Source organism: Poecile atricapillus, chromosome 12, assembly GCF_030490865.1.
Source record: "Poecile atricapillus isolate bPoeAtr1 chromosome 12, bPoeAtr1.hap1, whole genome shotgun sequence".
NCBI classification, from domain to species: Eukaryota; Metazoa; Chordata; class Aves; order Passeriformes; family Paridae; genus Poecile; species Poecile atricapillus.
In genome coordinates, this window is record NC_081260.1 from 12,029,788 (window position 1) to 12,173,966 (window position 144,179).

At 44.5% G+C, this 144,179-nt stretch overlaps 2 protein-coding genes across 5 annotated transcripts; both read right to left on the minus strand.

Annotated features, from left to right (window-relative positions):
- Positions 1–601: 601 nt before the first annotated feature.
- Positions 602–80,905, minus strand: DOCK11 (dedicator of cytokinesis 11). Of its 3 annotated transcripts, none has more exons than XM_058847665.1 (54): positions 80,700–80,905; positions 64,195–64,311; positions 63,883–63,972; positions 63,118–63,200; positions 62,092–62,161; positions 59,789–59,884; positions 56,690–56,824; positions 55,516–55,693; positions 54,994–55,073; positions 54,508–54,591; positions 52,684–52,824; positions 50,813–51,022; positions 50,368–50,490; positions 49,312–49,394; positions 47,722–47,844; positions 47,462–47,538; positions 46,778–46,962; positions 46,589–46,654; positions 46,320–46,412; positions 45,798–45,921; positions 45,042–45,163; positions 44,550–44,633; positions 42,533–42,622; positions 40,913–41,031; positions 39,071–39,140; positions 38,869–38,994; positions 38,198–38,269; positions 37,654–37,800; positions 37,096–37,179; positions 36,566–36,677; positions 33,007–33,185; positions 31,039–31,152; positions 30,466–30,541; positions 30,100–30,203; positions 28,085–28,196; positions 27,898–27,964; positions 27,376–27,423; positions 27,123–27,188; positions 26,760–26,893; positions 26,002–26,117; positions 24,686–24,823; positions 20,067–20,249; positions 19,296–19,409; positions 17,405–17,620; positions 17,264–17,321; positions 15,425–15,531; positions 14,325–14,447; positions 13,354–13,467; positions 11,420–11,566; positions 10,364–10,574; positions 9,849–10,042; positions 9,290–9,390; positions 7,924–8,062; positions 602–5,424 (listed from the first exon to the last, which is right to left on the minus strand). In XM_058847665.1, exons 1-54 carry the CDS (start codon positions 80,799–80,801, stop codon positions 5,302–5,304), a joined length of 6,270 nt encoding a protein of 2,089 aa, XP_058703648.1. In that variant the 5' UTR covers positions 80,802–80,905; the 3' UTR covers positions 602–5,301. The 3 variants fall into 3 exon arrangements, with proteins under 3 accessions (XP_058703648.1, XP_058703647.1, XP_058703649.1); XM_058847664.1 differs by having other exon boundaries at positions 44,550–44,636; XM_058847666.1 differs by lacking the exon at positions 27,123–27,188 and having other exon boundaries at positions 44,550–44,636.
- Positions 80,906–90,401: 9,496 nt separating this feature from the next.
- Positions 90,402–113,760, minus strand: WDR44 (WD repeat domain 44). Of its 2 annotated transcripts, none has more exons than XM_058847903.1 (20): positions 113,618–113,760; positions 107,254–107,287; positions 104,725–104,799; positions 103,608–104,238; positions 102,883–103,013; positions 102,694–102,786; positions 101,633–101,769; positions 100,519–100,602; positions 100,091–100,197; positions 98,947–99,098; positions 97,412–97,550; positions 97,252–97,316; positions 95,891–96,004; positions 94,974–95,096; positions 93,869–94,060; positions 93,621–93,722; positions 93,247–93,362; positions 92,675–92,802; positions 91,905–92,036; positions 90,402–91,465 (listed from the first exon to the last, which is right to left on the minus strand). In XM_058847903.1, exons 1-20 carry the CDS (start codon positions 113,689–113,691, stop codon positions 91,371–91,373), a joined length of 2,724 nt encoding a protein of 907 aa, XP_058703886.1. In that variant the 5' UTR covers positions 113,692–113,760; the 3' UTR covers positions 90,402–91,370. The 2 variants fall into 2 exon arrangements, with proteins under 2 accessions (XP_058703886.1, XP_058703887.1); XM_058847904.1 differs by lacking the exon at positions 113,618–113,760 and adding an exon at positions 113,216–113,434.
- Positions 113,761–144,179: the final 30,419 nt, after the last annotated feature.

Consider the following 144,179-nt stretch of genomic DNA (forward strand, 5'->3'; position numbering starts at 1 on the left):
ATTACAGACTCTTCAGAAGATGGCTGGAGTCAGTTCAAAGAAGGGCTCAAAGAGAATACAGCTGGATCTGAGGCACAAAAATCCAAAACTGTGTTGAAAAAAAACCCCAGTCCGACTCATGTAGCTTCTCATTTCTCAACCTTTGTCGTGTTCTTCGTTCTGTGTTCTTTGGGGACATCTAGAATTTTGTGATACATGTTCACAGGAGACATGAACTCTGCAAACTCTGAACTGCTGCCCAACCCTTGCTGGAAATGAGAAATTATGTGGAATAAAACCCATCTCCTTTGAAGAGCACTTTAGGGTGGACATGGAACCAAGCATGTTTGTGCAAAAGTTGTACAAACATGCAAAAAAAAGAACCCCATCTCTGTAAATTCCATTACAAGCCCATGCATCAACTTTTCTGCTCACTATTCCCTAAGTATCAAGATCTATTTAATTCACCTATTTATTTGGCAAAGGAACTCCTTCACCCAACAAGGGAGGCAGGACACAAACCTGGTTTTACAGCTGTTTGGCCAAGTCTTGCAAGAGCCTCATACAGAAGCTTCAGAAGACAGATGTAGAAAAAGCAGTTGGCCCTTTATTCTCCAGTAAATAATAATTATACCTGACTTACATTACATCATGTAAGAGCTGGTACAACTGCCTGGGCATATACATTAGTCTAATCACCTTGTAAGTTGAGTTAGTTGAAGAAGAGCAACAATAAATACATCCCCAAAGAGCAAAAGCCTGGATTTGAAAATTGTCACTCCAGGACAGAGCAAAAACACAACCACAAACTTACTGGGTATTTTTTAGGAAAGTAGGGTGATCGGCTGGGATGTTTCCTTAGTTGTGATTCACATCTTGTTTCTATTGATAAATTTGTGTGCATGACTGTCTCTGCTTTCCTGATGAATCATGTTTTTGAGATTTCCCTGAGCTGGATGTTGTGGTGCTCATGATCCTTTAGGAGTTTTAAGTCAACATCTTCTGTTTGTTGCTGAATAATTTAGTGTTCATGATTTCATTTGGTTCTGTGTTTGAAGATTCATTTTGGTAATCTTTAGAGGGTGCATATGTGATAGCTCAGTGCACTAGAGTTTAATCACATGAATCTTACACTGGTATTAGCTACTGATCACTCACCCTGTTCTGTGAAATTAAGAAAAAATTTAAAAAAACCCAAAAACAAAACAAAAAAACCCTAGGCAAAACATGTTTATTGGAACACTTATTTTTCCTGTTTTTGTAGTCTTTTATTTTGACATGGAATAAACTCTGAACTTGATTGCAATGTGATTTTTCCCCCTGGCTTCTTGCCAAAATTATTCAAGAAAGTAAAAAGAGCAGTATAGGATGGCTGGTCTCAGGAAGCTCTTGGGCAGCTCTGTTCATTCTCTGTGTCCAGTACAGCAGTTAAGAACCAAGGCAAATGGGAGGTGCTGTTCTTTCACACACAGAAGGTTAAACAGGGCTCGTAGAACACTCACAGGTACAACATGCAGGATAAAAGCTCTCCTGTTATGATTATGGAGCAGCAGGTGTTAGATTTACATGAGAAGAGAGTAAATTACATCCAGCTGAAGTATTTTATGTATATCACAATTGGTTTGCCACTACTTGGCATAAACGTATTATTTGAAGTACTACTGTCTGTGGTTGCAAAAGAATTAGCTGTACACAGTGCTCCTCAACACAGTAAGAACCCCTTTTTTTGTTAGAGAACTCAGAGAACTCATCTCAGTGAACATCAGATCAACACATGCTACTCTGCTCAAGTGGGTAAATTGGGTAAGATGTAGTTTCACTTCCATTAAATTTTTGAGCCCATAATTTCCACTTACATTCTTCTCCAGTTCTTTTGGGCCAAGTTACTCAAATCATAATGTGGAGTCCATGGCATTTGGTCTCTTTAGAAAGGGAAAACAAACATATTTTACCTACTTTGAGACAAAGGTATTATGTTTATGTAAAGTCTTATTCTTTAGTAAAATACCATGTTGTGTATGTTCAAAGGTCTTCTGGAACAAAACCAAAAGTTATACACTACAGGTATTCTCTCATCCATGAGTTTTCATTTGCTGGCCTATCTCATGAAAAGTCCTGATATCAGAAGAAGTTTAGAACATCAAATAATATGTAAAAATACATCATTTGCTGCAGTAAGTTCTTAATTCCAGATCTTTGTGGGGGAAGAAATGGAGCTCTAAGGTTATTTTTCTTAAAATGATCCCTCTTTTCTTTCTAATCCCTCTGTAGAGAGAAAAGCAGTAGGTCCAAGAGAGAAAATGTTTACTTTTTGCTTACTCTGTAAATCTCTAAAAGCAAGTTCTTGTATATAAAATACTGGCAGACCCTTTGTTGATTTGTATGTCCTGTTTGCAAACCACCTGGCTCTGACACATCCCATTATCCAGACCAGCCCTGGTATTCAGAGTAGCCAGCTCTGCTTAATCCTCACAGATACTTCATCCCATTTCTTTTCCTCTTATGCAGAATTACCAAGGCATCCATTCTGAAGACATGATGTGTTACACAGCAGTGTTGCAGCAAAAACAATTAGAGGCATGCAAATAAAACACATAATGTAGCCAAACTGAGGTATAGAAAGAGTGTCTGCCAGGATGTAATTTGAAATATGTTCTGTTAATTTTTCAAGGCTAAAAAATTCCTGCCATTCCTTAGGGAACATAAGAAAATAAAAAATGTTCATGAACAATAGACATTTCTATTCTTCTCAAACAGGTAGCAAATAGGATGTACACAATGTATCAGCTACATAAAACAGGCACATATACAGTACACTCTCCAGCTATATATGTGAATTAAGCTCTTTCAGCCATAAATAAGAGAAGATCTGTAGGATTTCTCTAAACTGGGACAATTAAGTAAGTAAAGGATAGATAGAGAAAATGTGATCATCTTCTTGGCACCATTGTTCAAAAACAGCTGTAAAACACTGGACACTCCTCACCCTTTCTAAATTGATGAATACATAAAGGAAAAACAAGTTGGTTTGTTACTAGTCATTTTATAACCTATCTAAAAAGGAGATTTTTCTGTAGAAAATCCAGAAAAATTATTTAACAGGACAGAAGGCTAATCCTTAGGGCATATCATTTTTGCAATTCATTAAAACTGAAAATAAGTGTATCTTCTGAAATGCTGATGTGACTATATATTCTAATTGGACTGGTATTAAGCACTTGTCTTTTGGCCAAATTACTGTGACAGCTTTCCAGTATAAGACAGTGAAATGACAGGACAACTCCAATATGAACATCTTAAGAAGTTCAGACAAAAATTCATCTTGGACCATTAAAGACATCTGAAGATACAAGAATTTCACTGGAATTCCAGTAAAAGTAAGGAACAGAAACTGAAAATTCAGCTGACAATATTATCTCAGAATGTTAAAGACATCAAAAAACATGCATAACGATCTCCCTGCAATTCCAGGAGAATTATTAGATTATCTGTAGTATTGGAAAGAGCTATGGTGCAAGAAGTTTTGGATGTCTATATCTCATACAACTGCTGACTGTAGTCAAGATATGCCTTTACTACTGATATTTAGAGGTCAATTAGCTCCAAAAGTATCTTGTTTGACTGTTTGTATCTTGACTGACTGTTAATGAGCTTCACACCTCTTAGTACAGTAATATGGAAAACTCTCACTATATGCTTTTAAATATTATTTGTTGAAAGATAACAATCAGGAAGGGCTAATCATATTTACACATACAAGTGTCTCTTCCTCTTAATGAAAGTTTGTGCTAAATTTAGAGCCTGTCTGGCACAAAAGCACATAGAAGCAAAATATGGCTGGTTTGTTATAGGCACATCTGTATTTTGCTTGAAACAGCTAATGGGTGAATTTATGGATCACAACATTGTTTTCTCAGAATACGAATAATTGTAGGTATTTAGAAGCATGCATAATAAACATTTTGAAATGTTGTCCAGTTACTATTTCAAGACAATTTTTGTCACAAAGATTTAGAAGCTTAACATTTTATAGACACTACAGCCAAGCTAAATACCCAGCTGGAGTCCTTTTATTATGGCATTTTGTTACATATCCTTAAAACCCCCACCCTTCCCATATGAACTACTGAAACCATATTTACAATTGATAGGATTTTGAAAAACACGGATGTTAAAAATGTCACTAGATAAAAGAATTACTGAACTGTGTTCTTCTTCCTGAATCTGAGGCATGTTATTAAAAAAGAGGCAGAGAATGCATGAAAGCTTTGGGAAGGGGAAGAAGGAATAAAAGAATTCTGGAAAATACATTTTCTCCAACCACTTATCAGACAAAAACAATGAGCTTTCCGAGAACAGATCTGTTTAACAAGAAGGAACATGCATGACTGGTGATGCTAACAAATCCCTCAATTTTGTATATGTTATTTTGACATGCTGCAATTTTTAAACCACATCTCTCGAATTATTAGAATTTTTTCCAAAAGTTGTTAAACTTATAATTTCCAACTCAATTTAAGCTGTTCTCAGAGTTTATATCTGTGTGAGACCATGAGTGGCAAGCAGGAGAAAACTCATATCAAATGACAAATCTCTGAGGTTTGCTCTCAGTGAGTACAATCCATCCTCCCCTGCAGCTGTGAAAGGTTACCCAAAATTGGAATCATCTACTGTAAGCTTAGCTTTCATGAAGATTACTTTAGAAATATCTGCTCTGTGGATGTATGAAAATTGTAATTTCTGATTTGGGTTTTAGTTATTCCAGACTTGGGCAAGTTTACTCTCATTGAGTACAACAGCGGTATGTGGACCCCAAGTCACTTTTTAAAGAGAAAGGTCTCTTACCAGTAAATGCAATTTCTCCTTCATGCCCCCTGTCCAACAAAACTTTTAGCAGCAAATATGATATAATGCTAATTTCTATATACTCTATACTCCTTCTATTTACAAAGTAGTTTTACATTTTATTATATTCCATTGTACAACTTTACACAGTACATTGTCTTGATTCATAGTTCAGCAATTCAACATGTATTTGGATAATTGCCTTTCCACATCCTGCTATTAATTTAGCTTAAAAAAAATAGTAGAAAACAAGCACAGTGGTGCAATGTCCAGGCACTTTCAATGTTGCTCAGCAAAATAAGCAAGCACCCTGTTTGAAAGCATGGCAACTTTTTTTGTGGGAAAAAAAAACAAACCAAAGCAAAACAAACCAAACCACCCCACAATTCAATCTTTGCTCATCATGGATGGTTTTAAACATCCTTTGTACAGTTCCAAGAATTCCTGAGAAGGCTCTGTGAAATATGACTGATATGTTTATATGTCAGCAGTGGGTTTGAGTGAGCAGTAACTTCCATCACCAGAGGTTCCGCTGATTGCGCAGAAGACGTGAAGAGAGTCCTGCATCCACGGTGAATGCATTGTGTCTTCATGATAGATCTAAACAAAGCAAAACAATCACAAATTCAATACAGGTTTCACTTCATTATGATAATCAAGCTGTTTAAAAAGGTATGCAAAAGAGATATCCAACCTTGTCTTCAAAGCTGTTTCACAAAGGCAGCATAACAAAGAAATGAGAAAGAAGAGTAGTTTAGCAATTTCTGTAGCATTAATATATACACTATTCTGTGTATTACTGCATCACTTTTAGTTATAACTATGCACTGTAGGAAAGAAACAGTTCTTTGTATAACTATTTTTTATTATGTCTTAGCAGTTACAAAATTATAATAGCTTTTTATGAGAGCACAGGGAGTACGTGCAGCTAAATCGCCCCCAAAAATCCCCCACTACATCTGTGTCCAGATTTTGTACTTTGTAGCCTGAAGGACACTCTGGCAGCATAGGATCCAGCTGGAATGGCAGAGCTGACTGTGTATTTATTTTAAGCAATGTGGTTCACCAGTCAAGTTAGTTACTTTGAAATTGCTTTAGTGAAACTGAGATCACTGGCCATCATAAACAGCTTCTGGATATCCAGCTTTCTGCCAGTCTCTGAAATTTCCTGGACCTGTTCAGATCCAGTTTATAATTTTTTTGTGTTTACATTTTAGCTTAAAAGATCTGTAAATAGGTCACAGGCTGACCCAGTGATTACCCATCTGCTCTTGCATCTCAAATGAAGGGCACTGCCTTGTGCTGCTTTAGGACACTGACAATATTTAGAAACACATAAGTTAATTCCAATGAGAACCCTAAGGTAATGCACTGTACTTTTTACATTTAACTGAGTAATGTTGCAAAATAAGAAAACTTATTCCATTAGGTTGAATTTGTTAGATATTAGGTCATTTGATGGCAACGCAAAGTTCAAGTCAGCTGTTGTACATAATGTTGTGCAACTATGAAGAACAGTGTTCATAAACATGGTGTTTTAAGCTGCCTTTTGAGCTATTACAAGAAGAAAGTGAAAAGTATATCCTTCCCAGGGAGCCCTTCACTTGGACATTTCAGTCATATTTTGCCTCTTAAGCAAAGACAACACAGCTATGGATAAACCTCTTAAGGTAACAGGGTGTTTTAACAATGCTTCTTTGTTCTAAAATAATCTTAGCTATTGTACTTCGACAGTGCAGGACTGAGTGATTTGTTTTTGATTTGACTATTGCAAAATTCAAAAGCCACAGAAGTTCCAGCAGCTGCATGCAAATTAAATGTCTTGGTGCTGGCAAATAGAGTAAGCAGGTGGCAGTTCTTATGAACAACCCTCTCTGAGCAAAGTTCAGTAGTGGAGTATGCAGGTAGTGGCAATGAAAAAAACAGTGTGGCAAATGTGCAAGATCAGTAGTTTCCACACTAAAAAAATGGTGGCCATGAGCAGAATAGAAGGGGAATCTAAAAAAAGCAACAGGCATGCAGCAGTCAGACAGATCCACCCTTACACTCCTACAACAAAATTCATCCCCATCGTGAGACTGTTTCCCTGAAATGATATTGTACTCTTCCATAACAAGACTCTGATTCCCACAAGCATTATTTTATTGCAAATTAACCTTATTTACAAACAGCAGCCTAGTGCAGTTGTATTGTTTTTCCACTTGCAGATTTTTACACTGCAGTGTTGAGTAGTGTGAACAACTACTCAATTGACCATAGAATTTGCATATCCATTTTTAGTGAGTTAACATGTTGCATATTTAATTCATAGTCACACACAGACTCTGTATTGACTCCCTGGGAGTTCCTGAAAGCATTCTTCTAAATTTCAAGTTCTATGGACAGAAATGCAGTCTACTGTTGATTTTATATCCTTGATGCTATAAATCTACAAGCTTTCTTTTGTCATAATGAAGGAAAAATTAAAGAGCAGAGGAATGGAAATTACTTCAGAAAGCCAGTTCTCATCTAATTTTACAGCATAATACTAGATAGAAGTACAACTGCTCTTTCAATCTCTCACCTCTCTGATGCAACTATTCAAATGTATTTTCCTAGAAAGATCCAAGAAAACTTAAAATCATAGGTCAGGTAAATTAGCACAAATTTTAACAGTGCATATAAATGGCGTGTTGGCATTAGGAAAAATTATAAGAAAGGATACATAAGGAAAAATAACATATTAAAAGAAAAACCCATAAGCTGGATATAAATGAGAAAATGTAAATTCTGCCAAAGAACTTTGACCTGTGACCTCTTTATAATTTGCAGATATGATGCAGAACGTGGCATAGGATTCTGGTGACTGTGGCAGGCAGTGTTGTGTCACTGAAGACTCCACCCTGCAGCACTCTGAATACCAACATCAGGCTGAGACTTTCAGTCAACAGAAAGCAGTTTTAGGAATCCACCAAATCTACTTCTTAATTTTCATGTTCGCTTACTCATCTGTTTAGCTACAGAACACGAGGAGTGATCACATTTTCAGTTCCCAGCCAATTTTCAACTAAGTCAAGCACAGAGAGCCACCTCCATGGGCTCCCACCGTGCAGTACATGCCTGTTCATGGATGATGTCAGAAAGCTCTTTCACCATATCCTGAAAGTTTGATTTTAACCCCTCATGGTACTCCACTTGATCCTCCTTAATGAGACGCTCGTTGAGCTCCAGAGCAATTCCACAGGCTTGGATAAACTTCCTGGGGAGGAAAGGAATGAACTTGGGGCATTACAATAGTCCAGTCTTCTACCAAAGCAAGCAACTGAACAGACAGGCAAATCTCAGTGTTTGGGGCAAGACATATTCCAGGAGTACCCATGGCACAGTGAATTGGGGAAAGCAACACAGATATTGGGCTTTCTGCTGGAGCTCCTTTGGGCCTGGATCCTCAGTAGATGGAACAGCCAGTCCTGCAGGGCTGGCCAGAGCTGGGTGCATGTGACACAGCAGGGCAGTCAGAGGTCAGGCTCCTGGCAGCAGAGACACCCTCCAGAAGGAAGTTCACACCATGGGGAGCTGTAATGCTCTTTCTGGGGTCTGTTACTCATTCCTTGCTTCATCTAACACACATATTTTCCTTTTTTATAAAGCTCAACAAAAATAAATTCCCAACTGAAATGGAGATTGTGTTTGCACTGTAAGGCTGGAAAATAAAGCCATGCATGGCATGTTTTCAGGGATTGCTCCCTGATTGCCAGGTTACTTGATACACAGAAGGAGAACTGGATTGGCCCAAATGCTGGTTCTTCATACAACAAGAATGGAGAAATGGGTGAAATGGGAATCACCAGCATAGAGTAAAAAATGCAGGGGCTGGTAGACAACTGGTTACATCTGGGAGGTCCAGAAAAGAGTGTGGCAAAGACTCATCATCCTAAAGTGAAACAAGAGTTGCCTAATTACATCTTGGGGGACACTTTCAAGTGGGAGGTAAAACTTACCCTAAGGGACAGAAAATGGAAAAACACCTGTGTAAACCACACAGTTTTAAAAATTAGCAACAGAAACAAGAACAGTGTTCCTCCATAAAATGGGAAAGGATTTGCTTAAAATATTTCAAGTTCATCATTAGGTAGAAAAAATCCCCTTGGAAAAATGGGCAAACAATGCACAATATCAAAGACCCCTGAACACAGGACTGTGTTTCAAGTTTTCAAACATACTTCATGTGATAATCTCAAATACCCACACAAACTGTTGAAGCAAGTGTTCAAGCAAATCTCCTCATGGAGAGCACAGCCCTGGACCTGGGAATTCTTGATATATGTAATTTCATCGGCTTTTTTCATATGTGTGAGCGCCCACAACCCACAAGACTTGGATCTTTGTAAGACATATCTAAGTATCCAGCATCTGCTGAGTTTGGAGACAGACAAAATTATAAACAAAGCAGGTACCATCTTCCAGCCAGCTGCTAAAATCCTACCTGAACATTTCTTTCAACTCGTTCACCTTCTTAGCAGGGTATTTGCTGGACTGGCTGTCACTTAGGAAAGCTCTGGCATAGGCCAAAGGACCAGCATTAACCTAGAATGAAAGAACTTTAAGAATTTATGCTAGAACTACTGCTGAGATTAAAAGAGATATCAAGTTTGTTTCCTCATATTTTTCCTCTAATTTCCATGTGGAAAAGCAGCACGGTCTGAGTCCTAAGCCACTAATCCAGCTTGAGAAGCCAGGCTAACAATGGCTTTTTGTGCCTGATTCTTACAGTCCAATCTTGAAGACTTAAGTATATTTCACAGTTACTTAAGGCTAATTAATGTGCCATTACACTTGGACTTGACACTGTAAACACCACTGGAGAAAATGTTTATTCCCACGAGCCAGCTGGTGGTGTAGCACTGAATGTGACAGGGAGGCTGTGCTGGCTGCAGCCCTGCCCGGGTAGTTAATGATTTCTGGGAAGTAAATGTGTTGTGACACTGCCTCACCCTCAGCTGTGTATGGAAATGCAATTCTGGACAGACATCAAACAGACTGACCTGCACAGAAACACAGCCCTGCAGTTTGAGCTGCAGCTGGATCATGTCAACGTCACCACCAGAGCTGCAGAGCTTCTGCAGCTCTGCTGTCTTGTCCTTTATTTCATCAGTAGCGACATCAATTGGTTTTAAATTAACCTGATGTTCATAATTGACTGGAATTCTCTTCTTAACATATGGAAAGGAGTTCAAAGCTAGCAGAAACAGCAAAAGAAATTTATAGATTGAAAAGTCATGCAACACATAGGAGTACTCGTCATAGAACATATACAAGCAGATCCTTGCCCTTGGGGATGTGAAATCCCAAACAAGGCCATAATTTATCAGCACTATTTTTTAATCTGTAAAAATGTGCACATAAAAACACAAAGTAAATTCCCCCTCCCAACCAGAATATTGTCTCACAATTCTGATTAAGCTGAGAGAATTTGTCACACTTCTGGAATATTTTCATGAGCTAGAATGGTCTCCTAATAGTTACTGATATTGTCTCATGCTCAGATATTTGTACTTACTAGTTAGAATGGTCCTTTTTTTACACTGCTCTTCCACACTGCCATGCTTTTTTCCAGATAAAGTGTAAGGAGTTTCAAACACAAATCTATTGATATTATGATTTCTTTCAAATTCAGTTTTTCTTTCAGACATTTCTTTGTCTTCAAAGTAGGGCTTCACATAAGTCACTTGAATATGGGCATACTTGGGATCAAGGTCTTTAATGTTGACCTATGAAATAAGAGGGTTACTCACAGAAGGAGCAAAGGTCAATAAGTTATAATTGGTTAATTTATTCACTGGGATGTGATTTAAACTAATTCCCTGCTGACCTGGCCTCACTGCATGAAGGCCAGTGACACGCCAAATTATCATTTTGCCCTCAGCTGGGATGTCTAGACAATCCACCAGCAGATAAGACAAGGAGGTGTGGCACAAGAAACATCACCTGGTGCCAAACAAGCTGTTTCTGCTGTAGACATTCACATCCCCTGATCCATCAATGCAGCACAGGCCTGAGCTACTCAGTCCTTCTAATATCACCAGACTGTGATCCAGTGCTCATACAGTGCTGGGCCAGGCAAACCTGCAGGCTTGCACTAAACCAGCTTTGGGATCACCAGCACTGTCTTTGGTAGCCAGTGCAGCCACTGCAGCCTAAGGGTGTGCACAGCTCTTGCAGGGGGCAAAAATAAGTATTCCACATGATAAGAAAGGAGCTAAGACTGCAAGGCCCAAAGAGATTTTCTTTTAGACTTGCAGCACCAAAGCAACAAGAAGTAACTCTGCTTCCAGTCACCTGATGCTCTGTGCTGGTTTCTGAGGCCTTCAACAATGCTCAGCACGATGGGGATTGCAATTTCCCAGTCATAATTCACCCCTGGGAGCCACAGCAGCACCAGCACTTGTCAGGCTGTGCAACATATGCACACACAGGAGTACGAGGAGGCAATTGGATGCAAGGTGTTTGTAACACAGGGTGGAGGACAGGGCTCATTGTTCCCCTCCCACTGGCAGAAGGAAGGGATGCTCTGTCATCTTCCTTCAGCTCCACACAGCATGCAGTTTAACTCTACCTTATTAGAATCCTGGATAATCTTTACTGTGTCTGACCCAAATTTTTCTCCATAAAGTTTAAGAAGTCTGAAGGAGATCTCCGAGAGGCCTGTCAGTTTGGGTTCCTTATAGACATACTCCTTCCCATCTTCTTCCTCAAAGAATGTCTGGCATTAACCACAAAAAAAAAAAAAAAAAAAAAAAAAAAGGCAAAAAATAAAGCAGTGAGGAATAGCTGTATTTCTTCATTTGGAAAACTTTTATCTTTGATTTTTTGCTTTTAAAGCATCTTCCACTAACATTTTAAAAAGCCAAAAAGGTTTGGAAGGCTATGTCTCACAAAGTCTCACTAAACTTTGCCTGTTTGATAGGTTACTTTGAAAATGGTCCAAAAAAAAAAAATTCTTCAACCAACACAAACACAACACATCATTACTTCAGTATGGCCAGTGAGAAATCTCAGCTATGTGGTAGATGGTTTGACCTTTTGGAAGGCTGGAAAGAGACAGACAGGAGAAAAAAAACACAAACACAAGGTACAGAAAAGGAGCAGAAGGATATGTAAGTTGAGGAAGCCCTGACAGCAGAGCCACAGGAACAGTCTAAAATTAAGGAATTTGTGTAAGCTGCAAGAGACTTATAAACAATAAAAAAAGAAATGGGTTTCCTGTGCTTTAATTCCTCTTGTATTCAGGGAAGTGGGATTTGGTGCATTTACTGTAAGTGGAGACGAAAATGCATCAAAGGCTGTGCTTGCATCACCAGTCTTACACATAATGGAAACAGCATGGGAACTTCGTGGTTTGGCAAGCTGTTAGAACTTGTTAAGCTATCTGTGTAGATGGAATATAAAGCCAGAAAAGCTTTCAAGTGCAAAACTGGATCAAGTACTGGTTGTCAGGATGCTACACAGCTTATTTTTAAGGGCTGATCCAGTTATTTCCAGCTTCTGGAAAACAAAGCTAGCAGTTGTTTCCTTTTATCTGTTGCTAACCTTATTTACGTTTTACAAATCCAAAGTTACAAAGAAGATGAGGGTAAATATAAAATGCATGTTTGTCACAGCAGAAGTCACTACTCTGATATGTTGTGACAGTGACATCCAGAGGGACAAACCCATGATGGTTTCAGGGGTATTCATCACCTCCTCTAAAAGAAGGAATAAAGAAAGGCAAGGCTAATATAATTCACATGGCGTTTTCTAAAGAGGGGCCCTGCACCTCCCCCTTGGTTATGAGTCCAAAAGCAGAAGCAGGTTGTTCAGAGACAGAAAGGACATGAGGGTATCATACTTCATTAACTGCTTTAGGTGGAGAAAAAAAAAAAAAACCACAACTGCTTTAAGCTCAGAGACTTCACGAGATATGATAAGATCATGCCACTTCCTGGCACTTCTGAGCCCCAGGCCTTATCCAGTTTTCCAGCTACCTCAGCTAACAAAACTACTACCTATCTCTACATGTGTGTACATGTTCTCTACAGAACCTATCTCTACATGTGTGTGATCAGCACTGATAGATATTTTGCCTCCAGCTTCTCTCATAACCTTTCACTCTGCTAATACCCAGAAGGGAGCAGCATTTTTCTGTAGAAAAAAATCTGTTACTACTACTGTTTATATACTACAGTTATAGTTATAAACTGTTACTAGTTATTACTATACACACTAAACTCTGTCTGTGTAACCTACAATAACTATAATGACAAAAAAACCTCAGTGTTTTCTGAACCCACTAAGCCATTTCCTAACTGCTGACTTGTTTTATGGAAAGCCTACCAGCAGAATCATACACTTTATAATAAATCAAATTCTCCTGGAGATACAAACCCTCATCCCCAATGTGCAATTCCAAAACACTCACACAGACACACTGGTGGCTGCACCAGAGGAGCTTTTCTTTGGGGGCCAGGATGCCTGGTGAGGGGTAGCTGGCAAGCCAATGTATATACTTACTTGTCCATAAAAGGCCACTCTGAAAAAGGTTCCAAGAAGCCTCTTCCTTGTGTGCATTACTTCCAGTATCTTAGCATATGCTCCATGGAGTGTTCTGTACAGCTGGGTGAGTTTCTGGAAATCAGATTTTCACATTATGATGAAAGCAGGATTTTCCAAGCAGGATATGCTAGCTAACACCAGAAGCTACTGAGATACCTGAACACAATCCTCTGGGAAACTGAAACCTTAATTTCTAAAGAGGTTGAACTCATGCAGTCTTGTTTGAAAAACCTGGTTTTAAGTACATGCTTAGTGTCAGGTCTGCAGGGTGCCACAGACTGCAGTAACACCACTGCCCCTGGAGAGAAGGCTGTCTCAGCGTGCCTCCTGGCTGAGCCTTCACACACAGAGCAGCTGGCAATATTTTTACCCAGGAAGTTTTTTTTTTTTATTAAAAACAGGTTTACAATGAGAAAGTAGATTGAGGTAAGGCTTCCCCCCACCAGCTTCAGCTATATGGCTGGGTGTTCTGTCACGGCAGAGGGAGGGAAAGAGGACCAGGATTCAGCTGAAGCACAGGTCACAGCACATGCTGGGAAGGAGAAAGGCTGGGAACAGCTTCCTTCTTTTCCACTTGCCACAGAATTACCCACAGATCTAGTTCTTTCTTTGGATTGTTCTCATTCTGTGTTTTAAAAACCTCAGGTCTCAGAAAGAATCCATGATGAGCATATGGAATGACAACAGTTTTATTTTACCGGAAGGAAGACGGTAATGGTAACATGAGTAATTCATGTCATTAGCTTTGATAACTACCTTTCAGTTCGTTTTCACTAATTTCTTTAATAACCAACAATGAAACACAGTGTGTGCTTTACTGACACCAATTCAGTAATTCATAACTTCAAAAATAAAAAAATCCCTGGGGTTTTTTTTCTTAGCTGTCTAGAAAATTACCTGCTCTATGAAAACTAGTTCAAAATACCCACCTCAAATTCACGCCGCTTTTCATAAATAGGAATGATCAGTTTAGAAACTTCAGAAATTATTTCATAACGCTCTGCTTTCCACAGGCCATCTATACACTGCTCCAGCAGCTCCACCAGGACCTCCTGTGACAGCAACCAAATGGGTGGTGTTACTAACACTCCAAATTAGAAGATAAAACCATTTTAACTTCAGATACTCTTATCAGATCCCAGAATAAGGAATTGCAGTTACATAAGTTTAAACCCTGTGTATTCCTGGCCTTTCTAAAGGCATTCTAAACTTCAGTGAGGGGGAAGGGGAAGAAGAAGAAAAAGGAAAGCCATTTTTAAAAAATTCATTAATTCTTCATAAATCATTAGCATAATAGCCAGCACATATGTCCTGGTTATTTAGTTACTTTCCCAGGAAAATGCAAAAGCTCTGGGGTAGTATGGATTTGACAGCACTGGAGATCAGAGGTGTGTGACTATGAAACACGTCCAAGGAACAAGCAGCGGGCTGTGATGCCAAGGATCCTCAAGCCCTGATGAAAGAGCAGCTGGGCTGCAGGGCCACCTCGCTGAGCCACGTGGCCAAACCAGGGCAGCTGCAAAGGGATGGTGCAGAAGTACTTGTGAGACTTTTTATCTCATGGGTGGGTCTACCCACTTCCCCAATGCCTTGCTATGGTTTCTGGATTGTTCTGCTGCCATGGTGTCCTGCAGCACAGACCTAACTCCAGGGGGACCCTAAGATGACCTCTCCCTTGCAGGGCTTGACTTCATTCTGTCCCTCCTTGGAAATACCACACCCGGTGCTGCCCTGCGCTGGCAACATCAGCGTTTGCATAACACAGCAGGCAAAGCTTGTGGTACAGCTTTTTCAGCCTCAGTGCTAGAAAAGACTTTTTATAGGAACCAAGACCTTACATCAGTTTTATCTGTCTCAATCATACACAGAAAATTCTTCAGAGCAGATTTCTCTTGGGAAATTTGAGTGGAATGGTCTTGTTTACAGATACCAGTGCACAACTGCAATTTGTTAGAGCTCACATGAACAAAGTCTAAACTAAATCCTAATCAGATATCAAATATCCTGTATCTACAGTACAGGACCTCACCTCACTGTAATGTACATCCATCATCCCACCATCTTCTTTCATTGCACCTTCTTCATCAATGTTAGGAGTGATTTTCCTGAAGGCAGTGCATCCACTGGGAAACAGTTCTGCAGCAGACAAAAGCAAATGGATTAGTGGAATTGTCTCAAATGTGCCATGCTGCTGCACTTTAACCTGATCTGGTAAATCAATACCACTCAACAACTCTCTCACTGTCCCACTCCACCCTGGTGGGATGGGGAGGAGAATCAGGGAAAAGAAATAAAAAAATATAAAAAGAAATAAAATCAGGGAAAAGAAAAAAAAAAAAAGGGTTGAAATAAGAACAGTTTAATAATTGAAATAAGGTAAAATAAGGTAATAATAACATTAATAACAGGGAGCTATAAATCTCTAGAAAATCAAGTGATGCACAACACAGTTGCTCATCATCTACTGACCAATGCCAAAATCATTCCCAGACTGGCCCCCTTTCCAGGTTACTCCCCCAGTTAATTCATTGGGAATGGCATTCTGAAATGTAAAATATCCCTTTGGCCAGTTCAGGTCAGCTTCCCCAGCTATTCTCCTTCCCAGGTTTTTGTGCAGTTCATCACTGGCACAGCATGAGACACTGAATAATTCCTTGACTTAGAGTAAACACTACTGAGAAACAACCAAACCAGCCATGTGTTGTCAACATTACTCTCACTCTGAATCCTTAACATAGCACCAGTTACCAAGGAAGAAAAGTAACTCTATCCCTATCCAGCTATTGCTGGAGAGCTGGGTGGTAAGCAGACAGCACTCAATACTCCTAGCAAGAAAGCACAGTTAGGTACCCCAAAACTTTGGGTAGTTCAGTCTTTACTGAACCATTCTAGCCTCTGTATATGTAAAGAGTGCCAGTGACAGAAATAACTCAATGTTCAAACTTCATTTAATATTCCTTTGGACTTGTTCCTCTTCCCTTTTAGGAGTTCTCCTTTGCCATTGCTTGTGGTAAGCAGTGTTTGTGTACAAATAAAACGTTGCGGACTTTCAATACCCTCCTCTCTGCAGCCATGTGAAATGTGCATATATATCACAAGAACAAGTCCTGATTTTTCCCACTCTGCCTAGACAAAGTACAGAATTTGGAGGGACTCCAAGCCTCCTGAACAGGGCACTGAGGAACTTCCCAGCCAAGGCAGTGCATGGAATCAGCTTTTATGCAGCCTTAACTTTCTGAAATGTTAAGGGTCCACTTCAACAATTACTCCGATAGAAATTAGAAAAGGAGTCAATATATCAACTGTGGAACAGGTATTTAAAAGAAAACCTGCAATGTGGTGGAACTTGAGAACACACAGCTCTATCCCTCCTTCCTGTTTTGCATTAAGCCACAAAACTCTCCTTTTTTCTGATGGTTCCTTACTTATGTGCATAGTTAGGTTACAGTCTCATTTCTTGACTGAATTTTCACTGCTTTATTCTGCAGTTTTCTCTACTGCCTATAGTAATAACTCTGATGATCATATTGAGTCAGTTTTTAACATGGCCTTCCCCTGTGAGCACATTTCCTAATGTAAAATACAAGTGAACATTTAAATCAAGGCAAGATGTGTCAGTACTTATTTCCCTCAGCACCATGCTAAGTATGGTGTGTGGCTAAGTAAGTAGGTATGAACAACAGTCATTTCTTAAAAACTACTCATCATCTTCTAACTTGATACTTGATTGCAATAATTTCTTTTCCTTTTTAGTTTGTTTTTTAAATAATAATTTACCAAATTGTGAGAGCCTTGTCTTTAAAAAGACTCTGACACTCCCAAATCCCACCATCATCTTCCTTGTGTCTCCCAAACAGCAGACACTTACTCTTCCTGTGCAGGAACTCTGCAACGAGGGCTGCTACGTGAACATAACACATGGCTGCCTGCAAGGCAGAAAGGAAAATTAACAAAATGTCATCTGTAAATCTGTCCTGTTGTGCACTACGTTTTCAATTGCACAAATTACCTCTGAGAAGTCTCCGTTCTTCACGTGTATCTTGGCCATGCTGTCCAGCCATGTTTTCCGGAGCTCTGGGGTACTTGCGTAAGACTTGGCCAAACTGTACTGGAGATCTACCAACATTTCTGGGTCCTTCTCATGTTCTTTCATTTGAGCAGTAGCCATGAGCACTGTGCGGATTCTCTTTGTCAAATCTTTGACTTCGGAAGGAAAAGCTGTTGCCTGACACAAAAAAAATTGAATTAGAAGCTAATACAGAAAATACAGGCTTTGCCAAGGAATGACCCTTTCAGCCAACACTTCACTTACCTGAAAACACCGAGAACATGGTGGATAAGGCTAATTAACTCTTCCTTACTGAACTCACACTGCACACAGTGTACAGTGTTTCATCTATGTTCAGAGGCATTTCAGTCATGACATGCACAGGGCCAATCTCTCCAGGCTGTCCCCAGGATGCCAGGCTGGCTGTTCCTGTGCTACAATGAGGCTGCCACTTTGGCATCCTGAGGAGCTGGTGTGAAAGCAACACAGAAGTGCTCCATGAATGCAAATGTCTCTGGATGAGACCACAAACCACGGCTGCAGTATTTTTTCATGTCATTCAACATGTGGCTTGTTAGGCTCTGATGTGGTCTCTCTTCAGTTCCTAAAGCCCTGAAGGTATCTGTAGAGCTTCCCACCACATTCCCACCAGGAATGTAGTAGAGAAGCACGTGCTCTGATCTGATCCCCTGCTCAGAACAAGGCCAACACCATGTTAGAGCAAGGCTTATCCAGCCAAGTTTTATAATCTCCTAAAACAGAAAATCCACCTCCTTTCGAGGCCCCAGGGCTGCACAATGTTCTTGGGAAATTTTTTCTTAAGCAAAATTGGAATTGCCCTTGCTGCAACTTGCATACACTGCCTCTTGTCCTCCACTCCACACCTCTGAAAAGAGTCTAACCATGTCTCTATAAACTTCCTGCTGTGGAAAGCAGCAGGTAGGCTCCCCCTCAGCTCTCTCCCCTCCATGATGAGCTTGGTTAATGTTGCCTCTTCTCAGATTCCTGTTCCCCATCTGCTGCTGTGGCTGTGCATGGCCTTCTCTCCAGTGTGCTGAAATCTTTCTTGTACTCTTGCACTTACACAAATACATAAACTTGATATAATGATCATCTCATGAGGTAAATTACAAGTATAGCTCAGTGAAACCCATACCAACATCTGTATGCAGAAAAGAACTGAGGTTTTTGCCAGGTATGTCCTATATATAAATATGTTATATCACAATTAAACATCTAATGGAAGTCCCCATTAAGCCTTTAGGTCACAGGGTAACTGTGGAACTGTAAAAATACCTCCCATTTCCCCTATTCTTGGCAGCTACTCTGTGTGGAATGGAGCATGCTGCAATTGCTCAGTGGGTTGGGTGCAAACCATTAATTCTAGCACAAAGATAGGCAATTATTTTCCAAAGAAATACAACCATTAATCTCCACATAACATCTTTTTCTTAACATTACTGTCACTCAGTTGAATAAAACTAAATCCTGCTAATTATTACCTTCAGGCAACAGAAATACCAGACCCTCCCTTATAACTTCTCTCAAAGCTGGGAGTTCCTGGAAAGCTCTTTGGACAACCTTGCAAGCAGAACACTGCAAAACACAACCTGAGCGGCTGGGCTCGCTCCCCTCATCATGAGCCTGATACTTGGAGCATGACCTGCCTGAGCAGCTGGTCCTATTGCTGCTGGCATGACACTTGTTTACTGAGCAAATTCCGCCCACTATGAGCCTATAAATCACAGTTCCAGTCATTAGCCCAACTCTTAAACACAGTTTCCCAGAGTATGTCCTCAGCCTTGCATAAATGGCTGATGGCACAGGCTGGGATGTGACGTCTCCAACTCACCTTCATCGGCCTGTCGCTGTTTGCAAAGTTGTTAATGATGAGCAAGGAGTCCTGAAATCTGGTCCCGCCACTGAGGGCCACATCTGCAATTAACTGGCTCACTGCAATTATTATCTGTGGGGCAAAGTAGAGGCTTCATTTAAATGAGCCCAAAGAAAAGGGTTTTATTAAGGTCACACTTACTAAAATGCTCACAGGAAAACATCTCCAGCATCTTTTCCACCACGTAAGCAGCTGCTGGCGTTATGGCTCAGCTCTCACATCTTCCAAGGACAGACAGTCCCCAGAGGACCAAACTGCTTTGCAGAACTAACAATCCAACTATTATAATATGAAGCCCTGTTTGGACATTAGCTACCACCTTCTGTAATTCTTCACAACCCAGAGGTATTCATCTGTCCCCCTAGGTATCTACATTTGCTTTGAAAACTACCAATGCCAAAAAAGCAGCTCCAAGGAAAACCCTTCTCTTGCCTCAAGGGCAGCTGTCCTTTCCACCCCATCCCAGTCAGCCTCTGTCACAGAGACATGTCTGCTGTCTGATACTCTAAAACTCAACAGCTTGGAGTACTTGATGACAATTATGTTACCTGAAAGTGCCTAGACCAGTCGCTGGAAATAGGAATTAGGCAAAGCCTGGAAAGCAGGAGGATTTTTGTCCATATGGCAATGGCAGGATCCTCTGCAGGTATGAGGTCACAGAGCTCTATTGCTCTATCTGTTCATTAAATCTGAGGTGTCCTGCTCTTTTGCTTTTCTCCAGCCACTGACCTGAAGATGTGTTCTCAGAAATGTTTTCCTTTTGGTGAACTCAAAATTATTTCTCATCAGGAGGTACAGAAGAGCAGAGGCTTCGTTCCTTGTGGAGGACACCTTGGAAGTGCAACACTTCAGGATCTCATAGCAGAGGGCAGCACACATGTTCACCCTTCCCTTGAAAAATGCTGAAGGAAACTTCACAAGAGACATGCAAGTATTAAAAAACACACCACTAAAGGGCATAGGGTTTAGATGGGCAGGGGCACAGGGCAACAAACTAAGCTCCAGCCTAGACAGCCTCAGCAAAACTTCTGCCAGAACTCTGAGCCTGAAAGTATTTGTGGGAATGAATTTGGGGCCTATTTTTAACCACATTTCCTAGAGCAATGTGAACTTTGCTGTCACGCTTCTTGGGGATGCGATTGCTTATGTCCATCCAACCCCTTCCCTGGTAACATCTGGGTATATTGGCAAATTCTCAACAAATTGGTCTGGCAGAATTATGTTCTTACAAAAGCCATAATCATAAGCAGTGGGGCAGAGAGGAGAGGTCCCACGGACATTCCCACCACAAGCTGCTATCTGGAACATCAGAAAATCCACTGGAATCCAAGCAGGAATCCAGCCTCACTGGGAAATGTGACCTGCAATGCTCACACATCTACTTCTACATGATCTCCAAAAAACATCAAAGATCATGCCTGCATGCCCTCAGGAATGCAAACAAGAGACTGGCTTGTCCCTCAGAGTCTAAAATTCAGCGACCTGCCCTGTCTCCCCAGACAGGGCCACCCAGGCCAGGCAGGACCAAGCCAAGCCACTCCCTCAGTCACAGCGGGGCTCAGGGACCTGCAGCAGGGAGAAGGGGAGCACCAGCACCCTGGTGGCCTGGCCTGTCCCCTCACCACAGCCTGAGCACAGCTGTCAGGGCAAGCTCAGCCCTGCCTGGAAAGGGACACCTGCAGCAGAGCCCTGTCCCAGCTGGCAGCAGCCTCCAGGGGATGGCAGGATGTGTCCATCTGGCTGTGGTCACAAGAGGTGGCTGGAGGGGAGGTGGCACCACACTTGGCTTCCTTCCAGCCCGGCCACAGCAGGCTGAGCACAGGGAAGCAGAACAAGGAAGGGCCTTGTGCTGGCACGGAGCCGCTTCCGCAGGCACCGCAGGGACCTGCCGGGGAGGGGAGATGCCAGCACCTCCCGACGGGGTGGAGGCTGTTTGGGCACTGCACAGCAGCACTCTGCTCCTTCTGCTGCAGCTGGCACCAGACACAAAGAATTTCCTGGCACAAAGAGGCAACAGAGGCAACCACAGCTTTACCTACTCAGAGGAAAGATGTGCTCAGTTTGTTCGAGACCCTATGGTCCTCATGGCATGGTCCATTAGCCACTTTTATCTGCCCCAATACCTTCTGCCCATGGGAGGTGACAGTGAATAGTGTCAGCCAGAGGCTGAAGCTGTTATTCTGGCCCTCTACTCCTTACATTAAGTATATATGTTCCAGGAAATCTTGTAGACACTGCCATGGCTACCACCGTGGTGTGCTGGTGACAGGGTCTTAAAACAGGGATCTGTGGCTAGCAAGATACTGGGATTGCACCAAGAAACCAGAATTAGGACACAAAATATTTTTTGTTCACTGCTTTGGCCAAAAATAATCTTCAAAAAACAAAATGGGAGAAAGAAAGAAAGATGCAAACAAACATCATAATAACACAGGGCACAAAATCATGTGGGCCCTTGGGAAAAGTGCTCCCAAGGATCTGCTGTCCTTCCCCCAGATCCCACTGGGTGATGGTCAGCACTGGCTTACCCCAAGCTGGCCCAGCTGTGTGATGGGGCATGCACAGACAGCACAGCTGTGGCTGGCACCTGCTCTCAGAGGGACACTGCCTGCCTGCAGAGGCTTCCCAGACCTTTCCAAACCACTGCTAGGATTCCCTTGCCTGGGAATCTGCTGCAGGAGGAGCCCTGTGCACTCCCCTCCGCACCACACCAGCTCTGGAGGAAAACCTGTGCCCTTTTCACAGGGAACCTGTGTCCCTTTCTGGAGCCCAAGCAAAGGCAATGGCTCCTGGTGCCAGGGAAGCAGATCCATGGGTGTATGGCTGCTGGAGATCTGGGCAGGTGCTGCCTGTGGCTCCCCAGCTGGCCCAGAACACACTGGGGAGAGCATAAAACAGCCCCTCTGGTGATGACTGTGCACACTGCAGCTCATTCCTGATCCAGCCCATATAAAATAAAATGCACCAGAGCAGGGCTCAAGCCAGCAGCCAGCTCCCAGAGAGGCCTCAAAGGGATGTGAGGGCAGGACAGCCATGGGGACAGGCAGAACACATCTGAGCTGGTCTTTAATGCACACCCCTCCTCTATGCATGCTTTCCTTTATAACTTTTAATTAAAAACCATTCCTAAGCGCGCATATAGGTATTTATATATGTATTTATCTGTAAATAATGCTCTGAAAAGACAGATTCAATTGTTAAGAAAACCTAGAGTGTGGAACAAGAACAATTTAGTTTTTGTTGGCTCTTACCAGCTAGTACAACAGAGGCAGCTTTCTTGCCAAATTCCCAGAACACACGTGTGTAACCAAAACCAAAGATGCAAATAATTACAAAACCAAAGATGCAAATAAGATTTTTGTTCTTTGCTCTCTTGCAACATTTTTTTAAAGTCTTTTGCTATCAAAGAACTGGATTTAATGCAGAAGACAAATTTTATGATGCAGAATACATCTCAGGAGATTTTTCCCTCCAGCAATCATTTGCTGTGACCACAAATAAGAGGGGGATTCTTTTCATTGTAACTGTAGCTACATAAGGCCATAAAAATGAGAAATTTTCCATTCTAGCTGTGACAAAGGTATAACTCCCTTTAGCTTTCCTTGAAGTTACAAAGTAAAGCAGAGCCAGCATTTGAAAACAAACTCGCAGGAAAACATTTCACCCTTGACTTGTCATGAAATGCATGAACCACCTGCCTTGGCCACCAAAGCCACTTTAGGCCTTAGAGGAACCCTTGAGAGGACTTAAAAGGAAGTTTGGGACTTGTGTGGTTATGGAGTTGGCAAAGAAAACACTTCCTCCTTATAGATACCATCTGCTGGGCTCATATCTTGCTTTTACAGAAGCCACATGTGTCCTGTCATAGGGGAAATGTGAGAAAGCCGAAATCAATAATTTGTATCTTTACAGACCCACGATGTGAAATTCAGTGTGGATTTAGTCTGGCATAAATCCAAGCAAGCAATCCCCCTGCCCATCCTTGCAGCAGCCAAGCATGCAGCCTCCTTGCTGTCATTGCTGTTTTGGAAAGCAAGTGTAGAAGCCCTGAAGGGCTCCAGGCTTTGAAAGCAGAGTGAGATCAAACTGAGCAGGTGTGCAGGTTTGGCTTCACATTTTAAAAAAAACACAGGAAGGCAAGGAACGTCTGCTATTTGCTATAGGCACAAACCAAATATTCTGGCTAAACAAACTTTTGGCTAGCAAGAGGGAGAGTGGGGTGTGTGCAGATCTGCAGCAGGATGATCTCAAGGCTAAGCAGATCACAGGTGAGCAGAAAACTCGAAAGGCAGAGCAATAAATATGCACTGAACCCTGCAGAAAAACTGAGTGATTCCTGCCCCTGCCAGTTGCCAATCTAGCAGGCTTTAAGAAGCCCCATGGAAAAATACCTTGTAGGAGACCACACTACCTGGAGCAGACAGGGAGCCAGCAAGACCTCTGCATTCTGTGTTTGCTTAGCACAAGCCAAAATCCAGCCCTAGACTTAAACCAACTCTTAGCTTTGCTGTGGGGTTACAGCAAAATGAACAAAGGACTTTTTCCGCCTCTGAAAAACAGTTTAGGAGTCCCTTCTTTTAATCAGACTTTGCTCAGCAGCTAGTGTAAAATCTCCTTTGGAAGTCACTCTGCTGCTTACCACTCAGATATCGTGTCCTGCCTGGCTGCAATCTCCCACATGGGCTTTCCTTGTTAATGAAGTGTTGCGCTCAAGGGATTTGAGAGGTTTTAATTAATTTTCTATTTATGATAACTGTGCAGTTTGGGAGGAACAATGTTTCCATGTACATGAGATCTTCAAAATGTCCTTATGAGCAGTGGCAGGTTTTGACCAGCACAAAGGGCAAGGTGAGCCAATAGCACCAGTCACTGCTCTTTTGTGGTCAGCTGTGGCTTTGCCACTTCTTGAGCTCAGGGCATTAAACAGCCTCACTACCTGCCAGGGCTCAGAGAGCACAGAACAAAGTTAGCAAGAGCTATAATCTCTCCCAGGCAGAGGGTGAGGAGCTGCTTGCCAGTGCATGCATTATTCAAGCAATGGCACTGTGGGCAGCATTGGCAGTTTAGGGTGAAGATTCAAGCACCAGCTGTTTGTTGAACAGACACTAATCTTTGTGACCAAGGCAAGTGAGGGAATTCCTCAGGATTTCTCTTTTTGCTTCCTGATACTCAACAAATAATAAATAACTAGAGAACTTAACCTGGGCCATTTTTTAATATAGTGAAGCTGTTTTCTAAAACACATCTCCAAAATATCAATTTAACAGGAGTTTAACCATACTGGCCTCTCTTACAAATACTTAACTATACTTATGAATTCTCCCACACCCTTGTGATGTATTACCTACCTTGCTTATGAAAGCTCTCAGAGAGGCAAACACATGCTTAAGAGCTGCTTCTGACTGCCCATTTTTGAGAAAAGCCAGATGAATATCAAAAACCTTCTTCATAAGTGGATTGTGGCCATCATTGCTTAAAAGCTGGGTCTGGAAAGCAACAGAGAATTTACTTTGCAGAAATGTTGTGCCTGAAGCTGGAAATGACAGAGATAATTTTGCATTAATCACATTAATTCTTAATCCAGATAAGCCACAGGGCCTTCAGTAAAAATACAACCAATAAAATGTGACAATCACTAAAAACTTAACTGTGGCAGTGGAATCAGCCCAGCTGCTGCAGCACAGGACCCACTCGTGTGTGCTGTGACCATAAAAGCAAAGCCAAAGCCCACTAAAGGGGAAGGGAATCCAGCCTATGCTGTGGTTTGAAAATCACATTGTTCTGTGGTCCAGTGATATTTCAAAAGAAGCAGCTGAGAAAGTCAAGCAAGTTTTAAGTGTTGCATTGAAGTGCTTTTGCTGTTACCAAAGTTCTAAGGAGCAATTTAACATCTGCACGCGGATGGCTTTTTGCCTTTGCAGCAGAAGCAGAGGCTATGAACACCTTTCTCTTCATCTCCTCCTAAAAAGGAAATCTTCATCATGCTTGCTCTGAAATCCAGAGCTGTTTTTGTGACACTATGCCAGACATGTTGCTACTTGCAGGATTCCTCTGACTACACTTCAGGAAGAGCATTTCTGGAACAGTGCTCTGCCCCCATCCAAGGGCTCTCTTTACCACAGAGGCCTTGGTTTTTGTAGATGCAATGACCGCCAAAAGAATGAATCCCAACATGAGAGAAGACTTTCACCCATGGTTCTGGTCCTGTCTGCACTGGTAACCACAGCTGGAGTGCCTCAGCCCCAGAGATATTCATGTACAACAATTCAAAGAAATCTGGGCCTTGCTTCTAGGTAATTTAGGGTACAAAAGAGTGACTGTTCTAAAAATGCTGGACATTCATTTCCCTTTCCTCAAGTCCCTCCTTTCTACACAATACACATTTCCTCTTATTCTATTTTTGTAATGCCTACAGTCATGGTATAACATCCATATGATTTTCTCTGGCCTTGCAGTTCTGAAGAAATGGCAAGACTGCGTACGGGTATAATTACTCTGAGACCCCGCAAAACACTCCATGTTCTGGAAAATAAACAAGCTGTAAATGATTTGCTTTTGTAAAGCCTTCCAAATTCTTTCACTCTAGGAGAACAGATCACAAAAATCCACACACATATGAAAACACAGCACCCTTTTCTACAACATTTTTGATTTCAGTGCTGACCTTGAAACTCTGAGTGAAAAAAGAGATGGTGTCCAGGACTGTCAGGCACACTTCGGTGGCAATATTGCCCTCCAGTAATGCCTGGTGCACAATATCTGCTTCTGAGGTGCCTGCATCTGTGGACAGAGAGAAAATCAGGAGGAAACTGTTCAACACTCCAGCTCCCAAAAACTCTAAGTGCTGACATAGATAAGGTTCTCCCCTCACACTTCACTGCATTTGGGAAATGATAGATGTTGAATTTGCCAACTCCATTCAGAGAAGCTGCCTCTGCCTGATGCCACGCCAGAAAAACAGTATCTGTATTGCCCCTTACTATCACTGTCTTTAAAGCCAGACAGAGCAGGAGGTGTCCAAATTGTCTCCAGAGAGGGGAAATGGCAAAGTGCTTCAATGGGACAAAACACACCCACATGGAGAGGCTCAGAGCAGATCCCAGCACAGGTCTCTGAGCAGTGCAGTTCTCCTGCATGCCCTGCTCTCTACCCAAACCAAGGTGTTACCTGCACACACACTTGGCCAGGAAGCTGAGCCAAGACAGGCCAGAGCAGAAAGCCACACAAGTCCTAAATCCCAGGGGTGATTTTTAAGGGGCCACCCTCATCCATCTAGGAATGTTTGTGGGGAGGCCTGGTGACCACTGCAGTTCTGCAGAATTTGAGTAACCTGAAACAACCAGCAGCAAGTGGAAAATGGCTACATGCAGTTTTCATCAGGCTGACACCTGCCCTGGGCCCCTCTGGCTCTGCTGCACGTACTGTGGTTGAGGGTGAAGGAGGTCTCCAAGCTGCCCAGGTGCTGGAGCCGCACCCCGGCTCTGCTGCGGAGCGCTGGCATGGTCTGGGATTTCCTCTCAGCTGCCGTGTGCTTGGATAACCAGGCATCCTGCACCCTGCAAGGGGAGCAAAGACAGGGCTTGGGCAGCAGCAGCAGCCACACCACCAGGGGATGACACAAGGCACCAGGATGGAGACCTCTTCCCTCCAACACACCAGTGTGGGACAATCCCAGCGGGACTGACCACACTACGCCGATGTCGCTGCTCAACAAGGCCCTAGGGCTAACACAAGAGCAGGGATGCTGCTCAGGAAGCAGGGATGCAGCTGGGACTCTTGTCTCACCTGCAGCTGGCTGGGGGGGACACTGCCAACCTGCGCTCGCCTGAGCCTGGGGGTCTCATGCAGGAGCTGGAGGGGAGGGAAGGGGCAGGGTGCTGAGATGAGGGGCCCCTGCTCAGGGCACGGTGCTGAGCAGAGCCCCAGAACCGCTGGGGATTGCCCAGCGTGGGTGTGCACGAGCCCATCCCACCTCCCCTGGGGCAGGGAGCACGGGGATGACCCCCACACCCCAGCACCGAATGGAAGGATGCAGTACCTGGCAATATTTCTCTTCCCCACGTATCTGAAGTGAAATAAACACACCCTAGGAAAAAAATTAAATATGTATCTGTTACACATCCTGCAGATTAGGAATGATCCAGAGCATTTAAAACCTACCCTGTTCTTGTCTGCAGACACTTCTCTGTGCACAAGGGTTTGGCTCTGTATTTACAAGTCACTTGACTTCACACTCTGGGTTTCAAAATTATATTGCACATCCCTGTCTTCTCACCCATTTGTTCCCCCAAATTTCCTGCAAAGTGGAGGCTGTGACAGTGACAGGGGAAGCTGAGCCCACAGGTGGTGGGACACACCCCAGAGAGAGCACAGGGCATCGCCACTACACCGTGCTTCCTCAATATACACTTGCTTCCCTTCAGAGGGAGGAAGAGCTTGTCATTACAACCTGGCCAGACACCCCTAGGGATGCACAGGACAGTGTGAACTGTGGTCTCCTCCTTAGCCATTCTGACCACACAAAGCTGCAGTGTTTGAATAGCAGCCTCATGATACTCACTCCAGAAGCATGAGGACATTGATCAGCTCCTGGGGGGAGAATTTGTTCCAGTAAGCTAAAAGAGTATCTGAAAGAAAATGAAGAATGGTGCACTGAGATTTTCAAAAACTCAAAGTGGGGACCTTACAGACCAAAACTGATGGTCCCTTGTCTTTCTGTCTGCCTCCAGTGAGCAGGAGGCACCAACCTTCAGAGATCATCTTCACAATGTACAGGTAGCACATCAGAAGTGTCCGGATCTCGAACTGGTCCAGCCGGCTGCAGTGGGACACGCTGCTCCTCATGGAGCTCCTGCGGATCTGTTGGGACACAGGTGTGACACAGAGGGCCTGGGCTGTGCCCCAGAGCTGTGCAGCACAGGCACAGCAAACCTGGCACACACCAGGTGTGCTGGCATCCTTCCTGCCTCCCATGTGCACCCCACAGCACCCTGCCTTGGAAAACAGCTCATCCAGTGATGAGCAGCCTGGAAATCACCAAACACTTCTCTGCTCAAAGGAAAAAACGTCTGGGCAGTGAATGACAGGTTATCCAGCAAAACACACAGCAGCCTGCTTTCATTTCCCCTGCTCTCTGCAGCATCTAAGTTCCTGGACAATTTTAAAGCCAGTTCTTGAAAAAAAAATTCACTGTCTGTCAACATTTAAAGCAAAAATGTGACTTTCTGTTAAAGACATACACTTCAAAACAAAATGTCAGTTATTAAAAAAGGAGGACATTTAATCTTAAGAACTTTTTCCTCCCCTTGATTTTTGGAAGTGTTTCGATTTTTTCCTCCTACTTAGTGACTCAGGCAAAGTAAATCAAATCCTGCTGATGAGTCAATTTATGTGGGAAAGGCTTGGGCATTGTGTGGTGGGAAGCATGACTTCTAAAGTTATACCGATTTTATTTTGCATTCTCTGTGCTTGCCTGAGCTTTATCCTTTGATAAATGCATAGGATTAAACCCTAGGCTTCTCCTAAAGCTTTGCCTCGTGTTTGGAGAGGGATCCACAGATCTTACTTGCCGTTTATTCTGGGATAAGCTGTGGATGTGAGTCATAATAAAGCAGAAATAAACAATCATTTTAGAATTGGAGACACGATGCTCTGGCCAGAGATTTGCTACTGACCATGCCAAACTATCAAGACAGCACACAACTCACTCCAGGGGAATGGGGCAATGAGCAAAGTGTCTGCCTCTGCAGAGCACTGTTGAAGCTGTGCTCCTCCCTGTGGCATTGCTTTTACATGGTTTTGTGGATATTGCATTCCCTAACAGAAAGATTGCTTTCAACAACTCTGAAAAACATTCAAGCACACTCAAGAGGATGTCTGGCCATGGGGGAAGAGCTGGGCTGGAAGCAACACCACCTCCTGCAAACCCCATCAGCAGTGCTGGAGCACATGCTCAGGCCTTTGCTGGAGCATCAAGTGTCTGGCTGTACTCAGTGCCAGAGCTCTGTGATTTATGGAGGAGAGCTTGCAAGTCAGCACACAGCCATGAGCCCAGATAATCTTTGCCTTGCTTGTTACAGGGGCCAAAATTTTTGAAGATGCATCAATGACCCACGCCAACCCAAGATATCTGGAAAGTGCCTTGAGGGAAAACCAGGGACTGGTTTGCACAAATACCTGATTTCCATGTGTGTAATTTGCCAAGAAGGAGAGTACTGAATACCCCCCAGTCTGAACAGTGGGGTCACAGGTCTTTGTGGCATGACCACAGTCACCTTCTGCAAGTTTGGGCCTGTGGTTATTCACCTGGGCTGGTTTTTCTGAAAACACTTATCTCGAGTCAGTGGTCACTGGCAATCTCACACCACAGTGCTCTGCTTCTCATTTGGAAACCAATTCCCAGCACCAGGCACTGGTGTCTAGCCAGGCTCAGACCTGCCCACACACAGGGAGCACATCTGAGTATGGATAAATGCACCAGAGGAACAGAGATTTTCCACACATATTGTGTGAAAGGCACATGATTTTGCCTTTCATCTTCAACAAGTAATTTGTCAACAATTCTACTTTTGGCTCAGTGACGTTTGAAGAGGGAAAGCATACCAGCCCCATGACTCTGACCTTTGTTAAACATCCATCTGTTTCCAGAGATACCTATAAGCTGGCTTTGGAGAGTGCTGCCACAGAAAACTCATTTTCCCTCCCCCTTATTTAACAGAGCCTGCAGGCTGAGTGCTGCTCCTCCCAACCCCTGGTACATTACATTTTCACTCTGATCCGGGGAACTGGTTGCTCCCTCTGAGTTCAGGGATCCTTTTGAGTCCTCTCGCTTTATTGCATGGCCATTTGGAAGGGCTGCTCCACAGGCTGAAAAAAAACCACCAGACCCCACAATTAAGCACTTTGCACTTGTCAGCACAGCACAGATGGCTTGCCAAAGCCCCATGTCAAAAGCTGGGAAAGGAAAAATCTGGAAAGAGCACTTAGGGTGACACCACATCTGAGGAAAACCATGCAGAGTCTGTGAGGTCTTTTAGGGGATCACTGTTTCAAGTTTTGGGTGCTTCAGGTTGGTAATAGCTATGCTAAAAATAAATAGGAAATTTAGAATTTAGAAAAATTAATTTACCTGGATCTTTGTCTGCAATCAGGCTGGATCTGCTTGAGGGGGATGGAAAACTGCATATGAATTCATCCCTGGATGCCTGTAAAGCAATATAAGGTTCTGTGACCAATGAAAGATAACACCTTTTCTCCTACAGAAGGGAACAATGCAATACAAAATGGCAATTAGAGCAGGTTTTAAAAACAACACAGATGAAAACAGAAATTTCCTTACTTCTATAACAAGGGACAGAGGACTTGGGGAGGAGTACAAAGAATAGCAGAACACATTAAAGTCACAGTAGTGTTTTCCTTTTTGTTTTTCATCATTTGAATTGAAATTTTGAATTTTCTCAGATGTCCTATTTGTTATTCTTTTGCCCCAGCAATGAGGAAAGTCTGGTCTGCAGGGCTAAGGCCACTCGGGAGCCACAGGCACAGCTCTCGGGGGCACGGGCAACTCCCCAGAACTGCTGCTGGAGTCCCAGGCTGAGTCCTGCTCAAACTCATTGCAGCTGCAGGGACTCACCTCCCCTTTTGGGGACTGCACACACTGTCCAAAAGCATGTCAGACATGGAGGCACCCAGCTTTACTCACAGGGCTGGAGGCAGGGCAGGAGGTCAGTGCCTCGTGGCCGGCCACACGCTGCAGGTTCTCCAGGAGCACCCCAAACAGAGGCAGGTACAGCTGGGCAATTTTTGCCTGCTGGTTCTGAAAGCAGGCACAGAGAAAAACCTCAGTAACAGCCCAGGTTTCCAGTGGAGTGAAAAAAGAGGAGCTCTTAAGCCTACATATATATAAAAACATATAATATATGTATACATATATGTGTATGTTATATATGTGTGTATACACATACACACACATATATATATCTGTATTCACACACTGTATGTGGTGGTGTTCGAGAACATGAGCTGGTTTGGCTTCTCATTTCCACTTCTAGAGCTACCAGAGAGATATCACCCTTCTAGCACCACGCTTGGGGCACTGGGGGGATTTGGAGGCTAAATAACATTCCCAGTCATACAGAATGTGTGACAAACTAAGTCCTGGATTTCCTAACTCTTTAACTGGCACTTGATTTGCATAGTTTGGTTTTTAAGTGCAACACCCAGGAGTAACAGAAACATTTTCTTCATGCCCGGTGCTGGCTACTGGTTCCAGTCAGAAACTCTCTATAGTAAATGCTTCTAGTGTAAACAGTTTCAAGGAAAAGATTCATTTGGATTAACTGGTACAAACCAAAAATGACTGGGTTGACATTTTCTAAATGGAGGACTCTTTTAAATCCAACTCTTTTTTGTTAAATATATCCTGGATTTTGCTGAATGGTTAAAAAAAAAAAAAAAAAAAGAAATTTAAGGCTTGCAACCTTTTAAATAATAAAGAAATCTAATTTTTTCTTCTGATCCAGTATGACAAAAGATAAAAAAAAGTCTTGAAAATACTACTCATGAGTTGACAAAACCGTCTCTCAGCTGTTGACGGAGCCAGGGCTGGCAGGGTGTGCCAACACATGCTCAGCCCGTCCTGCCCAGGATGTGATTTTTTTTCCCTTGGAGTCTCTGGACACCAGCTGAGCATCCTGCCCTGGCTCCATGCAGTTTCCTGGTCACACTGCCTTGAGCACAGCTCACACACAAATATCCTGTGGGACAGCAGTAAGGCAGGGGGAGTTTCTGAGGAGCCAGAGGAGTGCTGCACACTGAGGGAACAAACAGCTCCTGAGCTGGCCATGGATCCTCACTGCAGAGAACAGCAAGCCCACCTCCAGCTCAGGCCTCCAAACAGGCACAGAAGGGAGGGAAGAGGAGCTGGCTCTGGGCCCATGAGAGCCCCTGGAGCATTTGGGGCACTCCTCCCACCCTTCATGCCAGGAAGCCATCCATGTTCCAGCAGCACTCAGGAATGCAGCACACTAGGAGCAATGTGAGGGCCACAACTCGAAACAGAGACATGTTTACAGGCTACAGCAAGGACAGGTAGTGTCTGTACAAATAGCTGGGCACTTTGGAGGGTGCATATGGGTCAGCAGAAAGCAACACCGAGATAAAACAAACCCATTTCCAGCCTCTTTCAGCATCATCACATCCTGAGCCTCTGACCAAAGAAAACTTGAGGAAATCCAGCACCTCATGAGAATCAAGATCCTCTCCTGAGTCACTAATTAGTAAAACATGCATCTGACTTGTAACAGAGATCAGTTCTGTTTCCTGATTATAGCATATTAATACAGGATATGAATTTAGGCCCAGGACCAGAACATCACTGATGTCCTAATTTTGTTGAACAACTCTTGGCTAATGACTCTCTCATGTTCCTTAATGATTTAGGGCTTAATTACCTAAATACTCAGCATGAATAAAAGGGCTGCAGTTGTCTCGTAGATGGTTTCAGAGCTATTACTCTTATCCCATAACTATCAGTTATTTACAGTGGTTCCCTAAAAAGCAATTAGAATACCCTTGGGTGCATCATGCAGTACCTAAAATTCTGGTATGTGACTTTTTTTTCATAAAATTCAACAACATTAATTTAAAGAGCCAACAAAACAGGCCTGACCTTGTGCTGGTATCTGTTGTCAAAGGCATGCTTGATCAAGAGATTTTTTAAGACAGAGATGGCTGTATATCTGATATCGTAATTGTCCTGCAAGGCAACAGAGGCTTCTCTAAGAAGCATCCCCACGAGGAAGTGATGCTTGCAATACTCATCAGTTAAACTGTACTCAAGATTTGTATCTGAAAGAAACAACAAGGGAATGGTTAAGGCAAATGTTCCAAGAGTCTGTTCAGAGTGAGACACAGCAGTCATGGTAAGCCACAAAGTCCTCGAACAGTGTTCACCACTCTCCTACAGTGCACTGATCTTTGAAGAAAGCTGAACTGACCATACAGTTTTCTCCACCAGTGAACTGTCATATCAAAGAATTTGGTGTCTTCCAGGCCAGGCTGTTCATTAATTTCAGCCCTCACTGTTTCAGCAGCACCTCAAGGAAGGATTTCTGCAGTGTGATGTTCTGCAAAGCTTCTCTCTCCAGTGAGTAATTTGTAAGTCAGAGACAGCTGAAATGGGGAAAGCACAATTTATTGCCTGGGGATGCTTTGCTCCTGGCTGGGGGCTGTCCTGTAAATTCCCAAACCACCCAGGCCGAGGGGATACCAACCTCCACCAAGCAGCTGTGAGGGTGGGAATGGGCAGTGGAAACAGCGGGTTTACCTGGCCAGCCAGCCCCAGCAGTGCTGCCCTGCAGCTCATTCCACATCCCCCACCAATCTGTGCTCCTTCTCTTGAGGTCAGAGAGCAGAGCAAAAGCACATAGTGCTGCTGGGGTGAGGGGTGCAAATGAGGACACGGTGCCAAGTGGCCAGTGCTGCACCCCAGCCTGCACAGCTGGGCAGCTGCATGGGCCAGGGAGCCAGGCCAGGGCTCCAGGCTGCTGCTTGCCACAAGCAGACACTGAACAGCTCCTCAGAAGCTGCACTGACTGCCAAGAGGAAGCCAGCTCAGTACCTCGACACCCTGCTTAACTTAACTTGTACCCTTCATCTCACACAGATTCAGACTCTGTGATCAAAGCAGAGGCTGCTACCAGGATAAGGCATCACTTCTGCTGAGGCACCTGGGCAGAGCAGCAGTGACAGACACAGACTGTGGTGCAGGGCCATGTGCACTGGGCTGCTGTGAATGGCCTTGTCCTGACACCATTATCCCTGCCAGGCCATTTACCAAGTTAGAACTGCCACAGGGGTTTGGTTTTTGCTTCACTCCAAAGCTCTCTGTTCTTCCCCCAAAACCTACAAATGCCAAATGCTCAGCTCAGATTTTCTTTTTGCAAAACCCCACAGGTTCTAAAAGCTCTTCTGTGGTAAGGCAGGGGGCATTCAGCTTTGAAAATCCCAGCCAAAGGGTTCCAACAGCTCTGTGGCTGTGAAAGATATTTTTAAATTCATTGATTCAAAAGTAGCATTTACTGGAATGTGAAACTCTGATTCAGAGGAAAGAAAAAGCAATCTGGCACATTACCTAGCTTTCACTGTTAGCCATGTTAGCAAATGCCTAATTATCATACGTCACAATTATTACATTAGTTGGATGAAAGCTAACTGATCAGAAAGTGAATACTTAATTTGACATTAGAGGATTTGATCATTCTAGTTGGACCTACCTAGTGAAGCGAACCATTCCACAGCAAATGAAAAAAATTCTAATTATGTGTAAAAAAAAGGGACAAATAAAAAGACAAATAAAAAATAAACAGGAAAAAGTAATGCTCAAAATCTTGGAGAAACAGGACAGTATGTAATTTTTTAATATTATTTGTGAGGCTTTTGCTTAACTCTCAGATTCTGTCAATCCCTTGGATTCTTTTCCATGACAATATTGCAAATCTAATTGTGTGCTGCTGGCCATGAGGCCAAGCCTGGGGGCTTGCTCTGGCTGATATCCTCATTGAGGCAGCAGGGACAACCAGTCCTGCATTAGCTGGGAGGTTTCAGAGTTGCTGTTCCAAGATGCAACACTCCAACTCAACAGGATGTTGAGAGCAGTTGAAAGCTGTGCTCTGCCAGCCTGCCCATCTGCACTGGATGAAGCTGCAGAAACTCTCTATCCACCTCCCTGAGGGCTATTCCTTCTTTTCCTAGAAGCAGAGCAGTAGGGCTTTGGGCATCCCCTCTCTGCATCCAAACAGGCTGATGAAGAGGTCAGACACACCAGCAGGGTCCCTGCTGACCCCTGTAACCCTGTCCATAAAGCCAGACAAGTTTTCAGTGAAGGTGCATGGCTCTACCATGGCAGCCAGGGCTCAGGCACCACTGCAAAGGCACTTCTGCTACCTGAGCTGCTCTGCTGCCATGAGCTGCATGTGAACCTCAGCTGTAGGTCCAGTCACAATAAAACACAGCAGAAAAGATGAGCTGCCCTTACAGCTTTTCAGTTTAACCATCACAAAAGCAAAGGCAAATGTTACCCAAGAAAGAGCATCCTTATGTTACTGTGCCACTAACAAGCATCAGAGAGGCACCGTGCCTGTGTTTTTCTTGCCTGTTTCTAGCAATACTCTTTGTTACACAATGCCAGGCAAGTAGCCAAACTGATGTAAGAGATTAGTAGCTGGTCCAGAAAACTCTGAGGGGTCAGATATTTGCCAAAATAAGCCATATTTCATTTACTGCTACTTCTGCCACCTGTATGTGTGTGGAACCACTCTGGGACTTGTTTGGCTTCACTGTGAAGCACAACCAAACATCCCCTTTCCTCCACCAGAATAAATCATACAATCATAAATCCACGGGGCTTTTACATGGGGAATCCCAAACCTCACTTTCCTCCAGGCCAGGCTATTGGCATCCAAACCTGGCAATCTCTACTGCATTTCTGCAGCACAGATGAGCCATCAGGACCCAGAGAAAATGAGGCTCTCTCTGTGGCACTCCTGGGGGCCAGCAGGGGCTGCACTGCCATCAGTGCCACAGCTCCAGCCACCCCCAGCCCCAGCTCAGCCCCTTGTACCCCGTGTTGAGCCCTTCAGGAGCACAGAGAACACGGTGTGACAGTGAAAGCAGTGTGGCTGTGCAGGGGTGCCACAGCACAAACACCCTTGGAATGCACCGAGGACTGGCACGGGCTCAAGCTCTGCTGGCTGCCTTCAGGCTCCAGAACAAGCTCAAACACACTGTGCTCTGCTGTGCTCTTATTCAACCTGAAAGCAGAAGGTAACCTAGATCCCCTTCTGGTGGCCACATGGAGAGCTGGCAGCAGGGCAGTGAGTTCAGTCTGTCCTCCTGCACCCCCATTCCCTGCAGGACCCACCAGTGAGACACCCACTTCTCAGGGGAGGCTGAGAACACAGGACTGCATTGCACAACTTGCCTATTTACAGAAACACAGGCAGTGTCTTCCAGATACTGTTAATCCCATGTAAACTAAAATATAGGAAATACCGAAAAGACTGACTGCATACCATACTGGAACAAAATGGTGTAATCCTGACAAAAAAACATCTTGTCCTGAGGTCAATGTACTAACCAGGACATACATTTCCTTGACATCAAACCAAAGTTCATCTAGTCAGAAGCCATAAAGACTCATAAATAATAGCTCTTTAGCCAGAACCTACCTTGAACTCTTTGCAGCTTGGGTTTGGAAAACGTCATTGGTAGGTTCAGAGGAATGTAGTGCTCATGATTGCAAACAGTTTGAAGAAATTCAAACTTGTACTCAACCAGCAGCTGAGATAAAAAAAGACAAACACAAACTATGTTTTTAGTTTGACACATTTTCTTCCAGTTCAATGTGCTTGTTGCACAAGGATTGAAGAATCTAATAAATAGCATCTGGTGCAACTCACTATTAAATGGCAAATTCTCGTGTTGTTCTCCCTAAGTGCCAATGCACGTGGATGTCACTTGGGACTTTTTTGTCTCTTTCATCCAGGCTATTAACCAGTCTATCCTTTCATTCTGACTCTTTAAATTACTTTAAAGAACATCTGGGTACAAGCTCTTGGCCCAGACAAAGAGGTCTCTGCCTCTAAAAGGAACAGAGTCTAAAAGGCCTCCAAGAGTTGTGTAAAATAATCACTACAAAGCTGTGACTGATGTACATATGTACAGCTGCAAACCACTTTTCAAGAAACCTACTGCTTACCTTAGGGTCTTTTGGGCTGAATCCAGAAATGTAATCATTTATCAAGTTAAAAACAAATCCTCTGTCCATAAAGGTCAAACAACGCTGGAGAAAAAATAGCAACATGTGGCCAACCATTAAATATAAAAGCAATCATCCTAAATCCCCTCCATACTACTGTCCTGTCAGCAGCCAGATTTCATCCTCTGGGTTGCTGCTGATTTTCTAAAACATACATGACCCTGTTTCTCTGAAATCATTTGGATGATCTTACTTAAGTCTCCAGTGGACAACAGAAATATTTAAAATGAGAATATACATATTTCAGGTTCCAAACAGTTGCTAGGTGTGCCTGAAAACCCTCAGTAACATACAGAGTTACTATCTCTTTGGAAAGAGAAGGTTTCCTTCCTAGGAAAGCTTATCCCCTCAAGAGTTTTTACAACTGAAAAAAACAAAGACAAGATAAATTAAAACCACATTTGTTTGCTTGCTCCGTATTTCTCATCATCTACTTTTTTTTTTTCTTTTTTTTTTCCCCCCCGATAAAATCCTGGGAGAGGGAAAGAAACTGCTGACCTTCAGGAAGTTCGCCAAGCTGAAGTTGACATTCCTGGACTCTTCAGGGATCTCGTTATAGCGGATGGTCACGTGAGGAATGATGGCAAGCAGCAGCGAGTGCAGGGCGTGCTGGTAGGACTCAGGGAACCTCTGGCCCCTGGGCAGCTGAAACCAAGAGCACATCCCAGCTCAGTGCTGCAAGCCAGCAGCTGGGGACAACTGAGCACAGACAGCTCTTTAGTGCTTGTTTTTGTTGCTTCCTAATAAACTGTGACCAAAGAAAGTATTGGCTGCAACTGCAGTAGGTAGTACCAGAAAAGGAGGCTGCACAAGCCATAAGGACTTCTGGAATCTTTAAATTACAGCTGAGAGTGAAAGGACAGAAAAGGGAAAAGTAAAGTGAAAAAGAAAGTTAAGCTGTTCAGCTTGGCAAGTTGTTCTGTTTTTTTTAACAGAGAGCCACACAGCTTTTCAGAAAATCTTCTGGAGGAGTTTGGGACAGTTCTGTAATGCAGCATTGACCAATTAATTTTTAATTAATAATTGAAAAATTAATTTTTACCTTGATTTTGTTTTCTTCCAGTAAGTACATTGCCATCGACTTTGCCAATGCTTCAAAGAAAAACCACGAGTACTAGAATGAACAAAGAATACTATTACTTTTCTCAGCACATTGGACATGACTGATAAACCCTCACTATGTGGGGAAGCACCTGTGTGGGAGGGAAAGAATCCAAATGGCTTTTTGGAAGCACAGCTCTGCTTGCACAGTTGACTTGGAATAGATGCCTTTGCTGCCCAGAGACCTCCTGCCAGCCTCAGGGTGGGAACAGATTTAGCCCCTCTGCAAAGTGAGTTTCTGCCTCTCTGGGCCTTTGCAGGGCTTGCACCCCAATGCACCCTGCCAAGAACCAGCTGAGTTTGGGGTGCAAGCCCTGCAAAGGCCCAGAGAGGCAGAAACTCAGTTTACCTCCCACGTGTGGCTTAAGGAAAGTAGGTAAAACTGGCAAAATGAACAGTCTTTTGGTGTCTCCTGCTATGGGCTTAAATAGAGGTTCCCTGCAAGAATTCATCTCTGTTTTCAGGAGAGAACCTCAAGGATGTGGATGCAAGGAAATGCCCTGGCAGCTTTGCCCCTGCAGTGGGTTTGGATGGGGATAAGTGCTGGGCTTTACACCAGACCCCCTTTTCTTCCCCTCTACCCTTGGCAGCGAAGTACTTTCAATACTTCACCTTGAGTAGCTTATTGATGGCTAGAAAATCTGCTGACTGCTTCAGGATGGTGGCCATGGAAAGCACCAGGATTTCATGGGTCATCTTCGCCTGCTTGGCACTTGGTTTCTCAGCTCTAAAGACGTACTGAGGCAAGAACAGCAGTGTCAGTGTGTGCCTGCTCCCAGCAGGGAGTCTGGAGGGGCAGTGTGTCATGACTGACCTTTATGAAGGAGCGCAGGTAGTGGTCCAGACCTTCCTCATGGCACTTGGACACGATGTGCAGAAGAACCCTGGGGAAAAATGTGGTTTGTGTTTAGCACGCAGCACGAGGACAAGTTCCTCTACCTCACAAAGCCCACAGCATATGTCCCATCCTGCTCAGCCCCAAAGGCCTCACTGCTGGCATGGCTTGATCTCTGCAGAGCGACAGTTCTTGCAGGCCAGCACCTCCACACACAGCTCCTGCACCATCCTTGCACAAAGAACTCAGATGATGTTCCCAAAGCCTCTTCTCCTTTTCTGTGCTGGCCCAAGAATCACCCAGACAAGCAGACCCTTAACACTCAAGACTCCTTGCACGAGGAGGTGAGACAGAACATTGTCCATCATTGTTATAATCTGATACCTCCTTGAACCCCAGAATTTATTCATTCTGGAAGCCTCCCTTTTTTTCTTTTATTTTATTTATATCATATGCTCCTTGTTACATGCACTGGATTATTTTGGGCTGTTGCCTTGCAGTGTGGGAAGGTCAAGCAGACACTGGGGAACATGCCAGCCCTTTGGACTCATTCCCAGGCGGCTGATCAAGGCAGCAAGAGCTTGGTTTCCCCAGCCATTACTGGGGATTTACATTCCACTCCCAGCCAGAGAGAACAACATACTATTGCATGTCGTCACAGACCCCAGAGGCCAAACCACAAGGAGGAGTTTACAAGCCATTTATCAGATAAAGAAAGTCTGATTAGAAAAGAGACATTAAACAGAAAGCTACTGACTGGAAAGCATCAGGCTAAGCTTTGATAAAAATCACTGGAAATGAAGGTGGGAGCTGGTCACCCAACAGGTACCTGGGGTCACCTGCTCCCCTGTCCTCACCCTCTGGTGCTTCAAACAGAGTGGAATTACAGTGCTCCACAAAGGAAAAGTTCTCACAGCCCGCATCATATGGCACAGGGCTGTGATTGCAACAGGCACCACATCCCTGGGCCAGGGCTCAGCCTCCAACCTCCACCTCCACGAGAGCAGGATGCTGCTGGTAGCTGGATGCATGCTCTACTGGCACCAGAGAATGATGACATGCAGCATCCCCTGTGCAGGCAGCACCTCACTGAGGCAGCACCATGGAGGAAGGTGCATGTTTGGGGGCATCTCTGGGCTCCAGGGGGTCTCTGCCAGGCAGGGAAGGCTGGAGCTCCCTGCAGTGCCTGCCCACCCAGCACTGCCTCCCAGGCCAGAGCACTGCTGGATCTCCAGCTGGCATAGCTGGGGCTGCAGAGCACTGCTGGGTCTGCAGCTGGCACCACTGGGGCTGCAGAGCACTGCTGGATCTCCAGTCAGCACCACTGGGGCTGCAGAGCACTGCTGGGTCTCCAGCTGGCACAGCTGGGGCTGCAGAGCACTGCTGGATCTCCAGCTGGCACAGCTGGGGCTGCAGCAGCCACACCCAGCCCTGGGGCAGCAGGAGCAATCCTGACACCAGGGACTGGTGTGCTGGGATGAGACCAGGACACTGCTCCCCACATCTGCTGCCTGCAGCTGGGACATGCCTGGGCACTCTGGAGCCTTTTGAAATGACAATAACTCAGTTCCCAGAGCCACCAAACCCTTTCTCTTTTGAGAAACAAGCCAGGAGTATCTTAAAAGCACCACAGTTTTCCTCACACCACTCCCAGACCAAGAGCCCCATTATGGCCCATGCCACCCACATGATCCAGGGGAAGGCAGCAGCAGGGGACAGCCAGCGTGGTCTCTTGGCACCCTGTACTGGGAAACCAGACCCTGCTGTGCACTGCCTTTTGTGGCTTTGCATTTGTCACTGGATGGTTCACCCAAGACTCACATGGTACAGTTGACAGCTACTTCATCCTCCTGCGTCACGTTTGTGAGGACTCTAAATAGTTGCATAAGAATTACAGGTAGAAACTGAATCATTACTTGGATCTCCATGGCGTGCAAACACTAAAACAAATGTTCAAAACACAGACACTTTTAGTTCAACGTGTTGCAGATGTTAAACATTTACAGTCTGCAGACATTTCTGTGGCAATGGGACAGGCAAAGGCTTCAGGGCGTGGAAATGCTCCAACCCACTGGAGGACACGGCAACTTGGACCCATAGCAGGACTTGCTGCCTCCTTCCAGCTGACAGATCCCAGCTGCAAACCTTCAGAGACCAACATAAATCCCTCAGGGCAGGTATTAATCCTCATCTCAGATGTGTCCAGGCAGCTATGACTTAATTAGAGGTCACATGCTACTATTGGATTTGAAAAGCCCAGAATTTAAGGCTGAAGTTTTGCTCTCAAGTCTTCTCATCACTTGTGCCAGTTTTTTGAAGTCCCATTTCCACAAATGCCTTTGGAACATGAAAAAACTGCTGCCCAATGACTTTCAGAGAGACTTTTCAAAGATTGCTGTTGAAAATGGAGTTTAAGGCCCTTGGCAAAGGTGAAGATCATCTCATGCACACGCTCTCCACCAACCTCAGAGAGCTCTTGTGCCTGAAGCTCATTATATGAGTCTAGGAAAGACAGCATGTTTCATTTTCAGTTTTCAAACCTTTAAAAACCAAAAGTTTTTAAAGCTGTATCTAGCTATTTAAATTACTGAAATTCTTGAGGTGCTGGTGGTTAAGAATCCCTCACTTGTGGTTAGCACATACCTATCTCCCTGTCTGTAGGCTGCACTGAGGGCACTGGGGCTTGGCAGGATTAGGACCTGGCAAAATGCTCACAACAAAACTACTGTGCTTGGCTTTGAAACCTGCTACTAAAATATTTATACATTATCTGACACACACTAAGTAACTCTGTGGTGACACATCCCCACCACTGGAAGTGGAGCTGTTGCTACAGCACCACTCTCAAGAACAGGCAGTTATGGAAGGAAACAAGGACAAGTAAATAGCCAAAAATAATATTCCCTGCAGAAGCCCTTGCTGGACCTGCTCCAAAGCCCTTACTCATGCTGCAGTGATTACCAAAAAGCTGGGCCTAGGTCATAGGTCACCTCTGCTCAAATTTAACTGGCTGATAATCTCACGTATCTTTTCCAGCCTGAGAAAGAACTCCTGTTTCAAATGGGCTTCCAGAAAATAAGGAATTGTGCTACAGTTTAAAGGGCTGAATCAAACCTAGAGCAGCACGGGAGGAGTGTGTGGGTCCACCAGGAGAGAGCTTTGCCATGAGCACGGCAGAGCAATGCTGACTGCTTGCTTTATCCCTTGTGGAAGGCAGAGGGAAGCAGCACACAGAAAATCGTCTGACAAGATAAAATGAATGTAGGGACATGAAAAAACATTTCATTTAAATACTAGCCCATCTGACAGGATAAAGCAAAAGTGAGGGTACTGCACAATGCACTGGCCCCAGCAAGGGTGTGTCCCCACAGGGAAGGGTTCTGGGTATTTGCTGACAGTCTGTAAGAACACAAATGAAGCCCAGTGACAGGCACTGTTCACCTTTAGGTATTTAACAAGCTCTCCTGGCACTTCCTTAGCTCCCGCCTGAACCAGCTGGCAGTAGTGGAAGAATTTGTGCAAGTGCATGTCCTGGAAGAGACAAACAAGTTCAATTCAGCAGCCTCAACATTTGTCAGCCCCTACTTCACCGCTTGCACTTGGAAATCTGGTGACTTACCTGCAGCAGTGGGCCATGCTCCCCATGACCCTGCCAGTGGCACTTTTGATCCCCAGCTGCCCTCTCCCAGGACTGCTCTCTGTCTTTTCCAACATACCCATCCCCTGCTCAGCCCCTGGCTCCCAATTAACTCCAGTATTAAGCACAAAACTTCCAGCAGTGTTAAAATTCTCCTGTGGTCCTACTCCCCTGAGCCCCAGTCCCCAGCCAACACCAGCCTGGAGAAACAGCAGCTCTCTCAACAGCTGCAACTCACAGAAACTGCTTCACCACCTGCCTCTCCAGCCTCCTACTTCCATCTGAGGCTCTCCTTGCCATTACTCTCCCTCCTCCTCCAAGGTTAGATTTAATTACTGGGTTATTTAACTCTGAAAAGCACCTGGAAATGGAATTTGGTGGGATGCACAACTACTGTGCTTCTCTCAGTGCTATACAGAGTCAGTAAATCTGCAGAACAGAGTTGGATGCTGAAAACCATTTGCTCTGAATGTAAATGCAGCTGATGGCATCCAGCCAAGGGCACTGCCCCAGGGGCAGAGCTGACAGGAGGTGCCCTAGAGAATGTGCTGGGGATCTTTGCTGCACATCACATGAAACTTAGGGAAGTCCACAACTACAGCAGAACACACAAGGACTTGGTAAAACAGCCTAAACTGCTTTCAAAGGCAAACCAGGACTGTTTTCTTGTGTCTGCTGTTGTCAGAGAACTTTTGTTTTCAAAAAAACTTTATTAAGTCTAAAACTAGCTTGGACTGAACGATCTTAGAGGTTCTTGGGAGTGCCCTTCTTTTTGTTCCTTCTCACCTATAGAATTTTTCCCCATTAGTTGCAGAGAAACCTGACTGCTAGTACTTATTAGGTGCTTGAAAACACAAAAAATTGAGCTGGGCCCAGGAGGGAAGGGGAGCAGGTAAAAGAGAAGGCAGGAGCAGCTGTGGGCTGGCTGGTTTCCTAAAGCTTCAGAACAAAACACTCTCAAAACTGTTATTACTTTAAAAAAAAATTCACCATAACCCAGACAGAACTACTTCTTCTTTTTCCTCATCTACATGGCCCCTGCGCCCCCTGTCCTACCAGAGCACCCTACAGTACCAGCCACCACCACAAAACTCCTAATACATCTTATCCACCAACCCAAAATTTCTACACATTCCTACCATTCCAACTTAGTATTCCACAAAGTCCTACAAGAACACCAAAATCAACTACTCACAAAAAGATTGCAAAACACAACCTCTCCTCCATCCTTTCCCATCTCATCTGAAAAAACTGTCACAGTCCCTGTTTCTGCTTTGTTATTAATGCCATAGTTATTGTTATTTATTTACCTTGTTAAACATACTAGTAAAAAACTGTTACTCCTACTCCCATATCTTTACCTAAAAACCTCTTAATTTCAAAATTACAATAATTCAGAAGAAAAAAATTTACATTTTTCATTCCAAAAAACCCTCCTACCCTCTCTAACAAACACCTGTTTTCCAAACCAAGACAGAGGTCTTTTCAACATTAATGATTCTACAGTTTGGGGAAACCTCTCACATCCACCAGTTCTGTCTTTTGCATCATTGAAGCAGGTCATTTGCTCAAATGTTTCCTTGGTCCTGCCAGTTATAGTGCAATTGGCCAAGGAAACATCTCATTCAGGCACACAATTATCTCATCCCATCCAGCCAACGGGTAGATCCCTGCAAGTAATCCCAGCCATGCTGCTTCAGAAGTATCTCTGCTTTGCAAACCGGGCACCAGGGCCCTCTTCCCCACACCACCTATGGCTTAGCTGTAGTAGGGACTCTTCCTTTGCACTTGTGCTGGAAGTTTTTAAGGTGTTTGACTTACCTGGGTGTAAATGGTTGAGTCCAAATGGATTCTGATTTTAAACAGTGGCTTTGCTCCATCCACCCATTTTGCATCCATGCTGGGCTGCTGTGAACAGACAACATCCAAGCACTTGGTCTCAGACTGTGGTGAGAAGGTGGCTCTGTGCAGACACCTGGCCAGAAGGTGCTGGCTGGGGTGGAATAAGGGGTTCAACACCACCTTCCCCCAAAAGACATGCACACAGAGCAGAGCTCACTCTCCTGCTCTGTGCCATCTGCAGCAGCCCAGCCTGCCACAGAAATATCCCCTGCAACCTGCACAGCCAGAGAAAGTAGAATTAAAGGTGTTCTGTCTCCCATCCCTAAGAACTTTAGGCTTTGGGGGTGCCCTGCACTAGAGATCTTTTCAGCTGAGCAAAGAACCAACAGAAACCCAGAACTTAAAGTGGTAACAAAAGCTCAACTTTGCTGTTCCTTTTCCATTCCAGCCCATTTCAAGTGGCCTTCCTACCTTCCGTGAGTCAGTGTCTGCCAGGCCCAGGTAGCCGGGGGGGAGGCTGGATGACACTGGCAGGTGCCGCTCCAGGGTGACAATGCGCCCGTCCTTCAGCAGCGGCGCCCAGGCGAACCCCACTGCGGAGGCAAGCACGGCAGCAGAGTCAGCAGACACACGCTGGAGCGTGCTCAGCTCCCAAAGAGCTCTGTCTCACCCTGGGAAATCCAAACCTGCAGCTGTGCAAGTGGCTGCAGCAAGGGATCAGCCACGTCGGTGTCATTAAATCACCTTTCACCCCGTGAACAAATTCAGACACATTCAGCACAGACCAGGAGCGGTGTGAGGGGCAGGAACAGCGTGTGAGCCATAGCTGTGCACCATGAGGGTCCTTTGAGGACTGGATGGAGGGAGAGGTTTCCCACCCAGTGGGACCCAGGTGTGCACATGCCTAGTGTTGGTAGGGTCTGCCCCTGAGACCCTGATCTCACAGCAAGTTTGTACTGGTGACTTGCCTGACAACAGAACATTTGTGCAAGTCAAGTCAGGAATGCACAGAAAGAGTTGCCAGACTGCAACAAAAATTTGAGTTTTAATAGAAACTAAAAACATTGAGTTTATTCCATTTCAGACCTACAATTTCATATTAAGTTGCTTTTAGAAAAGAAAATTCAGATAGGCTGGTAAGTTAATCACATTTTTTTTCATGTCCCTACATTTGTTTTATCTTGGCCTTTTACACTCCAACAGAAGTAAATTAAGCATTGAACATACCTTGAGTTTCAACGGTGTCTTGTTTTTTCGATGTTGCCTTTGTATTAATTTCACAGCTGACATGATAGAAGGTGAAAAGCAAATGATGCTTTTGATGGAGGTGAATTGGAAGCTCAATTTTAATCTAAAATGATATCATGATAGATCAGACTGTATTTTTAGTTGTGGGGTAATATTTTAGTTCTATTTCACTTCACAAGTGTTATGTTGTATGCAGTTACACAAGACACATTCTTACCCATCTTAAATAACTCCCAACATTTTCATCACATTTGCAACATTACTTATTAATGGGGGTGTGTGATTGGAGTGCACAAAGCGTGACAGTAAAGACAGCACAAAACAAACTGACATTAAAACTTGACAAAGGCTCTGGTTTTGCTGAGCCCTTCTGCAGAGGCAAAGGGCTGGTGATTATCTTTACCCATATTTCACCCAGCCCTGGAAAAAGAGGTATCCTGAAAATCCCCTTGGCATTGTAGCATCCAGGAAAATCTGCTGTTTCCCACACTTTGCTTTTACCTCATCGTAGAACTCCGGGCTCTGGTTGTGATGCAGCACGGCAGCGTACGCATTTGTGGTCAGCAGAGGGCCCCCGGGTTTGCCATATATGCACTGGAAACACAAATGAGGAGCTGAATTTGGGGTCCTGCCACCCTAAATCAGCTGGCCAAATTAAACCAGTGATCATGGAAACTCAGTGCTTTCCTCCTGCCCTGCTCAGCCTGGCTGGTACAGAACACCCAGCAGTGGCCAAATGGCAGCCCTAATAACAGGTAACATTAACCCACCTTTAATGGCCTGGCATCAGCTTCATCTGAATCCCTGAATTCAACACAGACAGCAATATTCCTTGCCTGAAATGGGGGAGAACAGGAGGATGAGCAGCAGCATCACCCTGGCCCACACCAAGCTGGCTGCAGGTCACTGCCCAGGTCACTGCCCAGGTCACTGCCCAGGTCACTGCCCAGGTCACCCACCTTTGCAAACACTTTCTGGTTCTCATACTTCAAGTGCAAGGGGTAGACATAGAGATGGTTTTTGTAGACAGTGAAGGGGTAACAGTATTTTGCAACTTCTGGGACAAGCTCCTCCACTTCAACTGCAATGTCCTCACAGCCCTTCTCAAAAGGTTTTATAGGAATATAAGAAGCTGTGAAACAATCTAGAAGAGAGTAAGAACAGAAAAAATTAGATCTATTAGAAAAGCCTTTTGGACAGGAGATCAGCCTACATAACCTGTGACAGGAGTTGCCAAAAGCCCATGAAATGACACTGAACACATCACAAGTCCTTTCCTTGCTTCAGGGTCTTTAAATGCAAGGTAAAGAATCAGAAACACTGACCATGTTTGTAAAAAAATAATTCACCATACGATGTTATGGATCAAAAATGTGGCATGAGATTGGTGGTAAAGCAGGCAGCTGGCTTCCTTCAGATATAGGATCTGATGGCCAAACTGTAAAGCAGTTCACCCCCTCAGGTAAATCTCTGCCCTTGGACCACATCTCCTCCACAGAATGCATCAGAAAGACAAGTCAGTGGTTGTGCTGAATTACTCATTTCTCATTGCAGCCCTGAGATACTCTTGTTAATAAAACAGCAAAATCCCCCCTAGAAGCATTAACTCCTGAGGCTCAGGCCATCAGATCCAAGGTCCTTACTTGTGAAGTCTAGTGGGATGTCTTTGATGATGATATTTAACTGGGCTGGAATGACCTGCTGCTTTGTCTTCTCTGGTCTGTGTTAGGAAGAAAGGAACAAGAGTGTGAACCTTGAAAGCTCAGGTGCTGAGTATATCATCAGCATTTTTTTTTGCTACCTCCAAGTATTTTAGAAATTGTCATCTCATGCTTACACTTAACTGTTTAAAAATGCATGTTAAAATGCCTGCCCAGCCCCTGCACCAGTCTCTCACACTTACTTCTTATACTCAGCTAAAAGCTTCAGCATATCTTCATTTGAGAGTTTGCCACTGTCTTGCTTGTACAGGGGTGAGAATTTCCCTTCAGCATCAAGAGTGCCCTGGGTGTCTTTGAAAACTGGTCTGCAGAAAAGAAGTGGTATACTTTCAAAATGCTGGTAAACATACAGACACTGAGGTCTTTGACACATCTGAAAGCAGTTCATCAGGAAGAGCTCCACTGGCCTGTGACTGCTCCCAGTACCACAGACCTCACTGCTCTCCCACCCTGACAGGGTGCTTGGACCCAGGCTGCAATTTGTCACTGCAATCACACGGAACATCATTACCCACTCCCCTTCTCCAGCCAGGTCAGAAGGACACCTTCAGTCCATTTCCAAGCCTGGTCCACAATCACAAATATCCTTTCATTCCCTCCCACTAACACCAAGTGGTAAAGCATCTTCCCAGTTGCATATGGGGTCAGAGCACAGAAATCCTCCTGAGAAAGGAGTGCATGAGAAAAACAAGTTTGGAAACATGCAACAGCTTCCTCCTGAAGCCAGAGCAGGAGACTGGACTCTGCCCTGGATGAATACCAGCATCTCTGCCCTTGAAAATAATGGCTGTCTGTGTATAATAACAACATTAAAGCATCTGCACTCCCCTTCTGTGCAAGCACTTTCCTCTGAGACCCACAGGGGAAATGTTCTGTGGATGCAGAGCAACACAGTTCCCTGCACCAGCCCACTCAGCTCCTTGGTGTCCAAAGACAGCTCTTTACCCAGCAGGAATAAACCTGAACCCAAAGTCGATGCCCACCCAGAGCCCACCATTAGGCTGAGTCCACTTGGAAGAGGGCTGAGTGCTCCCAGGATCCAGCTGCATCCCAAAACCACCATCTCAAAGATGAGCAGCCAGCATTACAGGAACATCCAGTTCAAGAACACACATTGCAAGCTGTATACCCCCAAACTCCAGCCCACTGTGACAGCTTTCTGTGTTCCTGTGTCATTCCCAGCCCTTTTGTCAGCATCAAAATGCAATTTAGCACTAGGAGGCAGTAGATGATCTTGCCTTCCTCTGACTGAGATTTAGAGAGTTAGCGCTGACATAGTTATCAGTCCCAATAAAAGAACAGCAAGGGAATGGGATCACTACCTCCAGCCATTCCCAAGAACTTTAATTAAAGCAGAGTTTAAGATGGAAAACAAACTCTGTCTGATTGCCACTGCCAGGCTGGGAAGTGCTCTGCTCTCATCCTGTCCCTGGCAATGGCTGGTGCCAGGAGGGAATTTCTGCAGTGATTCCCTTGGTAGCATGGGATGGTGTATTTTGTCCCTAGAAATGTTCTGCCCTGATAGCAGTAACTACAGGTCAGTGGGAGGGTTACTGCCTTCCCAGCCCTAGCACTGTTTACTTTTGATTATTTTGTTTCCAATTCTAGATAGAGCATTTCAGGCCAATCCCAATTCATTCTTGGGAGTTGGAGCCAAACTCTGCCCTCAGCTACAACCTCACTGACTTCAGTCACTTGGGCCCTTGCCAGCCGTGTCCCAGGTCACCCCCAGCAGCTCCCACAGCGGGCAGAGCCCAGCCCGAGGCACTGACCTGGCAGCCCAGCCGAAGGGCATCCGGTACTGCCCCAGACGGCTGCACACCTGCTTGGCCACCTTATGGACCTTCTGGGCAGCCTGCAAAACACGAGAGAGGCAGGGCAGCGTGTGCCAGGGCCTGGACGGTGCCCAGAGCAGCAGGGAAGGGCATTGCAGTCCCCAGGGAGGAGCAGCTCCCCAGGCACCGGCGCAGCTGCCAGACGTCCCCATCTGTCGCTTCACGCCACCTACGGCTGTGACTTCGCAAAACAATTGCAAATGTTGTGGGCAGCGTCCAACCTCCTCGGGACTAAACCGTCAGGGGATTAGTGCTCTGTTTGCTGAAGGGTATTAGCTTATTTTCCAAAACCAACTGCAACTGGCTCATCCTATACAGACTTACAGACTGTGCCAAGGGAATGCCATCATTACCAGGTATTCTATAATCGACTTTTCAGGAACTACTCCTGACTGGCTGCAACACGGCAGCGTCAGCTCCACCTGGATGCAGGCTGATGCTGGTGGTGGAGGCAGCAGGGCCTCTCCTTTGGCTGTCAGGAAACATTTCTTCACTCAAAGGGTTGTCAAGCATTGGAACAGGCTGCCCAGGGAAGTAGCAGAGGTATGAAAAAAACACATGTAAATGTGGTGCTTAGGGACATGGTTTAGTTGTGGGGTTGACAGTGCTGGGTTAATGGCTGGACTCAAAAATCTCATAGGGTTTTTCCAAGATAAAGGATTCCATGATTCTATGCAGACACTTCACTCTAGGGATGAACAGTCCCGCTTTTTCCTGCCAGCCCAGGCTTTGGCTTGGTGAAGTGTAATGGGGAAAGGTCTGGCCCCAAATGCTTGGCTCTTTCTTAAAATCCTCTGTCTCTTTCCAGGGGAAGGAATCAAGTCTCCCAGGAGAGCCCAATTGAAGCCAGCCTGGGAACAGTGCAAAAAGAAGGGACAAAGACTGCATCTGCCCAAAGGAAAGGCACAGAACAGGCCGTGTTTCAGCCCACTCCACTCCCTGCAGCAGCAGACAGCATCACTCAGTGGATACTCCCATGGCCCCAACCAGTACCTTCCCAGGGTCCGAGTTTTTCATGTAGGGCTCCACACAGTGGGCGATGCTGCCCTGCAGCACCTTCTCCACACGGGCCACCAGGAAGATCTCTGTGTGCGGGTTGGTCACGGAGAACACCCCCTGCAACAGAGAGGCAGCAGCTGCCACACAGCAGGACCCCAGTGTGCACCACGGGGTCTGGCCCTGACCATCCCACTGCCCCTTCCCACACCCTGCCCCAAGGATGGGCCACAGGGGCTCACCAGGCCTGAGCATGGCCAAGGCTTGGAAAACTCTCCCTGGCTCTGTCACTGCCAGTGAGCCCCGCGCGGCAACTTCGACACTGCCCAAAACTCAAGAGAAAAGCTGGCTCCTGGTTACCACACAATGGATAACAACACACTTCAAGGTCACTGAAAAGCCTCAGCAGTGACACAGAATGAGGAGAAAGTGAGATATTCACCCGTTTTATGTAGCGCAGGCAGGACTCGGGCACCCCGTGCACGAGGCTCTGGCCAGGGCAGGGTCCCTGCTCTCCCTCTGCTCTGGGCTCCGAGTTATCCAGCAGCATGTCCCGGACAGAGGGAGGGTTCAAGTCCACGTGGAAGTCAGCTGAAATCTTGCAATTACTTTTCAGGTCGAATAATGCCAAGCTTAGGAAAAAGGGCTCAACCTGGAAATTTTATTGAATATGTGTCTTAAAAAAATGTGTGGCACAGGCTCAAGAGTATCAACATGCACTGCTCTCCCTGATAAGGAAACAGAGAACCTTCTGCTTCTGTTTGTTCCTTTAGTTTGGTACACCAGTATTTTACAGGACTGTGCCACACAATCCATGTTTATTTGCTTTATAAATATACAGATCCATTTTTTCCTACACCTTTTTGCATTTTGATCTAGTCAGTTTGAACAAAGATATATGAAATATAAAGAATGAAATCCATGTTTTTTATGTAAGTGGTAAACTATGAAGTCAGGAAGAAAATATGAACTCAATTTATTTGAGCTGTTTATCATTTTGCAATGAGAAATCAGCTTAAGAGTGTTTATGATCACCTGCTAAAGATCACTATATTTATTTTCCAAAGTCTACCAGCTCTGGATGGCTCAACTGTGACACTCAAAATGTTCCTCAGATGCTATCCCAGGAGGAAAGTTAGCTCTCCCAGCCAGGAGAGCTCAAATACAAGGCTGACACTGCTGAGGAAATGCATGTGCAAAATCTGCCAAATGGTTTGTAGCTACTGACCTTGACAGCACCAGGCAAATGGCAATAATTCATGTAATTCTAATTCAAACATCCTAGTAGGCGTGCACCCATGGAAAGATAAAAATGCAGGCCTGAAGATAAAACTGTAGCATGCCCAAGACATTCCAGCATGACTTGGAGGCATTACATCAATGCTGAAAATGTGCTGATTAGGTCTCACTCTGGACCTGATTAAGGATGGATAACAAGAACCTTTGCTATTAGCAATGCATCCATCTGCTGGGAGTTATTGAGCCTGGTGTCGTGTACCAGAGCTGTGAGCTGCCAAGATGAAACCATCACAAAAAAGCCTTTGTGATTCTACCAGGCATCAGACAGGGCAGCAGCAGTAGAGATGGGGCAGTGCTGGTGCCTCTGCCTCCCCTGCTGCTCTGCACCCCTGCAGGAAAGGCTGACTCCAGCCAGAGCAAGCACAGGACGTGACAGCAGGGATTTGTTCTGGGAGGAAAGACTGGACGAGACTGGTCTGTTCAGCTTAGCAGAACAAAGGCTGAGGTGAGATGTAATAGCTGCCTGCAGACATCAGAGGCTCAGAAAATACAAGAGTTTTTAGGCTAAGGCACAACTTTGGCACAATAACAAATGCATATAATCAAGTGACTGTGAATAGAGTTAGGCTGGGAGTCAGAAGAAGGTTCCAGAACAGGGAAATCCCTCACCATTAGGGGAAATAAAATAAAACACAGCCATGAGTGGTTTGGAGATGGAACTTAATCATTTACCAACAGGACTTTCACAGGGATGCAGAATTTAGCAGACACACACTCCCCATTCCCTGTGCCCCTGAACCACAGGTTTCCTAGCTGTCTCAGTTTCTGGCAGGCTGAGGCATATCAGCACAGACCCTGTCCCCAAACACGTTTTGGAACACCAAAATACCAAGGCAAACAAATCCTGCAATGACTCTGGGCCAGCAGTCACTGCCTGTCCAGGTCCCACTGGTGCTCATGGCAAAATGGGATCATTTCACACACACCCCCCTCACCCCAGATTAATCTGACAAGGTATTTTCTTGCTGGTGAGAGGAAAAAAGACAAAGCAGGACATGCTGGAGCTCCCCTTACATTGGTGGGTCCTTCTTCTGCCCTGTCACTCAGCTGAGCGAGGAGGTTGAGGGAGAAGTCCTGGCAGCAAACCAGGAAGCGCCTGCTGCACTTTTCTTCAAAAGGCTTCACATCTGGCTCAATCCCTGAGAAATCGAGTCTCTAGACAGCAAACAAACAAATCTGTTCTCATTAAAAAAGAAAACAATCCCCAGAATAATGTTAAGGGATCACATTACTGCCAATACTATCTTTATCAATTTCTTTTTAAGTGGTCCAAAAGGTACAAGCCATTCACAAATAAGTACATTTGAGTATGTTACACAAAAGTATTCAAGACATGAATTCATGGGTATGTATCAATTTTTAGCAACCTGTTTTGCAGAGCACAGCAAACTAAACCTCAGAATTATTTCAGTTCCTTCCTGCATTGTTGTAACCCGGGGGATCCTCCCAAACACCATTTAGAGCTCAGGGAAGAAAGAGGAACATAAGACAATGTTACAATCAGAAAAGTATCTCCCACCATGAAGGTATGAGTAGGTTAGAGATGGCCCCTGTGTCTGAAATAGAGAGAAGGCACACATGGGATTGTGAGCAACATTTCAAAGTGGAAGGCATGTCCATCAGCACAGCAGTAACAGCAGTATGGGTAGAAACAGCAAAGAGTGTCTGGCTGGGAAATCCAAACAGGCTCAGTTATCATCACCCTAACCCAGAACAGCCACGCCTGGTCTGTGCCTCCACATCCACCTTCCTCAAAGAGCAGGCACACTTGCAGCCAAAGACCCTCAGCCTTTGACACACCCATTGTGCTGGGGGGTGACAGAGCTATCAAACACCCCTAAATACCAGCAGGTATTTTTGCTTCCCTTATTTTCTTTTCATGAGGGAAGCACGTTGCAGGTATACAGTCCTGCCCCCAGTTTCCTTAGCACCAGGCATACAAGTGTGCATGGAGCAGCACTGACTGGAGCAGAGACTCTGAATGCCTGGTGTTACAGCAGATCCAACTGACCCACACCAGAATGAAGCACTCTGGGTATAGAAAGAGGGCAGTGAATTCAGCCTAACCATTTGGTTAGGTAAAAGAAGTTATCTTAGATGCTCCACACTGAGTAATATTTCCATTTTTATTATCTGACTAGAATATTTCCTTGTTAAACCAGAATGTTCTATTTTACAGGTGTGAACATGCCAAACCAGAAGGAGAACCAGAAACAATGACATACCCTGGAACAGTTCTCTAAAACTCTGTTAGCAACTGCAGCTCATTCCACTGAAATCCCACACCTGGACCCTGGCAGAGAATTCAAGCTCAAAGCCAAGAAGAAAACAGGCCAATAGACACTGACCCCTACTCCAGTGCATCAGACCACCACAGGGTGTTTTTTTCTTTTTGTCTGTCCCTACATCTGAAAACTCCCTGAAGACTGAGGCTCTCCCTGTAAATCCCTGTCATGGCCTTTGCCACCACTGCTCCCTGTGCCAGATGTGCTGAGCCCTTGCAGCATTGCAGGTATCCATGCAGTACTTCTTCTACTGCTTCTTTTTGCAAGCATGAGAACCTCTCAGAGCCCCAGAGATTTGAAATCCAGCAACATCACACAAATGCCAGCAAAGCTGGAGGGAAGCCATGTGTGGAGCTGCTGCAACTCTTTCCTGAGCTATCACCTGAGCACTGACATCTCATTCTGCTCTCACTGACAGGAATATGGGCTGCACTTCAGTTCTCCACTGGAAAACATGCTGATTCTGCAGACAAACACTGTGGCCATGCAAGGGGACAAGAGAGGCACGACACAGTGAACAAATCCTCACACTGGCAAACGTGGGAATGTTTACCTGGACTTCTGGGTCAAAAGAAAAGATGTTTTGTCTTCCATCATTTCTGCTCAGTTTGTTTAGTTGATCTGTTTCTCTTCCATACTAGGACAAAGGAAGGCATTGATATTAGACGGCCACGCAGAGGCAAACACTCGTTATTGGGAAAGAACTGAGTCAAAACAAAATAATTATTTTTCAGGTTGCTTTTGTGATACATGAGCTGAGGCAAAGCACTGACATGGAGCAAGGACAGTACAGAGATGTGGCTGTGCTGAAGGACAAATCAGGCAGAAGCAGGCAACCACACTTGGAGGCGAGGAACACAAAGTCTCAAACCATCTCCATCCATGACAGATTCAGGTGGGATAACAGAGACTCCACCAGGACTTGGTGACTGCCCAGCTCCCCCAGAGCTGGAGACACAGAAAGCAGAAAAGACCTCTCACAGGTAAGCTGGGCAGAAGTAGCTGTGGGTGGGGAAGAGTGATCCTGCAAACACAATACCTTCATCAGCTCTGGGTGCATGCTTCTCTCCAGGCTCTCCAGGATGTTCTCTGACTTTCCCGGCGTGCTTGATTCATCATCTGCAAGGACACAAGAAACAGATGTTCAAAACAACTGCAGGAGCACAGCTCTGCCAGAAAGCATCCTGCAGTATTTGCTAACAATAGCACAGAAACAGTTTATGGAGACTTTTCCATTCCTTGGGAGTAAGATTTTTCCATGCATTACCAGTATCAAAGTGTACTATTACACTCTGCTAGATCTGTCCAAAGCCCAACTTCAGCACAGAGCCAATTTTCCAGGAGCCTTGAAACTTCGCCATGGATTTCCCATCCAGAAGAAAGGTCACGTTTCCCTCCACTTTAATTCCTCAGACTATCATCTGTGTTATACTAAGTCTCTTTGCATGATACTGTGTGTCAGTCACAATTCTTGCTTTAAATACAGTACAGTATACACTTCTCCAGGCATTCTGCTTGTATCCTGCTGCAGAAGGGAGAAGGGAGGTGTTTACAAACTGACCTTGCACAGATTCCACAGCATCTTTCTTCTCTTGCACCAAACTCTCAGTATTGCTCTGAATGATCTTCCTCAGAGTTACCAGCCATTCCTCCATCTCCTGCTCAGTTTCAGCTGCAAGATAGTGGCTGTACTTGTCTATTGTCTTCAGCTCAAACGCATAGCGGCGCATCTTGGGACACTGAACAAATGAGATTTATATTACATTTTCCACAAGAAGCCAGCACAGTACCTGCCACACAGCTCCTCTCTGGGAAAGCATCCTGAGCTGAAATACCACAAAGGCAGGCACCGTCCCTGGCACAGCAATCCAGCTGCAATCACAGGGGGCTTCGTGGCTTGAGCAGTGCACAGGTCCATGGCCAGCTACTCTGAGTGAAGGAAAGCCAGACTGAGGCACAGACATTGCACCAAGGAGCAGGAACAGGCTCATTCTGATGTCATCAGACCTGTAAGATTTACCCAGAGAACCCAGGAACTGGATTTTTCTGACATAGTGAGTAATGCTACACTCTGGGACACTTAGAGGCATCTAAAAAAAGCAAGTGGTACAACACAGCTTTTTGGAGCTGTGCTGGCCTTTCAACAGCATTTTCCAACCAGGAGCCAAGGCAAGTCTGGTGCAACCTGGGAAGTACATCCCATACATCACTGAGGTGTGTGCATTACTGCTTTTACTGTGTTCAGAAAGATAAATGGAACCTCACAGCTCTGACTCATCCATGCTGAAGCAAAGCACTGGGGTAATTTAAGCCGCCCTGCACCACACTCAGTGTTTGAAGCCTCTGCAGAGACAGCAAGGGCAGAAGGCAGAGCAGCAATCCACTGCTGCACTTCACTCTAGCACAACTAAGCAAGCCCAGGATTTAGACCTGTAAAAATGCTTGCTCCTAAAACCTTATGAGCCCTGAGCAGGTCCTAAACTCCAAAGGACTGCATGTTTGCATAGACTTCTCAAGATACAGTTTACGAAACAAGAAGCTGGTGCAAGCAGCAATTAGAGGAGGAAGGTGCCCCAGATAAGGTAATACCATTTACTTACAGGCCTATTGATCAGTTTAGCTGACCAGCTCTGGGTTAGTTTGCAATTCCATGCCTTCAGACCTCGAGAGAGCAGGCCTGTCTCAGAGCCAGCAATCCCTGAGTCCATGCAGAGCCACACAGAAAGGACACCTACCTGAACCACATCATTGCAAGCATCCAAGAAAATGCAGCCTTTGGATTCTTTTGAAATTTTCTCATCTTTGTAGGAATTCAGAATATAAGAGCCATCTGTGAGCTGTGACAAGTAAAAATACCTCCTCTTGAATACCTGTAAAAATACAAATTCTTGCTCAGGCAAGTATTCACTCTGCTGTACATCACAAAAAGAAGTTTCCCTATCTGCCCTCCCTGCTATTGAGAAAATACTGTAACACGAAACACTGCTGACCCTGGAGTGTTGCAGATTCACCCATTTGAATATGGTTTGCTTTTACAAAGAGAGATTTCCATCATCTTCTGTAATTTTAATGCACTTGTTATTATAAGTTTGCCCATCTAAGGCAATGCCCCAGGGCTTCCAGCTCATCTCTCAGCTGGCTCCAGCCTCATTTATCTTTACAAAGTAATGCTGCACAGTAAATTCAGATCAGTGCATTATTTGAAGATCCATCCCACCCTAGAGCAGGTATTTCCAGAGCCTTTTTCATATAGACCTCAGTTAGAATTACAAAGCAATTGTCTGGAAGACTTAGGAACAGACATTTGGAAATTCCTAGCACTCAAATGCAAGCCAAGGGACAAGGCAATCCATTCAACTGCTTTGGGTTTTTTGTGGCTCTGGGTTTCTTTACACAAATCTATTTTCATGAACTGGCTTTGGCTTAGTGTCCAATTCTTACATCAAAAAACCAGTAATTTTGGGAGAAGTGTTCCTGTGTTTGTACTACTGATTTTCATGAAGAAAAAAAAAGCTCTCCAGTATCTCTCAACATCTTTCTTCATGCTTGTCAGCCAAAAGCTACTGGACTATAACTCAGGAGAACATTTTGGCAGCAACTGTGGCACCACCATATGCTGTAAGGAGCAGGGTGCATTTCACAGTTGCTGGGTATCCACATTAGGAGAATCATGAAGGAAGCCAGGCCAAGCAGCACTGCAAGAATTGCTGCTGTTCTCTCTACCTGGAAGATCTACCAATAAACAGAGCATTTTTCATCCCACACGGGAGATTACAAGTAATTTCCTGCTTCTATCATTACTGACACTAGCACATGTTCAGTAAAACCATTTGCTTGCAGAGAACTGGGCGGGAGCACCACGCCCTGAACCATAACCCATCCCTGCTGAGAGGGAACCTCTGGCATCACTTGGATGATTAATGAGCTGTAGAGATGCTCCACGGGCTGTTGAGCTTTAAGTTTTATAAGATTTAACTAAACCTTTAGCTCAACAGAGCATAAAGATACATGGAAAGCTAAGGATGTGAAGCATTAATCCAGCCTAAACACTGATTTAGCACTTCACTGAAGCAATCTCAGGAATTTTGGCAGTAGATGCTACAGAAACCCATGACAGATCTCTCTCTAGATATTACAGGGTTGATATCCCTTGTGGTTATGGGATTTCATGCTAAACTTTGCTGAACTCTGCTCAAAAGCAAATGCAGAATCAAAGAGCAAACACTGTTCCTGTGATCTGTCCCCCATGCAAGCACTGCTGTCAGAAATCATTGTCAGAAGATGAGGATCATTTGAAATGAATACTATGAACCTGTCAGCAGAGGGAACATCCCCCTCTGATCAGGCTACAGGTGCTGCTGGTGAGCACCAAGATTGCAGAGGGATGGCTGGAGAACTGGGAAAGTGCATTTGGGCAGAGAAGGACAGAAGGACAATCCTGATGTTGCAGTGCAGGCCACCAACACGCTGCAAAGCAGACAGGGAGAACTGAGCCAAACCAGAGCAATTCTCTGCAAAGGAAAGGCTGCTCTGAAGTAAAGGGTGGCATCTTCAGCCTAATGAGAGTTTGCTTGTGGTTCAGCTCTCCACAGAACACACTGCACATGCTTAGCAACAGTGTGAGGCACAAGAGCTCAGCAAAGAACCAGCATTCACAATATGGACCCATCACAGCAGCCTCTGCAAGCGGTGATAGATGATGGTCAAAGTCCTCAGCTTTCTCTCATGTGCCTTAGAGGTGTTTTGTAAGACACAGCTCAGAGAACAGCTACTGATTCTCAATACTTTGATATCAGAGTTTCACTGGAGACTCTGGATCTTATTAATTGAACTGAAGCCTGGAGTAGCTCAGATAATTCTCTGAGAGGCAGGTCTGAGGTGCAGGCCACTGAGACCAATACCACCAGAGGCTCAGACTAGACCAGAACCAACTGATTACTTTGAGCATGAATGATACTGCCTCCAGAAGTTTCAGGGAAAAAAGTTGCTTTAAGCTTGCTTAGAAAAGCAGAGGATCAGAAAATTCTTTTCTATCACCTTCAAACCCATTTTAAAACTCAAATTAAAATTAGCGCTATGAACAGTCCTGTTCCACTTCTCCTGAAAGCATAACTCATTGAATCAAGCCTTGGAACAGTTGGGCTTTTTGGGATATATTTAAAACATCCTCACAAAGCAGCCTTGCTGCAGCCATCCCTCAGCTGTACCACTGGGCATCATTCAACAATCTCCGTGCTGGAACAAGGGAGCTCCATGGTGAGACAGCAGACAGCCTCACTGCCATAGCAAAAACCTGTGGCAGAACTATTAAGAATCTCTGCACAATCTAAGCAGTGTCACACTGGATTACAAAGAGCAGAGAACAGGATGTCTCCTGTTCCAGGCAGCTGGTGCTTTTAGGTCAGTAATGCTACATCTCTGCAGTAATATCACCCCTGCTTTAAAAGCCAAGATTTATCATTCTATTTTAAAGCTGGCCTCTCTACATGTTTCCAACCAGCAAGGAAACTATCAATTCAGAAAGTTGTCTTTACAGTGCAGCTGTTTCACTTATCCCAGTTGCCTTCCCCTCCTTGGCCTCAGCTGCTCATCCAGAAAACATCTTGCTTTACCAGAAGATGCTTCACCTTTTTGGTTAGCTTGCTTGTCATGGCCCAACTCATATCAGTCTTACATGCTGGGAAGGAGAGGGTCAAAAACTGTTGCCAAGACTGGGTTTTCCAGTCCACCATGGGATAGAAGAGGGGCAGATGCCCATCCAAACCCAGCCCTTGTGCTCCTGGGAGCTTTGGAAATGTGGCCTGAACATTCACAAGTAACTGGACCAAACTCACCTTCATGGTAACAGTGATGGTGCTGTTGACATTTGCTTTGTGCAGCCAGCCCTGCTTTATCACACCACCCTTCTGGGAGCACAGCGAAGAGGAATCCTGAAATACAGCAAACAGTGATAAAAAGAGGAGGTCAGGTAAACTGTTTCCCACAGGAAACTCCTCTTGGAAGAAGGGATTTGTCCACCCTGGAAAGCAATACCACTTTAACTACAGCAATACATGTAGAATGTATGTGCAACAGGTACAGCTATACATACAGTGCTATCACAAAAAAAAAAAAAAACAAAAAAAAAAACCAGGGATATTCCTTTCCAATAAAGAGGAAAAACAGGCTAGATTGGGTCACTTTTGAAAAAAGAAAGATTACATCTATTCTGATAGGGCTGCACAGTGATTTTGCAATGAGGCAGTGAACCTGTTGGTTCTTATGCAGAATTTCAAAACTTGAGGAAGATGGAAATTTTAAAGATGGTCTGTTTAGGAAGTTGCAAAATGCAGAACTCTGAACTTATTCTGTCATTTCCTTTTGTCATTCTCACATTTTATATTTCAGCAAAAACCACCAAACCCCAGCAAAATAACTGAAATGTAACTGGCTGATTTCACATTTACCAAACCACAAAGTTTCAAGTGACCCAACCAGGCTGCTCTTGGCACACCAGACAGGGTTTCCATCTGCTCCTGTCCCATGGTCCCAGAAAGAAAGAATGGCTCTCCATTCATACCTAACCATGACCTCCACTGGGGAGAGAAATGAGAGGCCAAATTGATGAATAAATCTCACCCTAGGGCTTCCAGTGACTCAGCAGCAGAGGCAGCCTCATGAGAGAGCTGGGTTATAGAGCCTGCTGCTTCCAAAGGGGCAGGTTTTCACTCTTTTCATGTCACACTTCCAGAGTACATTTTCTGACACTTTATTTCCCCAGGTAAAACAAGCCATGATTTCTGCTTTATAATGGTTCACCTTTTTTTCATTGAAGACATTTCTTTTACTTGAATTTCCATTACACAATTCTAATGCAAATGCTCTGTTGGGAAATTGTAACAGAATCCTTTAGATATGGCCATGCCAAAAGATAGAAGCGTCAAAACATCTGTGAAAGCACTTGGAATATTCTTCCACAACAAACCTCAGTAACTTCTCTTGTTTGAGTATTTGGGGCACTGGCCAGAAGAAGAAAGGTCTCCACATTTTGATAGCGTATTTTTGTCCTTTTGCTTTTGTGGAAGCATGCTGATAACAGTGCACAGCAATGTCTCCAGCCCAGAGCAGATATTTTTTTAAGAGGCAGCACCTCAAGTTACTGATGTAATGCAAACCAACAACATAGCTAAAAAAAGATTAAGGCCAAACTTAACAAAATATTTCCATTTATAAAGAAGCCAATGCAGTCCAGCCCTGAGGTGTGCTGGGACATACCCTGATAATTTGAGAAATGTGCATGAAACAGCCCCTCCAAACCTTTAGCTCTGCAACAAAGTTCCCATTTTACCTCTTATAAGCTCCTCAGCAGCAGCATATTGGTGCCATGGGAATTTTAAACAGCTGGGCTAAACCCTTCCCTCCATAAACAAAAACTTCCTAATGTCACGTGCATGGATTAATCTCCACGTGGTACTTGAAACAGAAAAACACTGCCCATCCCCTCTGTAGCAAATATGATATGCATGGGCAGGAAATGTGGCATCTGCATCACCCAAAATAACCAGGTCTGGGATGTTCCAACTGGCAGAACCCCCAGCTCACCCCCACAGAGGAGCTCCAGGGCTGCAAATCTTCCCCACCCCAGCTGAGCACAGATGCCAACTTCCAGAGGAAGCGAACACCTCCCAGCACTGGCACAGAATGTACAGAGCAGGACTGGCACACTGTCAGCGTGCTGGGTCAAACGTGGTAAACCACAAAACTTTCCAAGAGGAGAACCCCAGAATCACAGTGTAGCTGAAAAACAGACTGCCCAGTTTTAGTTCTGGACATGAAGAGTTTTCCTTAGAAACTACTTGGCTTATCTTTTTTCCTCTTCCTATGATGCTCTGTTTCAAGGGGAAAAGCCATGAGAAATATGACTAATCTTCCAGATAACTTAGGAGACCCTTGGCTCCAAGAGATTATCTTGTCATATTTTGAAATAAATCACTGCCTCACTTTTGATCCCATTTTCACAGCAGAAAGCATCTCACCAGAAAACAATTCCTAGGAACTGAATTCTAGCTTTGCTTTATGAAGTTAACTTTATAATGTATCCCTGCTTTTTAATGGGAATACATTAAAAAAAAGACCCAAAAAACAACCTTCTCCTTACCTCATCCTTTTCAAAGTCTTCATCAATTTCAAACACATGGCTTGGAATCTTGTCTGGCCTAAAGGATTTGCTGAAATCACAAGACATTTTCATGTTTAATGAATGGAACATGAGCATCGTATGAGCCAGCAGCTGATGCTGGATCCAGAAGCAGCAGCTGAACTGCAGCTACAGAGCACAGAAGATGAATTGCAAGAGACCTTCAGCTCCTTACAGCTGGGGAAAGCTAAGTTCTGAGTGCATTTCATGGAAATTAAGCACAAGCAGTCTAATTAGCTTTCTCTTGATAGCTGTTGGATTCTGCAGAGCTTTTGCTGACTTGCATTTATGGAACAAAGAGAGAGCACTCTGGTTTGTCTTCCATCTTTACAAAAAAAGAAGCAAGATCAGACTACAATTTTAACATTATTTGATCAACAGTATGACTCCATTGCTGCTTCACATCCCCTCGAGACCCTCAGAATAGACCCACTACATCCAATTAAGAAGAAAAAGCACTTAACAAGCTTCCAGCACACGAGCAGCCTGGACAGGGGTCCAGACAGGCCCAGTGTGGGCAGTGAGAGCAGAGCAGGCACCATCACAGAGAAAATAACAATCCAGCAGAAATCCAAGATGTATGTGCCTGTCTGAAAAACCCAATTAGCTCTGGAGCTGGAAGCACTGGCACAGCCCAGCCTTTCCAAGCACGTAACTCCCCAGCACTGCCAGCACCAGCAGCAATATCACATCACCCTCTCTGTACTGGGGGTACGTGGAGAACCTGCTTGGCATGGGAACACTGTTAATCCTGCCATGGGTCTGGGCTGCAGTCTGTCCTCATCCCAAATGGAGGAGGTGTGCACACACAGGCGGATCGGTGAAGCACTGACCCAACATGACAACACAAACCTCTGGCTCTAACCTGCAGAGTGACATGCCTCTGGAGGAGAGGCTGCTTGTGGGACAGGCAGCAGGGAAAGGGCAGACTGCTCCTGCTAAGCCCTGTGATCACACATCAGCATTCCAAGGGAGCACGACACTTACCACGGCAACATCCGAAAGTCTCCTGAGTATTCCTCATATTTGTAGTTTACCACGAACCAGTCAGAGCTGTAGGTTTTAATGCACTGAAAGGAAAACAATACAGCTCTTAGAAAGCTACAGCAAGCAAAACAAAGCCCAGCAGCAGTCTGAGAGGTTACTCCCTGCAGGGTGAGGTAAGCACAAGCAGGAGTGGCATGGGCACGGCTGCTTCACTTGTTTCATGTAGCAGTGCAGAATTTCATGAGGAACCTTTTCAGCACAGAGACAAAAATCACACAGCATCTGGGCCTGCCACACATCTACAGATTTTGTATTTGCATCACTCCAAGGCTCTAAAAAAGGAGTAGTGATTTGGGAGGAGACTGTTTTCCAGAAAGCGAAAGTTTTCAGTCCTCACAAACACAGCACGTCTAACTCGACACCGACCATCGCTTTTTGTTCCACTGCACTTGAAGGGAATGGTCCTGGAGAGCAGCACTTCACAACAAACCCACAGCACTCCAGATGCTCCAGGGAGGCTGTGAATGCCCTCCTTGATAGGCAGGTGGTGCAAAGCCACACACCTTGGCTGTGTACAAAATCCACTGCAGACACTTTGCACATGAGATACCGGTGAGAACTCTCCTGTGCAGCAGGTGGGGCAGTGCTTCCCACAAAGGAAAAGCCAAGTGATCCACAATGCTGTGGATCAGGAGCTACAGCTGAGCATCCTGTCCAAGGGTAAAAAGTGCTGAAGGCATGGTGTCACATGGGCTTTGCCCCTACCTCTTTGACAAAGAGACTCTGAGCTTTCTTTAGAGCATCTTCTGGCACCGTTGACTGGACAGTCCTTCTCTGTCGGCCAATGACTGAGATCTGCAGGAAAAAGAACATTTTTACATCACAAACTCCATCTTCAGGGCTTGACACTCACTTTAAATAAATGTGGTGGGCCTAAAGCACCAGTGGGTCATTTTGGTTTTATGTGTCAGTAATGCAGCCAAAATTAACATGTGGTTAATGGTGGAAATTTTCCAAGGTAAGCAGGACGGGGGACGAGTGAGCCTCAAACACAAAAAACAGCCAGAGCAAACTCACAGACACATCTTCAATAGGAAATATCAGGAGGTCCCGGAGGGGATCACTGTAGATCTGAACTCTGCGTTGAAGGATCACGTTCTCATAGTCCAAGGGTTCCACCACTTTAGTTTTTTCCTGCAGGAAAAACAGATGATGAAAAAAACTACATAGATGTAACATCTAAAATAACCAGCAAATAACATCTTGTGCTTAATTTCAAACTGTGTGAGCACTGGACTGCCCATTATTCAGCACTCTGATACTCCTGTGCTGCAGGTAACCACCGATGAGCATGTTTTGCAGAGAGGGAAATGCAGGGTTAAGTTTTAAGTAAAAAGCTACAGGAAGAAATGAAGCACTGTGCTGCTCTGTCTCAGCACAGTCTCTAATTTCTTAATGGAGCAAGAAAGCCTCCTGGACAGGCCATAGCTTTAACAGCTGCAACATCCAGCATCTTTATGTTTGAGCAGCTCATCTGTACAGCTTGGAAGGAACACAGGCTCCTGCACTGGCTCTGCTCAGCTCGGGGCTGGCTTTGCTTGAGGAGCTGTGCTCTCCCAAGGAATGATGAGAGCAAGGCTGCTGCTACAACTGCCAAAGCAGGAATCTCAGCCCATGGAAGGAAAAACAGCATCCCTCTGAAAAGACAGGAAAGACCTCTCCATAAATCTCACCCCAGACACAGCCAAAGGCTGGAGCCCAGTTCTATTCTCACTCACATTTCAGGGAAGCAAGAGGAACTTCTCCAAAAATCCCGGGAGTCACAAGCAAAAACTATTAGGAGAGCTTCATTACGTTCCCTACTGCACCAATTCTGTCTGTGTAACAAGTCCAGAAAGCAGAACTTTGTAAAATGAGAAAAACACAACTTCTGAAGCAGGCAAATGCCATCTCAGCTGCACAGCCTGACTTCAGATTTCATGAGCAAGAGTTGGGCTCTCAGCACTGCATTGTCAAAATCAAACTTCACATCAAAAGCCAACCAATAACTCTGTATGGGAGAGGTCACAATAAAACAGGAACCAAACACTGACCCATCACCTTTGCCTTGTTTTGAACCTTGACCAAGATCCTGATGCTTGGCCCTGGCACAGCCAGTGTTTATGAAGCCCCTGCAGCAGCACATGATGCCAGGTGCCTCTGGACATGACATCCCTGCAGGACAACATGCTTGGGCACTCCACTCTTGGAAGAGGAATATCAGATACTTCCCCATGGGCAGCAAATGTTACCCTGCAGTCAAATGGCTTTTCTGGGATGAGCTGTTCACCATGACTGGAGTTAAAGATGAGACCAACACAAGGTCCCTTGCTGAACACAGCACAACCTGAAGCTTAAAAAAATGAGTCCCAAGTGAGGACCGAAAGCTCAGCACTGCATAACACCACTGGATAAACAGCCACACCACCTAGAGTCCAAAAAACCTCAATATTTTCTGTGACACATGAGATAAGCAGGGAAGTCAACACTGCTCTTCCGTAACCAATCCTAGCCGAAGGTCCCGTGCCTGTTCTGTGCCTTTGGCTCCTGAGGATGTGGGATGCATTAATGAAACACCTGCTGCCTCAGACAGTTTTGCATTTACAATGTCTCTTTGCCGTGCTGCAGGAATCCAGCATGAATTAGCTTCAGTTATCTGAAAAAGTTCCCTTCTTAATCACTCTCTGAAAACTTTGCTTTACTGCTTGCACAGTCCTGAAAAGAACCTCACACTCCTCAGATTACCAGTGAGAAAGACAAAGGTCAATCAGCACAGAGCCCAGGCTGGGTGCCAGAGCATCCAGGGGCTGCTGCCTGTTCCTTCAGCCACGAGGAATTTGGGAATGAGGTGATAAATGCTGCCAGTCCCACTGCACACACAGAACTCCTTGCATCCAACACCTGAGCTGTGCTGGGATTTAATAAGAAAAGAGGGTCCATGTGAAAAACAGGATTTCTCTGTCTACCAACAGGTAGACAGAGAAAAGGAGCCCATTTATTCTCAGTCAGTCTCATGCTCATTAAATGTTTAATTGAATTTGGTTAATCATCTGAAACACCGGTCTTATTTCAGGATGGCGCTGTGCACTTCTGGAGGTCTGCCGAGCTTTGCAAATTAATGTGAATTACCAGGACATCTATTTGCAGGACTGGGGCCCCAAAGCTTGTTCTCCCCCCAACAGCAGGCAGGGCCCCACAGAGCAGGCACACAGCTCTCTGCTGGCCTTGGGCTCACTGCAGCAATCCTGGTAAAACTCAGCAGCCTTGGTGGGCTAAAGCAGGGCCATGACCCCAAGAACCCGCACCAGGCCCCTCTCACCTCACCCTGCAGCAGCTGTAACAGGAAATTAGAGTCCCTCTATGAGCCTTCCACATCTCTTTGGGAATGCAAGTCTTCCAGTCACACTGTACTTTTAGTCCTTTTTTATTTTGCAACATGGTCCTGAAACTAGGACTGTATTTCTAAAGCTGTCCTTTTAAAAAGCTGGGGCTTTGATGACATTTCTTTTCTAGATCTGATACCTCTGATGACCAGCAAGACAAAGTCCTGGCACTCATCCTCATGAGATTCAATGACAGCTAAAGGGTAAGAGCTGAAAAACATCCCAGATCCTCACATGAGATGTTTGAAAACGCATAGAGCAAAGCCTACAACAAATATTAAAAAAAAAACCCTTAAACCTTGCTGCAGCCCTTCCAGTCTGGTGGATGTAATGATATTGGAAAAAATGTGTGGTGCAGGCTGTGATCTATATCTGACAAACCAGTGCCAGGCCCTGTGACACACATCTGATGCCTGAGGGACGGAAGGATGTGCAGTGGCACCCAGAAGGGTTGTGCAGCACCCAGACAGGCATTTCTCCTCTGGAGCTGCTAGAAACAGTCCCTAGGGCTCCTCTTCCCCAAGGTGTGCACATCCCCTGTCTCAGCACACAGCAGCCCTCCATTCCCTGCACTCAGTGTTACACCGACCATGTGTGATGTGCTCACACCCAGCCCATCACCCCGGCTGCCCCAGGCCATGACAGGAACCACAGATCTGTCTCTAAAGCAAAGACACAAGATGTAGGTCAGCCTGTTTGTTAGCAAAGCAGCTGCTCAAGGAAGGATGTGGCCTGGCTCCTGCCTGCCATCGAGGAAACAAACTCCTCCATCCATCCTGAGCTGTGCAGGCTGCCCAGTGGGGCCAGGCACGCTCATGTCCCTGCAAACAGACCCATGGAGTGAGGAGGGATCCATCCCAAATACCTGTTGCCCTTTTGACCCTTTGAGTCCACACACTCCCATCAGTTCAGAAAGGCTGGAGATAAAGCTTTAAATGCTGAAAATGGGATTTCAAAGTCTTAATTTTCCTGAAGGTTGAAGTGCACACCCCACACCACCCCAGGCTCAGATCACACTGCCCAGCACTGTCACAACAGCAGATGGCACCCACCAAAGTCATTACAAAAGCAGAGGAAAAACTATTACACTAAAGTAATTAGAGTCTTAGAAACCACAAATTCCTCCTCAGAGGAAGCCAATACCCAAGTACAAAGAAATGCTGCCAGTACAGCAAGAAAATCAATCCATTTCTTCAGGAAAAAACGTGCAGTGCTGCCAAAGGCATCCTGCTCTGTGGCACACATGCAGCAGCTCTTCATCCAGGGCAGGCAGACACTGCACTGTGATGCTCCTGAGCTCCTCTGAGCTCCTGAGAACACAGCAGGGACAGGCTGGGGTGAGCTGCCCTCTCCTGTGGCTCCTGTGGGTGCTGCACCCAAGGACACCCTGCAGCAGCATCCAGCCCAAAGCTCACTGTGCTGGGATAAAAAACAAGGGAACTCTCTCAGAGAAAAACAAACAGAGTTTTTAACAAAGGTAACATGACAGCAGTGCACCCTCCCAGATAAGCCCAGGTTCAAGCCCCACATCCCAGCCTGCTCCTGAAAACACACATTGCTCCTTCTGTCCCTGCTTCTGCCGCAGGGCTGCTGCTCCCCGGCACAGAGAGCTGTGTGTGCCCTGCTGGAGCTCCTGTCCATGCTGGGTCACCAGCTCCACCTGCACAACAACAGCCTGGCCACTGCAGTATTGACTCCCCAGCACAACACTGGCATTTTAACAGGAAATTCAGAGAAATTACCTCAACAGAAACACGCCCACAAACACCAGCACCAAGCTTTGCCTTTGGCCAAGGGTGAGCTCAGAGCCCAGAATGAGGGAAAACCCAAGCAAGGTCCTTGTCCTCAGTGCCCTGCCAGCCTGAGCCCAAACCCTCCCCAGGACAGAAACCACCAGAGAGAGAGCAAAGGAAAGGTTTAGCAGGAAAATTACCCATTAACAAAGAGGGGGGATACTTAAGTCAGACTAAACTGGCACCTTCCCACATCCATTTTACAAAGCATGTAAAATTCCTTTTATTTCCTTTATAAACAAAGGCTCACAATGACAGCTTATTCTTGTGGAGAAGTATTGGAAAGAACATTTCTATTTTAAAGTTTTAGTGCCTGAAAACCAGCGGCCACCTGCCTTCCTGTGTTCTGCATTTGAATACCATAAAAACACAGCACTTTTTTGATTAATGTTGATCTGATTAATGTTTTTGTGAGATCCATTTCTCCCAGAATTACAACAGATATAACCCAAGTTATGTGCACGTACAGAATGAAAAATGTTTCATTTGGGGATTTTTTTTTTAAAGCAGTGGCCAAAGGAAAACTATGAGTAAGCTTTTGCATTTTCAGTCCTATCAGTTCAGCCCTCATTTAAAACAATATCCAGAGAAGAAAATGACAAATCAGGCCGGTTTGGCTGCAGTGTAACCAAATTTCTGGTCCCTTTGCAGGGACACAAGTCCTCAGCAGCTGGCGGAAGCCAAGCCCAGCACTGGAGCTGCACCACATTTGACTTTCACTTCTCGTGCCCCAACGGCCCCAAACCCACAAAAACACACACAAACACAAAAAAACCCACACAAACACGCACTGACATGCACTGACACGCACTAACAAACACAAACACACACAAACACACACACTAACACACACACCCTGCCCTGCAACGCTTTCCCCAGGCCTTCCACTGAAACACCTGCAGCTTCAGCAGCCCCCAGCATGTGACTTTTCCCCACATCCTCAGAAATGAAGCCCTACCCAGTGTGTGCATCCACATTTCAAAGCAGCAAGAGACAACAAATGAGATGAGGTTCAGAAGTGCTGGTTGTTTAGAGCAGCTGAGGAGAGAAGGAGGAAGAGAACAGATCACGTGTAGGTATATAAATGTATTATCTCATTATCTCAGAGTGCACACTGTTCCCCAAAACTGAGCCACCATCTTACAGCCTATTTGCTGCCTCATCTGTTGCAACCCTGTAGTACACCTACATGGAAAGCCAAGCAAAAGCCCAAATTTTAAAATAAATACCAAAGGGCCAAGTGGGTGAAATACACAGAGAGGAAAAATCAATTTGGAGAATTAAAAGCTAAAAGAGGGGGAAATGGAGGCATACAACTACCCTTGGGACACACCTGTCACAGCTAAAATCACATCACTTCTGAGACTGGCAACACTCCAGGGCAGAGGGACCACTCCCCACTGTGATGCACAATCTGGAAATGTGAGGATACCTCAAAAACAGCAGAGAGAAATCCCCATTTTTTTTATTTTGTTCAAGAAACCTGACTGTACATGAGAGAATTCAAATGATGCCTGGGAACTGAGCAAACTCACTTGGCAAATCATATGGACATATGGAATTGAGCAATTTCTATCCACAGAAAAGCTCTTCCATAGCCAGGGATTCAAAGATCAGGTCAGGGCAAACTCAAATTGTGTGGTCTTTAAGAGTTTTTTGGGTTTTTTTTAGTATCACATTTGTGACTCCTCACTTTTTCCACCCTCAGTTCCTGCACTGCCATCTGATCCCATTTACACACTCTCACTCAAGCTTGCAGAAAGGCTACAGAGCTCAATTTACAAAAGCTCAGATTCACAGAGAAGTCATCATTCCAGACTGCTGGGCATAAGAAAGAATAATGAAAACCCATAAACTCTGGGCTTGGCCATCCAATGTTTATGGAACTGCCATAAACCTCTGCAAAGCCAGAATAAAGTCTGTGCTCCAATGACTTTGAATTCAAAACTCCAGGAGAAGGGAAGAGGTGGGAACAGAGATCAGGGGAGGAAGGACAAGCAGGGAGACAGTGTGAGTCAGCACATATGGCAACACAGTGCAGCCTTGCTGATGCCAAGAGGTTTGTGGGCTTCTCAGCAAAGCCACATTTTGGGAAGAAATCAGCAGGGAGGCAATGAGGCAGCTCTCAGCAGGTGATGGGGAGCTTGTGTCCACGAGCCAGCTGCAAACCCAGCACTCAGCTGGATGGAGCAGAAGCACGATGCTAAAACCTCAAGGATGAAAAACAGCCGACAAAGCTGGGTATGAGCAGGTCAAAACTATTTTTACCAGAAAGAAGAAAGTTTAAAAACACAAGAAAAATGTCCATACAGGAATTCTGGCTCTGCTGAAGATGCCAAAACACTGAGACACCACAGCTGCACCTGGGACAGGTGAGAGGGATGGGCTGCAAGGTGGGCATGCAAACACACAAAGCATCTTGTGAAATGGCAAGGGAGGAAAAGCTCAGCAGAAGGGGGAGAAGCAGGGAAGCATGGAGAGGGAAGGGTCTCAGGAGCTGGCCCAAGGTGGTGCTGAGGAGGGTAGAATGGGGGATGGGGTTTTTACCCATCTGGGGATGGATCTGTGCAGGGGCCACATCATGGGAAGCAAGAGTTGTGCAAAGGTTGGGCAGGGTAGCTGTGAGGGCAGGAGATGGGGTCAGGCAGGCCAAGAAGGTGTGCACTGCAGACAGGAGAGGAGCCCCACGGGCAGTCAGGAAGGGAAGAAGGAATTGGTGAGGAGAAGGGGCCTGCCAGGGAGTGATCAGGCACTAACACAGCTCAGAGCAAGGCTCTGCTCAGCCCTCCAGGGGCAGCAGGACAGCAACACATCATTGCTAAGGGTCTCACTAGACAGGGCTCTGGGTCAGAGTCCCCACTCCCATCTCCATGCAGGAGTTATGTGCAGAGTGTGCCGTGCTCCAGCTCCAAATGCAGCGCCAGCAGCACAAGGCTGCTGTGCTCCACTCTTCCCCTGCTCTGCATTGCCTGGGGGTGGCTGAACCTCTCAGGAGCCCTCAGAGAAATAAAAAGTCTTGTGAAGGGGAAGGAGAGGATGAGTGCACAGTCCTGGCACCCTGCAAGAAAACATTTGCAGTGGAAATGACTCACTCTTTCCATCCCAAAGCTCAGAGCAAAAGCCAGCCCCTCTCCTGTGCTTCCCTCCACCCCACCCAAGCTCTGTGCAAAAGCATTTCACCGACCTACACCTCTCCCCTCCTGCACCAATGGCCATGGGTGGCACCAGAACCTGGGTTCTGGGTATTCTGGAATGTGGGTATCTCCTTTTTCAATGTAATGTTCACTTTCCAGTGAGAAAGTAAATGTCTCCAGTCACAGTGCTGGCGCTGAAAGCGACACAGCATTGGTGTGAGACACCAGCTTGCAGAAGGCTTGAACAAACAGTCAAAAAGTTGATGTCAGCATAGACATGCAAACATTTACATTATTAGGCCTGTCAAATAAAATGAATTCAGGCCTTGAAGTGTCTTCAGGCTGGTTTAGAAATTACAGGAAGCCAGAATAACCAGCATATGACTCTTCATTTTCCTTCCACTTACTGAGAAATGGGATCCACAGTGGCCAGCCTTTAGCAGATCCCATTCTGAAGCAGAGTTCTGCAGCCAGGAGAGGCAGGAACACTGTTTTTTTCCCCTGAAAGCTTGAGATTCTTGCATAATCACTTAAGCAAACAGCCCTCAGAAAACATCTGCATTGCAATGAAGCAGTGGGAGTTCACAGCCCAAGTGTGAGTGACCCAGCCAAGAAGGCAGTGCTGCCCACTCCAGCCCACCTGTACTTCACCTTCACACATCACCTCCAAAAGTGATGCCTTGGACAAGTGCAGAGTCAGCAGGAGAGCACTGGCAAGTGGGGGCATGACCCAGGTCTGGCATGAGCACACACTCGATCCAGCACTGTTCCTGCACAGGGCAGTGCATTAGGACAAGCCTGTGAGATTGCTTTCAGTACCCTTGCTCCCTGCGCCTGACCTTCCTCAGCATCACCAAGTGCTCCTGTGTGACAGTGACAGCTCAGAACACACTGCCAGGAAGTCTCCAGTCCCCTGCCACAGCACCTGAAGTCCTGTGAGTCCCTGCCAGCATTGCTCCATCCTGGCTCAAATCCAGCCCTCCTCCTCAAGGAGCAGAGGGATCAGGGTAGCTCTATGTCAGCCAAACAGCACCTGCAGCCAGCTGAGCATCTGCTGCAGAGCATGAGAGATGTGCAAACACGTCACAGCTTTGATTTTCTCCTTGGAAAATAATAGAGCTAATAGAAATTGGCAAAAGGGTACTGGTTTCTATGGGACAGCTGCATTTCTGGCAGATAGGACTTCTCAAAACATTCTGTAAGTACAGGCATGCTAAAAAAGGAAAATAGTGATTACAACAACAATAATACATGTTATTTATTTAGGTTCTTAACTGGAACATCCCAAAGTACTTTTCAGATGTCACTTGCATTTCATCATTTATTTATGTAGTATCAGTTTTATATTTAGCATCCAAATCCAGAATAGCCAGCTCCAGAACATCTTAAAGCAATTAATGGCACATAGGCAAAACCCCTCCCTTTCCTGTCTGTCTCAAACTCTTGTTTTTCACTTAGGAAACCACTCGCATGCGGGGCTGAGCCAACAGCGCAGCCGCAGCCCCAGGCGAGCAGGGGAACATCCCCAGCCCCACTGGGGCATGGACAGAGCCCAGACAAGAGGAACAGACTTGTCCAAGGCCACGGAGCAGCACTGGGGAAGAGCAGAGCAGGAAGCCCCAGGGCAGTTTTGGGCTGCCTCAGCAGAGCAGCCAAGCCCAGCCGTGTCATCAGTGGTTTCAGCAGCTCAGGAAGTTGTCTCAGCCTCATCTGTGCTCCATCTTCAGGCTGCAGGCATTGGATACAGGTACAAAGGGGCTGCAAAGTTGAACTCTGCTCCCCCCAGCAACTCCCATCTGGCAGGGGATGCTGTGATTGGGGTCTGTAAGGGATGGACTCTTCGAGGCTTCAACCCACCCAGAGACAAAATGCTGCTGTCAACAGAAGCACCTCAAAGCTTCCCCAAATATAAACATCTGTACAGTTGCCAGCATCATGCAACAGGACAAGGGAGAGTTTAGGGTTCCCCAGGCACAGAGGGAAAAGACAACCTGTGTGAGTCCAGTGCAACTCTCCTGGAACCCCAGAGTGCCAGGGAAGGCAGTTCTCTGCTGGAAGCTGGCTTTGTCTTCCTGAACACCAGCTTTGTGGGCATTCAGCCCACCCCAGCCAGCATCATCATCTCCCTCCAAGAGATGGAGACTCCCTTTTCCTCCCCTGACCATGACCCTTCTACCTGCCCTTGTCAGAAATGCAGCTCCTGCCAAGCCTCTCATGTCCCTGTGTCTCCCCATCCCTTTCTGGCTGGCACAAGAGCTCCCCTGAGCCCCAGCTCACCCCCTGTCCCCAGGGGCTGAACACAGAGCCCTGGCAGACATGGAGCCAGCTGCCTTTCTGAGCCCTGGCTGCCTCCAGGACATGTGTCCTGCTGCACACAGGCACTGCAGCCCAGCCCACATCCCAGGCTCCTGACCACTGCCAGAATACAGCTGCATGGAGAGCTGCTATGGCTCTCCAGAGCAATGCACGGCACTCTGACATCACCAGCTCCAGCTACTGCACAGGGGAGAAGGCTTTTTCTTGGCTTCTCCCAAGCAGTGTCCTTGCTCAGGGGACAGAGGCCAGGCTGCTGAGGGATGTCACCCAGCACAGAGCCAGGGGCAGGATGAAGGAGTGGGGAGTGCTGTGCACCAGCACAGAGTCTCCTTCAAGATGCAACTGCTCCCCAGGAACAGTCCTGTGACAGGAGATATTAATAGGGGAGAGAAGAAACTGCTTTTCAGCGAGAGAGAGGGGTGAGAAAGGGGTCAGGAACAAGCAGCCCTAACCCCATTAGAGAAGCAGCAGGAGGCAGGGAAAAACTGTAAAGATAAATCAGGGCTGTATTGAAGGAAAGAGGAGCCAGCAAGGGAGAGCTTTGATTTGTACTTTTAAGGGAATGAAAGAGATGGAAAGAGTTGGTGGCAGGGAAACATATTCCAGCATTTTTAAGATGACAGCAATGGCCACAAAGGTACAAGAAACTACTCTTTTCTTCCTTGTGCAAAGCAGGAGTGAGGAGGCCAATTAACCAGGGATGCTGAAGCATACGTGTACCCCATGTCTGGCTGCTGTTCAGCTGCTGTGTGTGACCGTGACTTGCATTCTCAGGCCATGGAAATGTCAAAAGCTTTGTGCAATTTTGCACCATTAGAGATAATAAATCAGCCTACAGAGGGCTAAGTGAAATGATGAAAGAGCCACCCAGCTGCATACAGAAAACGCTGCTACACTACACACTACAGCAGGTAGTCCTGCTTCAAATGCTCCTGGTGGTGGGGGAGATACCTGCAAATATCTCCAGATACCAGAACAGGCTGAAACAAAGCCCAGGAGCCATCCCCTCACTGGATTGAGTGCACAAATCCCAGCCACAGTGCTGGCACCACCACAACCATCTGTTCCAGGCGTCCCACCGCACTGATGGTGGTGGGCTGGGGCAGATGCTGTCAATGCAGGGACACTGCATTTCCATGACATTGTCCTCAGAACAAACCACTCTCAACCTTGCCCAGTGAGTGCTAAAACCCCAGCTAGCACAACGTGGTAAGAGATAAGCACATGTCAGGGCTGGATGCTTTGTTCTCTTCCTAGAGCTTTCCTATAACACGCAGGAGGACATAAACATTTCAACGATGCCTTGGGAAGGATAAGATTTTGTGCCCATTAAAAGCTTCCAAACCCCTTGAGAACTGGAGACACTGACTGTCCATCCTGTAACAGTCACACCTCAGCACACAGGCACTCATAGAGGAGCAAGAAATGGCTCCAGCTCTTAAGGACTGGGTATCAGTAGGAAATATGCCAGAGATTTGTCCCCACATAGCTGCAGAGTGTACTTGGAGCCTTGCTCCTCTCCATCAAGCCCTGCCCTTCATCCACTCCACAACTGGTGGGTGCTTATGCAGGAGCAAACTGGAACTTCCCTGGCACACACTGCCCAGGCCCAGCTCTGGGCTAAATCCAGCCCCTCAAGGCACAGGAGCCCTGGTTCAGGACAGCACGTGATTAGTTCTAAGAATACTTTTAAGTGTTTTCTTGAATAAGCCCCCATGAACAACATTGTCTCCACAAACACTTCCACAGGAGGCACCAGGGCCAGCTCTGGAGGCACCCAGGCACAGCAGGCAAATCCTGCCCAGGTTAAACCAACAGCCAAACTCCCACCCACTTACTCAGGGGCAGAATTTCCTCCCATGCCTCATATATGTCTGTTTTTCTATGTAAAATGTGCAAACACAGCATGTTGACTACTCCCAGGGGGAACATGCATATATTCTGTCTCTCTTGAGCGCCAAGATCACTACAAACACTGCATATAAACAGGCTTCACATTGATCAAAGTGAATTTAGCTTATTAAAGGAGGATTCTATGCAGAAAGCTGATTTATTCTGCATGAGCATAAATTGAGACACCAATAATATAGTTTAAGCTAAAAAAAAAAAACCCACAGAAAGAACAAAATGCCTTTTTGCCTCCAGTCAAAATCTTTTTAGTATCACATTAAGGAGCTTCATATCTCCTTTTTGTGTCTCACTGAAACTGAGCCACCCATAGGAGCCCAGCCCAGCCAGGATCAAACAAAACCCATCTCCTCCTGGCATGCTGCCCATCCTCTCACAGAGAGCTTTCAGGGAGCACATCCCACAGCACCACATAACACAGAGAGCAGACACTTGCTCTGAATACCTCTGCACGGCAAGGATCCACACAATTGTTTGTAAGCAGATGTTCTCTCGCACTGCCATTGCTGGGGCACCAAGCTCTGCCCTGGGGGGACCCAGAGATGCTCCCCCTGCCTGGCTGACCCAGAGAAAATCCTTTGCAGCTGCTCCTTCTCAGATAAGATATTCTGGCTCTGCACCCTTTCTAAAATTTTCATGGCAAAGCAGTAAATGCATCTTCAGTTAAACTGTATAGAAATGATCTAAAGAAAATCAGAGCAATTGTGCGAGACATAAAATTGCCACCAGATGACTGGGTTTGGCAGCACTGTGGGAAAATGCATCATCTGTGTTTTGTCAAGTGCTTGCTGCTCTGATCTCGTGCCTCCCACACTTTTAATTTCTCTGTCACGACACAGAGAACGACACTTCTGGAAAACCTGTGCGTGGGTTGAGACACAGCCCCCCCTCCTTGCAGGGCCCCAGCGCTGCTGAGCACATCCCAAAGAGACAGGGCGGGCACAGGGTGTCTCTCAACTTTGGCCTCACGTCCACCCAAACATGTGCAGCTGATTTGGATCCCTGGGCAGAAGGAAGAGCCTTTGCTGTTGTCCTGGCAGTGTCACAAGACCCAGGATCTCACTCACACACGTGTGCCCTTAAACTGCTCGACTCCACCACACCCCACTGCTCTCCATGGGGTGAAGGAGAGGTGCACAGGCACTTCCATCAGAGCAAGGCACACCTGAGCACACGTGTGCATCCTGCTGGCATGTGCCTGAGCCTTGCAAGTGCCCAGCTCCCACAGCAGCCAGTGCCTCCGAGCAGGGCTCTCCTGCTCAACTTCCTCACTATTACTCAGCAACATCAGAGGAGGGGAGGAGGGAGATTGTACTGAAGGTCTGAGCCAAAATCACCCATCTCCATCCACTGCCAAAGGTGCCTGGCTGCTGTCTTTCAGCTGCAGCCCAGATGCCTCTCCTGGGTATCATCAGCACTTGGGCTCTGAAGTTGCACTTCTAACACAGTATTTTACTGTTGGTGCCCCAAGGTTTAAGCTGCAGGTCATCTTTCGGTTAAGAATAGTTTAAGTTATCACACTTGGGCTTTGACTGCTCCTTTCTTTTACCTAATCTTGACATTTCCCTTTATCTTTCAAATGTGTCATTTATCCCACCTGCCAACAAACACTTCCACTATATTTGTCTGTTTATTTAAACAGTGACATAATTTATCAGTTAGCCTGCCATAACTTCATCCCCAGTTGTAATCAGTAGCACACATCAGGGACCATTGGAAGCTGAAATTGATACGATCTGCCCTGCAGCCTCTCGAAGAAAAGAGCACAGAGAGAAGCGGGGTTCCCACAGCGCGCGGCTGCCTGCGGCACCCCGGCACACCCAACGCTGCTCTGCAGGGCTGTGCCTGCTTTCAAGGGATTCCTGCTGAACTATTCCCCTACACAGCCTGTCTGTCAACGAGATGCAAGGCCAGAATGATGGCCAGGATGCTGGGAACAGCAGCAGAGTAAGAGGGAACAAGAGCCCCAAGTGAACTGCACCTCATCCTTCCCCGTGCTTCCCACAGCCTGTGCTCACTGCCACTGCTGCAGCTCCAGGTTACAGCTCTGCTGTAAAAACCCTGACAGGAGCAGCACTGACTGCATCCTAGCAGCTGGTCCAAAGGGCAGTGTGTGGACACAGGCACTCCAGGACACCTTGGAAAGGGACAACCTCCCCTCACTGCCAACCACCTCCATAACCAATGCTTCCCTTTCACAAGCACAAAGGAGCAAAGCCCTGCTAATGTCAACAACGGAAATATTCTCCTTGCACTAGACAGGCATACATCAAAAACCAGGAACAGAAAAAAGATGGCATGGGCTTCACTGCACCTGCAAGACAGCAGCTTTGTAAGCACTCTGTACCAGACATCAGACTCCCTCGGGCTGGACACAGCGCTGCTGGCTAGAGAGACACCTCCTTTAACTCACAAATTGTGGCTCTGGACAAGCTGACCACTTCCATGACATTAAAAGCTTTCCTCACTGAGATGTTTTCATTTATGAGCATTTCATTCACTGACTACAAACAGCTTCTTACTCCAGACAGCTCCTTGTCTCGAGGAGTGCCCTGAAAAGTGCTGAGTTCAACCAACACACTGAAAGAGCACCATGGTGCCCAATCGTCCTGGTGATGATGGTGTGTGCTCTGGTACCTGCAGCATCAGCTCTGCTCACCACCCCTCATCTCCTTCGTGCTCACCACCAGAGATACCTGTGCTTTCAGCTACAAGTGCCCCAAGGCAAGCAGACAGCCAAGGCACTTGACAAGATGACCGAGGAAGTATTAAACTAGTCACATAATTTTTATTGACTCAACATCACCTGCTGTGTCCAGGATGCAGGAAGAGGATGGGATCCTGCCAGGCAAAGGCTCCAGTGCAACTCCAGCTGGCTTCAGAAAGTCCCAGTTCCTGACACCCTGGGACACAGTGCATCACTTACTGCCAATCTGCTCCATCAAGTTATCAAATGCCAACTCCTACTCCCCGTGTATCCACTGGCCACCTCCTGCTTCCCAGAGGCACCCCTGAGCTCAGCACTGCCCCGGGGTGAGGCACAGCCAGGATCACAGTCCTGATGCTGGGCCCTTCCACCTGCCCACACTGGCTGTGGCAAGGAGAGGGTGGGAGGGATGGGGAGGTGCTCACACAATTCTCTGCAGCTGCCCAGCACCAAACTGAGACTCACCTTGGGAACAGGATCAGAAACTATGACTTCTCAGTCTCACCCTCGCTCCAGCACTCCCCACCATCATTTCCCAGGATCCCCTCTGCACCCTCCCAACAGCCAGCACCCCAGTGCACAGACATTCCTTCCTTGCAAAGATGAGCTAATAGATAGAGGGGAGCCAGCTTTTTGCTGGAGCTAACCTCATCCTTAATCAGTGAGGAAGGTCAAAATGCCATCTGAGACAGTCCTAGAAGCTTGTGCCACCTCCTTCCCCACTCCCTGATCACTGCAGTGTCTTATGGCTCTTCCTAGTGATGCAGAAGTGCTGGGATTTATCCACTGCTGCTGAACTGCTGAAAGCAGGAAACTCTGCCAGGACCTAGGGATCAGAAACACCTGCCCTCACCCTCCTCGGGTGCTTGGCTGCAAACACACGAGGCAGCACAGCAGCTCTGGGGATATGGCTGCCAGAAAGAGAGAGGAGTTGGCAGGGACAGCATGGGTAATGAAACCCTAGAGAGGATCAGAGAAAGAGTGGCTGCCTGACAGACTCTGACAGCTCCTTTGGGTTCCTGTCAAGGTTTTATTTATTTTCATCTGCAGTTCCACCCATCCCTTCCCCTTCTGAGAGAAGGAACCTGACACAGGCTCTATATAACCTTTTGCCTGTAGGATACCAAAGCTCTTCTGGTCCATTATTTTTAATGAAAAGTTCCATCAGCTTGTACAAAGCCTTTGTCCCTGAGTATTGTTGGTGAAAGAGGGAAAGCAAATCACGTGGAAGTCCGTAAGGATTTCCAAACAACTGCACTTAAGAAGCAAAACTAGCACAAGGAAATCAGGCTGGATTATCACCACGGCTTTTTTTCAGGCTTAGAAATCTGTAAATTTACAAGAAAATTCAATTTTTAAAAGAAATGTTCAAACCTCTGTATTTATTTAACAGCACATGCCATTCAATCTAATAGTAGAGAACTACCAGGAATTATTTGCTGAACTTGTAGTGCACTTTCTGCATATCCCATTGCCTAACCTTTCTTCCATCAAAGTCAAGGTCAAAGTTGATTACACGCTAGAGTAATTCAATGAGCAGCAGCGAAACACATCCAACAAAGCTCCGGGAAGCTGTGAGCTGACCCCGGCATCCTCCCAGGGCTCAACACTACCGTTTGCACAGCTGTGAGCACAACAAAGACAACCTGCTGCAGCATCCCACATGCCGGGGATGAAACGCATCTGAGAACGCACGTCACTTTCACCCCAGACACCGGAGAGCGATTCCCGGGATATATCGGGCTTACACAGCGCCTGTGCCTCCCACCTTGCCAGGTTGTGCCCTTCAGTCCTGCCCTATCCATGTGCCGGTTTCAGGCTGTCTGCACCGTGTTTCTCCGTTACCTGTTTGCTCGGCGCCCCGCACTCGCAGGCTCCCGTTAATTGCCGCTGCCGCCCCCAGCACAGCGCACCCCGGCACCGAGCGCCGCTTCCCCGCGGTGCTCTCGGCTCCGAGCGCTCAGAGGGGCGGCTGAGGCAGGTGGGGCGGCCGGCACAGCACACACGGAGGGGATCCCAAAGAGAGATTCCCATCCCCTGCCTTGCCCAGCCGCGCCCTCCTCATCCCATCGCCCAGCGTCTCCCAAATCCTGCCCCGCCGCGCCCTGCGCATCCCCCGTTCTGCCAAGCCCCGACCCAGCTCTGCCCTTTCTCCAGGCCCTCTCCAGCCCCTTCCTCTCCCCGCTCTCGGCGCATCCCCTGCCCGACTCTGCCCCTTCCCGGCGCTGCCGGGCTCCTCCCGCTGCCGCCCATCGCCGAGCGGGACCGGGCGCGGCCCCTCCCGGGCGCTGCCCGCGCTCACCAGGACGAAGGAGCTGCGCACCGCCTCCGAGACGCTCTGCCGCAGCTCGGCCGCCGTGCCCGGCTTGCTGAGCCGCTTGGTGAACTTCCTCACTTCCGACATGGCGACATGATCCGCGCCGCGCCGAGCCGAGCCTCAGCCTCCCCCGGGCGCTCGCTCGCCGCTCCCTGGGCGGGCAGGGCCGGGCCGGGGCGGGCGGAGCCGCGGGGCGGGGCCGGGGGTCCCCGCTCGCCCCGCCCGGCCCCGCTTTGTCCCCGCCGCAGGTGCCGCACCCCGCCCGGCACACGGACACGGGACACGGACACGGACACGGCACACGGACACGGACACACGGACACGGACACGGCACACAGACACGGCACACGGACACACGGACACGGACACGGCACACGGACACACGGACACGGCACACGGACACGGCACACGGACACACGCGGCCGTGTTCGCCCTGGGGCTCCGGGGGTGCGGCGGCCGCTCGGCCAGCGGGGGCACGGCGTGCCGGGGCTCGGCCGGGGGCAGCAGCCGCCGGCTGAAGGCGCCGGACCTTTAGAACGACATCACTCGCTGCGAGTGGGGCACGAGTCCGCTCGGGATGGTGATCTCCCTGCCCTACCGGCTGTTCCTGCAAGGCTAAGCTGGATCCAGGACAAGACTTTTCTACTGAGCATCTCTGTGCTGGTTGGGGTTGTGTTAAATTTATTTTTCTCCACGGTAGCGGGCTGTGTTTTGGATTTGTGCTGGAAACTGTGTTGATTAGGGATGTTTTCCTTACCGCTGAGCAGCGTTGACACAGAATGAAGGCAAGAGCATTTCTGCTCCTCACCCCGTCCCAAAATTGCTGGGGGTGCAACAAGGAGCTGGGAGGGGACACAGTCAGGATAGCTCACCCCAGCTGAGCCGAGGGACATCCCACACCCTGTGGAATCAGACTGGTATAAAGCTGGGTCAGAAGAAGGGAGTGGGGACATTCAGACTGTCTTCCCAAGTCACCATTACTCATGAGGGAGCTCTGCTGTCCTGGGGATGGCTGAACACCTGTTTGCCCTGGGAAGTCGTGGATTAATTCCTTGTTTTGCTTTGCCTGTGTGAGTGACTTTTGCTTTACTTATTAAACTGTATTTAGTTTCCTCATTTATTCCATTCTGATTTTCCCCCACATCCCACTGGGGGGAAGGGAAGGAACAGCTGTGTGCAGCTGAGCTGGGATTAAATGAGAAAATATCCAACCTATAGATTTTGCTATTGGGAAGTGCTTTGATTACAGAGGCCATGATCACATTTGCTTGCCCAGCTGCAAAACCAAGAAGTAAGGATATGAAAAGAAGGTTCCTTAGGCTTCAACTCTTACTCCTCGTTACTTTGTCATTGTGCACTTCTTTGAGGGGTGGTGATTTTGAAATTACAGTAGAGAGCCTTTGTTTTGTTCATTAAAGCCTTTTTTTTTTTTTTACTTATTTTGTGTGTTGTGTCTTCACAGCAAGATACTAAAGTGAATGGAGTTGCCATATAGTCATAGGCATTTACACACATTGTGCCATATGATTGATTAAATACTATCTACAAGGATCTCACTGGAATTATAGGCATGCCACAAGTCACACAACATACAGAGAAATAGTTTTGATTATGAGAGCCAATCTGTAGAGGGTAATGAATACAGCCATTATGATCCAAACCATTTGAAATGTTATTTGTGACTCCTAAAGCATGCAAGCCAGTTATTGTTCTGTTTTTCAGCAGTTCACTGAAGGGGCAGCAGTCACCATTTCATGTGAAACATTGCTCTTTTTTTTTTTACATCAGAGGCAAAAAAAATCTGACATTTTATTTTTAATTATCAAATATCTATTAGATGCGGGATAGAAAAAGTTGACGAGTTAAAGAATCTGAATTTTCACAAACATGAAGCTTTTCTAAAGCTAAGTTAAATGAAAAGCAAGGGGGTGCACATTTCCAGCAGCGGCACAGTGAGGTTCACTTCCTCATCCCCACACCCATGAACGTTCTTGCAGAGATTTTATCAACCACTTCAAATCCTCACAGAACAGCTCCAGCAACTCCCCTGCAGTGAACTGACAAATAAAATGATTAGGTCTCCTTCACCTGGCCACAAAAGGACAGGTGACACAACGATGCTTGCCACAGAGTGAGGGTAGCCCCGCTCATCCTGGCTGCTGGGGAGAGCCCCTGGCCCCTGTGGTTCCTCAGAGGGGGCTGCAGGAGAGCCCACACCAGAGACTGGGGTCAACACCTGTGGCAGAACCACTTCTGCCTTCTGTTTGCTACATTAGGAACAGCTTCTGAGAACCAGAGTGTTTGTCCAGGGAAGAGAGTGCTGTGATGGTCACCTGACAAGAAATAAAACCCTCCCTAAAGCACACACTCCATTTCTTATCCAGGCAGAAGCAAAAGGCTCCTACCAAGATTATGAGCCTGGTTTGGCACCAGCATCTGAAGAGCTGCCCATCAGCATCGCACTGACCTGAGCTCAGCAGCCAGGGAACACCAGTGAACAGTGAGGCTGTTTTTTTGAAGCAAAGCATGAAAAGGAAAATAAAAGCAAAGGGAAGGCCACATCCTTCATGTGAAAACAACCTGCAGAAAACTGTGACTCCCTCTTGGGCAGACTAAACATCAGAGTAAGAGTTTCAAGCACAAAAAGTGTTAAGGCAAGACAACAGCAGCCACAGCACTGCTGTTACAGACAAACCCAGCCCTGCAAGGACTGTACTTTTCATCTCCTTTTTCACAGGGAAAAAAGGCCAGTAATGGTTTATCAGCATAAGAAAGGCACCCAAGGACACGCAGGGGCATTCTAGAAGTGCTGAGGAGTTGCACTGCCTCATAACCAAATATAACCAATTTCTTACCAATCTCAATTTCTTTCTCCAATTCAGTCAGCCATGGGGAACTCACAGATTGAAATGTGCTGCCATTTTTATCTCTTTGTCTTTTTGTTGAGACTGCAGGCCCCAATGTCATGTTGATCCCACACCTGCCTGACTGATCAGAGGGTGAGCAGCAGCAGCAGCTTGGAATTCCCAGTGAGGATACATGCTGGAAGGTGCAGCCAACCTGGACAGCACTCCTGCCACACCTCCTCCCCAGCTCTGTTGGACAGCACTGTGACTACATGAAGAGAAAATTTGCAGACGACATCATATTAGACTGATAGTGGTATCCTTCCCACTTAGCAGTAGCACTATAGCACAGAAGATGCACTAAGGAAGAATATATATATATATATATATATTTATTTTTTTTTACAAATATCTGTCAGTGCAGCTGATGCTGACATATGGTCTGGAACCACATATAGGGGACCCCTCCACAAGCCTCCCAAAGGTGCTGAAGGGTAAGTGGTAGGCTTAGATTTAATTTCTCAAGCCATCCAAGATAAAAGGCACTTAATTATCAGCCAATAATCCTGTTTTTCACTGTTTTCAATGGCTATTTGTGGGTCTTTCTATCACCTGCACATGAGCCTGTCCCAGAAAAACACTTACCTATGTGGTTAATTTAAGCAGGTGATTAACCAAGTGTTTCACTGCATTGGGGAGTGTCCTGCATTCCTGCAGGGAACCCAGATCCAGATGTGGTTTTTTTTGCTGGGCAGGAGGAGGATTACGAACACCATTATATCTTCCATTTCCCAGCTTCAAAATTCCTGTGAGATACAGCTGTGATGTTTGAATGCATTTCAAGTACTTCAAAATTACAAACAAACAAACAGACAAACCAGTAAGTGGCCTTAGAATGACATCTGCACACTGACCCTTCTTGATAGCAAAGCCAAGGCAAATCCTGCCCCAGGTTCACACATGACAAACTCCTTAAGCAACAATTTGTGTGCAGCTTGTGCCTTCTGCCAAAGCAAGGGACAAATGAAGTGCTTTGGTATCTTGATCAGACATCCCTCCTCAGCTGCACATGCAGCCAGCACTGCTGTGCTCAGGGGAAACCTGGGAAGTGTCAGGAGATACAAACACTGTGCAAGGCTAGGTATGGCAAGAGCAGCTGGCCAGACACCACAGCTGGCTGTTCCTCTCTGGGAGCCACATGCCCTGTGCCCATGGCTGGAGGTGTCAGTGTCATTAAGCAGCCGCTTGTTCGCTTCTCCAGGCCTGTGAAGGGCAGCTGCTCCAGCAGTGCACCAAGAAACTGCTCCTTAGGCTGCAAAGTCCTGGCGTTAAAGGGCTGCCCTCTGCTGACTCGTGCCTGGATGGCACAGCCACAGCTCCTGGGGATGGGAGGAGTGCCAAATCATTGCTTTTCCCAGAAGGGCACCCTCCGGGTAAGCAGTCAGCTCTGCAGGAGCACACACTGCTGCCCTTCGTGCCAGGGCTGCTGTACTCCTTGTTCACCTCCTCCAGCTCCTGGGAGTGGAAGTCACGGCAGCTGCAGGTCCATGCTGGCAGTTCCCATCAGCATCCAGCTTCCTGGAAGAGCATACAAGGGTTTGCAGGGACCCTGGGTAAGCTCCTCCTTGCACAAAGGGTCAGTGAAGTAGCACTAAGAGGCACCACCAATAATGGTCAATTCATGTGATGTCCCAGGCTGTCCTTAGCACAGCGTTAAAGAGACAATACTGACCCAGCAGTCACCAGATTTTTGTATTTTGTATTTAAAAGTTCTCCCAAAGTTTACCTCCTGAAAAATAAGGTAACTTCATTGTATCTGATTTAAGAAAATTTGACCAAGATGCTGCTTCTGAAACACCCAGCATCAACTATTTTCAGGTACAGAACTATAAAGATTAATAGCAATTCCAGCTGTCTCTAAATCCCCTCTTCTTAATTTTTCGTATGTAGCTTTTTTTTTCTGACACAGAGAACTGAGCACAGATAAAACTTCCTCACTCCATGTATTCTGCACACCCAGACACTGGAAGGGAGAGAGGTCAAGACGTGGTTGTTGGTGAGGGCCAGCACTGGTCTTACCATAGAGGTGGAGAGCCCTGACAGCAACTGCAGAGCTGCTGCCTGCAGCAGCACATCACAAATGTGCTCACACACACCAGTGACAGCACTGCCCTGGCTGCCTCACTGCCCCTGCAGGCTCCACCCCTAACCCCAGGGAGAAAGGGCAAGAACAACCTCTGGGAAATTTGGAATACCTCAAGCAGCAGATGTTTGAATCTGTTCTAGCGTTTTACTACTCTGTCAGGAAACATAAAAAACAACCCAACCATTTTTAAATGTTTATTAAAACATAGGAATTGCCTCTATGTCATTTGTGCCCATGGCCACTTGTCTTTCCACTGGATGCCACCAGGAAGTCTCCAACATTTACCTGGTCAGGAATTTTTACAGATGGCACGATCCCTCTGGGATGGCTCTTCTGCAGGGTGAACAGAGCTCTCTCTGCAGCTCTCCATAACCTGACTAGCCCTTCGCTGGACTCTCTCCAGCACATCCTTGTCTCTCTGTGTACTGGGGAGCCCAGCACTGCAGTGATGATGCCCTGGAGCTGCTGCCCCTCTCTTCTGCATCCTGCAGTAAAACTGATCAGATGGGAGCAATGGGAGGGAAGCACAAGGTTGGGTTTAAGCTGTAGAGCTCTACTGTAGCACAGTTACATCCAACTTATGAGCACTCCCCTATTTATCTTCCTCTGCTTGAAGGCTGTAAAGATCATTTACAGTAAGTGCCACACTAGAGGATTATTAACATCTCACACAACTGCCATGAGCAGCTCTCGAGCTTGGACAAAGAATACAGCAATTGACAAGTGGATACACACAGCTGTTGGACATCCCCCCTTAGGTCAAAATGCCATTGCAGCCTGGTCTCAGCCCAGTATTTTTCACAACAACTCTGTGAAAAGACAAAAGAAAAAACTCCCTGATGTTTGTTTCCTTGTATAGATATGTGAGGCCAACTGGAAAACAGTATTGGAGGGGGGAGGGGTGTCACCATTTCTCAAATAAATCTATTTCACAGTATGCTCTGCAAAGTCAAGTACTCCACAGGCCAATAAATTAATTTCTCACCCTTTCAAATTTTCTGACTTTGTTACAGCTCTTAATTATTTGTTTTCAGAAAGCAAAAGGAAGGAGCAGTTATTTCCATAAAAACAAGAGTCTTTTGAAAACCATAGGCACAAACTGAACATAGTAACAAATTGAAGCAAAGTCCAGCAGGTCTAAAAAGACAAAAATGGCATTGGGACATTTAGATATGCAAACAGAGGAAGTAAGTGGAAGAAGAATGAAAGATAACAAGGAAACACTTTCTGTGAGGCTGGTCACATACTGGGACAGGTTATCTAGGAAAAAAGTAGCATCCATCCATCCCTGGAGATACTTAAAAGGCCTGTGCAACTTGCTCTGACCTGGGTGAGCAGAGAGGATTGGACTAGAGCTCTAGAGGACTCCCTGGACCCCGAGTAACATGTGATTCTGTAACAAGCTGTTCTGTTTTCACCATAATATATCAGCCTTTATTCAGGAGGGTACTAAAGGATAAGTTTAAATTTATGCATGAACCCTACAAAACCCAAAGGAGTTACGGTTAGTGGAAGAACAAACTTTCTGGCACAGCTCTAAACATGTGCTCATCATTTACTGCAGTTAAAGACAAATTTACCCACAGGCTTAAACAAGTAGTCGTGTTCCTTTCTGAATGGCCTTTTGTGTGTTGTTCTGTACATAGCACTTGGCTTCACTTATTTTTTGTGCTCCATTTACTGAGCATTATAGTCTGAGCAGAATTCCACACCAACGCCTGAAGCACCATCACTAAAGCACACACCAGTTTCTAACCATGTGAACTGAAAAGCCTCCGCTGCAGGAGAGCAATACTATTAGCAAAATACTAGGAAAGCAAAAGTAGCAGCTACAGACATCAGTATAAAGAACATGGATCCATGACTCCAGCAGCATGTCCTCAGAACCAGTCAACAATTCCCTACAGCCTTCCAGTGTGTTCCCACTTTCACAAAATGAAGCAGCAATGTGCTTATAAGCAGTTCTCAAACAAACAAAGTATCATATACGGAACTAGAGAAAACACTTAGAAAACAGACACTGATAAAACACAAAAAAATTTGCATTGCTGATATTCCAGCCAGAAGCAGCAGGTAAGTTTACCTGAAAAGGTAACAGCTGAACATTCCTTACACTCACAGGCTTGCTTTAGCTCATTTGAAGAGTAGCCATTTTCCAACATGTATTCAGTAAATTGCTAATGAGAGACAAAAAAAGCCTAGTGGCCTTCCATGACTGATGAATTGATTCTGCCATGCCTATGGCTAATGCTCTCATATTTAAGTGTTAGCATCATGCCAGTCACAGAGTTCAGCATTGCTTTCAGTTAAAAAACAAAACCCAAAAGAATCCCACCAACCAAAAGCAAAAAGACATCCCTCCCATTTTCAACTTCAGAAAACATGACTTGTGCAACATCTAGAAATCAAATTTTAGCATGATTCAGCCACTCGATCTGTTGTTTTTGTCCCTGTGTACATGCACTGGGCTTGGTGCCCAGCTCTGAAAGAGACAAAGGTAGCAGAGACAAAGCTTTGTTTCCACCCACAGCCACTCACTGCCAGAACCAGCTGCCAGGAGCCAGCTACAGCAGAAATGAGGTGCTAAAGACCTGTGACACGCCATTCAGCTCATTTTATTGGTTCTTGGGGAATAACAGGGTTAATTCACATTTCCTACACCAAGGTCCCTCTGCAATGGCAATTCCATACTTTGCCTCCTGGGAATTCTAAATCATGTTCTGTAAGCAGAATTTTGATGACATGAATGTCAAACTTTTGTTTTTTAACAGAAGTTGTTAAGTAGCCCCCTGGAAAAAACACTCCAGAGAGAGGAGCCCTCCTGCACAAAGGGAAGTGTTTTATATCTCCATCCATGCTGTGCTTGTGCTCCAGCCAGGAATGTCACTGCAGTGCAAGGGCCCTCCCTGATGTACAGACAGTGAAGGCACTTGGCTGAACCCAAGAGGCTCAGCAGAGGAACTGACATTTACCTGCAATGTAACATTTACCTGCAAGGAGAACTTGGAGGCTTTGGACAAAAGCAGAACGCAGCACGTAAGGTACCAGAGAAGCCTCCAGACCCAGCCAAGATCAGACAGGAATGGACACAGCACCACTCAGAACTGGAATTTAACTGACACAACTTTTGGAAGGAGAGGGAAAGAGACAATGATTTCTGAACCATCAGAAATGAGCAAAACAGTTCAACTGGAGAAAAAGCATTAAGAGCACTCGATCAATGCAGGGGAACACCAGAACTGTGAGTGCTGAAAAGCTAAATATCAAGGTAAATGGAAGTCAATCTTCCTCAAGATCAGCTTTGTTTACTGCCTGGATAATGAACCTCTTTGGATAATGAACAGGTTTGGACCTGTTAAATACCCTTTTTTAATGATCCCCTGAGTATTTAACAGGTCCAAACACATCTTAATCGAGTTTCTGGCAGTGAATATGCAAAACTAACAGTTCAACTTGTATCTCCAAAGTAGTCACTGTTGAAAGAAAAAACCAAAACCCTTCAGATGATTAAGAGGTTACAGAGGAGACTTTGCATAGAACATGTAAAACAACTGCCAAAATGCAGGCAATTCATGCTGCAGGAACCCCTTCCCAAAGTCCACTTAGCCCCACACGTACCTCCAACACTGCATGTTGACAGCAGCCAAGTCTTCAGCCAAAGCTGGGTTCGACCCATCCTCTTCTGTGTATTTCTTAGCAGCCAGTAAGAGCTGCCTTCTCCTATTACTCATCCCTAATTTTTGCATTTACTATTTTAACTGTAATATGGGAAAAGCAGGAATGGAGGAGCAGCAGACTCACACAAAAAAACCATACTCCAAATCCCCAGTGCTAAGCCCATATGCCTCTTCCTCCAGTCCAGACTTCTAGTTCCAGACAGGAAGGCCACAATGTGCCAAGACTCTGGAATTAAGGTACCTGTGAGCAAAGTGATGGCATTTGTACTGTACAAAGCAGCTTCTTAACTTGTATGAGTCAATAAATATGCAGAACGTCGGTAACAAACCCTAGAAGTGTCTGGGAACAGCTCATGGAAATCTCAGTCAGTTACAGCCTTCTACACAAATATGGCAGATATTATAGAAACTGATTTTTGGAGTTACAAGCCAAATGTCTTCTTTTACCACCTCCTCACTTCTGTCAGTTCAGTGGAGCTCCAAGTAACAAAAGAACCTTGTGAGTGTTCAGTTTGTTTCATCCATGCAGGTATTTTCAATTCTGAGTCAAACTCACCCAACTGTGTTAACTGAAGATAATTTTATACAATGTGTATAGAATTCTTGTATCTATTTTGACTGATGATAAACCCCTTGCCACTGCCTTCCTTGTCCAAGACAATTCTATACAAAGTCATAGCCAAATTCACCTGAGTAGAAAAGAATTAAAAGGTGAGACTTGCTTCCTCTGCCTTTCCGTGTCTTCATTCTTCCACTAGTAGTGGAAGTAGAGGATTCTGTGCACACTTTTGAAGTGTCCTCCTCATGCTAAACAATCATATAATTACTCTTATTTCTGCTTAATACCCAGTTCCAGTACTCCATTCCCCATTCTTTCAGAAATAAAGGTGTGACAAGATCAGGAAAAGTAGAACTCGGAAGGTAACAAGCTCCTGCAGGATCAATGATCTCAGAAACAGGTCAAAACTACTTTAGACAAAAGGCAAATTAACAAATCAAAATGGAAAAGAAGCAACAATTTCCAAGTGGGTGACCAAGTTTAATGATACATTTGTTCTCTGAAACATTTGACCATCAATAACATTTCATGGGCTAGGATACCCAGAATGTTACTTCATAGGTGTTTTATATGAATATTTACAAAGACTTTCAAAATTCAGTGGCACTAAACAAACAAGAAGAACTTATAACTTTAAGCTACAATGCTTAAAAAATGTAAACAGTTTATTTTACATAGTTGTAAAATATAAGAACTTTCTAATGCAGCTTAATTTTATCTGGAAGGTGAATATATCCTGGTGCCCGTGAACACGGAATGAGAGAATTCTTTACACAAGTATTGTGCTCCAGTGTGCAAAAAATTATATATAAGAAAGGAATCTAAAGTCCACAACAATTAAAAGACAACAAAAAAATGTTCACGTCCTGAAGTTGAGAAATTTATAAAAACATTTACACATGTTTGTTGACCCATCAAAAACTTGCATAACTTAAAACTGAATATTAGCTACTACAAATTCAAGATCTTTCTCAAATGGAATTTTGTGCAAAGATCAGACTATATTATTCAGCATTTTTCCAGCCTTCCCTTCTCACCCCAGTTCCTGACATCTAGTGGCCACAAGCACCACTAAAATGCTTTTGATGCAGGTTCCAATTGGTGCTTCTATCCCAAAGGCACACACATGTGCAAACACAGTTTTGTGTAGAAACCTGTGCAGGTTCACAATGACACTGCAAAATTTGTAGAAAGTTTAGTCTAATGTTTGGCAGGATTATTCTTACACATTCCTTTCTATCCTATAAGCCCAGGTGTTAATAGGCACACTGCTTTCCAAGGATCCAATATTTGAGTAGCCTTAAAATAAAGATTTAAAAATAAATCAGCCTGTAACATTATTATATTAGATACTTTGCTTTTGCCTGCATTATTTATGGAATTTTAATCCCACAGTACCATAGCTTTACGCTGTCAGTTACAAACCAACTAAGATACATATTTTTTTTTGTTTATGAAGACTTTAATTGCTCCAGTAAAGTCAGCTGATAAAAGCACTTCTGTGTGATCTGTCTTCAGAGCTCCTTAATGGGAAAGAGAATAAACTGTTAGTTCATTAAAAACATATATATAAAAATCACACTCTCATTAAAATAATGACATCACTGTGATACCCTTCTTTTATCATATTCCTAATTTCTAGCCAATATTTCAAGAAACATCTGCATTTCTCAGAAAGAAACCTTTCCATTAATGGTTGGTGCAGCTCTACCTCCTAACAGCTCCAATGTAAAAGAAATAATCCTAAAGTACTTAGGATGGCAGCTCCCCTCATCTCACATCCTCAGCTTTTAAGAATGCAGCAGCTGCCAAAATGTTCAAGGAGGAATGCTAAGTTGGAATATATATCCATGCCACTGAAAGGACTTTTCTTCTCAAGAAACCCCCACCCAGATTGAAAGTATTCCTAATATTTTCCTGCTCATACCATGGTACCAAGCAGAGTTCATCTTAAACACCTACCAGAGGGTATGGTGTCTGATATCTCACAATCTTCACCTTTACTTTCAGCTTCTTGCTTTTCAGAAGTTTCCAGTGACACCATCAAACCAGGATTTGGAGCAAAGATTGCAGAGGTGACGACTGCATTGTGCGCTTCAGAAAGACAATCCAATTTGATTACCTTGTTTCAAGAATTTGTTAGTTTTACAAGAATAGCAGGAATAAGTTCTAGTAAATATACAAGATTCTCAGAGCTAGTGGCATCAGGTAAACTCAGAATTCAAGGAACAACTGCCATTATTCTATAATCTTAGGGATTTCAGAAGAAGCTCTAAGTGCTCAAAACTAACTGGCAAGAGGTCCAGAACACATTTCTTAAAAACATGGCCCACATTTCCCAAAAACTTTGTGTATGTGGAGCAGATAAAAGAGCTGCTCTTTTCTCACCTGTTTATGTTTTTAGCCTGCTATGAAAAAGGAAAAGCTTGCATTTGTTTTCAAAGTCACTTTTCCATAAAGGATTTTGGGTTGATAATTAGTTTGATTTCTACAATCAGCCAGCAAAACATGACATTAATTCCAAATCTCTTACTGAAGCTGGACAAACTCTAAGCTACTCTGTCTCTTGCCATTCCAGAGAAAATCTCCTGTGAGCAAGGATTCCTGACAGGCCACCAGTGACCATGCATCCTGCTAAGAATTTGTTCACACTTAATGCATAGCAAATAAAATATTTCAATTTTCAAATTATATGAGTTTCAATAAAACAAAGATAAAAAGCTGATTTTTACCTTTAATGCCTTCCCAGAAATCATTTCGGTCTCTTCTTACAGATGTAAACTTGCTCAGGTCATGGTATGTACTCCAAATGTAGACATATTTATCTTCTGAACCACTTACAATGTAGGTAAAGTCATGGCTAAAGATTCAAAGCAGGAAAAACATTACTTTTCTTACCTGTTCAAGCATGCATTACAGTAGCTCTGCATCTGTAAACTCAGACACTAACTGGGCTACAGCCCAGTAAGTAGGGATGATTTAACCTGGGAAATTTATCTGGAGCAGGGGGACTGTGCAAGATGATCTCCCAATGCAATTTCCAACCTCAGTTGTAGCACAGCAATAGTGCAACCTCTGCACTCACAGCAATAGTAATGGCCCACATCATACTGTCCACAGGATGCAACTGCATTCACTCACCCACAGGAGCCCCCAGCTCATCACTCTTGATCAGAGCCTTTTTCTACCTTTGCATTCTGAGCCTCAGTTTCATGCCAATATAGATTATTTAAACAAAACCCTCTGTGCTTCAGCCACAGCATTTCCCAAATTCAGCAACTCCATTGTTTCAATACTGTCTTACCTAAAGCTGGCTTTGATTTGGCTGCTGCTGTTGACATAACCTTTGTACTTCATAGATAGAGACAAATCTCTTAGGTCATACAACCTGATTCTGGAATCATTTGATGTCACTAGTATCTAGAAAAGAAATAAATTAATTTAGGAGTGGAAACAATTAGCCATCTAGCTATTTTTTCACCTGCCCATTAATCAGAGCATAATGTCATTAAAAGAATATCTATTCTATTTTACCACTATTTAGTATTGTATTAGCCTAAATCAGCAAAGAGTAAGGCTCATTTTAGTAGTGTTAAAAGATTTGGCACAAACTTACTAAGCATTAGATATAAAGATCAGAATTCAGTACTGGGCCAAAGCTGCACTGAAAGACAGTACCTTATTTTCACCTGGCAAAGGTTCAATGCCAGTTATTTTTCTTCCAACTCTATTTCGACCTCTGGTAGAACGCACATGTATTTGTGTGTGGTACTTCAAGTGCTGAAAAGACATCAAAACATGTCCCAGTTTAAAACAATTGTGTAAAAATGTGTTTCAAGCTCTAACAAGTTTCTTGGTGTTTAAATAGCCATGACTTTGAAATATGTTGTTTAACACAAAAAAATCCACAGTCTCAAAGTTTTTACCTCTGTGTCATAAAAGATGCATCTTCCATCGTAGGTGCCTATGACTGCATATTTGCCATTCTGACAGAAGTTGGCAGCTGTAATCAACTTTGTCTGCCCATCTACTTCATTCCATAATGCCACTTTTTTGTCAGGAATGTTCCAGAGTCGGAGTTTTCCATCCAATGAACCACTTAAGAAGTACCTGTCATCCTGAGAACACACACAAGGTCTCCACTTGTGCTACGAGTATATCTCTGCCTTCCTTTAAACCTTCCCACCCCATTTCCAAACAGCTTCTCTACAGAATTTCCCAAATAAGAGCCCTCAGATGAGCTGATCATAATGTTTAAGAAATTTGTGGCAAACGGAATTCAAATTCTTACAGGTTTTTGACAAGATTAGACACATGCAGTTCTACCTCAGGTTAGAAAATTGCTCACTGTTAGCACAGGTTTTTCTACCTGCTCAACACTCACCTTGCCAGGAGCTGAAAGCTCTTTTCAGTTTCCCATACACCTACTAGTTCTGTATGTTCAGGGAATACTGACAAACACTGTTCTTCCACTTGAGTTTTATTAATATTAGGAAGCTGGATTACAGTATTTTTAATCCTTTTACTTTATAAAAATAAGTTGAAAGTAATCTTGGAGGCCTCTGATCCACCTCCCCTGCTTGTAGCAAGGACAGTTTCCAAAGGTTTGATCAGTCTGTAGTGGGTTATATTCAGTCAAGTTTTAAAAATTCTCATGGATTCTGTGGTCTCTGGACAATCTGTTCAATCTCATTATGATTTTTTTCCCACAAATATTTAATCACAATATCCCTCACTGGAAATTCTAATTTTTCACGATGTTTCTCTACACTATACCAGCTGTGATGCTACAGCCAACAGACAATTCACTTTCTACTTCACAAGTACCCATGGTTAAACCCCATCAACAGTCCTGGTGAAGTTCAGTGAAGATGAACACAAAGTTCTGGAACATCATCAAGGAGGCACAAACTATGAAGTGCACAAACTATTACTCAATCATTTAATTTTTTTAATTAAGAAAAAAAAGGGAGTGGAATGTTGTAATTTTAAATTCTACCTCTCTAGAAGTAAGAGGGCAGCTACACTTACCCTTGGATGGAAAGCTATGGCAGTGACAAAGTCTATATGCTGGAAACAGCAAAGACATTCTCTTCTTGATATGTGCCATAATCTGACTGTTTTATCCATAGAAGAAGAAAGCAAGAAGTAATTCTGTGAAACAAGGGAATTCCACAGTTATTAACAGACATAAAAATAACTGGAAATACAGAAGCAATTTGATTGGTGAAGTCTTACCAACTTCTATGCTGCATGAAATTTAGTATTTTAGTTTTTCAGATAAAAAGGTTTATTCAAATTACCATTACTGATTAGTGCTTTCCTTAAGAGCTGTACACTGACCCTTAGTCACATAAAATTTTCTGGAAGAATCTTAGTGAAAATGAATACTTGGAACATAGTTAAAGTATTCAGAGAAGAAATGGCACAACAGACTTCAGAGATGCCTGAGATGCTTCAACCAGACTGTGTTCCTAAAAGTACAACTGCATTCCCATGTGGAGAATTATCTGAATAAGTCTGATGTGCAACAAGGTAATTCTCTAATTGTAAAACAGATGTATGTATTCAGCAACCTCACAACTTCACTTTGCACAAAAAGCAAAGCATGCTGAAGACAAGAAAAGCAGTAACACCATAAAACAGAAACCACACAGCTCAATGGCAAATCCACCCACTCTAAATAATTTACTTTCATCACTCAATACACCACTGTAATTGTTACTGGCTTGTTTGGTTCTTTTTATGACTACTCTTAATTACACAAGCACAAGAGGGTTGCTCATTTTATTTCAAGTATTTCAACGAGAATAAATGTTGCCTATACAAACTTCTCTTAACTTCAAGGATCATTTCATACTGTTTAGATGTATGGTTCCAGTGGCAACTGACAATAGAAAACAAGGAAAACACAGAAGAACTGTATAGCTTGTATTAAGGTGCCTTACTTTAGACCAGGAAAGATCAAGAAGATCTGCTGTGTGGCCTTTGTATTTGCAAAATGGTCGTTGACGAAATGGGGCATTTTTATCATCTGGGTCTTCATCAACTCCACTGCAAATCTATCAGAGAAATGTATAGAAATATTACCAAATATTAGTTGGAAAAATTAACAATAAGGCATTTACTGCCTAAAAAAAGTATAAGGACAATAATAATTTGAACAACTTTTTTTACTACTTTAAAATAAACAATATTGCACTAATAAACAACCAAAGTAAATGTCAAGTACAATGGACTGTGAAATATCATCCTCAAATTGCAAAATTAAGAAGTTCTAAACTTTCCATTTTTCAGCTCTTATTCAGTGGGATCAGTTTGACAGGAATTGAAACAAACACCTGAAGATAAGCTTTTGGAACAAAGCATATCAACCTTAAAAACTGTGTTCCACTTCAGAATATAAATTTTGAGTTCAGGTTTCCAAGTTTCTAGTGCATATCATGAATGACAATCTCCTATTAAGAGACAAGTTCAGAATTAACAGGTGTAAAATAGTAACTCAAAAAAGCTCTAGAAGTTCCTATACAAAACTTCTCCAGGAAAAGAAACCCAACACAAACTGAGAAAAACCCAACCACTGAAAACATCTCTGGTGTGTGTGGCCTAGCAAGCCCACTCATTTACATGAGATAAAGAATGACTGCTGGCCTCCCTGCTTCCCTCTCTGCCAAAACAACACACACTAAATAACACTACTGCCAAGATCTTCACTTAAACCCTTATTTTGTCATCTGTTTCTTACACTACTGGAAGCCAAAAACAGAAAAAAAAAACCCACCTTAAATACATTAATTTTAATGACAAGGTTTACTACAGTATCTGGAAACTCTACAAGTAAGTGTCTGAGTACTTTTTTTCAGTCATGTTCCTTTTCTACATAGATATGAAAAATTTAAATATGTCAAGTATCATTATGCTTCTGAGAATCCCATTGCTCACTTTGGCCTTCCTCGGAAAAAACATCTAGTCAGACATTAACCACAAGTAATAGTCAGAGTTAAAACACTCAGACAGGAAATTCAATGTAGGGTTTTTCCCCTCAGCAATTCACTTAGAAATCTCCTCTGGCAGGAGGCCACAGCACAGCTATGCAGATTTTGTAATGCTTTAAATTCAATGATGGGCTTCCTTGCTTGCACCCCTTGTACACGGGATTAAGGTATTGGATTGAATATCTATTGATATGACAGTTTGATAAAAAGACACAAGCCAGGAACTCCTTAATGTGCGCTTGGATAAAGCAACAATGAAGATCTGGCACTACAAACCAGACCATCTCTTACTTCCCAATACCTTGTGTACCTACCCCTGCATCGGTGTCAGACTTGGAAGAATTCAAACTCTCTTGAGAGGGAGAAGGGGAGACACGGCCTGGAACACAGACAGAAACACCATGGTCAACATCAAGTTCCCAAATACCCAGAATTTCTGCTGTTTCAGAGCTCTAGCCATGCATAGAGAGATACCTTCTGTGTTGTACTTCATGCGCATGTTATTGAAATAGTCAAAGGCATTCTTCAAAACCCATATCCTTACTACATTGTCCTGCCCTGCAGATGCCAGTAATCGACCACAGTGAGAAAATTTCATTGTCCAAACAGCACCCTGTCAAAATAAAGAGATGATTGTTTTAGTCACAGAAAGTGCTTTTCTGCATACCAAAAAGACTTTCTACATCAACTGACATCAACTGACAAGATTTTAGACGTACATGAGATACCACAAGTAAAATAAACTCTAGATCAAAGCAGTGATAAGTAATTGTTAAGACTGGTGAATTTTGCAACACATGTGAAAAACAGTTTGAAACAAAAAGCCCACAGGGCAGATGATTGCAAGAGAGGAGTTACAGGAGGTCAGCACTACCACAGAATTCCACATAGTACAATTGTCTGAGGGACTCAGAACCTCCTGTTTGTTTTGTAGTACTGACAAGTACTTGTAGCTGCACTTGAGGTTTGCACATTTTTTTTTGAAGTAGAAACTGTGATTGGTTACACCAACTGGCAAGGAAAATGGATACTACATATATTTGTCATGTTCATAATTGGCATGAAGGTTTTGCAAAGCCTCTGATGATAACAATTCTTTCTCCATTTTGAAGTTCAAAGAGTTACTAGTCAATAAAACAACCACACAAGCAGTAGTCCATTTCCTCTTGCTACTGAATAAAGAGCTACTAGGCATTTGACTCCACCAATCTGGAGGAATTTCCTAGGTTTAAGAAGTCAAACTAACACGGATGACCAGCAAAATGAAGTTCATCAGCTGTGGATGACAAGCTTGGAATCTCTGGTCACTGACTGCTGTAGGTCATTACCCTCAGCCCAACACTTAAAGAGATGAGGGATTACTTCAAATACCAGACAGCTGCTGTAAGCAGAACTTTGGGAAATTTGGAATACTAGAATGTATTCCAGACTCCATAGGGAAGCATGCACACTTCTAACAGTGATGAATAGGTAGCTTTTCTGCCTGATTTACAACAGGCATCTCTGCAAATATCCCATCCTGGTTTCTCCCCACCTTATCATTCTGATCCACATGCTCCATTAACCTCTCCTGACTTTTGCCTCCAAAACCTATTAAGCATTTCTGTTCAATACTTGTGTTCATCTGTCTAATAGACTAATTTATTTACTGCTGAGCAGGTCAAGCTTGCTGCTCTGTGCTCAGTTCTGGTACTGGAAAAGAGCCTATTTCAGCCTAAAGTTGTAACTGCACGAACCAAAAAAACCAAATACCACTGATGCCACAACTCTTCAAAGGACATCTCCAGAGAATCCCTGGGAATCTACATGTGTTTTACCCCGTGAATATCTGGTCAAACCAGCCAAATTTTCATTTTTGTGCCAGACTATTATTTTCCAGAATGAAGTTTTTCATGGAGAATAAACATGACAGTCATTTTTGGAGATCAGCAAGTAGATGAAAATTGATGAGAAGTTGAATCTCAGGCTGAACAGATTCAGCAAAACCACGGATGGAATTTGAGACCTACCATATGCTCTCCACTGAGATCCTGAACAACTTTAATTTGTTCAAAATCATAAGGTCCCTTGAAGCCATGTGCTGCTTTGAACTTAACTGGTCTTGTATAGGGCATCCCTTCATCATCACTGGAAGAGGGATCATCTTGATCTGTGTGAAAGACTAAGAGGAATACAAATTCAGCACTACATATTGCAGCATCCATTTAATCTACTAGTAAGCTTTCTGGTAGCAGATTAGTCTTGAATTAGATAATTTCTATAGGCAATTTGAAGATCTTAAAGCAAAATAATAAGAGTAATATTGCATCAACATCTAAAAATACATCTGCATTAATTTTAGGCTACAGCAAATCCAAATACTGAACACTGAAAATAAGAACTGCTATCAATTTTTGTTCTGCCCCTTTCTTGGCACCTGTCTTGCATTCAGTAGATCCTACACTAAGTGATTTCTCTCAGTTTAATGTGTGCTGAAAATGAGCCTATTGGTTTCTTCTCCCTGAGTACACTGCAATGGCCTGGTGATTTGCCCTGGAAGTGTAAGAACTGAGAAAGAGCTGTGACCAACAGCCAGTGGCAACACAAGACACTGAAGTGCAGCAGTTCCATGTCACTTATCTCAGGCTGTGGCTACAACAGCTTGCTGCAGCACTAGAAGTCTGTCTGAAAGATACACTGATCAAACAAGAAGGAGAGAATTCAATTGTAGCTGGGAAATCTAACAAGATATCTGAGATATCTGACATATGAGAATTCTAATTGGGTGACTGGTTGCCAAAAAATATGACTTGCTAAAGTAATGAAGATAATCCCCACTTCTACCTTTGCTGGAATAACTTTCCAAAAATGTTTACATTTTGATATCAAAACTTCTTTCTAACAGCACAACAAAAAATCAGAGTATTAAGCTAGTTTAGTTGACAAGGTCTCTCAACTATTACTTTACAAGAATTTATCCTTGTAACCTGGTCATCTCAAAATACCTACTAAGCTACGAGGTTTAACTCTAAAAAAATCATATCACCAACTGTAGAACAGTGGTAGGATGCAGCAGTGTATGTTCCTCTGCCAGCTTTGATTCCTAAAAGCACAAGGATAAACTGACTATCCTATTAAAAAAAAAATAAAAAAAAAGGATTAACTGCCACTTACCTTCATCTCGAACACTCTTAACCTTATTTACAGCACGTTCACCATATTCTTCAGCAAGGTGCTTTGCTTTCTTTACAGATTTGCCAAGGAACTTTTTCAGTTGAGTCCTTAAAAGCAAAGGTACTTTTTCAACACATAATAATAGAAAATTCTTATTTTTTTGCTACTATGAATCAATAATTTTGATTTTAAATGTAATCTTATCTTTTTTTATTACTGCTTCTTAAAATAAGCAGCAAATTTGGCAGCAGTCATGCAATCTTCAGTTCAACCACAGAGCTACAGGCTTATGTAAAATCAGGTATCACTTGTAAAGTGATTACTCAAAAGGTAACTGGTTCAGTAGTCAGAAGGGAAGCTTCAGCTTAGAAAAATAAATTCTGTTTTTTCTTTCTACAGAAAGGAAAAAAAGTAAAACAGCATCTTACGTTTTCTGTTTTAACCTCCCTCCATCGGTGTCAGTTTGCTGTGTCTGCATTTTGTCTTCATCATCAGACTGTGCTGCATCATTACTAGGAAATACAGAAGTGACTGTTTAATGGGATATCATAATGAATCTAAATTGAGTGAAACATTATTAAGTAGGCTCTGCATTTTAGCATCCATCTTTATTCCACTATGTAATACATTGAAAAAACATGGACATTATTTTAATCACATAATAAACAGGTCTTTAAGCTCTTAGGCATCCTGATACTAAAGCTGCATACACTCTGCAGGTGCCACAGATATATTACTCCCTGCAACAAATTTCCAACTTAATCTTATAGTGACACTTTGAAAGCTAAGAGCAGAAAAAATACATTAAATTACGAGGAACTGGTAATATGCCACTTTGTTCTCATATCTTGCTTTCTATATATAGAAATCAAATATATATATATAGAGATCAAATATATAAATAGCTGTTAATTCTGAAACAGAAGATTTTTCACAAGAGTTCTAGAGAAGTAAGCTTTTCAATAATATACCAATGCAAAAAACCTAGAAATTGTCTGATGGATAAATTCATATAGGCCTTTGAAAAGAACATCTAGACTGACACGATTGTCTGATCATTAAGCACGTGTCTTTTTCTATCAAAGATTGCAAAAAGACTCCATTTTACATGTTAGAAGCATCTAAAGCTCTATTAAGAACAGGTAAACCTAAAAGCAGTCAGCTGTACTAATGACAACAGATCTTCAGAGGAACAGTCTCCTATGAAACACTGAAAAAGGTACAGGAGGTGGTGGCATGAACATCCAGTACTTGAACGTAAATTGTGTTTAATTCAGCACAGAAATGACATTTAGTACACCGAAGGCTAACTGGAGATCAGTGGGTTTTCAGATGTACTTGCTTGTCAAGTTCCAGCAATAACTTTTAGTTAAATTGAGAGAAATCAATAAGGAGCCTGGTTCATTGAGAACTGGGAATTAGCTCAGATTAGTCAGACAGACGGATTTGGGCTCTTTTTACCCGCACAGAAGCAGCTTCCATTTATGCAAAACCTGTGAGAGCAACAGCATCTTATGAGCTGAAAGCCCTCATGATTCATACCTGACATATTCTTTAGTTCTCCTCATGATATGCAAAGTCAGTGGATTAATGCCAGTTGGTAACTTTTCTTCTGCCAAACTTAGAGGTATTTCTTCACCTGTATCAAGGTTTTTTATCATTACACTTGCTAGAATCTCCTATGAAAAAAATGTGTAATGAAGAGAACTTGATTAGACTTGAAAACCTAAAGCAAAACAGAAATCATCAAGACTTACAAATTACTTAATGAGAAGTTCTGCAGCTCAATAAATATTTAATTTACAAAGACTAAGTTCAAATTAGTGCATTAGTGCAAGCATTATCAACTACTAGACAAAGATGAACAGTTACATAACACAAGCTTCAATTTCAAAAATCAAAAATGCAGCTATGGAGACATCAACCACTGCCTGATGCCTTTCATGCCAATATCAAACATATTATGTAATTAAAAGACATTGCAGTCTTCCCTTTCCTACTCCAACTGCTGTATCTTAGGTTTAGCCAAAAGCAAACTTACCATACAGAGAAAAAAGGAATTTAGAACTGACTAGCACCACAAAGGAAAACGTTTATTTGGAGTATCTCATGAACGCTTACATAGATTCAGGAACAGTTAAAAAAAGCTGTACGGTGATAGACACAAATGAAAACTTGCAAAAGCCAAATATCATCAGGATTTGTGGAATTATTAACTGAATAACCTATTTTTTAGTATGAGGAAGATAATTTTCCTCTTGCTGACTCCTTCCCCTTTTAGACACATGACAAAATTCCAGGTGTGCTGGTGTTCTCTCCCATGAAAATCCTTTGAGGTGTTTGCATAGCTACCAACACAAACTTGATGGCATTTCAGGTCTGTTACAGCTCACACTTCCAAAGGCTAATGCCACACATGGCTCAGGGGACACGAAGTTCTTAGGTGGACAAAGTCAGCTGTGCCATCACTCCTATTTGCATTCCTGGTGACAGCATGGAGTGGTTCAGAGAACAAGGAGTGACCTGTGACTACGACAATTTGTTTAATGCACAGGGAAAGCAAGCACGAAGGTGTACCGTGTACAGACCACAGCCACTGATACCTCATCTGTGAGCTCTCTGCCAGAGTTAGATCTGGGTCTTTGTGGTCCAAGTACTTCATTTGTTATTTGGCCATCAGCTGCTTTCCCGTTTTCCTGAAAATGTGCAGACATAGATTACGTTATCTCTACTGTAACACTGAAGCAATAGGAAATGTTACAGTTATCAAATGTACAACTATTTCCCAATACCTGTGCAGTGACAATTTTATCTCCACTGGTTGCACTGGCCAAATCCAAGGAAGGCTGAGAATCTTTGGGCACACCCTCTGTCACTGAACTTGAAGTTAAAAGACCACCAGCTGTGAAGCTGTCTCGAGAAACTGAAAAGAGATTTATTAGAAAGAAAAGCATAACACTTGCCATAGGCATCAAATCCTAATATCAGTTAAAGGCCTGAACACCCTTTCTGATCAGTTTGGTATTTCTTAATGATCAACTACCACCAAGTCTAATTTACAATTATATGTATTTCATATACAGTTGAGGGTTCAGGCATGATTTTACACCTAGGCCTCTTAAGCTTTATTAACTTCTTTTTAATAGTCATTTCTGTAGTAACCCAGGACTACTCATTTTCATAACACCTCAGTCCACACTTTGACTTGCATTTCTATGCAAATACAGACCACACACATTTTATTTGAAGTAACTGTTTTTTAGCTTATGTATTGATGAGTCAACTTCTCCTTGCTATAGCTACAGCTATTTCAGTAGGAAGTCTTACTTTACAAAAGAGTCTATGAATGAGGAACACCTCTAAATTAGAAGGGTATTCATTGTAATAAGCTAAAATTGTTAAAATATTTTTTACCCATCAACTAAACTAAAAGCACAGGACTGAATAATCCTTCACTCAAAACACAAAATATAGTAACCCTGTAGATAAGTAAACCCATCTAAAATAGAATACTTGCCTTCTAAAACAGGTTTTTGTACTTCAAAATCCAGTTCACTCTTCTTCTTCCGGGGCGGTGGGGCTGGCCGTGCAGGGGGGGGAGGTCTTGGGGGAGGAACATTTGTGGGAGGCGGGGGCCGGGCTGGGACAGGTTTCTTTGTGCTCGCAACAATGTCAGGCTCTACAGTCAGCTGCCTTGGTGGCTTTGCTGGGGGCATTTCTTCTGTTGTAGAAAGGTCTTTGGTAGATAAATCTGAAGCCACTTTTTCTAAAGTATTTTCCTCTTTCTTGTCTGTTATATCCTCTTTTTTTGAGGTTTCTCCTTTTGCTTCAGTTTCATCCATTTTATGGTCAGTTGCATTTGTTACTTTTGTTAGTTTATGAGATTCCTGTTGGTCAGAACTAAACAAAAGCTTCCCAGACTCCAATTCAGCATCCTTACACACTCTCTGATCCTCTGGTTCTCTAGTGTCTTCTGCTAATGGTATTTTAGCAGCTAGTACTTCTGGGATATCACTAAGGACACCTGCTCCAGAAGTCCAAGCATTTGCATCTGAAGTTGGAACAGTCAATTCATTTTCTCTAGAAGCTAAAGGCTCATCCTCCAGTTGTTGGGCCTTCTGGCTTTCTTCTATAATACTGTCAATAATCTAGAGAAACAAAACAAAATCATTCTACCAGTTACCAGCAGGTACTTCCTGGGTACATAAACCAGTTATCCTGCACAACACCCACAGGAACTCTGCCACTGAAGAGTTGTTTTATATACAAGATGAATTTTGTTTAAAAAGACCAGAACCTTGGTGCAGAAATGTGCATATTCAAAAGACAAAACAAAGTGACTAATTTCTAGTCTTCTTTAATATACTTGGAGAGAAAGTTAGAAACAAAAGCTATTCACTCTACAAAGTTCTCATATACTGATAAATATGATTCTGTAAATTACACAAATAATTCAAAACTGGTGAAGCCTAAATATGTTTTTTGAACACTTTGATTTTTACCCTTTAGATGAACATTCTTACTAACATTAACAACTAATTCTAACCTATGCTAGTTTCAGGATGAATAATGATCATTAAATTATTTAAAATCTTTAGTGTGATGCTGGAAGCTCAAAGTAATATTTAACTAACCTCTTTTGAATCATCTTGTTTCATTTCTCGTACAAATGTTTCATTTCCAGCTTTGTGTAGTTTATTGTCCATATCCTACAGAAGAAAAAGTCATAAGACAAGGGTACTAACTTCTTCAGTAAGATGATCTAACAAAAATACAGCTCCAACAAATTAAATAGCATAAACGACAAGAAATCTGCTACATTTTCACACATTAGTGCTGTCAGATGTTTAAGCAGTAATGCTCAGTACACATGAGTAGTATTTCACAGTCATGCACAGAAAGGCTGCACACCATGCAACAAAATAGGCAGTTATATACGAGAGGCTGCAACTTCAACTAAAATCAAACTGAAGGCAGCATGAAGTTCAGAAAAACAAACACATGTAATAATTTGCAGCAAGGAAATTCCATATTAAAGTATTTTCTCTTTTGTTTATCAGCTTTTAGGCAAGGATGCAAGAACTGTGTAACAGCAGAAACTATTTAGAAATTTCCAAATTAGGGCAGGCAGCTCTATCAAGTGGTCACAAATATGCTTCTGTGGTTCTAACATGGAATCTTACATTCTACAGTTATTCCTAGTGCACATTGTATATTTTAGCCATCAGTCATCTTCATGCAGATTCTTCCAAAATCCAAATAAGCTGGACTGGAAATATTCTATTTGTGAGTAAATATTTTAATCAATTCCTGCAAAATTTTAGGTTCAGAACCACAAGTAGTTTATACCATAGTATCCTGCTTCTAACCTCCAGTGATACGGACCACTAAGAACTTCATCATACACCTTCTCTTCTATATTAATTATTATAATCCTAAAGAATTTGGGTTAGGAAAGAAAAGTACCTTTAAAGACCATCTAGTCCAATTATAAACCACAACATCACATTGTCCATAAGCACATATATCAGCAATATCTAAAGTGGAATCTGATAGAATCCTTGACATCAGAAGGGATCTGCAGAGATCCAGTAGGCCTCAAAGCAGAGCCAACTAGAACAGTGTATTTTCTATCATTTGTCCCTGTTTTTTTTATTTAGGGTGACTGTCTAGTACAAATATGTAAGAAATTTCTCCGTAGACTTTGTCTAGACTCTCAGACAGCTGAACAGAACCTTTAGAGCATCCTAACACTACATTTCAAACTCCTCCCTGCCTCAAACTCTTGCTGACATCCATCTTGAAGAGCTCTGACCTAAAGAAATGGCATATTGTGCAAAAGCAGCAGCAATTATAGAAAAATTCTTCCTTCCTCTCCACTCCCTCCTCCTCCTGCCACAAAGTGTTTCTAATCTAAATGCAAGTTCTACTTTGCTTTATTACTAAAACCTATCTTCAAACATATGATGACTTAAATACTTAAGTGTAATCAGTGCCTACAGAAGCCCATTATATTAATTTCCGATTCTGTTGACATTAAACTCACACACCTATTAAACTTTGGACTAAGGAAATATTTCTCACTCATTCCAAGACAAATAATATCATTAGTCACACAATGACTGAAGTGATATGATACCAAGCAGAGAAACTACTACTTTTCCACCTTCAGAAATTTAGCTTTGAGCAAGTGATTTAGGAAGATACTTCAAAAAAATAAAAAATCTAATAGCAACATAGAGAACTTCACAGCTAAAAAATAATGAAGACATTAAAGTTAGCTTTGAAGTTCATTGATTGTACAGAGTTTAGTGAGAATGATAAAACAACATTGCTTGGAAGGCTTACACATGTAATACTTAATTATTAAAGGGACATTAAATAAAATACAAAATGAGGGGTAAGGCCCTGCTCCTTAAGAGATACGGCCAGATATGGTATCACTGTTAAAATACTATTGATTGAGAGCAGAGTACTGCTGACAGCTCAGAAACATTAGCTTCACTAGGATTTCCCAACACTTTGCAGACAAAACTACAAGCCTTCATTAGGCAGCAGTGTTGTACAGCACCACCTTTGGCCCTTCTGAGACCAGGAAATGAGTGTTATTTGCACAAGGTTCCAGCTCCTCACCTATTCACTGTGTGCTGGATTCAGCTGCGCTGTCACTATGCACAGAATACCAATTACCTGCGTGGGAAGTGGCAACGCTGTCTCATTAAGCTAAATATAGTGTTTTATCTTCACATAACCTAGAGGGGAGGCTTCTGAAGTACAAACATTAAGATCTTTCTTATTTTGGAGACAGAAGAGAACACAATCAACTGTTTCATATAAATCAGGACCAAAACCCAGGTGGCTGTAGAGACTTGCTTACTACTCACAAATCATTTGAAAGAGGGCAGTTTAGTAACCACATCCAGCTTAATTAAATTGCACATACACATTTCAGAATAAAATGAGCTTCAAGACACTGTGACATACCCTAAATAAAAGGAAAGCTGGAATTGCAAGACAAGCACAATTGCTACCTACAGCAAGGAAAGTCCGTCATTTCCTCTGTGTGCAGATGTCAGGGGTACTGTAGCACATCTGCATTAGGTGGAAATGCTCAACCCTGTGTCCACCAACAAGCACTTGACTGATTTTAGGAAGAAACTCACCTTTACTACATGGGTTCCAACTTTTGCTGGTGACCTGTTAGAAAGAGAAGATAGGTGGAGTTCAAAGACAGCAAGCTTTGTTTTAAACAGTTTATAACACAGCCTTCCTTTGCAGGAACTGTATACTTGACAACTTATATGAGCAACAAAGTGAATGTTTTGCACATCACTTCTATAAAAGCTCCCTACTCTATACCACACAGATCCACAGCTTCTACAAACTCTAAGAGATTGCCAGTAGACTCTTCTAGAAATCACCTATCATCACCCTTTTCTAATAACAAATGTTATTCCATGTATAAAACTAAAAACATTTTGCATTACAGAGAATTTAAAATTAGCACATGTATGCCAAGCATTGGGTAGACATTAAAGAAACAAAAACTCTCAGAAAGCAGAAGCACAAACACTCCAGTACTCTGCAAACCAAGTGCCTGAATCCTGATCCATAGAGTTGGCATTATCACAGCCACTCTGCCCTTCAGACTCTGCAGCAAACCTAAGATCTTGTTTCTAAGCAGGACATTTGGTATAAATAGAGACAAAATACATTTTAACAGGAAGGAACCGGTGTGCACTGTTTTCCAAAATACACACTTTGAAATACACACAGTGACTTTGCATTAGCAACCATTCACACACCACCTCTCCTAACACTAATTACATTAAAGAACAAGCTATCTTAGGGGAATGGTAGCAAATAATTACTTCTTGCCAAGTCAATTCAATTAGTGGATGGTCAGCTCTTATTATATCCTGAACTTACATCTTCTACAAGACTTTCAGAATTCTGGAATATATTTAAATATTGAGTCACACTGCTTACTCTGACTACAGAATCTTACTGATACATAAAGGAAAGGTTGGACCAGATGATTTTTCCAGGCTTCTTCCACCCTGAATTGTTCTATGATTTTATCAGTTTGTTAGTCACAAACAGAGACAAAGTTGCAGATTAATTCCCTAAAAGCTTATTACCAAATGAACTACTTGCATTTCACATATATCCCAGCTGACTACCAAGATCAGTGACACTCTGAACCCCAAGTATCACCTGGCACCAAGCAATATAGACAAGTATTGAGATCTCAGGCTCATTTGCCCCTCCTGCCTTCAAAGTAGTTTTAAGCAACAATATTTCCTGAAAAAACCCACAACTATTTCCATTTTGTTTTTAAGAATTTCAGCTCTTCTCTTTACCGACTGGAAGCATTTAATCACAGAAAAGCAAAGATCCCATTTATAAAGCACAGCTAAGTAAACAGAGTACAGTGGATTGGTACATAAAAACTCTATCATTGCAGCTAATTTAACATGTTACATTGAGATGATTCTGTCCAAATATTAACTTCAAGTGCACAATATCTTTGACACTGTTTTGAGGTATAATCCTCCTAGAAAGCTCTAACCCCGAAGTGCAAGAAAAGAAAAAATTAATATTTTTCCCAGAAAAACAAGAACATTTTTTGTCTCACAAAATACATTGATGGGAAAGGCCATAGCCTGTGAGGGTTTTCTGGTTACTGAAACAGTTTCACTTACACTATCAACTCTTGGATTTCCTTAGGAGTAGCAGAAATGTGTCACAGTTCATTAAATCCATGAGATGACTTTAACAATGAAATATATTTATAATTATGACATTAATGCCTAGGCTTCAGCCGGGGTCTTATTTTACAAGACACTGCTTAGACTCAACAACCTAAATAAGACAAATCCCTCAACTGTAAATAGATATTTCTGTTTTCTACTGTGACACTTCCCAATAATTAGCCCCTCACTTCTGCTACAGGCAATTCATTCCTACACTGGTTACACAAAATAGGAGGTTCAAAAGACACTGCTACTGTTTCAGACTTCTTTAGCTAATTAGGGTTGCAGAAAATCTGCACTCAAACAAAACCAAATGTTACTTTCCACTCTCAGGCTACTCAGCTACCTTGGGAAAAAGGTGCTTGAGTAATAAGGGTTACACAACTCACAGGTGTAGAATATAACATCATGCTGATAGCTTGACATAACCCACACACACAATTAAGGAGAAGCCTTACCAAGGAATTTACATGCTTTTAAAATATTGCAAAGCTTCCACAATGTTTGGCAGAACCCCACTTTCAGATCAGTTTGTAATACAGCCAGGTAAGTTCAGTGGCTTGCTTGAGAGGACTTGAGCTGTGTGTCTGTCAGCACCATTGCTCCCTGATATGTGAGCTGTCACTGCTTATGTGATACTGCATTTACACAAAGTCAGCCAGATCAGGGACTGACATCTTTTGTAGTTCAACATGACTCTGGAATAATCTTGTCTTCCCAACCAGCTGAACTTACAGCCTTCTCCAGACCCCAGTTTTACTTTAAGTCCATAATTTTCTGCATGCAGTGTATGAAATCCTTGCATTTTTAAAAAACGTATATTCAGTGGTGAAAGTGTATGAAAATATTTACATAAGATCAGCCCAAAGATCAAATATTGATTTGGCTTTGAAAGGTCTGGCAGCACATGAAAACTGACATATGCCACAGAAAACATAAGGCAAAAACTAATCTGGTATGAACATTTACTAAAAAGCGGGATTTATAAACTGAGAGCAACACATCTTCTAGACTGCATTTCACGTAACTTCTAAATTATCTTACATAATACCACTTTTACACCAGTGTAACAAAGGAAGGCTTCAAGGTTATTTACAAAGATTAAACACGATTCAAAGGAATATCCCATTTCACCTGCACAAACAGATGTCTGATTAGCCTGAAAGTCAAATAAACTCACAAAGAAACTTTTTTTTTAAATTGTTTATCCCACAATCAAATTCATCCTCATAGTGACCACTCCACAGGAAGCTCCCATTCCTACTATCAGGTAGCTCCAGCATAGCACCTGTTTGAAGCACACTTCACATTTTCAACATGCTGTTGTTAAGTTTTGTGACAGAAAACAAAACATTCAACCGATCAAACAAAAAACAATGTGAAATAGTGGCCTTGGGCAAATCCCAAACCGACAGGGCCTGGCCTCCTGGGAGGATGTACATTGTTATACAACAGGTGTGCTAGCAAGCAGAAGGGAAGGGGTGTGCAGCACACACAGAGCAGCTGTGCCCTGTACAGAACACACAGGTTCAACAGCCAGCGCAGGAACTGCATTCACCGCTGTCCTGCACACAACGTTCCCTCTGACCTGCGCCTGCCCTGCGAGCTGCAATTACTCCTGCTGCAGCTCTCCTCAGCAGTCACACCTCCAAACCTACAGAGATTCACGGCTGCAATGCACGCTCTGGGCTGCCCTAGGGAAGCTCCTGTGTGGAAGCTTTAGCAGACTCTGAGTGCAGTAATGCATCTGCAGCCCTGAACACAACCAACACTTCACACTCCATCTATTTGCTGCCACGATCAGCTTTGCACATTGAGTAAAACACTCACACACACACACACACACACAGAAGTTGTACTAAGCATCTCCCACCTGTCAATGAGGCTCAACCTTACCCGTCTTCCTACACAGAGGAACATTAGATTCTTCATGAAAAGCATCAAGGCAACTTCTAAAACAAAGGACTACTGAAGTTACAAGTCAAGAATTTAAAAAAAAGTACCAGAGGACATTTCTCATTACTTACACCATCTCTTTCGCTTGGTTTCTCATAACAATTTTTAGAATACAAGCATACTAGGAAAAAACTTGTCCCCCACTGTTAGGCATATGAAGTACAAACTATTAGGTTTGGAGTTCTTGATTTCAGAGTGGGTGGATCGCTTTTCCTATAAATAAAATATAGAGGATCTGTCATGTGCCTTACTTCATACTTTCCTTCTCTCAAAACTGATATCTTCCTGCATGGGACTGTTCAGGCCTCTACATTTCAGCATATTTTCCTAAATTTTTCCACGGTTATAGTGCTTTTAAAGCAAATGACAGAAGTTAAATAGGGGCATCTGCTGTCACACCACCTGTCCCTTTTTACTCTGGACTTAGTTATCCAACAGATGGACACTCTCTGCACATCCTGTCAAAAGCAGAATAACAAGTAAAAGGCAAGATCTAGAGCAAAGGGGAGCACACAGGCCTCACCAGAGGGGATACAGTAGTCTCAAAACATCTCCAAACACACCTCACCTTAGTCATTACTCCAGAAGTGCTACTCCAGGAACACTACCTCAGACCATTCTAATCCGAAAGAAACACTTTGCATCAGGTTCCGTAATTTCTGCTAATTAGTTCTTAAAAAGCACCAGTTACAGATGTACTCAAGAATAAGGATATGATGCTTTCCTTGAGAGGGACTCAAGCATCAGTAATTTAATGAACAGTGGGAATTGGGAGCCTACATCCAATTTGAAAACTCCACTCTTACAGACCAGACAATTAATAAAACAAATAAACAGCAAAGAAGTCAGCAAGCTGACATGAACACTTGGCATCACTTTCAGAGTTTCTCTATCAGCAGCTATTGAACTTTCCCACATAGAACAAAGGGAGGGAGGAAGCTACAATCCTCACATTTTTAATGAGGGCAAATATATCTACGCTGCTTTACTGCAACTATTGCTGCCAAAAAGGATTCCTGACTGATTTTACTGATCATCAGAACACTGAATGCAGGAGGAAATATCTGAAACTGCAGAGGGCAATATGTACTCGTTTTCAGTTACCTTGCCTGCAACAAGGTTTTGATTTTTTTTTTGTGACCCCCGACTCAACATCATTACACATGCAAAATAATATACCAGCCTGCTTCCTAGAAGTTTCCAATGCATGTGTGAAATTAGCTCTTATGAAATCTCAAAGCTTATTTTGAGAAAATATTGTCCATATTGTTAGATTCAACAACTGACTGAATTACAGACCAGTAGCTGTATTGCAAACTAAACTCACGGATGTCACCTCCTTACTTGACTCAGGCTCACAGAATTCTATTGACTCGAGTCAATGATGCATTGATACAGGTTATGGAAGAGCACTAGAGAAATTAAAAGCATCTTTCACTTTAATTTCTGGTGAGTGATTTTGTATTTTCAAGTTCTGCTTAGATAGAGGTAGTGGAAACCTGCAAGGCCAGGGGACACATCATTTATCTGTACTAGACAAAATGTGCAGTTGGGCAGATTTAATAGCTCACTTCTACCAAATGATCTGCTTCCCCTTTCCTGTCTGTGGCCTCTAGTCACACTAATCCCTTACCTTCACCCTCTCCTGTCCCAGCCCAAACAGATTCCAGCTGCTTTATCTAGTTTTTGCTGTTTAGTTTTCAGCTGTTTATTTTGAGTTAATGCAACTCAGAGAAGAGCTTGATCGCTATTCCTAGAAGAAGGTAAGCAGTTGGAGAAAAACCTAATTTCAGTATAAGCACTGTTAATTTGGTTTATCACATCTTGCAGAACTGTATTCTAAGATGTGCTTTTCACCAGGCTACAGCTAAGTTCAGAAAAACTTTAATACAGGATCTGAAGGTGAGGAGAAAACATCTAGCTTCCCTTCTTGTAGGCATTCAGTAACCACTGAGTCACAGCTCAAAACAAGCTCCTTAGTCCATTATTAAATCTTCAAATGCATGGATCCCACAATCCATATCTATTACTCTATAAACAAACCATATGAAACCTCATCCTACCAAGTTAAATAATGCAGAGGTTTGGTCCAGGCTACATGAAAAACAGAACTGACATAAGCCACAATCTGTCCAGCACACAACCAGAAAGAGAGATTTACAAGAGGGAGCAAATTTGGCTGACACCAACACCACGGTGTCAGGCGTAGTTCTGAAGCAGCAGCACTGGGATCTACATCACAAAACGCTGGTAAATCTTCACTACTGAAATCAACTGGCTAAAGGCAAGAATCGTCAAAGCGACACAGAATTACGGATCTGTTAGGGCTGGAAGGCACCTCTGGAGATAATCTAGTCCAATCCCCATGAAAAACACTAAAAGTATTAAAGATACCACTAAAAACAGAGCACACCAGAAGTTGTTCTTCACGCAGCAACATCTGCCTGTTGCTGTCGAAGCTCGCTCGCTTCTCCTTCCTCAGAAATTGTTACTTTTATCGCATTTCAGGGATTGCTCCTGTCGATCCCGATGCCATCTCCGCACGTCTCCTCCCAGCACTACAGCCGCTCCCGCCTCAGGAAGGCAGGTATGATCTCATCCCCTCACGGCCACTGCCGTCCGTACCAACCCCGAGCGCCGAGCGAGCCCCGCTCGGTTCCCCGCACCCTCCGCGCTCCGAGCGGACCCCGAGCTCTCCGGAGGGGCCGCGCTGACCCCGCTTCCCCCCCACACCCCGGGAGCTGCCCAGGGACCGCGGGGCCGCGCTGAGAGAAAGAGGGAGGGAGGGAAGAAGGGCAGGGCAGGGCGAACTCACGGCGCGGGGGAGCCCGCGGGATGCACGTCCTCGGGCGCATCGTAGAACTCCTCGGTGTCGCTGTCGGACGCCATGGCCGGGCCGGGCCGCCACCTCCGGGCACCGCGGGCCGGGCGGCGCCGCGCGGGTATCGCGAGAGCGGCCCGGCCCCGCCCCCGCCCGCGCGGAACTGCGAGAGGGGCGGGAGGGAGGGGCTCCCCCCCGAGCGCTGCAGCGCCCCCTGGCGGCCGCGGTGAGGGGGTGAGGGGGAGCCGCCGCCTCTCGGCCCTTACGGATCCACCGGGTGACAAAATCACGGAATCGAACAGGTTGGAAAAGACCTCTGAGATCATCGAGTCCGACCTGTGGCCCTACACCGCCTTGTCTAGCAGAGCATGGCACCGAGTGCCACGTTTAGTCTTTCCTTAAACACGTCCAGGTACGGTGGCTCCACCACGTCTTTCAGCAGCCCCTTTCGCTGTAATCGCCGCTTCTGTGAAGAAATTCTTCCTAACGTCCAACCTAAACCTCCCCTGGCGCAACTTAAGACTTTGTCCCCTTGTCCTGTTGCTGGTTCCCTGGGAAAAGAGCCTGACCCTGGGTCTTTTCCAGCCAAAGGATCCTGTGACACAATCAGAGAATTAAGACAGTCTACTGGACAAAATGACATGAACTTTCAAAACCATTTTTTCTCCTTAATTTCTGTAAAGAATGTTTGAAACCGGCAGCAAGAATTAAATAATATGGTTCCTTATTTGTTTTTCATCATATTTTCCTTCCATAAATTTTCATCTGATTTTTTGGTCAGTTTTGACCTCCCATCTAATTATGAGTGATCAACAGTAACTCCCAGGGGAAAGAGGCTTCCCCTTGAAACCTGCACTGCTTTTAATATTTGCTTAGCAATATGTGCCTGTTCCTGAGCCAAAACACTTGATCAATACATGTGACCGTGGCAGACTGAGCATAAATTTAGGCTTCCCTCCACATTATTTGCATTGACGTCCTGTCCCCCTTGCTCTTTGACTCCTTTAGCTCAGCTACAGCTCTATTCCTGACTTCCACGCACAATTTCCCAAATTCACTGACACAAACTGAAGTTCTCTGTTTAGTCTCTTATTTTTGTAAAACGAGTAAAGGCTTAACATATTTGACACAGATACTGTTGTCAAATGGTCGACACAGAAGTGGTTGCTCACATGTGTCCTTGCACATGCAGGTGACATGAGGCTACATCCTTTTTAAGGTTCCCTTAAAAAGTCATGATGCTTCTCAGCCGAACCAGCAGAAGTGCTGGGATGACAGGAAGGAAACACGCTGGAAATGCAAGAGCAATTCTGATTCTTTTTAATAATAAGGAAGAATGAGCCTAGCATACACCTTAAGCTCTCAATATTAAAGAATTTGAATAATTAATTAGTATTGAAAACCGCTGATTTTATTAATTGTACACTGTTTCTGCTCTGACAGCCAAACATGACAATTGCATTAGAGTAAGTAGGATGGCCTCTAAATTATTGAAGTCAGTAATGATGTAACCTTAGCTGGGGAAGGCAGATGGCTCTGGAAACTGGAGAAAAATGCTATTGAAAAGCATCTTGAATTGTTTATCAGTTTGTCACTCATGGCAGCTGCATGACTTCATGTTTATTAGGCAGAGGAAATTACATCTTTGCAGAATTAAGGAACACTCAATTAAACCCCCAGTTTTGGTATTTAGTCAGGTCTTACATTATGATTAAAATTCAACTTTACTGCAGTAGTCTTGATCTTTTCACTCCAAACCCACTGTTTTTTGCATCAGAATGGCTTCTCAGACATTGATAGAGCCCGTGTATCAGGAGGATTATAACCACAGCTCCACACTGACACAGCCCAGCCTGATTTGTCCATGGAGACAAACCTAATAGTGGCTTTTAAGGTGTTATCTAAGCATCAGGAAATCACTGGCCAAGACAGCCAGAACAAGGACTTGTTCCTGGTGGGGTTATGCTGCCTGCTGCCTCTGCAGGGTGTGCAGTGCTGGGGCTGTGCGGTGTTTCCAGGCTGACTGACTGCTGTTATCTCTGCTGCTTGTAAAGATCAGCAGGAGGTCAATTGGGTGTTGCAGGGACAAAGTTTCCCAAGATAGGAGATAAAGGTCATAATTAGTGTTTGCAAGTGACTTGGTTGCTTTCTCCCTAGAACTGGAATGTCTCCTTCCCAGGATGCAGGCGGGGATGAGCACCAGGATGGCAGTGAGGACTCATTTCATCTTGCCATAGAAGTGGAATGTGTTGGCTTGGAGGGACTGCAATGGACAGCTCTGTAAGGAGCTGTTAAATTCTCAGAGTTACATCTGATATTGTCCCTGGCCCAGTTTTCTCAAAACCAAAGCCACATGAGGAAGAAAACGAGATCATAGGTTAAAATCCTTACGAATGGCAGACTCTTTGACATAGCAGATTGTACATTTGTTAGGATTTGCTAACATAAAGTCATACACAATTGAATTACTTGAACTGTTTTCTGACTTCCATGTCCTGCTCAACCATTAGTCTATGCATTTGACACCTGAGTGAACACAAACTGATCCCAGGGTTTCCCCAGTATACCATGGCCGAACTCTGTGCCCAGCAGCTGAAGCTCCTTCTTGCCCTCTCTAATCTTGACCAGGTAATGAGAGTTTTTATCATCTTTATCTTGGAGATGGACTTCCCCCAGGGCCTCCCATAAATCAGAGCTCATGTATCAGCTTGTCCCAAGCACTCTGTGGTGTCAGCAGGACCATCTTACCAAAATCACCACTGATGTGTGGAAGTTTCCTGGTCTTTTGCAAGGCTGATTTCAAGCATGAAGACTTGTGTCTTTTTGAGTGATTGTGCTGCTTCTTTTGTGGTTCAGAGGCTCAGAAAGCTCAGGAGTCCCTCTCTGTTGCTTCCTAGCTCATTTGCTAGCGCTGCTGATATTGGCAGATAGGTCTTGGCCCCACTAAATCTTTATATACTCATGCAGACAGATACAGGGTAGATTTGCAGCCTCTGCAAAATATCACCTATCTCCTGATTCATCTGGTCACCTAGGAACTTAAGGTTTTAAAGAAAATCTTGGGTTTATCATTTCATTAAAACAACAAGGGCAAAAAGTAATTTTAGGGATAACCTGGAGCTGATTCCATTCTGCAGCATAGACTGTGGGTGATCTCCTGTGTACCCTCTGGGCACAGGGTGAAGCTAGGGGCACAAGTGCTGGAAGAACTGCTGGTCCCAGGTCTACCATAGAATGAAGACAGTTAAAGTAAAACCCAAAACATCTGGCTAAACCAAGAATTACACCGAGGTTTCCTGCATGGCATCCTGGGGCTTGGAAATACTTCTCTGTGTGACCTTGCTCCCTGAGGATACAGAGTTTGGTGAGAGTAGAAGAGACCAAGACAAGCAGAGATGACAACTATATGAAACTGTGAATGACATCAGTGGTCAGATAAGACATGGATAAGTCCCTTTGATTGAAAATCCTAAGCACCAAGCCTGTGCTGGTCTGAGCAAGGCAGGGAAACAGGAAAAGCTGCATACCTTGAGCAGCATGTAGGAGCATCTATCTTTGCCAACTTGTTTGACAAGCCATTGATGCAAATCATGGTTTCTGGTTCTCTTTGTGAGAACTGCTCCTGCCGAGTGCTGCAAACTGCTGTTGATGCACTGCTGCCATTCAGGCACCTTCCCTTGCACCTGCCACCACAGCCATCACACTGTGTCACCTTGGCCCCTGTGCTGTCCCAAGGGGAGCTTGCTGGGAGGTTTGGTGTGTTGACAAGTGTCTTTCAAAGGCAGCTTTGTGTGAAGGGTGGTCACACAGGATGCACCCAAAATGGTGCAGAAGTGCCAGGAGGGTCACAGGAGGATGAGGAGGGGTGAGCAACTTTGGCAAGCATTGGCAAAGAGAGCAAGCAGAGGAAACTGGAGGAGGGAGGGAGATCCCAGCTAGCAAAATACTATGAGGGAGCTCAAATCATCCTGCAAAGGGGTGAAGAAATGCACTAAGAAATGCAAACACAGATATAACTGGTAGAATGTGATCCAACACCCACCTCCAGGCACAGGGGAGTGGAAAATCTGCACTGGGAAATGCTCTGTACCCAGCTCCCACAAAGTCTTCCCTGGACAGCCAGGTAATAACAGTGATGAAAACCCCATAAAGAGCAAATCAGATCACAGAAAACACACTGACAAAAATATATCACGCAAAATGTTTCCTGAAGACGGCGTGGCAAGGAAGAGAGATACGGCAAGGTTGTCTGTGGCCGTATGTGTCAGGTGTGGAAACAGATAGTGGCATTTGCCAGCTGCTGATTATTAAGTCACATGGCAAGCCCTGTGCCTGGGCTATTTACACCAGCAGCTATGAAACAGGTTTGTTTTCATGCAGGTTATGAGACTGAGAGGGAGCACATGGTGTTATAACACATGCCTTTCCTTTCTGGGAGCATGGGAAGTGCTCAACACAAGACGTGCTGTAGGAAAGAAAATATCCCATGTAACTGAAAAGTAGATCTGGAAAATATTTTCCCTGAATGGACTGGGCAGTCTTTTCCTGTTGTTATTAAGAGGGAAAGAACTTCTGATTTATTTTTTCTGAAGATTATTCATCAGGAGCTGTAGTGATAGGACAAGGAGTAATGGGTTCAAACTGAAAGAAGAGAGATTTAATTTAGATATACAGAAGAAATTCTTTACTGTGAGGGTGGTGAGGCACTGGAACAGGTTGCCCAGAGAAGTTATGGATGTCCAATGCCTGGCAGTGCCAAGGCCAGATTGGATGAGGTATTGAGAAAACTAGTGAGAAGTGCACCTGCACTCCTTCCTTATGGAGATGCACTTCTCATGCCTGGCAGTGCCCTGAGGAGTGTGCTTTATGCAACTGAAGGGGTTGGCTTGTTTTTTCTCTGCAAAGGCCAGATCCACCTCAGGAAAATCCAGCAGTGAGGCTCCTTCCCATGGCTCAAAAGGTGGAAAGAAGAGGTTTAATGTCCACTGGGAGGTTTGCGCTCTTTTGCTCCAAACATAGAGTATGCCCAGTCTGGATCCTGCCTCCATCCCTTCCTCCATCCCACAGGTGTAGGGACACGGTACCTGGAACTAAACAGCAGTGACTGCTCCCTGGCAAGCAGGAGCCAGGACAGGTTGAGCAAAACTGGCAGTGCATGGGGTGTTTCCCTGCTTCCAGAAGCAGAGCATCAAACTTTCCTGTTGAAAGTGAAATAACCTTGTTATTTTTATGGTCAGTTACCCAAAGGGCAAGGCAGGATGAAGTGCAGCTACTAAAACCAAAGGTGAGGTGAAGACTCAGTGCCTGCTGAATGGGTTAAGAAACAGTTGAGAAAGCCTCATCTGTCTTTTGAGTTGGCCTCCCAAAACTCAGACTGTGCATGGCTTTTTATTCAAAGAATTTTCCTGGTGCTCTGACTTGCACTATATCATCTGCTCTCACAAACAAACCAATTTAACTACACAGACAGGCTGTTTAATCGCTCTTCCTGGCATGCTGACAGTTCCTGCATGTGCAGATGAGTTGTGTCTCAGCTTTGCCAATGCAAATGTTCTGTCCTCCAAATTTCCATGCTTTATTTTTGTCTGAAGATGCTCAGTGGATTCATATCCAATTGTTACATTTTTGCTTTCTCTATACTCTGTGTCTAGATGCCTAAAAGCACAATGCTATTTTATGAATCAGGCTTGGTGTATCAATGTATAGCAGAGCTGGGAGTTGTGGTTTTCTCTGAACATCTACTTTTGTTGTTCATTGTAGCTCTCCAAAAATCGTGATCAAAGCAATGAATGCTGGCATACACACTGAAAGAGAGTGCATCGGCTGTTTTTGTAAGGAACAATTGAGAGCAGCTTGCTTTGAAGTGAATTTTGTCAGATTTTAAAAGGTAATTTGTTACTTGTGAAGATTTAAAAAATCAAAAATTAATGTAAGGGTTGAAAGAGAAACAAATACATATCTTTTACCAACATGATTTTACAGTACACTTGTACAGTACAGTACATTGAAAAGGAAAGAGAAATAGGAAAAATAATAGCATTACAGTGGAGGAATCATGTTGCATACATTTTCTATATTGGACAAAATTCATTCTGAAACAGCTGCATTCTAAATACACTCACAAAAATCAGTCTGATTTCTGACAGAGGGGAATCTGAAGTTAGAAGTTTATATATACAATTAACATGAAGCCAGTCAGTGCTAAGGAAATCTTCAGCTCCTGGTCATCACACCTCAATTTAATAACCTGTAGCTGCTCTCCTGGGCACTGCCTCTCTGATGTGGTGCAGAGAGGGCCCAGATTCTCCTGGCCTACAGCCAGTGGGTCAAACTGCTTTAAACTGAGATTTTATCAGCCCTTAGTCTCTGGTTTAGACCCAGTTCCTCCACAGAATAACTGCAAATGGGATACAGTTGCATGAAGGGACTTCCATGTCTGCAAGAAGTTTCACTTGGAGGAAAATGAAGCTGTCCTGTTCCACAGAGGTACCTGCTGGGCAGAGCAGGACCTGGAAGTTCTACCCCTGTGGGCAGGACCCATGCTAGAGCTGGCACTCATTTAGGGCTCACAGGTGGGATTTCAGTATTCCAAGCTTCACTACCAAAACTTTTATCCAGACCAGCTTCTCATGGTCCCATGGCTTGCTTGGGGCTGTGGGCTCAGGAGCTCATGTGCAACCTCACTTGTGAGCCCAGATTTACCTGGGCCTGTATTGGTACTCTCCAGATCTGGGTTTCCAGTTCTTCTGTCAAAACTTGCATCCTCTTCCACAAATGCACCAGCTGCTTTCTCCAGCTCCATTACCTGTCCACAGAATGCCCATAAAATGCAGAGCACACATCAGCACTTGCTGGGAAGTCCCAGGGAGATGCAGCAATGCCCAACCACCATGGCATGAGTCAGGGTTGCCATGGCAGCCTCAGCTTTGAATTCTGCTCTCATGGTTTTCTGCCTAAATCTTAGGATTAGTTTAACCCAAGTTTGTTTCTTTCTATCTATCTATCTATCTATCTATCTATCTATCTATCTATCTATCTATCTATCTATCTATCTATCTATCTATCTATCTATCTATCTAATCTACCTACCCACCTATCTACCTATCTACCTATCTACCTATCTACCTATTTAGAGATAGATGACAGGTGATAGATAGATAGATAGATAGATAGATAGATAGATAGATAGATAGATAGATAGATAGATAGATAATCTGCACTTTCGATGATAATTACTATTTACTTCTAGTGAATTGTTCTGCTGCTTTTTCTCTTGATAGACTCTGGGTCCCAGAGGAAATTAAATTGTTCATTGCTGCTTTTTCCAGTGCCCAGAAAGAACTCGTGGTGAATATCTGTGAACCTGGATGGACAGATGTGGGAGAAAAGTATGAAATGGGCCTTCTGAGTTTTTATGGAAAGAATCAACCAAAAAACTCCACTCATTGAACCCCCTGCCCCATTCCTGGGGGTGAGCTTTGCTCTCTGATGCAAGAAGTGGTGTTGACAGAGCACAGAGATGGGGAGAGAGGTGGTGGTGGTAGCAGAGAGGTATCAATGCAGGGTGGAAGTAAAATCTGGAACAGTGGTTTTGGGGTCAAATGAGCCTGATCTCTCCCAGATCAGGACTATTTGCTGATATATCGAAGTATTTGATGTGATAGCTGTAAGGCACCCCAGAGGCTGCACTGCAGCTCGTCAGTGTTTTATCTCATTCTCTTTTCTGCTTTTTGTTTGCAGCAGGAAGTGTGTCATATTCTGCAATAGTGGTCTATGTGAAGGATAACTCAGGTTACAGCAATTTCCTGCTGTACACTTCCATTTGTGCCTCTTTGCTGCTGAATATACGTCTTTAATTGTAGGCAGCAGAAGCAATTTATTTGTTTAACAGTGGCCAGGAAACATACCCAGGGGAGATCTCTGGACATGACCACAAAGCTGATAAAGATTAATGTTAGATGAAAGAACACTGGATAAAGCTATTCTCACATTTGGGTCAATATCTGCTATTCATAGCATGAGCATTAAGTAAACTAATATCAGCTTATTATGTGCTATTATATTTAATGAAGTTCAGCATTTACTTTTCCTCTAAAGACTGCCAAGGACCACATTAATATCGTTCTGTGCTCTGGCAGGCAAGAGAGCAGTGTGGTGAGTTTAGCACAACAGTCACATCAGAGCTTTCAAAGGGCACTATGTGACCTCTATGTTTCATTGTTAGGCAAGTCTAATGGTGTTTGAGTTAGTCCCCATTGCTAACACAGAATTCATTATTAGAGGGTATAAATCTCTTTCCTGCTACAGGTGGTGATATCTTCTGTGGAAGCAAATAGAGACATCAGTAGTCATCTATAAAAAAAGAAGCTCCAATGCTATTGTTGATATTGTTGTGGTTTATCCAACAGCTCCAGGTCCCTGCTGTGCTGTGAAATAACAAAGCAGCTCCTTTGCTGACACCTGTACTTCCATTCTCACCTCCATTAATTCCATGCATTGATTAGAAAGAAATAGTAATAATAATAATAACAATAATCATCATCACCATCCCAGAAATATTTAGGAAGTGCAGAAACCCAGCTGCATCCTGCACATGGTGGGCCAGTGTGTGTGTGTGTAAGCCCAAGCCAGGAAACTCCTCACCCTCTGAACAGCTGCTTTTGAAAGGCTGCTTCCAAATCCCTGCAGCCTGGCAGGATTTCTTCCTTTATCCCTTGGCTGTTCATCACCTCTCCCCTGCTTGCCACCCACTTCAGCCCACCTGGCACCCATTCTGTGGCCAGGGCCAGGACTGCCTCCTGCTTTGCCTTCAATGCCCTGCTTCAAGATTTCCCTCTCCAATCTTAAACCAGAGGCTAAAGATCCCCAGTACCAACCACCATGAAAAAGAAACCAACCCATATCCAGCAATAACTTCTGTGCAGAAACAGGAGCTTACTGGGAAAGTCTGGTTTTCTGTTCAGCATGTTGAGTCACACTGTGGTTCTGGGGGAGCTGAAACCACTCCAGGAATTCTTGAGGCTGTGCTAAAAAGAGCCTGATTTATTGTGCTGAGGAGCAAAACCATCCCTGGCTGTGGGTAATAAACAACCACCAACGGAGGCACAGAAAGCAGTGATGTTAAAGAATATAAAATTGAATATATTTCTTAGTGACAGTTATTCAAGAGAACCAAGCCACGGAGCACTTCACATACTGCAGTACAGCACTGCCAAGCTCTAGACCGGCACCTTGCTGGACCAGCATCTGCACCAGTGTGGGGCAGTGAGAAATACCCTGCCTGAGGGAATTCACAGCCACACTGAACACCAAGAGAGGACCTATAGCTACCAGAAGATAAAGAGGGACCTGCACTGAACTCCTGTGGGTAAGGAACACCTGTGTGCTCAGAGTAGCACCAGCACCCTGCAGAAATGGTTTTCCCATCTTGGGGAAATTTTCAATATTTTATACTTTTCTGCCTCTTACCAGCCGAAAATTCAAGCTGAGAAATGAAAATATTAGACATTATGCTTTGAATAGAAGTCCCTGAATTATGCAGCCTAACAGGAAGAAGAAGATACTATAAGATCTTTGTTTAGATATTTGTTCTAAATTTAGAGCTTTTACTGGCTGTAAATAAAATCCTTGTAGTTGCTTATATACAATGTTTTTCCTTCTCTTGGTTTAATTTTGGGAGTGTTAAATATATATTACTAAGTAATTGAAATGTCATAGTCCTAGATTAAACTCCTCTAGTGGAATGAAATTAAAGGTCTCTGCTCCTGGTTTAGAAGAACCCAGTGTGAATGTTTCATAGTAGCAGCAAAGCCAGAATTACAGGTTAAACTCCCAGTCTGTGTGCATGACTGACACTGGGAAAACAGAAATGGTTTGAATTTTAGAAACTCAAGCCAAGAAACAATGAAGGAAATATAACTTATTTTAGATCCAGTGTTCTCCTGGAAGGAAGCCCTGGGCTCTGAGGGCTTGGGGCTGGGGTACATCCCAGGGATGATGTCTGGACCCTGTGTGGATCTGATGTTTTCATCCCAGATATTCCACAGTGTTTGATTTGGTGGGACTGGCCAAGGCTTGCAGCCTTGTGTAATCACTTCTCTCTTTCTTGCTGTAAGTGATTTAGGAGCTCATACCCACAACAGCCACTGCCCTGCCAATGGTTATATTGCACTGGAGGGTCAGAGTTCCAGCAAATGTTCATTTGGTTAGGGAAAGAAACCCCACACAAATATCTGTTTGTGACTGTGCATTAGGTCCCCTGCACAGAGGCTGCCCAGAGGCCGGACACCCACTCAGGTGGGTGTTCTGTGGGAGCAGTGGGGTGTTCAGGGCCAGCCCACCCCATTCTGTCAGCTCTGGCTCTGCCAGCAGTAGGAGGGAAGCAGTCAGGAATGGAGACTAAGGAACAGCCTCCTCCAGAGTTTTCTGTGCCTCAGATGACCCCAGAAAAAACAAGAGGGGTACTTATGTCTGCTTCCATATTTAGTACAGGAGGGAAATGCCCTCTTCAGCAAGAAGGCAACATGCTTGACCTTCCTTTCTATGTGTTCCCACAGGCAGAATACCAGTAACCTTCATGAGAGTGGGGAGAAACACACCACTGCTGAATTTTGGAGAGAACATGGCATATTTGTCACTGTTAGAACAACTGGGAGCCTTTCACCATCTTCAGCTCTGCAGTGGGATCCTCCATCCAAGCCTGTGACTGGGCAGGAGCTGGTGGTTATGGGAGGAAGCAGCAAAAGTGTTTGCTGCTGTGCTGATTTGATTTTAAGCTTTCACCTAAGGAAAGCTGAGTCAAAGCTGCCTTGCTCCTCACATGGGCCAAAAGCACCCGGCGGCATTCAGCAGCAAGGTGCTGTTCTCAGCTGGCTTCGGCTTCATTTCCTCCTCAGCCCCTCAGCCAGCTCCATGACGTGCCAGCGAGTACAATTTCCCATTTCCTTCCTCAGCTAATCCTGAAAGGGACAATAAATAACAAGAGGAGTCCTTCATAAGCAGATATGAAGTACTAACATCTGCAGCATGCCACTAAACTTACACGATAATTTGTTGTCAGAATATCTATTGGTATGAGCAGCACTGCACTTGGAGAGGCCTGTGCTACAGAATGTCTCACTTCTTCTCCAAGGTTTCCTCTGCAGCAGGGTCCTCCCTTTCTTCCTCCTGGAGGTGATTCTCCTGAGCTGGATGGAGCTGATCAGAAAATGAACAGAAAAAAACAAAAACAAAAAACCCAAACCAAACCAAAACAAAAACACCAAAACCCCAAACTCATTTTATGTGAAAAGATCAAACCAAAGGTTGAGATTCTTAACCGAGAGATGGAGATTTAAGAATCTTTTAAATGTAACTTTTTTTTTTTTAACAGCTGGCTCTGAGATGACCAATAGATAATCTCTTTCCACAGCTGAAAAGACAGCACAAAGGCGCAGTGGCTCAATCCCCGGCGCTACCGGGGATCCGCACAGAGCCCCATCCCCTGCCCCTGATGCTCCGCACGGGCTGAACCCCGAAACAGCGCTGAAGGGCGCTGAACGCGGAGCAAAGGCCCCGCGGGCGGGGGAAGCGGGGCTGGGAGAGCGGCTGGGACCGCGCGGCTGCGGCCCCGTCCCCGGAGGGTGGCGCTGGGGCCCCGCCGTGCGCAGCCGGCAGCGACCGGGCATGGATCGGCTCCGGGCCGCTGTCACCGGGCATGGACCGGCTCCGGGCCGCTGTCACCGGGCATGGACCGGCTCGGGGCCGGTGTCACCGGGCATAGACCGGCTCGGGGCCGGTGTCACCGGGCATGGACCGGCTCGGGGCCGCTGTCACCGGGCATGGACTGGCTCGGGGCCGGTGTCACCGGGCATGGACCGGCTCCGGGCCGGTGTCACCGGGCATGGACCGGCTCGGGGCCGGTGTCACCGGGCATGGACCGGCTCCGGGCCGGTGTCACCGGGCATGGACCGGCTCGGGGCCGGTGTCACCGGGCATGGACCGGCTCGGGGCCGGTGTCACCGGGCATGGACCGGCTCCGGGCCGGTGTCACCGGGCATGGACCGGCTCGGGGCCGGTGTCACCGGGCATGGACCGGCTCCGGGCTGGTGTCACCGGGCATGGACCGGCTCGGGGCCGCTGTCACCGGGCATGGACCGGCTCGGGGCTGGTGTCACCGGGCAGTGACCGGCTCGGGGCCGGTGTCACCGGGCATGGACCGTCTCCGGGCCGGTGTCACCGGGCATAGACAGGCTCCGGGCCGGTGTCACCGGGCATGGACCGGCTCCGGGCTGGTGTCACCGGGCAGTGACCGGCTCCGGGCCGGTGTCACCGGGCATGGACCGGCTCGGGGCCGGTGTCACCGGGCATGGACCGGCTCCGGGCCGCTGTCACCGGGCAGCTCCGGGCCGCTGTCACCGGGCAGTGACCGGCTCCGCGCTGCCCTGGGGTGCCCCAGAGCCTTTAAGTGATGGGCAGCGGCTGGGGAGGACTCCACAGAGCCTGGCTCCCCTCGACTGAGCCGCACAGGGAAGCCCCAGTACCAAATCCTGCTGGAGGCATTGGAGCCACTACTTCCAGTGCGTCTATACGGGTTTGATACCCCAAGGGGAGAGGCACCAAGTCTTGCCACTGTATCCAACAGCTAAAGCCTTCCTTAGGGGAAAATGAATCATGCCCCATCTCTGGAAGTGTTCAAGGTCAGTTTGGATGGGCCTTTGAGCAACCTGGTCTTTTGAGAGGTGCCCATGGCAGGCAAACTGGAACTCGATGGTCCTTAAGGTCCCTTCCAACTCAAAGCATTCTGTGATTCTATGTCTCCATTCAGGGATCGGCAAAAGAATCAATTCAAAGCCATTTATTTGCCTCTGCATGAGAGCTGAGCTTAAGCATGCTCACTCCCCTGGGACCTCTTCACTTGCTTGTCTGCAGCAATTCTCAGAGATTGTTTTGATCTTCTTTGCAAAAAATAAGACTCTGGTGGCTTTCCCCAGCTCCTTTTCAATAGTTTGGTTCTTGGGTGCTCATTGAAATACTGGATATAGCATGTCTGCAATAAAGCAAGCTGAGATCTGCCCTATGCCTGGCTGACTTGGCTGTTCTCTTTCCTAATTGAAAAATGCAGAAAGCCTCCAGGCTCTCCTGATATTTCACAAAGGCTGAGAGGCAAAATCAATTTTAAATGGATTAAATCTTATGAGTGTACCTCTGTTTTCTTGAATATATATCACAGGACAATTTAAATAGATTAAGTCCTGCAAGTTTAGCTCTGTATCCTGAATACCGTGAAATTAAGGAAATCATGTTTTATAACATCTATGGGAAGGACACTGATTCATTGCACAAAGCAGAGGTCTAGTACAGGCCAGTGTCTATTGGAAAGAGCTTGTTGTGGTTGCTTGCTTAGGTTGCTGTCTTGTGCTTATCTCCCTTCACTGTGTTTTGAAGTAGAGCAAACAACAGTTCACTGTCCCCTTCCTCAGGCAGCAGTGGAAGGGCATTCTGGTACAACAGAAAAGCACTATTGCTTCTGGGGGAATGAGCTGGATGAACATAATGCTGTGGGGAAACAGCTGCAGTTTGGGGTGGTGAAAACGGATCCCCCCCTTCCTTGGTGCTGGGGCAGAGCAGACCCTGGGTACCAGGGACAGGAGGGTGTCTGGTATTGGGTGCTGTGCTGAGGATGGCACCCACAGCTCATCTCCCCCTCCTGCCATCGGAGTTTGGGGGTTTCCATGGCACATGGCACTGCTGCAGGGGACCAAGCATGTGTGAATGCAAAGGTCACTCTGCAGGCAGGGGGATGTCTGCTGCTAGACCCCTGCAGTCCTGCTGCTTCCAGAGCCAAAGCAGCATAAGGCCCCCAAGCATTTGGCACACAGGCTTCTGAATACCTGGTTTGAAAGGCAGTTTGCAAAGCCATGGGAACCTGTCCCTCCCTGGCACAGTGCTTGCAGGGTGATGCTGGCACCAGGAGACTGGGCACTGCTGCAGCCCATGGAGCAATGTTCCAGCTGTCCTATTAGGCAGATAAAGCTTGCCTGTGCTGGCCTGGATCTGCAGCTGCTGAAGGCAGTGACCCTCTTTCACTCTCGCAGCTCCCTCTGGCCATTGGGGCCATCACCTCCAATAGAGGCCTGCTCACTCAGTGCTTGCAAACACAAGACAGGATCTTCCTGTCTTGCAGATTTAAACTCCTCATTTGTTTTTACAGCAGCCAAATGAGCAGCTGACTCTACCAAGGCGATAAAGAAAGACTTGCCCGTTCTGCTTCGAGTATGTATCCCAAACAGAAAAGCTCCATGCATGCAGCACAAATAAATATGCCAAGGAACAGAAGAAAACAGTTTAAGAGATAACTGTGTATAAAAAAGCCCAATGAATAACTGCTAGCATAAACTTTGGAAAAAAGGATCCTTACTGGAGGAGCCATGACGGGATATTCAGGGGCAGCCCCCCAGGACATCAGCCCCCAGAAAGACTCTCTGAGGACTCAGAAACACCATCTGGACACTGAGCACTTGCAGTTTGCTGTGCTATTCAGCAGAAAGGGTGATGTACCCTGCTAGCTTGCAGTAAAGCAAATATTGACATTTTGGAGACACTTGTAAATAGCATCTTGGATAAAACTTCATTTAAGCAGACAGGACCTTTATGCTCACAAGCAATGTGGAATCCAGTAAAGACCAAATGTCAGACCATAGCCTTTAAAGAACAAGACAAATGACCACAGTAAAGGATGCATTACAGTAAGTAAATCTGAAATCAGCAGCAGCCCTCAGAGTATTTGGAGGAAATAGAAGCTCATCCAGCACTGCCATCTCCCCCGCCCCAAGGTGCGAGGTGCAGGCTGTGCAGCAGAAGACAATTTAGATGCTTGTGCTACTATTGGTGGCCCTGAACCAAAGGTAGAAGATTCCTCCTCCTTCTCCAGTCTGTGGCAGTGCTGTCATGGTGTTGTCTCACAGCACAGGCAGCTACACCTGGGACATTTCCCACTGAGCTGCTCCAAGGCAGGAAAGCAGTGTTCCCTCAGGTGTAGAACCGTGGGGCTCACATGCCAGCACCTCAATACTGAACACAGCAATGTATCCCCTGGCACTGGCTGAGAAAGGCAGGCACTCACCTACCCAAGGGGGGTCTGAGCTGGAAGGAGCCTCTCCTTGTGAAACAGGAATTGCAGAACATACTCTAAATAAAAGGGGGCAAGGGAGAGAATGGCATTAAGGCTCTTGGCATCCTTTATGCCTGGGTGGTGCAGTACTGGCTGGATGCACTGTCAGGGCAGGAAAGTGCACTCCATGCTTTGCCAGTCATTCACTTGTGCCTCTAGCTAGCACTAAAAATAGTTCACTTTCATCAGCCTCAAGTTCATCACCAAAAGAGAGCAAGCAGATTTAATTCATTTGAACACAGCTTCGTCTAGTCTTTCAAGGGGAAGATGTGAGGCTGGCTTTTGAATTTATTATTTATCCAAGTTGGAAACCTTTGGGGTGCAGTGGCAGGGCCAGGTGGGGACTTCTGATAGCAACTGTGACAACCTGTCCTTTTTCCTGCTAATAAGGATCAGGCCAGAGCCAGCGCAGTCTTGTGTCAGCAGTTCTGCTGAATCCAGGGATTGTACCAGTGTTCAAATTACTTCCCATTAGTTAAAAACAGAATAAAGGAAGCTCAGTGAGGCTAAAAGCCCATGCAAAACCCTACACAGCATAGGGAACTGTCCACATTACAGGTAGAAATGACTATTTACCTCCATATAGGTGATAGCCAAGTCAGAGACTTTCACAGGGGGTGGCTGTCCCAGAGCTGTGGTCTCAGCAGAAAGCATAGGTCAGTCAGTGTTTTAAAGCATTTAAGTTGGGTGCTGGAAAAAGCAGCTTGTCAGGAAACACAGAGTTTTTACTCTTGTTGGATGCATCTGTCCCTCAGCAGATTGAAATGCAGGCTCCGGTGTCATCTCAGCCACTTGCATTTGATTTACTCCTTGGCCAGGAATGATATATAAGTTTCTGCCTATTGAAGTTCATTAGATCTAAATAAGAACCATCTTGCTTCAACCTGAGGGCTCATCCAACTCTTTATGCTGATGTTCTCTGACACAAAGTCAGTCAGGAATGTGAAACTATGGCAATATTTGCTTTGAGCCCACTGATGTGAAGTGCTCTGGCATGGAACTGTGCCTGGCTGCTCAGCCCAGGGCTCTCCAGTGCAGCAGTGCTGGGCACAGGCACCCCTGGTACAGCACCATGGCCCTGATCAAGGGGAACATCAGGGCTCTGGCTCAGGGACCAGCTGCTGCTCCAGTGCAGATAACACCACAGTCCTGGCTCCGAGGAGGCTGGTGTGGGAAAATGCTAATGGGACTGTTGCTGCTTATTTGCTGTGGGCCAATACAGGCAACAAGAAACCACAAGTTATACCTGGCTGTGGAGAGACAAAGGCAGCTCTGCAGGGTGACTTGAGGAATCACAGACCATGACCCACACAGATTTTCTGTAATGTAACGGTGTACAAAGGCACCCACACCCTCTTCCAAATGTCCTTCCAAATATCCTGGTGAGCTGACACCCACCCGTCCCCAATGCCACCACACTCTGGGCCTCACTGTCCATCAGCAAAGCTCAAGCCCCTGTTTGTAGGTTCAGCCTGAGCAGCCCCATGGGAGCTGAGAGCTGTTTCAGGGTATGAAGCCTGGGCAGCTCTTTGCCCAGCAAAACTCAGCAGTGATGGGCACAGGTGACTGGGTACATGTAGTGTCTTTGTTAAATGTCAAATTAAAGAGAAAGAAAGAAAGAGTACGCTGGGAAATGGCAAAATTTTTCAGCACTGCTCTGGGACAGAAATGGTGATTTTCCAGAGCTTACTCAAAATGAAGTTGCACCATCTTCTCACATATGTGTAGATTTGTTTTGTACTCTTGAAATTGCACCTTTTAAGAGCAAGTAGAAAACTCAACATGACTGAGAAAAGCAAACAAACAACCCAACCCCCCCCCCCCCCCCAAAAATGAATACTGTCTGGTAACTTGGAGGCTGCTGCTCTGGAGAGGAATGACTCGTCTTTATCTACAGAGGAACAGTTTGCCCTGGCCCCTGGCCGTGGGGATTTCAGAAACTTTGGTGATGCTCAGGGTGAATTAATCTGCTCTTCTGGGTGGGAGCTGTGTGTGTGTCCCAAAGTGCGCCAGGAGCAGGTCAGCCCTGGTGGCTGGAGCTTTCCTCGCAGTTTGGCTCTTTGTACATCCCCGTGTCACTCTCTGCAAGGTTCTCAGGTACCACCTGCCCTGGAATCTTTTTTTCCCCACCCACAGCGAGAGGCAGACCTGGCCTTAGAGCACAGCCTTGTCAGGGGACCGTGGTGTCCATCCCACGAGGCTTGGGGCACGGAAAAACCCCAAACACTCAGCATCCATGAGGAGCAGACGGAATTGCTGCAGGGAGCATACTGGTGCCTGAACCCTCCCATTCCCAGGGGTAACACTGGCGTTGATAAAAGACAATTTCCCACACATTCTGCAGTTTACATAGTGATTAGCTTCTCTGCTAATTCCCAGGGGGAGGCAGCTGAATTATAATTGGATGTATGACGTAGCAAGGGCGTAACTTAACTCCTCAGAAGCCTTTTCCGAAGCAGATGAGTATCCTGATTACTCTGCCTGCATTTCTAGCCAAATGTTTGTTGAACGAGGCGTATTTCTTATCGAGATCCAATGCCCTCCCTCCTGCTGCGGGTGCTGAGGCAGCAGCTCTGGGCGCTGGGAGAAGCCAGGGCAGGGCAGGCGGGTCCGGGAGGGGCTCGCCAGCCCCGGGCGAGCAGCTGCGGGCACAGGAATGCACCGGGAACAGCCAGGCACAGCTCTGCTCCCTCATCCTGGCCACAGGAGCTGGGGTTTGAAATATGGACAGCTGCTTCGGGCTTTTTAAAATGTGTTCTTCTAAAAATCCTACACAATACTGTGGGAGTTTTAATTCACATTTTTCTGATAAATTTATCAAGTAATATAATCAGATTTATTTTTTTTTTTAACCATGTCCAATTTCAATCAACCTTTGCATATATTCCCAAGGGAGAAATGTAGGAAAAAGAGGAAGGGGAAGATTTGAGGTTCACTCTCCCAGCAGCTGCAGAACTGTTTGGCCAGTGGGTGGTGTTGGGGGCACAGCTGACAAACAAGTACAAAGCAAGGGCGGGATGGGAACATCCCCCGATATTTCCTGGCCTGAACTGGAACCTTCGGGCCCAGAGGGACTTGGATGACCACCCCAGACAGCTCATCCCTATCCAGAGGAGACATCACTCAAAGCAAAACCCATTGAAGGCGGTGGCGGCTGCGCTCAAAGCACAGCTCTGTGTCCCAGAGCGTCCGGGCAGCATCTCCCTGCAATCAGCGAGAGATTAACGTGGGATGGAGCACTGAGCTGCGGTGGGGAACAGCAGAAGCCCTTTCCAAGTGCTGGGTTACATCATAAAAGCTTTAATCACTGAAGAAAACAGGGACGGATAAAAATAGAACAGTGTGTGTGTAACATACTGTGGCACATCTGGTTAGGAGCCACTTTTAGGACAGACTTGTTTTTGAAGGAGTGGGACTTCTAATGTTTTTGTGATTCCTTTGCAGACAGGCTAATAGCAAGGGAAACAATTAGAAAATCATCTGAATACAAGTGGGTATAAAGAACTATATATGCTACAAATACGTGTATTTTGGCAGTGGAGATTTAAGGGAATCGCATCCACATCTGATTTCCAAAGAATTACTAAGTACTTATTTTTGTCAGCCAATTCTCCTTAGGGAATCCTTAAGGGAAAAACATCCAAGGGCAGAAAAACAGCATCTCAACAAATTCCTGAAAAGACAAGTTGTGATTTCAAAGTTAGAGGAAACATTTCAAAAGGCACAGTAAGTACCTGCCAAATGCCCAGATGTGTCTGGATTTCTACCAGCCTCTTCTCCCTTTGCTCCCTTGGGGATCCCTCCACAGCAAAGGGGTTCACACCAGCCAGGAGGCTGAGATATGTCCAACCCATAGTGGCCACACACAGGGAGAGCTGCAATAAAGGCAGAGTTGGGTGTGACCTGACCCGTGCTGTCCCCAACATTTAGAGGCTCTTAAGCGGTTTGTTATCACTGTGCTCTCAGGTGTCAGCACACCTAGTGCTGAAAATGGGACCTATGCCCCCAAAGACATGGACTATTTTGCTTTGAATTAAGCTCAGATAAACAGAGATTATTATAAATTGAAGACCGTCTGGCTGAGGGATAGCAGGGGAGCAATCCAGCAGAGAAAACAAAAGTGAGGTGTTAATGTTAGTGACAGCTTTTGAGCGGAAAAGCCCCGAAGGTTGTGTCTTTGTCCTAATTTTACACTATTGGTTTCATACCCTTCCTTGTATCCTGAGGAGAGTTATTACGAGATAAATAGCTGTGGCTGAGAACAGAGCAACAGCTTTGTCTCTTTGGCAGCAGAGACAATAGTTATGGAGCATTAAGCAAGCAAAAACCAAACCATGTGAAATAATAAGCAAAACTGATGAGTTTCATTCACACTTGTAAACACAATTACATTCTATGATGGTACCTGTACTTTCAAATGAATCTCAGTCTAAAGCTGATGGGAATGAGAAGGGGCCACTCTTCCCTGATGTTCCTGTGAGCCCCATGCAGATGCCCAAAGCAGCAGATCCCAACCCTTGCTCCATTCTCCTCAAAGTAGGGCAAATGCTTGGAACAAAGATATGAAAATATGAGAGTAACTCAAAACACTTCAAATTAATACAACCCCCCAGTATGGATGGAGCCCAGTGCTGGTGGATGGCTGCAGGGCAGGAGCATGTTGGTGCCTGTGGCCATTGGCTTAGCCATGCCTGCAATGAACAGGACAGAGGGAGCAGAGATCAATGCATATTCCAGGTCAGAATCTCAAGGCTACATCCTATTTCTGATGTCCTGCATTTTCCTCCATAGCCTTTTCCCTGCTTTTGTTGGCCTCATCTGTCCTACTTGTTGGACTGTGAGCTTTTAACTCCATTTTTTTTTAAAAATTGCAAGGAATTCCTACTTGAGAGAATAACCCCAAAAGCTGAAGCCATGGCATAGAAAAAAAACCACAAAAAACCTTTGTAGAAATAATTTTTAAAGTGTTCTTTTACAGGCCAAGGCTGTAGAAGAAGCAGCAGCAAGAATTAGCAATGTCCCTGGTGGAGGCCTCAGCATAGTCTATAAAGTTTCTTAATGATTAGCCAGCAACTGGAAAAATGGTTCCTGTTCCAACAGTGAATCAAGACATACTGAGCAAGTTTTGCTCTTTAATATAAAATTTGTTTTTATATCATTATGACTTTCTTTAAACCAGGAAACTGGAAACCAGGAAAAACCAGGAAAACCAGAAAAATGGCTAGAAAATGTTTTACAGTGGCACTGCTGGACCTTTAGTGTTTTGAGAATGGAAGTGGGGCAAAGTTTCATGAAGACACTTCTTCTGTGACATTGGTAGTGCTGGAAGAACACACTTTGCACAGATAACTCACACTTCAAGTCTGAAATAGCAGATAGAGTCTTCAAATGCAAATGGAGGAGAGGTGTGCTGGGCTAACTGATGGTGATGGGCAGTGGAACTGTGGAAGAAGAGAGGTCAGTCCCCACGGAGCAGCAGCCCTGTGTGGCAGGGGGTGTGACAGGGCAGCTGTGTTGCACTGTGGTGTTGCACCCTCTCACAATTTCACATGGACAAGTAATACAAACAAAGCCTGGTCAGAGGGCCACATCCCTGCTCTGCAGATCGTTTCAAAGCTTTGGGAATAAAACCTTGACGTTTTCCGTAGGAACAGATGTGGGGACTGTAAGTACACCTTGTGGGAAGCAACTTCTGCAAGCCCAAATATCCCTTATTGCTCCTGGTGAGCAGCAGGTTCACATCAGCTGGTAGGTGTGACAGTGACCTCACTTCTCAAATACTACAGGAATCTTCTGGCAACTGGATAGTCTCCTTTCTGGAAAACAAAAGCTAGAGACTATTTTTACCATTTTGAATTTGGGGGTCAGTATATTAAAATATTTATTTGATCTCCACTCTTGCAAGGGTGTGCCTATTTATTTATAGCTGCTTCATGTTTCTGGTTGTGTTTTCTCCTGTCCTTATGTTGTTCCAGCTAAAACAGCAACTTTTACAACCCTCCTCTGCACATTTTCCATGTTTGTGTTACACAGAGTAACTGAGAACAGCAGCACTCATGCTGAGAGCTAAATCACTCCTGGACCAGTGGATGCAGTTGCTGTAGCAGAAGTTAATGCTAAATTGCTGTTTGGGAGGGATCAGGTCCTCCACTGCCTCCCACAGTCACCAAAACCTCTTGCATATCAGCAAGACGTCAGGAGGGCACCACAAGGCATCCTCACTGCTCTTTCTCTAGGGTGCTGCATGCCCAAAAACCCCAAAGGCAAAGGGATGGGTGAATCATTTACCTTTTTGTTTCTGACATTTACATTCTATTTGGCAGCACCAGGATGGAGTGACATTGCAAAACCTAGGCTTTCTTGTAGATTTGGGTAACACTGCCACAATCCCTTGTTAGACACAGGGCTCACCTGGAAAACCTCGTCCTTACGTTATCCTCACTAAAATACAAGAAATGCATGTGGTCCAGCAGTGCAGGCAGTGGTTTGGACTGGTGTCACCAGGACAAGGTCTCTGTGACCTGCTGGGCAGTTGTACCAGGCTGCTGGCTGGGTCTCCCAGAGCCGTGGGTGAATACAGAGGCAGGGGAGAGAGCTGATCAGTTATTTCAGAGCTGTGGTAGAACATCAACTCTAGAGTGAAATGCTGAAATTTCATTTTAAAGTCTTTCCACTTAGCTGCAGGCTACAATTCAATTAAAATTCAGATGCACTGTATTGAAGTGCATTTCCTCACTACCCCTTAGGAGCTGCATAGTAAAAAGCAGGCAGCATCCAGCATACCTGCTGCATTCCTGGGCATCAGCAGCCCCACAGGCAACTAGGAAAGATGTGGTGAGGCACATCCTGAGCAATAATGTGGTGGGAACAGTAAAAATTACTGCTGTCAGAAATGTGCATTTTTAATGCTAAGTCTGCTGGTGAAAAACATAGTCATGGGAAGTACCTCAATGTCTTTTTTCTCCTGAAAAGCCCATGGTATCTGGGAACTGCCTCTGGGTTACCACACACAAAGAGTTCATGCAAGGAGACTAAAGAAAGGGTTAAGTAGCTCTGCAATGGTGCCTTGAGACAGAGAAGCTCTGAGAATGGACATGGTTTTTCTCATTTAATGAGAATCTTCATTTCATTTTTTAATAAACTGGCTCTCTGCCAGGAGGAGTCACAGAGAAGGCACAACTCCCACTGGGACGCATGGACTGGCCAGGAAATGAAGTTGAATATAAAAAATATTACATGTATACTAAAAATAATGTTAAAACATGCTCTAAATCCCTCCCTGAATTAGGAAAAAAAAAATAAAAAATAAAAAAAGAATAATAAAAAAGGAGCATAAACCAAGCTCAGCCCCCAAAGTTATCTGGCATCCCTGCATGGCCCAGGATGGCACTGAGCATCCCAGCTGGATGGAAACTGTGTGCTGCAATGGCTGTTTCCCCTGGCTTCACGTCTGCCCACACAAGGGTAATTGTTGCTGTACCCAGGACATGTGAGTGGAAAGAAACAGCAAGAGCCCCTCTGCCAGACTGTGGCAAGTGTGCCAAGGCAGGGAAGGGAGGCAGAGTCTTAAATTGGTGTGATACAATACACCCAGACACAACGGAGTGTTCAGCATCCTCAGGAAGGCACCCAGGACCTTCCTGAGGGATCAGGTGATCCTGCTTAGCTGTGGAATGGCAAAAGATCATTAACTGCATCCTTAATCATGGACTAGACAGGACAGCCTTCGAGGCATAGCCCGTGGGCTCTGTGTGTTGCACCCTCCGCTCCTGAAGGGAAATGAAGAACCAGTTTTCTTTTCTCCTCTCTGCCCAACCACCTGGATTACAGCTTCCCTAAGGATCTCTCCCTGAAGGGGAGCACTGAAGGGATTGCTAGAGAGCAGATATCTGGCGTACTTGAAAGAAAATGGAGCATCAGCCTCATAAAGCTCCACAAATTCCTAGCTGTGCAGGCTCTGGTCATCACATAAAAAACAGTCACAGAGCCCGGACAAAAAAACCCTGGAGAAAAGACACTCAGGACTTGCCCCTGTGCCTCTGGTTTTACTGGCACAAAGAGGAGTACTCACTGTACTGCTTGTCAGGCATTCAACTATTTCCAGAAGCCTTTCAAGGATATTTTGAAAACTATATGGTTCTATATAATTTCATGGAAATAATTTTCAATGATGTGTTGAGCTAAATGAGTCACAGCTTCACTGACCCAAACTTTCTGTAATGCTTTCAATACTACATTTTCCTGTTTGGTGTAAGGATTTGCCACTATACCCTGTGGACAGATGCTCTGTGGGATCTCCATCCCATTCTTCAAGGGCAATGTTTAGAGCCATCAGAGCCTGCAGCTGGGGCCAGCAGTAAATAAGGAGTTTCAAAAGTGATTGTCTGGATTCACCTCTACTATTTATACTGCTGACAAACACCTATAATTTCCCTGCCAGTGCTGATGACCTGTTATTTACAACCCCCACTTTATGCTAATTTGTTTGGTCTCCTTGAAGAGAGACACACTGCTGAGAACTTCTGCCATAACACAGAGAATCAAGTTTTGATATTAAAATAGTATGTCCCCACTACCCCACCACATCCAGCAGGGTTTTATCAGCTTTGGGGCACAGCCAGAGGAGCTGATGGTGATCCAGGTTTCTGTCAGCACTGCTACTCTTTGCTGTACCCTCTCTTTCTTATACACAAAATTTAGGATAACCTGTTGAGGGATATGGAACATGTATATGCACATTCATAAAACTTCTATGTGGCATTATGCTGTATAGAGGATGCACTAGAAGTAGTGAAACCATGATGCTACACTCTGATTGTTGTTGTTTATGATCAAATATCCCTCTCTAAATGAAGCCCACCTTGGAAAGCTCCTGCAGAGAGTAAATCTCTGTGGTCAGCATGGACATTTCTGGGCAGACCTTGCAGAGGCTGTTCAGGAGATACAGGAGAAGATACAGAACAGGAGAGGCTGTTCTGTGAACCTTTCAAGGAGCTCAGTCTGTTTGTTTTCCAATACATGTTGTGTTGTATTTCTTGTTTATGAATTTTACTTTCCTTATGCCATTTACTCGGGATCAGTTGCCTCTGCCTTCCTTGCTGTAACAGATCTTGGTGTTACCTATTCAGGATGCAGTAGCTGAAATGTTCCTCTGTAGATAAAGTATAGGTCTGAACATCTTTGTTTTCTCTCCGCAGTCATTACCCTTGTGCTGCACAGAAAAATAAGGACACAGACTTACACTGCAGTCATGGCCCAAAACTTAGGATTTATACCCATGCAGCTACTGCAGTAAAATACCCTGTAATGAGATAACTGGTGTCACTGGGTTCTGCTGATGCTGTGCACACTGCAGCATCTCAAGCACATTTCACAACTTGTTTATATCCATAGAAATAAACCCTTCACTATTGTTGCTGCAGCGTTGGTTAGCCGTACTAGAGGTGCCTGAATCTGCCCAGGGCAGATTACCTTGCCTTCAGGAATATCATGATGAGGCACTACATTCTATCCTGTGGCAATGTGAAGCTGGTTTTTTGAAGCATTATTTTGAGAAGTGGCCACTGGGTAGTCCTGTGTTGTTCTCCTGTCCATATTTTGGCTTGACTCAGAAGGTTTACTACGATGTTTTCTTGGTGGGTGAGCTCTGCTGTTGGAGTCATTCCACACCACTGACAGTCACTAGATTTGTTCCACTTGGAACTGTTGAGCTGCTCTTCCTTGGAGATGGATTTGTTAATGTATTTCCTAACAGTGATCAATAATTTATTTTATATTCATTGTGATCTCTAAATGGGAGTGAATCCTGAAGATTTGATATGAGAGCTATCAACTGCTGCAGAAAGTCCATTTAGCAGCTCACATTGTGGAGAATGAGAGCACACAGTTGCTTTCACAGCTTTTGTGATGTTAGGGGTGGTCAGAGGCAGCTCTTCTGCCAGGACAAGGCCAGGCTGTATCTCACCCAACTTTGATCAGATCCTACAGCTTTCAAATGAGCAGTGCTCCAGAGATCAGCATGAGTGTTTGCAAGAGGCAAGTAAAATCCAGTCTTTATTACCTTTCTTTTTGTGATAGGAAAAATAATACACAACAGAAGTTCATCTCTTGTTTTGATATTGTAGTGATAAATGATAACTTATTAAGACAGGCAGGAGTTTCTAGAATTCCACATTTTCCATCCTCACTGGTAGTTATAAAGGAACAAAGGTGCACTGCTTTCTTCACTATGTGAGGAAATTTCCAGGTATCAAACCAGCAGATGGATTGTGCCATGTGCAGTGGGCAAACAAGGAGTGCAGTGCTGAATTTCAAGGCTCCACTGCCTCATCAAGAGCCACTGCTGTCCCTATTGCTCCAGGGGAAATTGTATATATATATAATCCCTCCATCTGGCACAGGCCACTTCTCCTGCATCCTGGCTGAATTGTGTTGGCTGAAGCAGTTTCCTCTGCTGGCACTTGCTCCCTGTTCATCCCCACCTGTGGGAAAAGAAAGGAAGATGAAAGTGATGTTATTTATCAGTGTTCCTGGCAGTGCTGAACTCCCTTTTCCTCTTGGTGATAAGAAAGACCTGTAACACCAGTTTTATGAGTTAAAAGTAAGCTGATTTTACTCAATTTGAGAATTATTATTAGTGTTTTAAAATTCCTGTCATGTTCTGAAAGCTGCCCTGCAGTCATATGAAAGGAGTTAGAAACATTTGCCAGCAGGGAACAAGAGCATAAGTGTGCAATGACAAATTGTTTAGCCTGGAGAATACAGTCTACAGTGGTGGAAGAGGTGGAATCTGTTTGGATTAGTAATTTTGAGCAAAAAGTGTTGTTCTAGCTCTTGCCCAAGCTGGAAGAAGAGTGAGAATTTGCAGAAGACATTGATTAATCCAGCACTTCTGTTTGCTGTTGGAACTTGTATGTGGTGAATGCAAATGTAATTATTTAATGAATCATAAAGTATCCCCATGCTGGCACTTCAAAGCTCAGTGCTGCTGAACAGACATTAAAAAAAAAAAAAAAAAGAATTGATGGGAATGATAACAAACACCTTATTGTAGTGCATTTTGGAAATGTATTAATGAATATAAAAGAAATTATTGTATTATTCTTTTCTCCTCTGACATTTGTTGGTAGCACTTCCTGACTTGTACCACTTCACTTTTTGCCTAACAGTGAGAAAGAATTACATCTGACTATTTTTTTCCCCATGACTGTAAAAGCTATGAAACAAGCCAAACTTTAGAAAATACACAATGAAGATACAAATCTGACATTACAAAAACCCAGATAATTGAGACTTTGGACTTGCTGATAATTTATAACTCAAACTTCAAATTCCCACCCCTCATTGGTCTGCCTCAAAATGTGTATAGGAAATCAAGATAAAAACAACTTAGAGAAATAATACAACTAAAATATTGAGTTGCTTCACTCTTCTTTATAAATTTGAATCTCAAAAAGAGCAAGCAAGGACAGACTTTACAGAAAAAATCCTGTATTAAAAATGAAAGGTATGTGGAAGAATACCTGAATTACCAAAGAAATGTCTTGACTGAGTCCTGCACCAAGTTCAGGCACAACCTGCAGCCTGTCCCAGCACCTAAATGGCTCTCTACCTCAGCTAAGGAAAAGCACTCTGATCTTTTGATAGTGATATTTTATTATAACATATAGCGTGAAGAAATCTATTTTTAAAATAGCTATTCCTCTAAATCTGAAATTCTGCTTTGCTGATTTTCTCTGGAGGAAAAAACATGATAAACTCCAAAATTACTTTGGAGGAAATGGCAAGTTCCACTGCTATTTATTTTCTGAGTGAAATGCTTTGAGGTAAGGGAAGACTTGGGGCTGGGACTGGCAGACTGCAGCTGGCAAAGGTTGTTATTTGTCAGTGCTTATGTTCCCAAGGAAGGCTTCCAAAACAATTTAGCCAACTGAAGATGAGGAAGTCCTTGCTACAAATGGAAATGTTGCAATCATACCCTACAAGACAAAGTGGGTAAAACATTTTGTGTGTCTACCACAAGAAGCTATACCCTGGGCAATGGACCTCTGACTGTCTGGTCCCTGCTTCACTCTTTTATGCAAAGCTGCTGTGATAGAGAATGTAAAATCTACTGGTATCTCTTGAGAAGAATAAGTCAATCAGAAATCTTAGCATGTATGAGTTTTAAAAATAGCAGAAAAATTTCAGTATTGCTTTTATATCAGTCCTTCATGGCCCCAAACTGCAGAGGTTATTTCTGCACTGGACAATGTAAGGATGTCAGTGGCATATTTAGGTCAGATTCCCTCTTTGTAGTTGTTGGGTTAAATTTTAGAACCACTTTGAATCCTTGAGGCATTTAAATCTCTGCCTGCTCTGGATGGCCTCCTTTCTGCCTGAATGCTAGTTACAGACTGTACTCCCTGCAGTCATCTTCTCTGATTTCCCCATCCTTCCTTCCACTCCCTTCACATTTCATTTGTCTTCCTGAACTACCAAGATTTGGATCAATTGTAACCTAAGTGTTTTCTGTCTTTTTCTTTTTCCACATGATGAATTTTAATGCTCAGTGGCCAAGATAACTCCCCCTTCCTACATATTTTAATATTTTAACTATGTCTCTCCAGTGAGATGCTCCATTTACATTGGAAATGTTTCTCTGAGAGTAGCAATGCCATTTATGCTGATTTCTTCCCTGTTCTGCAGTGAGCTTGCCTGCTGGAGAAAGGCAGGCAGCCCAAGCTGTCTGTGATTCTCTGCTGCCCCAGTAATTGCCATTTCAGTGGTGGGTACATGGAGGGCAAAGAGAGACAAAACATTGAGAGGGCAAAGAGAGATGAAGCATTCAAAGTGGTATCAAGAAAAAAATAATCATTTTTACACTTCTGAAAAGGGCTGTGGATGGCAAGAAAGGTCGAAAATCAAGGCTTGCATATGCAGGATTTATTGATATTATAATTTAATTTAGAATGCTTTTGTGTGCCAGCACATACCAGGCAGAAATTTCCTCTTCCAAGCACTGGAAATAGTACTCTAATATCTGGTACTTTTGTAATGCAAAGGCACTGACTGTGAAAGGAGAGACATTTCAAATACCTTTTTGATAAAGCTTTAATATATATTTTAGTGTCATTACTTTTTGAGGGCTGGCTGCAGCTGTCTGGGGAAGCATGGCTGTGTCTCTGTGCACCTCAGCTGGCTCTGATCTGACCAGTGCTTGAGTGATGAGGAAGCTAATACCCATTTCTCTGCCCTAAAGAATAAAGCTGGAAGGTGAAATTTCCATTTTTCCTGCTGGACACTGAAAGTATCTCATGTTTGCACCTCAGGACAGGGAGAGAGGTGGCCACGCTTTCTTTCCTACAGGAAGTATCTGGGAAATTGGGAGGTTTTTCTTAGTGATGTTCCTGGAAAGTGGCTGGTGTGTCCTGGGTGCCGTTGGAAGTGGAGTAGAACAAAGTTGTAGAGCACTGCTCTGCCTTCTAGGATTTTTATTATGAAAACCTTCTGGGGGAAATTTCCCATTCACACCATGGGGAAACACCAAGAACAGGGTGTAGGTACACTCAACTCTGAATGAAGATCTTTTGTGAGGCTTCACCAGCCTCATCAGACGGGGTGTATTGATGCTCAGATCCCTGTCTCTGCTGGAGCTGTACTCACAGAGCCCCTCCAGATGGTCAGAGTGCTCTGCCTGCACATCCCAGCCTCTGGAATGGGGTGGCAGCCTGCAGGGAGCTCAGAACTGCCTCTGCTCAGCAGATGTTCCTTTCTACTCCAGCTCCATAGGATCTGCCGTGCGTTAGTGAGAGCCAGAGCTGTCAGTGAACTTTGGAAATGCACTGTGCGTGGCTGGAATCTGTCTCGAGGGGGAAAGTCAGCTTTAAAAACACTTAAAATGAATTATTTTTTTACCACAAAGCATTTTCAGTGTTTACTGCTTGACAAATACGCACCTCGCCTCTCATTTTAGAATTATTTTGATTTTGTGAGGCTGTTGTTGTGGCATGAATATGCAGATTTATCCTACACAGAACATTTTCATTACAGAAAAGGTACAAATCCCAAAAGTAACTTCTCTAAATTGTGGAATAAAAAAAGTAAGAGGAACTGAAAAGCATTCATGCAGCAGAGGAGCTCCCTTCACATCTGGAAGCACACAGATGCATCTCCACCTGTAGCCCTGCCCTGGGAGAAGGGGTCATGGATGCTACAGCTCACTTTGGCAGGAGGTGCTGGTTGAAAGAGCTGCAGAAATGCTGCCTTAAACTCGTGTGGGTACTCACTACGTGTGAGCTGCAGCTCCTCACACGCTCAAATCAAATTTCACGGTAACTACCTGCAGAACTGAAAATAGTGTATCAATGTTGTCACAAGCAATTGAAACTTATCAGAGCTCAGTTTCTCCTCTACCCAAGTTCTGTGTTCTGCTTTGTAGCAGATTCTGTTACAGTTTATGGCAAATGTTCCCAGTGAATTGTTTCGAGCTCAGGTGGCAGTGGGTATGTGTTTTCTTTTGAGATAAAATCAAGCTGTATAATTTCTGAGCAGGAAATACTGTTGCTTAATGGATATTGCTCTCTCTAATCTGTAATATCAATGCAAAGTGATTGTGAAGTGGATATAAACCTGCTCTGCCTGAACTGGGAACTGTTCATTTTTATACTGTCCTTAAATGCTGTAAACATGTATTATCACACCAAATTATGTTCAGTATAATTATCAAATAGTATCAGATTTGCCAGCATACTTAGAATGCTGTTTTGAAAAGAACTATTCTGTAAGGACACTTATGCAGGAATTGCTTGTGAATACTGTCTAGATATAATATAATATGTAATATATATTATAATTACATATAAAACTTATTTTGTAAATTTCTTTGTATTAGTAATTTTGTGTATTTGTCTTGTGTTGCATTTATACTTTGAGATGCCTGACAGAGAGTGTACAGCAAATTTTGGGTGGATTTCTTGCAGAGAAATACATAACAGGCATCAAAGCTTTGTAGAAAAGTATGCTTAGAACAAGTTTTTAAATGACAATAGAATATCTAAGCAACCCTAGTACATGTATTTTCAAGAAGAACTCCTTAGTGAGAAAGCCTAAGTCTGCTGAACAGAGCTTTGCAGGCCTCCCTGCACAGCTGGGCTCCTGGGGGCTTCCAGATGCCTGCTGGAATTTGGTGCTGAGAGGTCCCAGGTAAAGACCAGGAAAACTTGCCTGGTTTTTAAGGTGGAAGAACACTGGAGTGCTATAAACACTCAATTAGTTTGCCAAATCCTTAGTTTAAAAAAATAAATAAATAAATAAATAAAATATATATATATATATTGAACTGTGAAATGAGATGGAACCTAGGCTTTAAAAAACCACTTTTTTCCAGGTAAATGAGTAAAGAAGATCAGAAGTTTCTGTGCTGTT

Excerpts from the sequence above, each read along its gene's own strand:
- WDR44 (XM_058847903.1), bottom strand. The coding sequence starts at position 113,691 with ATGGCGTCCGACAGCGACACCGAGGAGTTCTACGATGCGCCCGAGGAC. Across the intron at positions 104,800-107,253 it reads TTGGAACCCATGTAGTAAAG|GATATGGACAATAAACTACA; the intron begins GTGAGTTTCTTC and ends TTTCTTCTGTAG. Across the intron at positions 104,239-104,724 it reads AACAAGATGATTCAAAAGAG|ATTATTGACAGTATTATAGA; the intron begins GTTAGTTAAATA and ends TTGTTTCTCTAG.
- DOCK11 (XM_058847664.1), bottom strand. The coding sequence starts at position 80,801 with ATGTCGGAAGTGAGGAAGTTCACCAAGCGGCTCAGCAAGCCGGGCACG. Across the intron at positions 39,141-40,912 it reads GTAGCTGTCAACTGTACCAT|GGTTCTTCTGCACATCGTGT; the intron begins GTGAGTCTTGGG and ends ATTTTTCCCCAG. Across the intron at positions 37,801-38,197 it reads TGGAAGAAAACAAAATCAAG|CTGCCCAGGGGCCAGAGGTT; the intron begins GTAAAAATTAAT and ends TCTTGGTTTCAG.